The sequence below is a fragment of the Scyliorhinus canicula genome, chromosome 6 (genome assembly GCF_902713615.1).
Source record: "Scyliorhinus canicula chromosome 6, sScyCan1.1, whole genome shotgun sequence".
Classification (NCBI taxonomy): Eukaryota; Metazoa; Chordata; class Chondrichthyes; order Carcharhiniformes; family Scyliorhinidae; genus Scyliorhinus; species Scyliorhinus canicula.
The window spans coordinates 173,808,790-173,952,968 of NC_052151.1; the positions used below are offsets into that span (position 1 = coordinate 173,808,790).

At 48.0% G+C, this 144,179-nt stretch overlaps 2 protein-coding genes across 2 annotated transcripts in view; both read left to right on the forward strand.

The window, feature by feature from the left end:
* The first annotated feature begins 28,304 nt into the window (after positions 1-28,304).
* Positions 28,305-111,152, forward strand: hcrtr2 (hypocretin (orexin) receptor 2). The gene is made up of 7 exons (XM_038801050.1): positions 28,305-28,500; positions 67,444-67,622; positions 77,242-77,485; positions 86,120-86,235; positions 86,323-86,546; positions 91,373-91,494; positions 110,391-111,152. The coding sequence occupies exons 1-7, from the start codon at positions 28,305-28,307 to the stop codon at positions 110,591-110,593; spliced, it is 1,284 nt and encodes a 427-aa protein (XP_038656978.1). The 3' UTR covers positions 110,594-111,152.
* A 19,069-nt stretch (positions 111,153-130,221) lies between these two features.
* The window catches only part of gfral (GDNF family receptor alpha like), a 109,271-nt gene continuing 95,313 nt past the window's right edge, over positions 130,222-144,179 (forward strand). Inside the window, exon 1 of the mRNA XM_038801051.1 lies at positions 130,222-130,312. Within this exon, the coding sequence (XP_038656979.1) occupies positions 130,222-130,312 (91 nt within the window). The remainder of the gene's footprint in view (positions 130,313-144,179) is intronic.

Genomic DNA, 144,179 nt, shown 5'->3' on the forward strand with positions numbered 1-144,179 from the left:
TGATGTTAAAGTGAAAGTGTGCCCATCTGTAACCCTAAACCCTTTAAACAGTCTCTCAGCTTGTCAAGTTCAAAGATCTGTGAGATGAAGATAAAATAATTCCCTTTAATGTGGTGGAAACCTTTGAAATGTTTCTTCATAGTCAATTTATTTATCCTTTCAAGTTTTGAAATATTTTGTAAGCCCAGAAGTGTAAAAGCTTTGAACTTTATTGTTTACATTCAATTTCATGGACCATTGGCTTTTAAAAGCTATTGATTGACACGTCCAGGCAGTTTCAAATGGAAGATTAATGTTGTTTATTCATGTAGCTCTGCAGGGGTTCTATTAACTCAGAAGAGCAGCCGTTTTTCTAAACCCATATCTGCTGTCCCCACACCTGCTATTTCTCTTGAGAACAAAGAAACAGCCTCTTGAAAAAATTGTGGTTAGGAAAACAGCTGCTCCTCTGTGTTAATGGATTAACTAATGGTTTAAATAATTATACACAGTCAGCAGTCAACAGGCACACATAATCAAATACTGAACAATTGAGTAACAGAACAATAGAACACCACACAGTCAAGGGACAGAACTGTACATAAAATGAGGAAGGAAAGATGCCCTATTTGCTGCAGATAATGTATACAAGCACAACACCTGTGCATTACATTACCAACTCTCGTTGGATGCATTAGTGGAGGTTTCTTCACATTTCTTTGGGCAGCACAGTAGCATCATGGATAGCACAATTGCTTCACAGCTCCAGGGTCCCAGGTACGATTCCCGGCTTGGGTCACTGTCTGTGTGGAGTCTGCACGTTCTCCCCGTGTGTGCGTGGGTTTCCTCCGGGCGCTCCAGTTTCCTCCTACAGTCCAAAGATGTGCGGGTTAGGTGGATTGGCCATGCTAAATTGCCCTTAGTGTCCAAAATTCCCCTTAGTGTTGGATGGGGTTACTGCGTTATGGGGATAGGGTGGAGGTGTGCGGTTGGGTCGGGTGCTCTTTGTCAGGGATGGTGCAGACTCGATATGCCGAATGGCCTCCTTCTGCACTGTAAATTCTATGACCTTCTGCCTCCAGCTTCCCTACCACAACACCATTGCTTACCTGCCATGTTCACCTTCACAGTCACCTTCTAACATGAATATCACGCGACCCTGCCTCCCACCCATTGACTCTGTCTACATCTTATCACAGGGGATTTTCACAGGAACTTCATTGCAGTGTTAATGTAACTTGTGACAATAATGAAGATTATTATTATTATCTCCCGCTGCCTTGGGAAAGTGGGCAGCATAATCAAAGACCCCTCCCACCCAGGCTATTCTCTCTTCCAACCTCTTCCATTGGGCAGGAGGTACAAAAGTCTGAGAATACGCACTAACAGATTCAAAAACAGCTTCTTGTCTGATGCTACCAGACTCCTAAATGACCCTCTTATGGCCTGAACTGATATCTTCACACATCCTCGCTACTGAGTAGTACTACACTCTGTATGCTCACCCAATGCCTGTACCTATGTATTTAAATTGTATATTTATGCATGTCCTATGTTTTTTTATGTACGGAATAATCTGTCTGGACTGTACGCAGAACAATACTTTCCACGGTATCTCGGCACACGTGCCAATAAATCAAATTCAATTCAATAATTGATGTTACCCAATTGAATGCTATTTCAATATCAATTGTCAAGCCTTTCCCAATGGCTGATATTTTAATTACTCATAAACAAAAGTGTTACAAGATTATTTTGGCCAAAACATATTCTTAATTCACCAATTATATATTTTTCTCCTGGTATATTGATAACAATGTCCTGGCGATTACTCCTTAACTGCTGAAGACTCCAGGGCAATCCGGGAGGGTTGACATCCCTACCGTGCAGGTCGTTGCCTATCTATGACATTGTAGAGAATGGCAGCAGTTTGTGAATCCTACACATCAGTTACTCATTGTAATTGTGCTCCAAGTCTGCGTGGTGATAGTCAACAATTTGTCAGAGTACCGTGGGCAGAAAGGGTGCGGTCAAAGTCCAGCTGGGAAGCAGCTTCCCACACATAGCGAGATGTACACCAACTTGTCAGACAAAACGGCAAGACATACGTGAAAATATTTGCACTAGTTTTCAATGTGGAACATTATTCAATGCATCTCCTACGGCTACATTGAAATGCTGGCTTCAAAAATATTTGTACACAGCAATCCCAAAGCAGCAATAACACAACCACTGCTTGTCATGTTTTCCACAGTGACAGCTGCCTGGAGGAATCTTTCACTGCATTGTGATATTTCTGCCATATTCTGCAACATATTGCACAGGATATGGGCAAAATGTAAACAGTGCTTCTCTGTGGCTTGTTTAAGGAACTGACAGAAATGTATACTTCACAATGATTGACCGCCCTCATTCAGAGTAAAGCACTGAAACACATGTGTTAATGTGAGTTGCCCGCCAAACAGGGAGCAACTTAGAATTTCCAGGAGTCAACAACAGTCAAAGCCTCAATTAATGGCGTGCAGCTTTTTTGTAGACGGCCCACCACTTGACAGACTGTCACAAGATCTTACGTGATGTTTACTAGCTGTGTGTCTCTACAAATGGAACAGGTGGTAACCCTGGAAATCCATGTGTGCTGCTGACAGAGTGCATCGCACAAAATTGGGAATGCACATGCTTTGATGTTTTACTTCATTAGGGGGAGGGGGTGCTGTTGTGTCTAAGGCCCAACCACCTTCAGCCGATTAATGAACAATCTTCCTCCATCATTTAAAAAAAATAAATTTAGAGTACCCAATTATTTTTTTTTCCCAATTAATGGGCAATTTAACGTGGTCAATCTACCTAACCACATCTAAGCACATCTTTGGGTTGTGGAGGTGCAACCCACACAGACATGGGGAGAATGTGCAGACTCCACACGGACAGTGACCCAGGGCCGGGATTCGAACCCAGGTCTTCAGCGCTGCAGTCCCAGTGTTATCCACTGCGTCACATGCCGCCCCAAACTTCCCTCTATCATATGGTCAGAAGTTGGGTTGTTCGCTGGTGATTGAAACATTTGCGACTCCTCAGATACTGAAACAATCGATGTCCAAACAAAGCAATACCTGAACAATATTTCAGTGCTCTCCTGACCAGCCTCCCATTCCCACCTCAACAGACTTTTGTTTTCATCTGGCAGGTGGTAATTGCTGGGTTGGCAGGATCCCAAAGGGAACCTTGGATAAGCTATCACAATAACTTACAATTTGTATTTTATAATGAAAAGGTTTCTACTGTGAAATCAGGAGAAAAACATTCAAACCACCTTCAGAGATTTTAAATATTAAATTAAAAAATGGAATTGAAAAAACTTAAACACACAAAATTACACTAATACTGTTAATAGTAGTTCTATTAACATCTCCAAAAAGATCTCTGCTTCGCTAAACTCAGAGCTAAACTTCCCTTTCAGGCAATAGTGTTCGTAGATCTTGTCTATAAATATTCCAGCAAGGTGCGGAGTCTGCACGTCCTCCCCGTGTGTGCGTGGGTTTCCTCCGGGTGCTCCGGTTTCCTCCCACAGTCCAAAGATGTGCGGGTTAGGTGGATTGGCCATTCTAAATTGCCCGTAGTGTCCTAAAAGTAAGGTTGGGGGGGGGGGGGGGGGGGGGTTGTTGGGTTACGGGTATAGGGTGGATTCGTGGGTTTGAGTAGGGTGATCATTGCTCGGCACAACATCGAAACATCGAGGGCCGAAGGGCCTGTTCTGTGCTGTACTGTTCTATGTTCTATGTTCTATGTTATCGCAAACAGGCATTGTTTTCTCAGGGTCTCACAGGGTGTCTGCAAGCTGCTTACTCCAGAGGTATGTTGTAGCACGCATGCTCTTCAGGATCTAATGAACATATCGCTCTGTCGAGCTTTTAAGCTGTCTTTAAATATTTTCCCCCCTTTCATCTTTAAATAGGTTGGTTTTACATCCCTTTAGAAGTTACCTTTCCTAGAATGTATAGATCTGTCGCTATTTTTATGGCTACTACTTTTGTACAAAATTAAACTTAATATTTTGTTTTATTCATTTACAATCTTTGGCAATTGTACATTTTCATTTTGAAATGCATTAGCTAAACTCCAAGTCACCCCTCCTTATCTTCCTAGTGCAAATTTCTATTCACGTTGCTCACTGTTCGCATCTTAGCCCTGCTCGTCTCCACTTCAAAACACTTGCTTCCACATGTGACCCTTTTTGATGATTTTAACCTTGCAGTCTAACTGCCTTTGGTTTAATTAACTTTGTCACGCTCACACGCACACATGCAAACAAGGCTGTTCCCCAGTATACCAAAGTGGTATTGGAAATATGTTGATGAACATGATATTTTTGTACCATTCAACTTATCCAAAACTCTCTCCCCCATATGCTAACTGACACCAAACTCTGTTCACTGTTGTCAGCATTCTGCATTGATTACAATTTCAAATTGAGATACTCATATTTATATCTCTTCACGACTTAGCATTTTCTCACCACTGTACTCCTCTCAAGCTCTGCAGCCCTCCAGGAACTCAGTGTTCATCATGGGAAAACAAAATCCCTTCGCTCCACTATTGATGACTATGTCTTCATTAATTTAGCCTCGGGCTCTGAAATTCAATGCCTAAACTTTTATGTTTTGTTGCATCTTCTCCTGCTTCCTTTAAGACAGTCCTTATATCACCCCTCTTTACCCAAATTTTTGGTCACCCCTAAGATTTTCTTCCTCACAATGCTGATTTGTGTCTGAATATGGTTGTGTGAAGCACCTCGGGAAGTTTCCGATGTTAAAGCTATTAAAAAGCTCTACAACGAGGATAACAGTGAGAAGGTAAAAAATGGTGAATGTTGCTGTAAGGTAGAGACTGTATGAAGTGCCAGATAGCCTCTGTAAACTGGGTAAGAGAAGCTTTAAGACTTTGTGAGGAGGAGAATGACTGCTGAACTCGCTACTGGGGAAGTGATGGGCTGATTGTTCTGCTGAACATGATTTCTATCAAACTACATTGCTTACATTTTTCTCACAATATTTTACCTCAACCGCTAACAATGGTGAGGTTAAAAAGGTGCGGCATGCTGCTTAAGCTGGGTGATTTCAGTTTAAGAACATAAAACATAAGAATTAGGAGCAGGAGTAGGCCATACAGCTCCTCGAGACTGATCTTCCATTCAGACTGATCTTCAGTCTCAGGATCAACGGCAGGATAGGTGAACCATACAAAAATGGCATAGACCTCAGCAGGCCAAAAAGATCCAGCATAAAGCCAATAGCAAGCCATCGCTGCTGGCAGAAAACAGGCTGCAGGGGGGGACAGAAAATCTCAGCCAATGAGGAAAGTTTTACCAGGGGATTCTTAGAGCTGGTGATTAAATTATTCTGCAAGGGCCATCACTGACAATATTATCGGGTAGAAGGCTATCTGAACCCAAGAGGTCTGACGTCAGCCGAATTCTTTTAGATGAGTTGCCTGCACCATCACAGGCAGCTTGGAAATTTGGGGAGCTCAATGTAGATCTTGATCAATTGGGCCAGTGGGCCGATAAATGGCAGATGGAGTTTAATTCAGGTGAATGTGAGGTGAAGCATTTTGGTAGATCAAATCAGGGCAAGAGTTACTCAGTTAATGGTAGGGTGTTGGGAAGAGTTACAGAACAAAGAGATCTAGGAATACAGTTTCATAGCTCCTTGAAAGTGGAGTTATAGGTGGACAGCCTGGTGAAGAAGGCCTTCAGCACACTAGGTTTTATTGGTCAGAATATTGAATACAGGAGTTGGGACGTCTTGTTGAAGTTGTACAAGACTTTGGTAAAACCACACTTGGAATACTGTGTACAGTTCTGGTCACCCTATTGAAGAAAGGATATTATTAAACTAGAAAGAGTGCAGAAAAGATTTACAAGGATGCTACCAGGACTTCATGGCCTGAGTTATAAGGAGGGGCTGAATAGGCTGGGACTTTATTCCCTGGAGTGTAGAAGGCTGAGGGGTGATTTTATAGAGGTCTATAAAATAATGAGGAGCATAGATAATGTAGAGAGTCAACATGTTTTCCCAAAGGTAGAGGAGTCTAGAACTAGAGGACATAGGTTTAAGGTGAGGGGGGAGAGATACATTGCAAAGTGGGCGGCACCGTGGCACAGTGGTTAGCACTGCTGCCTCACAGCGCCAATTCCAGACTTAGGTGACTGTGTGGAGTTTTCACATTTTCTCCGCGTCTGCGTGGGTTTCCTCCCACAGTCCAAAGATGTGCAGATTAGGTGGGGTTATGCAGATAGGGTGGGGAGTGGGCCTAGGTCAGATGCTCTTTCAGAGGGCCGGTACAGACTCGATGGGCCAAATAGCCTCCTTCTGCACTGTACGGATTCTATGGTTCTATATGTAAATGTCCATGCATTTTTTTTTTTACAATGAACAATAATTAGCTGCAGATGTTCAACATGCATATTACTCCTGCTTATGTTCCAAACGTTGCAACATTTGTCTTGCATTAATTTTCAGGTTTTTAATTTTTCTTCCTGACTAATTTTTCACATCAGTTCTTAATAATTAATCAAACTGTTATCAACTATCCAAAGTGACTACATCTCAAGGTCATTAGCCGGGATTCTCCCTTTTGGGGACCATGGGCGGGATTATCCGACCCCCCACCGGGTCGGAGAATCACCCGGGGCTGCGGTCAATCCCGCCCCCGCCGTGTCCTGAATTCTCCACCAACCGGGATTCGGCGGGGTGTGGGAATCGCTGAAGCTTTCCAGGTTGGTGGACACTCCTGAGTCAGGGGTGGTCAGTGGTTTTGCATCTCTGATGTCTTCAAGCCATCTTTAAATATTATGGTTACCCGTAACCGGGGCAACCACACCTGCAGCCTGTCTGTCATACCTATCAGACTATCCCAGGACAGAGCCCTGCTGCAGCTTCTCCCCTGAAAGTCAATTTCACTCCCTTTGACTGTGAGCAGCCTCTAGCTTCACAGCTAAAGGCTATTGTTTGTTGTGAGAGCACTTCACGCTCCTCAACTCTCAATAGCCACAAAGGCAAAAATACCATGTCTCAGAGGATGATTAGTGCACTGCATGTCCAGCAACATTTGATGCCTGAACAGTGTATCTGAACTCTCAGAGTGTCAGCACCGTATAGGCAGCTGCCAACAGTCAAACACTAAAGAGCAGGACTTCACCACTGAGGACCCTCTTGCAGCCAAAGAGTAAGCGTGTGGATGAGTGGAGGGCAGCTGAGCACGGCCTTCCTAATGTTGCCAGCAGAGGTCTGGGGTCTTGGGGTTCCTGATGTAGCCAGGACTGAGTGTGCAGAGTAAGGTTTGCCACCAGAAATGGCTATCTGGATGGTACTCAGAAAGAAGGCAGGAGAGTCATGATCAAGGTGGGGGGTGGGGGGGGGGGGCATAGGGATTTGAGGGCCCTGGGGGATTCCATGGGATGGAGGGGAAACTGGAGTGAGCTCCAGCAGTACCTGAGTCACCTGGCGCTGCCAGTCCTGGAGGCTCCCCAATGTCTGCACCATGATGTCAACACCCTCAACAATGGTCCTCAGTGATTGGACCATGCTCTGGAGTGTTTTGTCGAGTGTCTAGGACATGCTCGTCATCGACTGGGACATGGTGTCAAGGCCCTCAGCTCTGGTCCTCACAGACTGAGGCACACCTTAGGCACCACTGCTGACGATGCAGACATCATGTTCCAGGTTTTTCACTGCAGTCGCCAAAGTGTTGGCCTCGGTGCCACGCTTTGTCGGCACCATCTCCTGTGCCCGAAGCATTTGGGACTCCTCCAATCGGCCTTGCAGTCACTGGAATGGTGCTGACACTCCTCCTGTCTTAACAACTGCATCACCTCTGGTAGAACCTTGTCCGGAGGCTCGACATCTGGCTAGAACTTAGCTGAGTCTTCGGATCCAGCAGACCTCCAACTGCTGTCTCCCTTGTCTGTTCCTGCCTCCACCTGATGTGCATCAGTAACTGTGTGCTCACAGGATTGTACCCCCAAAATCTGTCCACTAACCTCGTCCACCGAGGTGCGTGCCTCTGCGAGGGTGGAAGGTGTGGGTGACAGACAGCTGCGACATCTCGCCGATGGGTTTCCTCAGAGCTCTCCTCCGAGGAGTTCTCTTGGGTTCCGGGCGCGGGGTGGAATGACACGGAATGGCCCGGCCTCCTCTGATGGACATGAGGTCAGTGAGAGGGAAGGATAATTTTGTGAGACGTCAACAACTCACTTGAGACACGTCATCTGAGTGAACGGACAATGCACCCTCACCTTTGTAGCGCAGGCCGACTTCGCTGTTGGTTCCTGCTCTCTCCTTCGGCAGACCTACAAACTCCAGGGTCTTGGAGATTCCGGCCTCTGTCTACGCCCTTTCCCTCATAATCCGATATCTTCCCCTGCGGTGACAAAGAGGGCATTGTGAGCCATGCACTTGATGGGTCAGGGTGGTCTACAGCAGGTGGCATGTGTGGGCACCTCGACATGAAGGGGTTGTGTTGGCGGGTGCCAAGGGGTTCTGAGGAGCAAGTTTAAAGATTAGATGTTGGGGAGGGTGTGTTGAATCAGCCAGTGAATTGGGGGGGGGGGGGGATGGGGGGCAGAACATAGAACATAGAACAGTACAGCACAGAACAGGCCCTTCGGCCCTCGATGTTGTGCCGAGCAATGATCACCCTACTTAAACCCACGTAACCCGTATACCCCATTAACCTTACACTACGGGCAATTTAGCATGGCCAATCCACCTAACCCGCACATCTTTGGACTGTGGGAGGAAACCGGAGCACCCGGAGGAAACCCACGCACACACAGGGAGGACGTGCAGACTCCACACAGACAGTGACCCAGCCGGGAATCGAACCTGGGACCCTGGAGCTGTGAAGCATTGATGCTAACCACCATGCTACCGTGGGGCCCCACGGTAGCCGGTAGAAGGTTGGGGTTTGGGAATTTGAGGGGTGGCAGGCGGAACTGATGCCAGGAGAGAAGTGGCCACTTACCTTTTCAGCTTGTTGGAGGTTGTTGGTCTTCCAACATTGTACGGCGGGCCTCCTGATCATGCTGCCCACACTAACAGCTGCTTCCACTGTCCTACAGGCACAAATGCTAACCCTGCTGCTGGTCCTCCGACCACCTTGGTGAAACATGGTGCCCTGCCTCACATCTACTGAGTTGAGAAGCCTGGCCAAGTTGGCATCGCCAAAGAGAGGAGCAGGTCTGTGTGCTGCCATGCTTGTGTGTTGACTGGTGAGTGGTGAGGGAGTGTTTAAAATCAGCTCCCCCTTGTTAGCGGCGAACAGCTGAGGCTCGAGTCAGGCGAATCAGATGGTGAGGGTGCCAGGCATGTCGAGATTCACTTGTGGGGGCTAATTTTTGGGACTAAGTGCAGTTGATTACAGGCCGCAACCTCGCCAATGTGACCGAGCGGAGCACCCTGCCAAACGCGCCCAAAATGGCCCGGTGGGCTTTTCAATCTGGAAAGCGGAATCTGTGAGGTGAATTTCCAGAGATATATAAGATAGGAATGGAAAGGTAAATTCTGGTCATTTTTATAGTCACTTGTTGTACAGAACTCGGACTGTGCCAATCAAAGTTTACTCCCCAACCGACCAGCGATCCTTTCTCCTGCAGTTGCGATTGTTTGAAATTTGACATTCTTGCATTTGTCTTGATGAGTGCAAGATGAAAACCTTCAGCAACGTGTCTCTTTTCAGTAACATGATTACTTTAAATTAATCTGTGAGAGTAAGACAGGGCTCACAGGTTCAGGCGAGTAAAGGGGAATTCTAATACTGATATGAGGAAATTCTTTCTCACACAACTGTCATCAAAGGTGACAGCGATGGGATTATGGGGCCAATGGCATTATGGATAAAATTGGCTAAGAGACAGAAAACAGAGTGGCATTGTGTATGATTATTTTACAGACAGGAAGGAAATATACAGAACAAACCATGTACAGTAAACGCTGTCGTCATATCATTAGCGGCGCTGACCCGGTATTCTCCCGGGCACCTCGCAATCCTCCGCCTCCACCGGGAGGAATTACCAATGGCAAGGTTCATTTGTCGTTTTTAAAATCGGGAAACAGGTGCCGTGGCTGCTGAGGGAGAGAGGAGGTAGGTCAGACTATCGGCAGTTGTGGCAAAGACTAAACATAACAGGCTACAAAGCAAAGCCGAGCAGTATCTCCGGCAGCAGCGCACCCCTCCCCGTTGAACTCAATGCATTCTATGCTCGGTTCGAGCAGGAAACCAACAAGCCGCTGTCGATTGTCCCAGCAGCCATCTCACCCATACCCAACATCACAGCTTCCGAAGTCAGATCAGCTTTCCTGAAAGTGAACCCTCGGAATGCGACAGGTCCGGACGGGATCCCTGGTCATGCACTAAGAGCCTGCGTGGACCAGCTGGCAGATGTATTCCCGGACATCTTTACTCCGTGTCCCTACTCTGCTCCGAGGTCCCCACCTGCTTTAAGAAGACCACCATCATACTGGTGCCAAAGAAGAACCAGGCAACCTGCCTCAATGACTACTGTCTGGTGGCCCTGACTTCAGTCGAAATGAAGTGCTTCGAGAGGTTGGTCATGAAGCACATCGCCTCCATACTCCCAGAACGCCTTGATCCACTACAATTCGCATACCGCCGCAACTGGTCCACAACAGACGCCATCTCCCTGTCCCTACACTCATCCCTAGAGCATCTCGACAACAAGGACTCCTACATCAGACTCCTTGGCACAGGCTGACATGACTAGGTTCAACTATACCAACCTGGCAGTGTAAACCTAGCAGAGCCAAACTATGCCTGGGGGCAGTGACAGCAGGCAGTGCCCAGGGGGAGGGGGCTTGTGGGAGCTCTATCAAGGTGGGGGTTTCCAGTTATATGTGGTGGCGGAGGTGGGAAGAATGGACAGTGAGGCAGGGAGCTTGCAGGCACGGGGTGGGGTGGGGGGGGGGGGGGGAAGCAAGCAGTGAAGGAGGGGTGGGGAACGCCGGCAATACTTCTATAGTGGCATTGGGGGGGGTGCCCTGATGATTCTACATGGAGTGGGGGGTGCCCCTGACAATTATGTGGGGTGGGGGGGGGGGGGACCCCCCATATTTCTGTGATGGGGGGTGTTCCACTTCAGTGCTGATCAGGGGCTCTCTTTAAAGATAGTGTCCACCTCTGTGGAGTAAGTTGAGGTAAGTGAACTGAGTGTGTGGAGTCGGCCTTGCCGGTTCTATCAGGCCCCGTCCACCAGGATGATGGGGTAAACCCTGCCAACTCTTTACATGTTACTCAGAGAGACTCCAGATCTGGAGTGTAAACTGGTCTGGGCAGTTGAAGAGTTACACGCCGGTTTTCAGCCTCAGGCTGACACTTTGAAAAAAATATGAAGATTTCACCCAATGGCTGGAGCGAAGAAATATTTTTGCTAACTGGATTGTTGTGACTGATTTGCATTACCTGAAAGAGTGGTAGAACCATAGCTTTCAAAAGGAAATTGGATCCACACTTAAAAAGAGGGAAAAACAGCAGGAATATGATGATGAAAAAACAGAAAAGTGGGGCCAATTAGTTAGATATTTCAGAAAGCTGACACAGGCTTAATTCGTCAAATGCCTTCCTTCTGTGTTGTTTGATTTTATAATCCTGTGTTTCTACCATATTAAAAGGAAAAATGAAGCACTCTAAAATAAGTGGTGCAATTATAAAACGAGCACAGGAACAGAGAAACATGCACATCAATCTTTGAAGGTGGCAGGTAGAGATTGATGCGGTTGCTATTGAACCATAGAATTCCTCGAGTGCAGAAGGAGGCCATTCAGCCCATCAAGTCTGCATTAACCTTTTGAAAGAGCACCATACATAGGCCCAGTCCCCAACCCTATCCCGCGCAACCCCGCCTAACCTGCACATCTTTTGACACTAAGGGGCAATTTTGCATGGTCAATCCACCTAACCTGCACAGCTGTGGACCATGGGAGGAAACCGGAGCATCTAGAGGAAACTCACGCAGATATGGGTAGAAAGTGCAAACTCCACACGGACAGTCACCCGAGACTGGAATTGAACCAAGTGTGGTGATATGCATGTACACATTAATGTATATACTCACCTATTAATGTATGTAGTTATCTGTACAATTCTCTGACCAGCAGGTGGCGATAGAGGTCCACTATGTGGCTTTGCAGATCCAGCAGTTGGTAGTAAGTCATACTAGAGGACTGTCGCATAAGATGTAGCTCCAGGGGAATGCAGTTATTCATTACCGTGTATTATAGTTCGTTAGTCATCTTTCCACGTGTTCATTTTGTCAATAAACCATATTTACTAGTCAAAGAACGTAGAACACAGAACATACAGTGCAGAAGGAGGCCACTCGGCCCATCGAGTCTGCACCAACCTAGTAAGCCCTCACTTCCACCCTATCCCCGTAACCCAATAACCCTTGCCAACCTTTTTTTTGATCACTCAGGGCAATTTATCATGGCCAATCCACCTAACCTGCACGTCTTTGGACTGTGGGAGGAAACCGGAGCACCCGGAGGAAACCCACGCAGACATGGGGAGAACGTGCAGACTCCGCACAGACAGTCACCCAGCGGGGAATCGAACCTGGGACACTGACGCAGTAAAGCCTCAGTGCTAATCACTTATGCTACTGTGCACTAGATGTTCTGTGTGCATCATGACCATGACCACAACACAGAACATAACACCCACGTCGCTGGTGCTATGAGGCAGCAGTGCTAACCACTGTGCCACTGTGCCACCCATGTTATAAGACAGAAGGGCCAGGAGGTAAAGGCTACTCCTGCTTGGTAGCAAATGGCAGTTTAAATGGCCCGCCACATATGCTGGCGGGGAGTCACGCCATGGTGGGACAGTACAATCCTGGCCAATGTGTCCTTCACTTCACAAATTGCGGCAGAAAATACAAAGGAGTGATACAAATCTGATGACTTTCGGACCTAACTGGGTCCGCGAGGTACAGGGGTCTACTGGTGTGGTACCTGGGATGAGGGACATATGGCACACAGAGTGCAAGCCGGACTAAATTTTAGATTCAATCTTATTTAGCATTTATTGTGCTTGCTGACATTGATCATTAATTCATCGCTCTTTTATTTGAAAGACCTTTTTACAAACCTGCAGCAGACCAACAAGTCAAAACACCATTTTGTATGAACACATTTCAGAAAAGAAGCCAACATTCCGAATTGAGAATCAAAGTCTGAGGCTGTCTAAATTTTCCAGGAGGGCATGCAGGGCCTTTAAAGGAAATCCTGCCCTTGACAAATTAAGGTCCTTAAGTGACCACTGAAACAGATTTAATGCTTCAAGTCAATGTGATTCTTCTTCAGGGTTATGGAGAGGGAGTAATGTTTGGATTTTACACTGTATAATGGGGTGGAGAAGCTGGAGCAGTGTTGATAGTCAGAGATAGGTGTCAGTGTGGGCGCGTTTGGCAGGGTGCTTTGCGTTAGCTGCAATGGCGAGGCGAGGTCGTGACCTGTATTCATCCGCACTTAGTTCAAGAAATGATCCCCCATGTGAATCTGGCTCCCTCGCCATCTGATTCACCCGACTCACGTCTCAGCTGCTCGGCGATAACAAGAGGGAGCTGCTTTCAAATACTCCCTCGCCACACACTCCCAGTCAAGAAAAGAGGATGACAGTACGGAGACCCCCTCCTCACTTTGGGGATGCCAACCAGGCTGGGCTTCTTGACGCCAAGGATGTTGAGGCGAGGCACCCAGTTCCCCCGAGGGGAACCAGAAGCAGGGTCAGCAATGCCACCTGGGAGGCAGTTACAGCTGCATGACCAGGTTGACTGGTGTCCAATGTAGGAAGAAGATGACTGGCCTCCAACTTTAAGTACCCTGGCCAATGAGGACACCGGTGAGTGCCGTTTAGTACTGGTCCCCACAAACGGGCACCAGATGGATTGGCACTCATGGGGGTCTCCAAGGGGATCAGAGGCCCCCAGGCACATGCGCTTTGGGCAGTGTGGTGCCCTGGCACTGCTGCTGCTACCTAGGTGACAGCCTGGCACTGCCAAGGCGCCCAAGTGGCACTTCCAGCTGGCAGAGGCACTGCCTGGGTGCCAGGTTGACAGTGCCAAGCTGGCATTTTTTTGCAAGTGCGCTATCAGTTTGGGGTTGAACTGTGTGGATGTTGAGGGGTGCGTGGGTGGCCCGGTGGACCCCCCAATGTTGCGTTCGGGCTGGAAGGGAGATCATGGATTCTTTCGGGGCCTCGGAAATTTTTAGGGCAGCACGGTAGCATTGTGGTTAGCACAATTGGTTCACAGCTCCAGGGTCCCAGGTTCGATTCCCAGCTTGGGTCATTGTCTAAACGGACTCTGCACTTTCTCCCCGTGTGTGCATGGGTTTCCTCCGGGTGCTCCGGTTTCCTCCTGCAATCCAAAGATGTGCAAGTTAGGTGGATTGGCCATGCTAAATTGCCCTTAGTGTCCAAAATTGCCCTTAGTCTTGGGTGGGGTTACTGGGTTATGGGGATAGGGTGGAGATGTGGGCCTTGGTAGGGTGCTCTTTCCAAGAGTAGTTTCAGACTCGATGGGCCAAATGGTCTCCTTCTGTACTGTAAATTCTATGACACCATCTACCCAAGCCATGGGCTGCATGTGTCGGAACGTCTAACAACTGTGCAGTTTGTGTTTCCCCCCTGCCCCCCAGGAGAAGGCCGCGCACAACCACCAGAAGCGGGAGAAGACCGTAGGGGGATCACCAGAACTGTGACTCCTCACCATGCCCGCGCAGAGGGCACTGGATGTGGTTGGTGACCCGGCAGAAAGGGAGGTCGCCAAGGTAGAGTTTGGCGGCGGGCGAGGAAGTGAGATCCTGCTGAGTTGCGGATCCCCATGACACATGTGAGGCTCCTGGGACACTATCCGGTGCGCACCACACATTGCATCCGGTACAGCAGGTGGAGGTAGGAGCAGCTGAGAGGCCGGCCGGTCAGAGGGCAGGCCAGCCCCAGGAACCAGCTGCCGTCGGGACGGGTCCCGGGCTTCTGGAACATTCAGTCCCAGCCACAGTGCAGACGCAGTCAGAGACCCAGGGATCACAAGAGGGGATGTCGGCGAACGCCCAGCACCTACAGGAGCAGGTGGAGGAGTCCATCCGTGCGCAGGAGCAGGGGGTCATGCGTGCATCCAGGTCGCCATCGCACGGGTGGCGTCCATGGTGGAAGCGTTGGGGGCAACAGTTTCGGCTCTGGATCAGCATATCCAAGGTCTGGGGCATTCTGTGCAGGTGGTGGCTGAGGCCCAGGACAGGGCTGCCCACTCACAGCAGGCCATGGCTGGGAATGGCAGCAGCAGTGCCCAGGGGCTGCCCAGCATGGCACAGACACTGGACGGGGTGGGCCAGTCCGAGAGGAAGGTGGCTCAGACCCAGAGGGAGGTTGCTCAGACCCAGAGGGAGGTGGCCCAGACCCAGAGGGAGGTGCCCCAGTCACTGGCTGATGTGCCACACACCCACAGGGTGGTGGCCCAGTTGCAGCGTGATGTGGTACAATCCCAGACAGAGTTGGTCACTCCCTCTGCTCCATGGCTGCGAGCATGCAGGCTCTGGTCGAGACCAGGGCGGGCCCCCAGGACTGGCAGCGGTAAGTGGTGGGGGGGGGCCTTAGGGGATGGGTCCGCTCGAACCCGCCCAACACCGCAACACCTTGGACTCTCCCCCTCCTGTCCAATGTGCATCCGGTGGACAGCAGGCCAAACAGGGTGGCACCACGCCACCCGGGACCCCTGAGCAGTGGCCGGGCCCTTCCAGGCCGGGGCGCCCCAAGAGACATGCGCCAACGGGGACCCTTGTCACAGGGCAGGAGTCCCAGCAGGCCAGGAGTCACAGCAGTCCGTCCCCACTCCTGCTGTACCGTCTGAGGAACTACCTAGGAGTAGTATTAGTGCCCGTAAGACCAGAACGTTAGACACGAGTTAGGTTGGCACGGGTGCAGGGCACAGATTAGTTATAAGGGGTAGAGCATAGACTGTATGTATTTCTTCACAATAAGCACCTGTTAACACTGCTACATCATGATTCGGTGCTCTGCCTGATGGGTGTGTGTGGGTTAGTCCGGGCTGGCCGGGGAGAGGGGGGACCAGTGCAGGCCCTGTGGGAGGACCGTGCACTCCCTCCCTCCTCTACACCCCCCTCTGCCGTGAACCGACCATCCCCAGCACCCCCACCCCAGGGATTTGATGGGACCATGAGATGGACTGACCAGCTAGCATGCAAGGATCACCCAGGTGATTTGTGGGCATGAGTGAGATGTTGTCATACGAAGTGGAGCACCAGAGCTCATCGCAGAGCAGGTTGTCATCATCCTCCATCTCATGGACCGGACCCGCTGTCACTGCCAACCCGGGGCCCCCAGCTCGTAGGGCCGCAGGTATGTATAACGGACGGGGGTGCATGCGTGCGGTTTGGCGGTGTGGGACGTGAGGGGGTGTGGGACTGGGATGTGCTGTCTGTGCCCCTGGCCAGCAGCAACCTACTCTCCTCCCACTGCCTTCTAGCCGGTTAACCTGGAGGTGATCAGAGCATCCTATGCGCGTTGCCCCTGGCGATGACATCGTGCACAGCCTCCCGTGCCTGCCCGGCCTCGCCGTCCCCTTCCCCCGCATCCTCGTCAGATGAGGCCTGTCCTTCCTCCTCATCCTCTTCCCCTAGCCCATTGGCCCTCTTCTGCGCGATGTTGTGAGGGATGTAGCAGGCTGCCACGATGCGGGAGACCCCCTCAGCATCATACTGGAGGGCCCCTCCAGAGCAGTCCAGGCACCAGAACCGCATCTTCAGGAGGCCGATGCAGCACTTCATTACACTCCTGGTCGCTGTTACGGGCCTCGTTGTAGAGGGTATCCGTGTCGGCCTGTGGCCTCTGGATAGGTGTCATCAGCCATGGCTGCAGCGGGTAACCCCTGTCACCCAGGACCCAATCCCTCAGCCGGGGGGGCGGTGCATGTCATGGACCACCGAGTGTGCCAGGATGAAGGAATCATGCACACTGCCCAGGTATCGGCCGCAGAGGTGTACAATACGCAACTAATGGTCACAGACCAGCTGGATGTTCATTGAGTGGAACCCCTTTCGGTCTGTGTACAGTGGCCTGTTATCGGCCAGTGCCCGTAGGGCGACATGCATCCCGTCTATCGCCCCCTTGGGCCGGGGGCATCCCGGTGATGGCAGCAAACCCCGCTGTCCGGTCATCCTGCTGGGCTTGGTCCGCATGGAGCTGGATGTATTGAGGAACCTGGGCATATAGGGCCTCCCTGACAGCATGGATGCACCTGTGTGCCGAGGTCTGTGAGATCCAGGACAGGTCCCCACTCGGCGACTGGAAGGTCCCCGTTGCGTAGACGTTGAGGGCCACCATCACCTTGATGGTCATCGGGAGCTGGTGTCCTCCCCCATACCCCCGCGGTCCCAGGTCTGCCATCATCTGGAAGTTGTGGACCACCGTCTTTCTGCTCAGCCGGAGACTCCGACGGCATGCCCGGTCCGGCAGGTCCTCGAGTGACAGGAGGGGCCGGTACACACGAGGCCTCATGGGGCACCTCCTTGGCACATCCTCCTCCTCGGCCTGTTGGGCGCTGGCCCTACAGCCTGTGCGGCCGCCAGCTGCCCCTCTGCAGCCCGTTCCTCTGCAGCCCTTTCCTCTGCTACCCGGTCCTCTGCAGCCTGGTCCTCTGCAGCCCGTTCTTTTGCTCCCTGGTCCTCTGCAGCCCGTTCCTCTGCAGCCCGGTCCTCTGCAGCCCGGTCCTCTGCAGCCCGGTCCTCTGCAGCCCGGTCCTCTGCAGCCCTTTCCTCTGCAGCCCGGTCCTCTGCAGCCCGTTCTTTTGCTCCCTGGTCCTCTGCTGCCCGGTCCTCTGCAGCCCGGTCCTCTGCAGCCCGGAGTACGCGGAGGAAACCCACGCACACACGGGGAGGATGTGCAGACTCCGCACAGACAGTGACCCAAGCCGGAACCGAACCTGGGACCCTGGAGCTGTGAAGCAATTGTGCTATCCACAATGCTACTGTGCTGCCCCAAGTTGAGTGTGGTGTTTGGGGACAGTGGGGTGCAATGTGGTGTGGGGGGTGGGTACACCCATACGGCCGGTGTCACTGTGTAGAACCAGGGGCAGAGGTAGGTAGTCAGTGGGTGCGCAGTAAGATGGCCACCATACTGGTGGTTGGTGCCCGGGCACCACACCAGTCCTGTGGGGAGGCACCCCGGCTGTCTGGGCCAGCAGCCCGCAGTCACTCCATGGCATTTCCTCCCTCCTCTTTCTCTCGCCCAGCAGCCACAATGCCAGGGACACGACTTTTGAAACCACAAGTGAACCACACCGTCGGGAACTTGGCCCATTGGAGGCAGTGAACCTAGGGGGTCCCGGAGCCTAGGGTGTCAGGCCGGCTAATGATATGCCTGCTGTATATTTACCCCACGTGGCGAGTGACGCATTTACGCTATTTGTGGGAAACCGGTGCCTACCACGATTTTGCTGTTGGAAGGTGCTCTGCGCCGAATCATGTTTTACGATTTCAGTGTCCGCAAAAAGAGAATCCTGCCCATAGTCTCAGGAGTGGTGATTCCAGCTGCAGCTGATGGTTTAAACGGCCAACCTCCTCTGTAAACTGCTTTACCGGAATTACAAATAGGAATTGCCATGTTCCGGGGCAGGGTTTACAATTTTTAGCCAGTTCTGCTACTTCACCCCTCTGGAGGGTGTTGCAAACGTGGGCCATTGTATGAATCATATTTACTATTATTTAGCAAAATGATTCTTATAGGAAAGAGACAAGATCCTCCACAACTCAAATCCTCCACACAATGTTTCTGTTTTTACAGCACTGTATTTCCATACAGATACCAATGATACAGAGGCTTAATTTAATCAATGTATTACTTAAATCGGAGAAACACGATTAAAAAGCACTGTTAAAACATGACAACTTATCTCATGGGTAAATTATCCACGGTGAAAGAACTCAGGCAATGAGCAACCACTGATTGACATCATGTAGCTTCTGGATGCGAGGTGTTTGAAATTACATCTTCCCTAAAATCAGGTATGCCTTACATACAGATAAAAATGGACTAGTCTACGTGAAATTCAAATTTAAATTCTTGTACAAAGGAAATTCTTGAACAAGGTAAAATAAATTGATCTGATTCAACAACCAGAATGTACAACAGACGGCAATCCTTTCTCTCTTGTTTTGTATGTCCAAGATTCTAAACCTAAGATTGATATCGGACACAACCTGAGGCACTGACTAACATTGCAAATCATTACCACCCAATTCTCAAGCCCAAACCTTTCGAAGGAATCTCATCTACACTGTCTCTGACATCCTTCCTCAAGTGGCGTGCCCAGAATTGAACACAGTGCTGCATCTGAAGCCTGACAGGTGATTTACAAAGGTTTAGCATAACTTCATTGTTTTTGAACATTTTGCTTCAAATTTTTATAAAAATCAAGGGCCCTGTATGCTTGATCAACAACTTTTCCATCCTGTCCTGCCACCTTCACAGGTTTGTGTGCATGCAAACCCGTTTAGTTAATGTCACTCCTCAATCTTCCCAATGGAATCACTTTATGCATTACTCAAATTGGACCTGTCAGGTGCCTGCCCAATACACCAGCCTATCTAAGTCACCCTGATGTTACTACCGTCCTTTTTACTGTTTGCAACATTTCTGAGTTTTGTGTCATCTGCATTTTACCGAAGGCTTTTTCAAAGCCCATGTGCGCACCACTGCATTTCTTCGACAAACCGTCTCCACTAGTTCATCGAGAACTCCAATCACGTTATTCCAGCATGATTGGCCTTTAACAAACCCTTGCTGGCTGTCATTGATGAAGCTGTATTTTTTTCAGGTGACAATGTTTTTTGTATTATTGTCTCAAACTGTTTCCTCATAACTGATATTAAACCGTTTGGCCTGTCGTCCTCAGGCTTATTCCTTTGACATTTTGTGAACATGGCTGTACAATTTCCAACCCTCCTCTTGCCTCCTATTTCCAAAGCTAATTGAAAGGTTGCATAATAAAGAAACTGTGCAATCGCTTCAGACCACTGATACAAATCACAAGGTTGTGCAGCACAAAGTACCTTCAGCACGGGAAAACCATAGGGGCTGGTTTAGCTCACTGGGCTAAATCGCCAGCTTTTAAAGCAGACCCAGGCAGGCCAGCAGCATGGTTCGATTCCCGTACCAGCCTCCCCGGACAGGCGCCAGAATGTGGTGACTAGGGGCTTTTCACAGTAACTTCATTGAAGCCTCATTTTCATTTTCAAAAATGTTGGGATTCCACAAATAGATTCCAAAAAAATAAAAAAATGGTTGTGATTCCACCAAAAGGTGGATGAGTTCTAATTTTGTACCCAGCAATGGAAAGGTCTCCAAGCAAAACATTTGCCAGAATAAAACCTCCTTACCACATACATGCACACTAAGAATCAGATATATAAGTGATGGGTATATGAGGGCTTGGTAACAAGTGTGAGAGACTGCATGCAGCTTGGTATCATGTGTGAGTACATGTCAGTGTATTCCTGTGTAAGAGTATCTGCCCCCTATGTGTTACATGCAGTAATCATTCTTGCAGGTAAATCAGTGCCTGATAAGTGGGTGCCATTTTGAAGAAGAGATAGTGAGGATTCGGAGTCAGAATTACTGAGTACTTCCAGAACTTTTGGTTCTCATTTCAGAGCAAGTATGTTTCTTTAAAGTGTGGACCTAACCAATGGCATCACCACATTCCCCCACCCTCCCTTGTCAAGCAAGCCAAGGAGCTAAAAGAAAAAGATAAAGAAGACAGAAAAGTTTTGTGACATATCAAAGACTCAACATTACAGAAAATCAGGAAGAGAATCGAAAGATGGCAGGAATATTAGAAAGCTAGTTAGGGAAATAGAAAGAGGCCATGAAAAAACATTGGCAAGTATAATGAAGGAAAACGCAAAGTTTTTTTATAAATCCGTGAAGAGCAAGAAGATAACTAAATAAAGAGTAGCGCTTATTACAGACCATTAGGTTAACCTCTGAATGGGCGGAGAGCTCGTAAGTAAGATTCTCAATGTATACTTTGCATTTGTTTTCCCAAAAAAGAGGAATGATGCAGACATGTGTGAAAGAAGCATGTCTTGTTACACATATAACTGAGAGGTGTGCACTCTTCCCTGGAATTAAGTCCAGAATCAAACCATTTTGCTGGCCTAAAATAAATCTCCGGAATGCATCTTAAGAAGTCTGCTCCCTCTGTGTCTTTCATACTAACTCTAACCCAATTAACATTCAGGTGCTGGAGATCTTCCACTATTTTTTGCTATTCTATTTTTGCACTTCTCGAAGCTTGCCTTCAAATTTGCTTGTCCATCATCCTTTTGGGTTGATAATACACTCCCACTAGTGAGTTTAGCCGTTTTTTGTTCTTCAGTGCAACCCATATGACCACATTTGATGATTCTCCGAACACATCATCCCTTCTCACAGCTGTTATCGATTCTTCAATCAAGAATGTGATCCCCTCCTTTATTCTACCCTTTTCTCTTTTGCTATCTTACTATTTTTAAGAATTGAGGAAACTTAAGTTTAAAAAATGAAATTGGGATAAAATATAGTAAAACGGGATTTGGTTAGTGCCCATGTGATTAGAAGAAACTAAAGGTGTATAGAAGACTTCATTTAAAACTGGAGAGATAAGGGGCAGGATGCTCCGTCAGCCAATGCCAAAATCAGGAAACGTGATTGGGCGGAGAATCGGTTCTGACGCCAAAATCGCAGAGAGCGCCACTTTTACTCCAAATCGCAATTGCCGCTCGACAACGGCGTCAATGCTTTTGGGGACACATGTAGAGTAAATGCCGTTGGCATATCATTGGAATAATAATCTTTATTGGTGTCACAAGTAGGCTTACATTAACGCTGCAATAAAGCTACGGTGAAAATCACTTAGTCGCCACATTCCAGCGTCTGTTTGGGTACACAGAGGGAGAATTCAGAATGTCCAAATTACCTAACAGCACGTCTTTCGGGACTTGAGGGAAGAAACTGAAGCACCCGGAGGAAACCCATGCAGACACTGGCAGAAATACAGACTCCACACAGAAAGTGACACAAGTAAAGAATCAAATCCGGATCCCTGATTCTGTGAAGCAAAATGCTAACCACTGTGCTACCATGCTGAGAGCACAAGAGAGCGCCAGACTCGGTATTCTCTGGGGCCCCCGCAATTCTCCATCTCTGATGGGCCTAGTTCCTGACGATGCGGTTCACTTTGTGCTTTTAAAAATAGTGAAACTGGTGTCATGGCCAGTGAGGAGAGAGAGGAGGTAGGACACAGAGAGGCACAATTGTGGGATGCCGGGTCGAACACTGGCCGGGCTGGCCAGGGGGTGGGGGAAAGATGGGGAGGGGGGGAAAGGCCGTAGATATGGGATGACCCCCTGCTGGACTGGAGCAGTATCCAGGCATGGACTGCTATTGTTGCGGCCTGCAAGGCAGCCATTTTGCTGTGCACCCCACTGACCACTCACCTTGGCCTCTGGTTGTGCAGAGTAACACCAGTTGTATTGGTGGTCCACCCCACCACCCCCACCAGCCACCTGGCCGCCATTCACTGGCGGTGTATCAGGCGACCCACCTAGGGCAACGCCAAATGTAGCCCCTACACGGGTGCCAGACGTGGGTCACAAAGTGAACACCTGGCAAGGGCAGCACCAGCCAAAGGTATTCCTGGCAGCAGGAACAGGCGCTCGGCCCACAGTCCCCAAGGTGCCAGGCACCAACGATGCCAGAGATGCGGGGATGTTGTTGGGGGGGGGGGGGGGAAGACATGAAGTGGCAGGATCCGCAGTGCCAACCGGGATCACCGTGCACCCCATTGGTCCTGGTTGAGCAGGGGGGTAGAGACCATGCTAACATGTTGGCCTTTCACCCCCTGCAGTCAATGGATATTGGAATTCAGCCAACATTGGAGGCCTTCCTTCTAGTCGCCACAGCCCTTGGGGCTGCTCTGCAGCTGTACGAGTTGGAACTGCTTAAGGAGGAGGAAGCTTCAGCAGCAGAACATGCAGCAGTAGAGCGAGCAGCAGCGGAACAGGAGGCAGCCATCCAGGATGGAAAACTGGCCGGGGAACCGGCCCAGGCCGAGGAGGAGATGTGAAGGAGATGCCACATGAGGCCTCGTGTGTATCGGCATCGCCTGTCATTCAAGGACCTGCCAGACCGGGCATGACAGTGCGACATATCTGCCAGATCATGGCACACCTAGCACCGCGGGGCATGGGGGAGGACACCCACTCCCGGTGTTGGTCGCTCTGAACATTTACACCATGGGGGTCCTGCCAGATGCTAAGTGGGGACCCGTCTGGAATTTTACAGAACTTGGTGCACAGGTGCCCTATATGCCCAGGCAGATCAATATATCCACTTCAATGTAGACCGTTCACTAGGATGCCTGGGCAACAGGGTTCGCCACCATCGACCAGGGGGTGATTGATGAAATGCATACTCCCTTGCGAGCACCTGCAGTTGACAAGCCGCTTGAGACAAACCGAATGGCGTTCCACTTGATGAACGTGCAGCTGATATGTGACGAAAAGATGCGCATCATACACGTCTGTGCCCCATACCCGGGAAGTGTGCACGACCCCTTCATCCTGGCAGATTTGACGATTCCTGACATGTTCGAGACACCCCCCCCCTCCGGCTGGGGGGTTCGCTCCTGGGCGACAGGGATTATCCACGGCGATTGTGGCTGGTGACGCCTATCCAGAATCCAAAGACCGACGGCGAGAACCCCTACGACAACGCCCATGCAGCGACCAGGCACGTGATTGAGCAATGCTTTGGCATCCTAAAGATGCAGTTCAGGTGCCTCGACCGCTCTGCTTGTACCCTCAAGTATGATGCTGAGAGGGTCGCCCGCATAGTGGCGGCCTGCTGCGTCCTCTCCAACATCGTGCAGCAGAAGGACAACCTGCTGGAGGAGGAGGTGGATGAGGTTAAGCTTCGTCTGACAAGGAGGATGCGGGGGGGGGGGGGGAGGCGCAGGCGGGCAGGACATGGGGCCTAGGCAGGCCTTGGAGGGCCACACAAGGTGTGCGCAGGGCCAACGTGCAGGGGACTAACGTGCATGATCATCTCCAGGTTAACCGACTGGGGGGAACTGGCCAGGGGCACGGATATCGCATCCCACCTTCTCAGCCCTTCACCCCCCATCCCTTCCAAACAACATCCCCCCCCCCCCCCCCCCCCCCCCCCCCACCACCACCACCACCCTGGCCTGCAACCCTCCCCAGCAGCAGTGGAAGTGGCCTGCTGTGATTCCCTCTCTGTCACTGTTGACAGCCCCCTTCTGGGGATACAGGGCCTGGATGGGCTTGGCTGCTGTTCTGGTGTCCCAGGTCGCGGGGTGCCGCCCTGTTCTGCCCACTGCTCATGTGATGTGCCAGGAACCGTAAGAGGGAGTCCGAGGTGCTGCTGTGTTCAGCACCTACCCTGCCGGAGTCACTGGCATGGGCCCCATCACCTCCTCCTCCCGAAGACTCCCAGGCTACTCCATGGGACGGGGTTGTGAGCAGAGCTATCCCCTGAGGCAACCCCACTGCCCCCTACCTGGAGGCCCACTCTGATCTCGGCCAAGGTCTGCATTCAGGTGGCCATGGAGCACAGGGAGTGGAGAATTGCTGCCTGGGACTACGCCATATCACCCATTGACCGTGCCACCATCTTCTGGGCCTGTGTCACATAGGCCAGTGACTGTGCATCTCCCTCTGGGCCACCTCCCTCTGTGTCTGCGCCACTTCAGCCAGTGCCTGGGCAATGCACTGACGTTCTCAGCCATGGACCGCAGTGACAGGGTCAAGCTCAGAAGCGCCGCTGAAATTTCCAGGTGGCTGAGGCACATGGTTACCTGTGAGTCGGCAACCCTGCACTGGGCCTCTGCCAGTGCCTGCACAGAATGCCTCAGGCGTCGGACATGCTGATCCATAGTCAAAACCTTCACCCCAAGGCCTCCACAGCGGATGTCATCCGTGCAGCTTTGGCCTGGGTGAAACGCACAGTTGGCACCACCTCCTGCTGTTGCACACAGTTGGACTCCTCCACCCCCACTTGCTCCTGCAGGTGCTGGATGCTCGCTGACAATCGCTCATGTAGTCCCTGGCTCCGCGGCTGTATCTCCACTATAGATGGGACTGTCCGTGCCAAAAGCCTGAGACCCAGCTGGACGGCAGCTACATCCTGGGGTCGGCCTGCCCTCCGACCGTCTGCCCCCTCGGGTGTTCCTACCTCCAACTGTTATACCAGAGCAACTATGTGGTGCGCATGAGGAGTTTCTTCACTAAAGTGCCCAACCAAGGTGAGTGTCTCTGGGATGGTGGAGTTGTGACGGGAAATCAGTGTCATCCTCGGACTCAAGCTCTGGGATATCTTGGGTCTCTTGTCGAGGGCTGCTGCCCGTGCTGTTCTCCTCATCCCTGGTCGGCAGACGAGGGGGCTCCATCTGTGACACTGGCTGGGGGTGGGGGACACCAAATAGTCCCGCCCATCACCAGCAGATCCTGAAAGACACAAAACAAGACTCATGGTTAGACTGCGGTCCGGGGGGGAGTGGGGGTGGGTGTTCGGTGGTGGGGCTGAGGCTTAGTGTGGTGTGGGGGTGAGGGTAGTGTGGGAGTGCGAGGTGAGGGTGGTGATGAGGGTTGGGGTATTGTGGGCGTGGTGTTGGGAGGATTGACACAAGTGGCATGGGGAACTGCAACTCAGCGGGGTCTCAGTTCCTCGCCTGCAGCCACTCCCCACCCTGGCGACCTACCTTTCCTCTAGGCCGTCAACCACATCCAGGACCCTCTGCTCAGCTACAGTGAGGGCTGCAGGTCTGGCAGTTCCTCTGCCATTCCCAGCGGTTCTGGGCAGCCTTCTGCTGGGGGGTTGGAAGGGGGGGGTGGCACAGGGGGACAGAAAACGAGAGTGTTAGACAGTCCGACACACGCAGTCTAGGGGGTGGGTAGCTGGTGGCCTCGGTGGCCAGGGCACCCGGCCACGGCGGCTGGTGTGGGTGCCAGTATGTGATGCAGAGTTGGGGTCCGGCCACCCTCCGGGTGGGAGGAGGGGGGGAGTTACGGGTGTGTGGAACAGGGTTATTGCAAGGGGCACAGTGCGGCCTACTCACCCTGCCCACCCTGAGGAGGTCATGCAGTTTTTTCCTGCACTGCTGGTTCTGGCAATGCTGCTGGTGGCGCTGACCTCCACTGCCACCAGCACCCAGGCTATATAAATGGAAATGGCGGCGGCTGGCAGCCTCCTTCACGGGTACAGGGTCGCTTGCCTCCCCTCCACTGCATCCAGGAGGATCTCCAGCGTGGTGTCTGTGAATCTCAGTGCCGCTCTTTTCGCTGCCAACTTGTTGGCTGGGATGGTGTGTGTGTGGGGAGTGAAATGTGAATATGCGGCTGCAGCTTGTCAGCCTCCTCCGTGTCAATCATGAGACCGGCCAATCCAGCTCCGTTTCTCACTGGAATCGATTGTGTTCCACGTGGTGCCATTGCTAGCCCCTTAACAGCTGCTGTATCGGTCCAGGTGTGCTACCAGTTTTGCTGTTGTTTAAGTTCACAAAGGAATGGAGAATCCCGCTTAAGGAAATTGACAAGCATATGCTAAAGGTTGGATCCACAGGCTGCATAACATCAAAGGGAAATAATGAGCGGAATAACTGGTGAACCCGGGGGGGGGGGGGGGGGGGGGGGGGGCACAGTAGTGGCTACCATCGCAACCATGCCCAGCTGCAGAAACAGAAGTTTCTCCCGAACAGAAGTTATTGCTAAATTGGCAGCCAGTTTAATTCCAAATCTCGAACCAAGTAGATTTCACCTTTGCCGAAACTGAAGATGGTTTCCCCAAATGTGGCCAAATAACCTGTGCATGGTAATTATCTGCTGGATTCAGCTCATGGAGCTATTTAATATTGGATTCCATTTGGGAACAAAGTGTTGCCTCATAGTTCAACATAGGTCGTTGGGAACGAAGCGACAACTTGATGTAACACTGTGCGTGTAGAGCCAATAGTGTTATTAAGTGCTGTTGTGTATTATAGTCCTTCCTGTTGTGTGTTTTTTAAATCTGTTATGTTAATAGATATTCTTTATTAATGGATCACAAAACAACTGGACTATTGCTCCCTAGTTTGCATACCTTTTCTCACCTGATACCAGATTGAAAATATACATCACTAAGAACCAGTGGTCCAAGTTACCCTTCTGGGTTTGGAGACCATCAGTGTATATGGGAGGTTTTTGGAGACCATTTAACATCAGTGAGGTTCTTAACACTACCATTGTGTAAGAGTTCAGTGTTTTATGCATGTGGATAACATTACATACCTCTCCCTTATATGAAAAGAGTGTATGCCGATTAGATAAATGCGAGTGAACATGCTCCTTACATACATGTGTAAGAGTACATGCCCCTTGCATATATTTGTAAGAGTGCATATTCCTTGATTCGATATGTAAGTGTACATGTTCCTTTTAAACATGTGTTAGAGTACATGGACCTTGGGTGCAAGTGTAAAAGTGCATGCTCCTTGGTTACATGTGTGTGCACATTATCATTGGATACATGTGTAAGATTTCATGTATCGCTGGTACATGTGTCAGTTTACATGCTCTCGGGTACATGTATGAGAGGACTTGCTTCTCATTATATGTGTGAGAGTACATGCCTTTCGGGTCAAAATCTGCGAATACATGTGGGTGGGTACATGTCTCTTGGGTACACGTGTGAGAATACATGTCACCCGGATACATGACTAGGGTTAGACAGCAGCAGGCTGTCCAATACCCTTTGATATATTCCGATGAGCTTCCTGGCGAATCCCTCCCATATATATTTGAGTGGAAGTTATTGAAGGAATGTTCTCCAGCTTTCAGGAAACGCGCTGGCTTTCCAAAAGCCCTCTCGGTATTAAGCAGAGTTGGAGGGGGATTCCTGGCCACTCCCCGCAGCACCACAAACACACCCAGCCTCCAGTCCCTGAAGGGGAAGGTGGTCTTTCAGAGGCTGCTGAGGGATGCGGGTTGGCAGGACTGCTGAATGAAGTTTGCAGTGACGAGCACATTGAAGTAAAACTTCCTCCTCCCCCCCCCCGCGTTCCTGAAATCCTGGATCAGGAGGATAGACCTGTGGATCCAGCCTGCCGCTGCTCTCTGCTACTGGGGGAATGGAGTGATGTGGGCAGTGTGTGTGAGCAGAGGCTGCAGCGGGAACACACCAGTGAACTGGCTGAGATGGAAGGTGCCGGCACCCACACTGACCCACTCAATGACACCAACAGCAGCCTCCAGTCCACCTCCAGCCCTGATTACGACGATGAGTTTATTCGGTACCTGTGGAAGGAGTATTTATATCCCAAGGAGTACGAATGGGTCCTCATCGTTGCTTATATTCTAGTGTTCCTTGTGGCCCTGGTTGGAAACATACTGGGTGAGTAACGCAGTCCAACACTAACACTGTTTAGTTTCTCCCCTCTAAAGGCGCTAACAGTACCTGGTTAGGGATTTAGCCTGCACTGTCCACTGTGTAGCTGTTCTCTCCTAATGCAGTTGTGTTGGGATTAAAACCTGTACCTTACAGTCTGCAAGTACGATTTGCTGCTGATACCTGTATAGGTGTTTAGATCTGCAATTTACACTCTGCAGCCATCTCTGCGACTCTACCTGTGTTGGTATTTAACCTGTACTCTACACACTGCAGCTATCTCTGCTACTGTACCTGTATTGGTATTTAGCCTGTACTTTACACTCTGCAGCTATCTCTGCTACTGTACCTGCATTGGTGTTTAGCCTGTACTTTACACTCTGCAGCTATCTCTGCTACTGTACCTGTATTGGTATTTAGCCTGTACTTTACACTCTGCAGCTATCTCTGCTACTGTACCTGCATTGGTATTTAGCCTGTACTTTACAGTCTGCAGCTATCTCTGCTACTGTACCTGTATTGATATTTAACCTGTACTTTACACACTGCAGCTATCTCTGCTACTGTACCTGTATTGGTATTTAGCCTGTACTTTACACTCTGCAGCTATTTCTGCTACTGTACCTGTATTGGTATTTAGCCTGTACTTTACACACTGCAGCTATCTCTGCTACTGTACCTGTATTGGTATTTAGCCTGTACTTTACACTCTGCAGCTATCTCTGCTACTGTACCTGCATTGGTATTTAGCCTGTACTTTACATTCTGCAGCTATTTCTGCTACTGTACCTTTATTCATAGAACCATAGAATTTACAGTGCAAAATGAGGGCATTCAGCCCATCGAGTCTGCACCGACCCTTGGAAAGAGCACCCTACCTAAGCCCACACCTCCAACCTATCCCCGTAACCCAGTAACTGCCCCTAACCTTTTGGCCACTAATGGGCAATTTAGCATGGCCAATCCACCTAACCTGCACATCTTTAGACTGTGCAAGGAAACCGGAGCACCTAGACCTGTACAATACAGCTTGAATTTGCTTTCTTCTACTGTACCTGTATTGAGATTTAGACCATTACTTTACAGTCTGCAGCTACTCTCTGTGACTGTAACTTTGAACCAGCATTTGCTCTCTGCTATGGTACCGATATTGAGATGTAGACCTGTACTTTACATTGTGCAGCTAGTCTTTGCTACTGTACCTGTATTGGGATTTAGACCTATACATTACACTCTGCAGCTCTCTCTGCTACTGTACCTCTATTGGGATTTGAACCTGTACATTACAGTCGAGCTGTTCTCCCTCTTTTTCAATATACAGTTATTGGTGACAATGAATTGTGGTAGATCATCAGCAACTTTTAACATAAATCTGCCATTATATTTGAAAGCACTCTTCTTTCAAATCGGTACCATTGCAGCACCAAAGGCTGTGCTATTTCAAGTTTTATTCTTCATGATAGACCGTGCATCACTTTTGTGATATGTTTTATTGGCCAATTTTTCAGAGGAGCTGGTGTAAGTATGCAGAGTGACGCGACTGGACAGTGACTATTTTTCAGCCACATACACACAAAGATATATTTTGATCTGTACCTTCGCCTGTAGCTGCTCTCTGCTCTTGCACCAGGGTTTTAGCCTGGACCTTAGGGTGTGCTTGAGAGCGACTGTCAAACCAAATGAGCCAAAATATGCTGCCCTGTGCTGCACAGGCATAATGCAGGCAGATGTAGACATCTGAAATCAAAACAGAAAATGCTGGGGAAGCTCAGCGTGTCTGGCAGCTTCTGCACAGATAGATACAGCGACCTTCCATCAATGGTCAGCAACGTAATAATGTAATTTTGTTCAGAGCTATGTTGTCATGTCTGTGGATGTGAACATGGTCTTTGGTTGTAGAGAGCTGAATGAATGTTACACATCTCATTGGAATATGCCTCATTCTCTCAGTCAGAGAGCTGGGCCAAATCAGAGAGCTTAGCTATACAGTCTACATGAGAATACAAAGTATCTAAATGAATAGCTGGTGCTGTCTTTGCCCTTGTGTAGATGGTTTAGCCAATTGTATTCTCTCAACCTGTTCAGCACAATAGGCCAGTTTTTGGGCCAGTTAAAAAAACACTTTTATTCCTGTTTCTTCCAGAGTATCTAGTCAGGGAGACATATTCAAAGTCAAAGGCAACATAAACTGAATTCCCAAACCTACCATTGCTACAAGATACAATTAATCTATCAGCTTCAAATTTATGCCAAGCAGTTTATCATGCTCATTGACAGAAAAGTGTTAGAGAGTAGATCTATGGGTTTGGATTGGAAGCAACATATCAAATTACTGGACAGGTATGGAGATGCAGTGAGAGGGAAAACTGAGGTTCCAAACAAAATAACTAGCTCGACAGGCCAAGAAACCATTCTCATTTGCACTTACCTTGTGATTGTCTAATTCACCCACAGATAGCACTGGGAGATGTGAGATCCTCTCCCACAGACACCTTAATGTGTCATCTTGTGAAAACTACAATTCACAAGGCCATCTTACAATGCTGACTTTGTTTGCACTAGAGTGTGACTTTGGGCTGGTGCAGAGTGCTTAAGTTGGAGTTTGGTAACTGAGGGAGTTCAGTGAGGAGGGAGCAATGTGCTCCTTTCATTTTTACCTTTGCTCAGAAAGGCAATTGGTGGCCTTGCAGCGGCGGCAATCAGAACCACCAACAGTGACTTTCAGAGGAGACATCATAGTTCAGTTAGATTTTGCATTATTATGGAAAAGGACAGAGATGAATAAGCAGTAAAAGTTTTAAACTGGAGGAAGGCAAATTTTACAAAACTGAGAAGTGATTTGGTGAAAATTTTGTTAAATTTGTTTATGGGATGTGGGCGTGGCTGGTTAGATCAGCATCTATTGCCAATCCCTAGTTGCCCTTCAGAAGGTGGTGGTGAGTTGCCTTCTGGAACCGCTGCAGTGCTTGAGATGTAGGTACACCCACTGTGCTGTTAGGGAGGGAGTTCCAGGATGTTGCCCCAGCGACAGTGAAGGAACGGTGATATATTTCCAAGTCAGGGTGGTGGGTGACTTGGAGGGGAACCTTCAGGTGGTGGGGTTCCTAGATATCTGCTGCTCTTATCCTTCTAGATGGTAGTGGTCGTGGGTTTGGAAGGTGCTGCCTGAGGAACCTTGGTGAGTTACCGCAATGCATCCTGCAGATGGTACACACGGCTGGCACTGTTTGTCGGTGGTGGAAGGTTTGAATATTTGTGGAAGGCGCAAACAAGCGGCTGCTTTGTCCTGGATGGTGTAAAGCTTGTTGAGTGTTGTTGGAACTGCACTCATTCAAGCAAGTGGAGAGTATTTCATTAGACTCCTGACTTGTGCCTTGTAGATGGTGGACAAGTTTTGGGGGGGTCAGGATTCCTCGTCTTTGACCTGCCCTGGTAGCCACAGTATGAATGTGGCTAGTCCAGTTCAGTTTCTGATCTATGGTAACCCCCAGGATGTTGATTGTGGGGGAATCAGCGATGATGATGCCATTGAATGTCAAGGGGCAGTGGTTAGATCCTCTCTTATGGGAGATGGTCATTGCCTGGCACTTGTGTGACGCAAATATAACTTGTCATTTGCCAGCCCGAGCCTGGATATTGTAAGACTGGACTGGACAAGACTGCTAAAGGATAAATCAGTGGTAAACCAGAGGGAAGCAATAAGAAGTGAGGTTCTTAGGGTACACAGCAGACATGTCCCCTCCAAAATTAAGAATGGTACAGCCAAATCTAGATCCCCATGGTTGTCTAGAAAAGTACAGGGGAAAATCAAACAGAAAATGAAAGCTTATGGTAGCCACAAAATACTCAACACTGCAGATAGCCTCAAGGAGTAAAGAAAGTACAGGGATCAAGTAAAATAGAAATAAGGAAATCAAAGAAGGCATGAAAAATTATTAACAATCGAGATCAAGGAAAACCCAAAGATGTTTTCCCAGAGAGCAAAGGGATAGTTAAGGAAAAAGTGAAGAACTTGTCTGAAGATGCAGAGGATATGGGAAGAGTTTTAAACTAATTTTTTGCCTCCATTTTCACAAAGGAAAGGGATGATGTGGATATGGTAATCATGGATGAGTAGTATGAAATATTGCGTCAACTAATCATAATAAGCAAGTAAGTGGTAGAGGAGTTTGAATCCTTGAAAGTGGATAAAGTTGCCAGGGTCAGATGGATTGTTTCCTGGGGTGCTGAAGGCAGTCATGGAGGAAATTGCAGACTCTTTGGAGAGTTTTTTGTCAATTTTCAGGGGAGGTGCAGGAGGACTGGAGGAATGAAAATGTGGTTCCATTTTTTATAAAAGGTATGAAAGGAAATGCCAAACATAGGCCAGTTGGTCTTATGTCGGTGGTGGGCAAATCGTTAGAATTAATCCTGAGAGATCGGATAAACTGTCACTTAGAAAGGAATAGACTAGTCAGGATTAGTCAGCATAGCTTTGTAAAGGTAAGGTCATACCCTACAAATTTGATTAAATTATTTGAGGAAGTGACCAGGAGGATTGATGAGGGTAGTACAGTGGAGGTTGTCTCCATGGATTTTACTAAGGCACTTGACAGGGTCCCAAGTGGCAGACTCGTCAAGAAAGTAAAAGCCCATGGGATGCAGGGTAATGTGGCGAATTGGATCCAAAGTTGGCTTCGTAACAGGAAACAAAGGGTAATGATTGATGGCCGCCATTGCAAATGGAATGTTGTTTCAACTGGTGTTCTGCAGGGCTCGGCATTAGGACCCCGGCAGTTTCTTTTATATATCAACAATTTGGACCTGAATGTGGGAGGCATGATTGGGAAATCTGCAGATGAATCAAAAATTGGCCGTGTGGTAGATAGTGTAGAGGCTAACTACAAGCTCCAAAATGACATAGATAGGTTTGTGGAGTGGGCAGGAAAGTGGCAGATGGAGTTCACCTCTGACAAGTATGAGGTAATGCATTTAGGATGGTCAAACAGTAAAAGGGAATATACTGAAAGAGTAGATGAAGTGAGAGATCTTGGCGTGCAAGTAAAGAGGGCCCTAAAGGTAGCAGTACAGATGGATAAGGTTGTAAAGAAGCCATGTTGAATGCCCTCTTTCATTGGCAGAGGTCTAGAATACAAAAGTAAGGATATAATTCTGGAACTGTATAAAACACTGGCGAGGCCACACCTGGAGTATTGTGCACAGTTCTGGTCACCACATTACAGGAAAGAAGGAAGTAATTGCAGAGAAGATTTATTTGAACCTTGCCAGAGCTGGAGAATTGTAACTATGAGGAGAGATTGGAGAGGTTGGGTTACTTTCTCTGGAACAGAGAAAGCTGAGGAGTGACATCATTGGGGTACACAAAATTGTGAGGGGTAGTGATAGAGTAGACAGGAAGAACCTGATTCCTTTGGCAGATAGTTAAACAAAATAGGGCACATAGACTAAAGCTAAGTGGCAGAAAGGTTAGAGGGGTCATGATGAAGAATCTTTTTACGCAGAGCGTGGTGAGTGTCTGAAGTTTGCTGCCTGAGTTGGTATTGGAGGTAGAGACCATTAACTGTTTTAAAAAGTACCTGTACCTTAAATGCTGCAAGCTGCAGGGCTATGGGACATGCACAGGAAGATGGGATTAGAAAGAGCACATGGGGTGTTGTGGGACAGGTTCAGGGAACCCCAAAGTGTATCATGGAGTTCACCTGACCCACAACTTTTAATAGATTATGGTATGGGGAGCACACGGCCCACTCCACAGGTGTGGTACAGCAGAAATGGAAAAGTATTTTTTAAAGCAAAACAATGTTTATTCTATGAACTCAAGTTAACCTTTTTAAAACATACAGTGAACATCTTAGCAACCATTAATTCAAATACCACCCCCAAAGAATACAACACTAAATAATGCTTAACAACTTCCCAAACAATCATCATAGAATCATAGAATTTACAGTACAGAAGGAGGCCATTCGGCCTATCGAGTCTGCACTGGCCCTTGGAAAGAGCACCCGACCTAAGCCAATACCTCCACCCTATCCCCACACCTCCACCCTATCCCTGTAAACTTACCTAACCTCTTTTTGGACACTAAGGACAATTTAGCATGGCCAATCCACCTACCCTGCACATCTTTGGACTGTGGGAGGAAAGTGGAGCACCTGGAGGAAACCCACGCAGACACAGGGAGAATGTGTAGACTCCGTACACGCAGTGACCCAGTGGGGAATCGAACCTTCACTGGAGCTGTGAAGCAACTGTGCTAACCACTATGCTACCGTGCTGCCCAACATCCAGAAGACAAAAGGAACACTATTTAACAGAAGCACATTAAGTTTACATTCACTACTGAGAACATTTATAATTCTGACTTCACCAAATGATCAAGAGATAGTCTTTTCATGGCAGAGAGATCAACAGTACATTTGCTCTGTCTGGCTTCAGTTCCAACACTGAAAACGAAACTAAAACACACTGTGCAGCAAACAGCCTAAAACAAAAGTAAAAAGCTGAAGACAGCCCAGCTCCACCCACACTCTGACATCACTGCAGTAATATGAGCAGTCAAACATTTCTTAAAGCTACATTCTCATGCCACCTCCCCCCCCCAAGAAAATATAAATAAATCATCAACGTCATGATGGTTTCATTTTTCACCTTTTCACTATCCTTTAAGAAATGCACACAGTAAATTTATTTTTTCGTTTAAAAAAAACAACACACGCAAACAGGTATAACAATACAGTCCTTTTTTTTTCTTCTTTCTCCAACTGAAATCCTTCTCGATTGACAATCTCTTTGAAAAATAAGGTCTCTGCACGATCCATCCAGTTCTCTACACCTCGGCATTTCTCTTTAAAGTCAGATACTTTAGTTCAATCTGATGCAGAGTCCCTTTTAATTGTCCAACACAGGAGCATTGGTTATCACAGCTTTCAGGCTGTCACAGGCCCATTGAAAGTTCGCTGTCCACTGAAATCTTCGATGTTTCTTCAGCAAGTCCATCAGTGGAACAATCACGCTACAAATCATTTGCACAAATGTTCGATCAAATCCACTGATGCCAAGAACTCGCATTGTTTCCCTTCGTCTTGAGGGTATCGGAAACCCCTCAATAACTGTTGGTTTCACATCCTGTGTGACCATTCGATCCTGTCCAATTGTATGGCCAAGGAAAGTGACTTGGGCTTTTCCAAATTCACTTTTGGCTAGGTTTATCACCAAACCCGCCTCCTGAAGTCGATCGAATAACTCTATCAGATGTTTTAAATGTTCTTTCGATGTCTGGCTGAAAATGACCAGATCATCGATGTATACCGCACAATGAGTAATCCTGAAACAACTTTGTTAGGTACCCATTGAAATGTGGCTGGCGTGTTTTTCATGCCAAATGGCATAATTTTGAATTGGTATATACCATCTGGAGTCACAAACGCTGAAATCTCCTTCGGCCTTTCGGATAAAGGTACCTGCCAGTAACCTTTAAGTAAATTCAGTTTGGAAATAAAAACTGATTGTCCCACTTTCTCAATGCAATCTTCCAAACATGGGATAGGATAAGAGTCCGTTATAGTAACTGCATTAACCTTTCTATAGTCCACACGCAACCTTTGGGTACCGTCTGGGTTTGATACCATCACTATGGGTGAGCTCCATTGGCTGCAGCCCACTTCAATTATGCCATTTTTAAGCATCCCCTCAATCTCTTTGTTAACCTGTGGCAATTTTAAAGGGTTAAGTCTATTTGGATGTTGTTTGATTGGAACAGCATTTCCCACATCTACATCATGTATAGCCATTTTAGTATTTCCCAATTAATCTCCACAAACCTGTCCATGTGATATCAATAACTCTTTCATGTCAGCTTGTTTTTCCTCTGGAAGATAACTCAACAATTTATCCTAATTTTTAAGAACCCTCATTTTCCAATCTCAAATTCACAGTCATCTGGATTTGGTTCATCACTTTGAGTTAGAATCATCAAAATCTCCTCCTTTTACTCTCCTTCCCTTTCCAAATACCTTTTAAGCATATTCACATGACACACTCGGTGATTCTTCCTTCTATCTGGTGTTTTTACCACATAATTCACCTCACTTAATTTCTTTTCAATCTGATAAGGTCCACAAAACCTTGCTTTTAAAGGTTCACTTACCACTGGTAGCAATACTAAAACTTTATCTCCACTGGCAAAACTACGAACTTTGGATTTCTTGTCCGCTATCCGTTTCATCACATTTTGTGCAACCTTTAAATGTTGACTAGCCAATTCACCTGCTCTATTTAATCGTTCCTTAAAATTTGACACGTAATCCAATAATGTAATTTCTGATTTCTCACTCACCAATTTTTACTTAATCATTTTAAGTGGTCCTCTTACCTCATGACCAAAAATTAGTTCAAAAGGACTAAATTTGGTTGACTCATTAAGAGCATCCCTAATTGAAAACAGTACAAATGGAATTCCTTTATCCCAGTCCTCTGGACAATTGTGACAATAAGCCCTCAACAATGTCTTTAATGTCTGATGCCACCTTTCTAACACTCCTTGCGATTCTGGATGGTACGCAGTTGATTTAAATTTTTTTTATTCCTAAGCTATCCATAACTTCTTTGAATAACTTTGCGGTAACATTTGATCCTTGATCCGATTGTATTTCTGTGGGTAGTCCATATCTAGGAAAGAATTTAAGTAACTCCTCCACAATCTTTTTAGCTGTAATATTACATACTGGAATGGCCTCTGGAAACCTAGTAGACACATCCATTATCGTCAAAAGATATTAATTCCCACTTTTTGTTTTAGGAAGCGGTCCTGTGCAATCAATTAGGACCCTTGTAAAAGGTTCCTCAAATGCTGGAATGGGTATTAAGGTTGCTGGTTTTATCACTGCTTGAGGTTTCCCTATTACTTGCCATGTGTGACATGATTGATGAAATTTAACTACATCTTTACCACTTGAGTATTTCTCATGTGCCCAGTTTCTATCCCTCACAGACTGAAACTGATGTTGGAAACCAAGCTTTGATTTATGAACTAATTCATAATCATCTGCCATTTCTGCTGCAAACCTCACAGTTCTAACCCTCTGCTCTTCCACATGAATTCTCACGACATCAGGAATTGAATTTTTAAACTCCCCCAAAAGTATGATTTCTCTGAGAGCTTCATACGTTTGGTCTATTTTCAAAGCCCTTATCTACCTATCAAAATTACTCTGTTTGATCCTTTCAAACTCTATGTAAGTTTGACCAAATTCTTTCCTTAAATTTCTAAACCTTTGTCTGTCAGCTTCAGGCACTAGTTCATGTGCACCCAAGATGGATTTTTTAACCTCCTCATATGTCCCAGATACCTCCTCCGGTAGTGATGCAAACACTCCACTAGCTCTACCTACCAGCTTTGTTTGAATCAGTAATACCCACATGTCCTGTGGCCATTTCATTTGTTTAGCTACCTTCTCAAATGAAATGAAAAAAGACTTCCACCTCCTTCTCATCAAACCTTGGCAATGCTTGGACATATTTAAATAGATACCCACCAAGCCTCCTACTTTGATGCTCTTTCTCACTACCCTCATCACTATAATCCAACTGTACGTTTCCCTTTACGTCTGCCAATTTTAACTGACTGTTATGCTTCATGGTCATTTTCTGAAGTTCAAACTCTCTCTCTTTATCTATTTCCTTGATCTGTATCTCCCTTTCACTTTCTTTTTGTTCTAATTGGGCTATTCTTTCTTTTCTCCTTTCTTCTCTCTCCTTTTCTTTTTCCTCTCGCTTTCTTTTCCCGCTCTCTCTTTCATATTCAAGCTGCTTTAATTCTTTTTCATGCTCAAGTTGCTTAATCTGCAACTTGATCTTTGCCATTTCTAATGAGCCAGGCAACTTTAAATGCTTAGCCACCGCCATAATTTCCTCACCTTTTCACATTTTGTCAGGTAATGTTAACTGCAATGTTTTTGTGAAATCTAACAGTCTGCTTTTAGTCTCTGTCCGTAAGGTACTGCGTGTGACCATCTCTATCCCCCAAAACTTATGAGCCTCTGGAAGAGCCATTTTCCACAACCTTTTTAAAACAAACAGTGAATATCTTAGCAACCATTAATTCAAATACACCCCCCAAAGAATAAAACACTAAGTAATCTGTATGCTGTTCTTTTAACATCCAAAAACTTAACAGAGCTCTAAACAGGAGCACATTAGGGTTACATTTAATACTGAGACCTTTTTACAATTCTGAGTTTGCCAAATGATCCATAGATAGTCTTTGCGTGGCAGAGATCAACAACAGTGCAGCTCACTTTTAACTTCAGATTCAGCTGTTTGAAAAACACACACACCCAAGCTTTCTCAAACTGAAACCAAAAAGCAGAAGGGGAGCTCAGCTCCACCCACACTCTGACATCACTTCAGTAACATGAGCAGCTCCATTTCTTAAAGGTACATTTCTTAAACACCCATTTCTTAAAGGGTACTGTCACATGACACAGTGATCAAGGACTCAGCCTCCAGACAGCTGCAGCAGTATTTGGATGACTCTGCCTCTCCCCCCACTCCCAGCAGTAGACCCTAAAATGTGGGATTAATCACACCGGAAAGTCACAGTGAGCCAGAGCCCAGTAGAGGAGAGACAGATCCTCCCTTCCCCCTCTCCAGTACTGGTAACAGGTCATCTTACATTCTCCCTTCCCTTACACCAGGCCAGACAAGAGAAGAAGCAGCAGCAAACAAACACATGGGCCGGGATTCTTCAAAACGGCAGCTAATTGTTGACACTGGCGTAAACACCGGAATGTTTCACACCGGTGTCAATGGGCCTCTTGGCCCAGCGATTCCATGGCCCACAGGGGGCCAGCATGGTGCCGGACTGCTCCGCGCTGCTCCAGCTGCCGATACGCAGCCCTGTACTGCTGGACACGGGTCTGCGCATGCGCGCGGCGGCCACATCCATGGCAGCGCTGCGTGACATGGTGGACCCACACAGCGGGCCGGCGAAGAAGAGGTTTCGGTACCCCCCCCCGATCGTGGGCCTGGCTGTCGTAGAGGCCCCCCCGGAGACTGATCCCCTCGCCCCCCCAACAGGACGACCACCACAGCTGCGACACCGAGCTCCCGCCGGGTGAAACCATTCGTGAACCACGCCAGCGGGAACTCTGCCCGTCGACTGTGGAGAATCGCGTCAGGGGCCTCTTTGAATGGCCCCTGACTGGCGCCGCTTCGACCGCTCGTGCGCGACTGCTGCTGGTTCTCCAGTCGCCAGAGGTTTGCGTGCCGACGTCGGACCCGATCGCGGGTCCGACGCCCTATTCTCCGCCCCTGCGCCAAGTGAGATTTCAGGGTGGAGGTTTGGAGAATCTCGGCAACTAGATGGAGCAATCAGCAAACTCACCCTGCAGCACCACCAATGGCTGTGAAGTGCTGTCACAACTCACAAGGCCAATTCCTCTTTAGCTATGAAGGTAGAGGCTGCTCACAGTTAATGGGAGTTAAAGTGACCTTCAGCATTGAACCAGGGCTCTGTCCTCGAGGTGTTCGGTCCAACAGACAGGCAGTAGCTGTAGTTGCCCCTGTTATGAGTATCCACAATATTTAAAGATGGCTTGAAGGCCTTACGGACGAAAAGTCCCTTACCCGCTTCCCTGACCTGGAACACTTCACCCACACCAAGCCCAACACCCTGAGGCCCCCTCCACCCTGATCCATCCTGCCACTGCCCGACCCCCCCCTTACCCCCAAGGGACTGAGGCTTCAGCTCCAGTGCCCTTGAGCTGCATGCTGGAAAGAGGAAATGGTTACTCACATCCTCAGTTCTCATCAGGAGCCATTGCACCAGCTTCACGTTTTTAAAAAGGAATACTAAATGACGCAATTTCTTGCTGGGGAACCGTTTAATTCCTGGGAGGCTGTTGCATTCGACTTCAATATTGCTAATGAGGTGAAAATTAATGCATGTGATGGTGAATGATATGCTTGCCATGTTTAGGCATTCCGGAACTCACTATTGGGAACAGGCCGGTTAGACAGCAAACTGATATGCACCCGGTACAAAATTTGATTTTGGTCTATCCAGCACCGATGTACAGTAGCCGTGTGTGCCATCTACAAGATGAACTGCAGGAACTCACCATGGTTTTGTAGACAGCAACTTCCAAACCCACAATCATTACCATCTAGAAGGCGAAGGCAGCAGAAACCTGGGGTGGGATTCTTCGACCCGACACCGGGTGGGAGAATCGCCGGGAGTCGGTGTGAATCCCGCCCCCGCCGTCCTCCTAATTTTCCCGCCCCACAAAAGTTCCCCAGCGTGAGTCGCGGCGCCCACCTCGGAGAATGGCAGGGTCCGGCTCGACTCAATGGGCCCTGACGCTGACTGAATTCTCCGGCCCGCGATGGGCCGAAGTTCTGCCTGTTCTTTGCCAGTCCTGCCGGCATAAATTAGAGAAGGTCCCTTACCGGCGGGACCTGGTGCCACGGGAGGGCTCCAGGGTTCCTGGGGGGGGTCGCGGGGGGATCTGGCCCCGGGAGGTGCCCCCACGGTGCCCGGGCCTGCGGTCGGGGCCCACCGATCCGCCGTTGGGCCTGTGGCGTGCAGGCACTCTGTTGTTCCGCACCGGAGGCAGTGGTCCTCCGTGATGCCTGGTGCGGAAGCGAATTCCTCTGCGCATGACGCTGGTGATCCCGTGCATGCGCCGACTCGCGTCGGCCGGCGGAGACCCTTAGGCACCGGTTGGCATGGCGTCAAGCCCCTTTCCCGCCAGCCGGCGGGGTGCCAACCACTCCGGGGGTGGCCTAGCCACTGAAGGTGCGGAGGATTCCACACCTTTGAGGCGGCCCGACGCCGGAGTGGTTCACGCCACTCCATCCCGCCAGGACCCCCCGCTCCGCCAGGTTGGAGAGAATCCCGCACAAGGTAACACAACCACCTAAATTTCCCTCCAAGTCACACATCATCCTTGACTCGGAAATATATTGCCGTTTCTTCACTGGTTCAAAATCCTAGAACTCCCTTCCTAACAGCATGTCCTGCAGTCCACTGCCCATGGGATATCCTGCCCCATATATTCCATCACATGAAGACCCCTGGCAATAAGTCCTGACCCTGAGTGAATTTCATCCTCGAATGGAGGGACAGCTGACAATGATGATAGCAGGTCAAGGCGAGGGGGTGGGCCCAACAACTACCTCAGACAGTACGCAGTTTGAACTCACACGACGAGCATTAATCTGCATCACTTAGCCGACTGAACCCATGTTGAATCTTTCAGAAACTTGAAATTCCTGTGGAGACTGGCATGCAATTTTCCAACTCCCTAACCAAGGACATGTGAGGGCAGTTAAGTCCATATGCTGAACTTTATACAACCCTGTAGTGAAATTGGTCTTGCCACTATGTCTTCATAACTGCCACATTTTACACATACCATTTTAATGTGGTACGGAGACTCTCACAGCTGCCACTGTCAGGCTGTTGAGCCTTGATTCTTAATCATTTTGGAGCAACAGTGTAAATACATCAATAAAAGCAATCTTATTGGCGTCACAAGTAGGAGATGCATTACAAAACGAAAGACTGGAATCTCTAACTATCCTCAATAAACTACTCTCACTGAGGGCAGCACGGTGGCCTAGTGGTTAGCACAACCGCCTCACGGCGCTGAGGTCCCAGGTTCGATCCCGGCTCTGGGTCACTGTCTGTGTGGAGTTTGCACATTCTCCCCGTGTCTGCGTGGGTTTCGCCCCCACAACCCAAAAATGTGCAGAGTAGGTGGATTGGACATGCTAAATTGCCCCTTAATTGGAAAAAATAATTGGGTAATCTAAATTTATAAAAAAAAAAAAATAAACTACTCTCACTTAAACCATTCAAAAATATACTAACTTCTTAACTGTACAAATAGCAGCATTCAAACTTTCCTCTGGTTTGGTAGTCAAATGCAGATCACATTTCTTTATTCACAAATGAAGACACACAAACAAAAACAAATGTACTTTATTACATGTCAAGGGGTTCGGGGGCCTGGTGGAAACCGAAAATAGGGGATCTTATTCTGTATACCGGGGTGCGAGAGCGGTAGGCTCTCCTTTGCCATTTTTTCATGCGAATGGTCTGCACGATACTGCAGAGTATTGCCAGTGCTAGAAGTGCTTCGACAACATACGAAAGGGAATACCATGTGATAAACTTATCACGCCATGTCGGGGTACTGTTGACTGTTACTGGGCTCTGTGTGTTATGGGGGAGTGAATCATTGACGGCCTGTGGGGTGGGGGTGAGGGGGTTCACGATTGCGTGCAACCAAATGGATCCTATAATTACTACAGCAAAGATGGAGGTCGTCTTCATCTTCTCTTCTCTCTTCTTTCTTTTCTTGTCCTGGAGCTTCTGGAATTCTGTGAATACAAGCATAACACGTGTTGTTATCTTGCTTAAGATCTCGTGTGTTAGTCTGTCTGTCCTTTAGTGCCAATTAACCTTTATAATTGGTCACCATCTGTGACTCCCTCATTTTTTTAAATTTAAAAACCGAATTTCTGGACAAGACACTCCTGAGAAATACTGAAACAGTGTGAGCCGTCTCGCAGCCTGTGCGATTTACCATCCCAATGTTTGAGGATGTAAATAGCATGAGGGAAGCAACCGAAGGGTTACTGTAAAACAAACCAAAACTTTTGAAACAAAAAGTGCCAGAATGAGGTGCGTATGGGCCGGGGCGCGTAAGAATTGAATAGAATCCCCGGGTAGGGCAGGCTGTGCTCTACCCGAGCTTAGCTGACCAGAGGGGGTCCTCAGACAGGGTGGGGACCAGTGTCGTTTCTCCACTGCCTGAGTAACCGGCAAGAACGGGCAGGAATGTAGTCACCATGGCGTGGGGCCGTGGAAGGCTGTTTAAATCTCAGACAATAAACATTTAACAAACACATACAAACAAACATGCAACGAATATCGTGCAGGTTCCATCAGAAAGGACACCGTTTCTCTCTAGCGGTTCCTTTTTAAAACATCATCTGGGCACTTCAGTTTTCTGTTGCGAACAGGGTCGCAAAGGGATTCGCGTGGTGGGAGTCAGACTCAATGTTGTCATCTTCTCCCGGCTGCCATACTCGTGTCTGTATAAGTTTTGCCAAAGCTGCGTGGTGTGACTTGGAGTTCATCTCATCGTTCCTGATGAGCCTGTATGAGTTGTCGCGGTGCCATATTCGTGAGTCTAGTTGGGAGGTACTGGAGTTCAGTCCGTAATCGTCGGGCGGTGAGTCTGGGTCTGGGGCTTTAATGTATGTGATCTCGAAGCGATTTCTCGAATTGTGTTCAGAGTCGCTGGGAGTGGGGCCTGTTGCAGGGGGATAGTATCGTGGTGCGCTGTGGCTGTCGTCAGTGTTTTCGCAGTCACTGTCGCTGTAGCTGCTGTCTGTGGGCGGGGATAGATGGAGTCAAGTGTCAGGGGGCGGAGTCGAAGTCGAGTCCGTGGATGGGCTGGAGTGGCTGGGGGAGGGTAGGAATGCGTTTTCTGTGGGCGGGGCGCGGTCGCTGCTGCGGCGAGCAGGGATGTGGTGTGCGTGGTTGGACTGCGAGCCATAAGCCTTGAGCTGGTTAATATGAAGCCACGCAGTCTTTCCGTTGGGGTACTGTATCTTGTAGACAGAGGGGCTTACTTTGTCCGAAATGGAGTACGGACCTCAGTACTTAGGTGACAGGAATGTGCTGTGGCTGTAAAGGGATAGCATAACCTGCTGCCCTACTGAACTCAGTCGCATGCACTGTCTTGTCGAAACAAGCCTTGCTCTGTTTCCTTCTTGTGCCCATTCTTACTGCGGCTGCTAGTTGTGCCATTTTAACCGTTTCTATCAGCTGTTGCACAGCATTCTCATGGGTGAGGGCCGTCACTTCGGGGCTGGTCAAGTCTAATCCCAATAAATATTCTGTGCCTTTCATGGGGCGTCGGTTCATGAGAGTGTATCCTGTGGACGTGGAAACCGTGTTTCTTAAAAACATCAACGCAAAGGGGAGGACTGAGTCCCAAGTGCTGTTGTTCTGTCGTACCATCTTCCTAAGGGTGGCTTTTAGTGTCCGATTCATCCTCTCGACAATACCACTTGACTGGGGGTGGTACGCGGTGTGAAATTTTTGAGTAATGCCAAATATTGTCAGGACGTTTTTCATAACGCGTCCTGTGAAATGGGAGCCTTGATCGGACTCTATGCTACGGGGTGTCCCCATCTCGTAAAGATGTGGTGGGTCAGAATTTTGGCTGTGGTCTTCGCCGTAAGATGACCACCAACACATATTTGTATCCATTTCAGCAAGGGGGTAAGGGTCCTATAAAGTCAATCTGGAGGTTAGTCCATGGGCCATAAACAGGGCGGGTGTGGCTAAGTTGAGCCTTTTTTTGCATATCTGTCCGGATTGTTCTGGGCACAGATCAAGCAATTCTCAACGTAGTGGGTGATGTCTTCTTTTAAATTTGGCCACCAACAGAGCTGCCTGAGGTGGGCTACAGTGAGCTCAATTCCCTGATGTCCACGACTGTCATGGAACAAACAAATGAGTTGGTTCCTATCCTGCTCAGGAACCACATAAAGGCTGTCTTTAAGAATCACACCGTCATGTATGGTCATTGAATTTTTAAATTTGTCATAAGGGGCTGGGAAGGTTCCCTTTAAAACTTCCCTGAGCTTCTCATCTTGTCTCTGGGCCTGCGTTAAATCTTGTATGTTGGTCTGTGAGATCTGAACTGCGTGTACTGGGGCACTTTCGGGGGTTTCCAAAAATAACCATGCCTGAAACCTGCTTTAGCTAGTGCGTCAGCTTTTACATTTCCAGATGGGGAAGAACGGTGGTGACTGCAAACTTTTATGATACCATATTTACTGTCCTTTGCCTGTTTTAAGATATGGCGGAATAATGGGGCTGATGGTAGGGGTTTTCCGTCTGCGGAAACAAATCCTCTTGCTTTCCACAGGGGTAGGAATTCTGTGAAGCTGTTACACACATACAATCTGTCCGAGTAGATGTCTGCTGGGCTGGGGAACAAATCGGGGTAATCGGGGTGATCAATTATGTAGGCAATCGCTGCCAGTTCTGCTGCCTGCGAGCCTAAGTATCCTGGCAACTTTAGTGAAATTTCTTCCAGGGCGCGTCCCTGTGCGTCCTCTACATAAATACCGCATCCTGTTATGCGTTTTCTGTCTAAAACTGTGGAAGAGCCACCCACATATATCTTCAGGGGGGCACACGTGTCTGTGGGCTGGGGTCTCTGGGGTGAACTACCTATCTTCCTGGGAGGTGTTTTTGAAATGAAGGGGCCTGTGTTGTGATGTGTGGAGATAATCTCACATTCATGAGAGGTGCCTGGGTACTATAAATTGTCTGCAAGGAAAGTGTGGGTTTTTGCCCTTTTAACGGTGATGTCCCGTCCCTGTAAAAGAAGGGTCCAACGGGCTGCTCGGATTTGGCTGACTGTGCCATCTTTAAGTCGGCCGTCTAACAATAGCTGTGTGGGGGTGTGTTCTGTGAGGATTGTGATGGGGTTGAGTCCTGTTATGAATGAAAAATACTGAAGTGCACAAAAACCTGTGAGCAGGTGCCTGTCATAGGCATAAAATCCTTGCTCGACAGGGATTAATACTCTTGAGACGTATGCCACGGGTCTTAACCGTTCATGCCGTTCCTGGAGGAGCACGGCCGAAAGGGTTCGGTCGGTGCGTGCTACTTCTATAGCGTAGGGGGAAAGTGGGTCTGGAACCTGTAGTGCGGGGGCTGTGCTGTGCTCTTTTTAAAGCATCCACGGCATCTGTATGCTGCGGAAGCCATTCCCAAGGTGCCTTTCTCTTGAGAAGGTCGGATAGGGGCGCTGCTTTCGTGGCAAAACCGTCGATGTGGTTTCGGCAGTAGCCAATCAGTCCTAAAAACGACCGGAGGGCTGAGACATTGTGGGGAAGGGGCAATTTGACAATCGAGTCAATCCTTTTATGCTCGATCTCGCGTTTACCATGCGTGATAATTGTTCCCAAATATATCACCTTATCTTCCAAAATCTGGGCCTTTTTGGGGTTAACTTTACATCCGATTTCTTTCAGGAGTCCTAGGAGTTCTGCTAGAAACGAGATGTGCTCTGCCTTTGTGCCTGTCTGCAGTAACAGGTCGTCTACATACTGGACCAGACATGAGGGGCGGGAAAATTTAGCTAATCCATTTGCCAGCTGTCTGTAGAAAATGGAGGGGGAGTTGTGGAATCCTTGTGGAAGGCATGTCCACGTGTACTGCTGTCCTTTAAAAGTGAAGGTGAATTAATACTGGCGCGCTTTAGCCAATGGAATGGACCAGAATCCGTTGCTGACGTCCTAAACCGTAAAGTATCATGAATGGAGTCCCTGCTTAAGCATGGTCTTGGGACTTGTAGTGACAGTGGGGGCTGTGGCTGGGGTCACTTTGTTGAGTTCCCGGTAATCAATGGTCAGTCGCCATGATCCATCGGGTTTTCTGACTGGCCAAATCGGGGCATTATTAGTGGGGACTACTGATCTTAGTCTGCCCTGTTCTAATAAGCTGTCTATTATTTTCGAGATTTCTCCCTCTGCTTCCTGGGGAAATCCGTACTGTTTCTGGGGTCTGAGTCAGGACCTGTAATCTGCACAGAGCCAGCCATTCTGCCACAGTCGTGCTTGTGCTGTGCAAATGCTGCTTTGTGTTCTTGCAGGACCATCCTAACCTGCTTGTCTGTGCTAATTGTCCTCGGATCAAACCAGTATTTGCCTACTGCGCTGATCCTATTAGCATAATCTCCTACTGTGAGCGTGGCGGGGGCTCTTGCTGTTTTTGCCATTCTCCAGACACATTTGTTTACTGGATCGAATGAAAGGTTGTGGGAGCTCATAAAATCAATTCCCAAAATGTGTTCTGCTGTGTGGGGTAGATCAACTAAAACTATGGGGTGTTTGGTCGTAATATTGCCAATCTGAATGGATACAGGGGCTGTGATGTGTCCCTGCTGTGAGTGGCCTGTAAAGACGCTGAGGGTGATGGTATCTGTAGTGGGCCACGTGTCTTTCTGAAACATGGTGGAGGAATTAAGTGTGATGCGGGACCCTCCTGTGTCCCAAAGAAATTTAACGGGCTGACCCTGTACTTTTGCTGCAACGACCGTTCAGCCGGACCTATCCCAAAGGGTGTCGCAGACCCAAGTTGGGGAGCCCGAACACCGTCAGTCTGTGCCATTCATATCTCCCCGGTCTGAATGGGTGCTAACCCTATGTATCGGCTTTGCCCTATTCCTATTTAGGGTGCCTGTCTGTTGGGCTCTCTGGTTTCTGCGGGGCATTGCACTTTCGTGCAAAGTGTCCTAATTGGCCATAGTTGTAACATTCTTGCGATTTCTGGGGTGGGTTGTTCCTACCCTCATTTACCCATGCGGGGTTTTGGTGCGTTTTAACTGAATACATATCTGCATCTGCCTGCTCTTCATCGGGTTTCCTAAATGCGGTTTTATTGTGTACGGATTGCTCCCAAGCGCGGGACAATCTTTTTAAAACCCATTTCTCGTCGTGGGCCTCTTCTGAGGTGTCATAATCTGCGCAAGCTCTCTGTCCTGCCTCTGTTGCATGGGAGATCAGGATTCGAGTCCATTTTGCCATGTTGTCTGAGGACACATGGGCGTGTGCTAAGTCTCCGAAAACTGCAGTGAAATGGATCCACAAGCGTCCAGCAAACGCTGTGGGGTGCTCTGTCTTCTTTTGCCTGCATTTATTCAGGCCTTCTACCGGGTCTCCTCTGTTATAGCCGATCGCATCTAGGATCGCTGTGTGCATCTCTGCTAGGGTGCCTCCTCCTACATTCTGTGGGTCGGGAAGGGCTGCTACTACTGAAGGATCTAGGCTCAAAACTGTGAGCTTCACCTGCTCTCTCTCGTCCAGGCCGTACATGGTGGCCTGCTGCTTTAATTTCACAAAGAATTGGTGGGGGTCTGAAGTGGGGAGGAACGGTGTGATTTAAAAAAAAAAAACTTTTTATCGAAAAATTTTGTATTATATAACAACAACGAACAGCAATAAAATACCAACAATAACAATAACAATAACAGTCATAAACATTCGCCCAACCTCAATGAATAACAAAACATATTAACAACAAATTAAATTAACACAATATTAAGTTAAATAACCAGAGAAAAAATAGAAAAAATAAAGAACACCCTCCTTTCCCACCCCCCACTCTCCTCCCCCCCCCCCCCCCCCCCCCCCCCCCCCTCCTCCACCCCGGGTTGCTGCTGTTATTGACCAAGATACCTATCTTTGAGTCAGAAAGTCCAGAAAAGGCTGCCACCGTTTATAGAACCCTTGTACTGATCCTCTCAGGGCAAATTTGACCCTCTCCAATTTTATAAATCTCGCCATGTCACTGATCCAGGTCTCCACACTTGGGGGCCTCGCATCCTTCCACTGCAGCAAGATCCTCCGCCGGGCTACTAGGGACGCAAAAGCCAAAACACCGGCCTCTTTCGCCTCCTGCACTCCCTGCTCCGCCGCAACTCCAAAAATCGCGAATCCCCAACCTGGTTTGACCCTGGATCCAACCACCCTCGACACCGGCCTCGCCACCCCCTTCCAGAATTCTTTCAGTGCCGGGTGTGATTTTATCGCACGCGTCCCGTAATTGGGTCACAGTTAAAGGGGTTGTGTAAAGGAAATCTGTTTCTCCTTCTGCTGCGGCTCTGCAGTGTGTGGTTACCGGATTCATGGGGGTGTGTTCTGTCTGTTCAGTGCGGGGTTGGGGCGCTCTCGTTTTCTGGGGCTTCTCCTGCGCACATGCTCCATGCACGTACCTATGGGCCGTTTCGTTTAATTCCTGCCAATCGGGGCCGTTTTCCTCATCTAGTTGGGATCCGAATGTGCTCTGAAAGCCATTCTGAACTGAAAGTAGGGATTGCAATTCTGCAATTTGCTTCCAGCACTTTGCGTGGTCTACCGAGCTCTGCCTTTGTTCCGTTGTGGAAGCATGGAGTGCTCGTAGGGCTGCTTTTAAATCGCTGCACTGCTTCTGCAATGCCTCTACCTGCTGTTCTGTTTCTTGTCTTACCAGGACTGCACGTTGTGTGTCCTGGTAGGCCTTGTCGTACTGGGTTTGGAAGCTGCTTAAGTGCGCCAGACAAGACTGGTGTGCCCTCTTGGCATCATCCACCTCTCTGTCTTTTGCTGCCAACCTCCCTTTTAACTCTCTGTTCTCCTTCTCTATCTCGCTCACCTTACTCGTCCTATCTATCTCCTCTATCTCTCTACGGAGCGTCCTAACAACCTCCTCTGTGCCTCGCAATTGTGCCAGACAGGACACGATTGCCATTGGCTTGCGAGCTTTTCCCAAGCTCTTCTTGTGAATCTCTGTCAGGTTCTCCCACCAAGTATGTCCTATACTCCCGGGACCTGTTTCTTCATTCACACAAAATTCGCTGCAAAGGGGCAATCCTTTCCCTTTGAGGTATTTCCTAATCTCATCTTCCCAAACGGGACACTGTCCTACTCTACTGGTCGCTGCGTTCCATTGCCTTCATTGCCATTTTTCCTATCTATGGGTTCTCTATTAAATTTGGAACAGGGGGCAATAAAGCGGTGATGTAAACACGGGTACGGCTTATGCTAATTTCGGGCCAACAAAACTCCCGACAGTTTTACGCAACAAAATCCCTGTTAGTACGCATGCATTAACACACTTCTGAATTCTGGAGGATTGATCAGTACTGTTTAAACACTTGTGGTTCTTCTGTTGCCAATTGGATTTCTAATTCAAACTTGGAGTTCTCTCGGAGTGGGGGGGCCACTTCTAAGTCGAGTCCCATCAGAGTTCACCAGTAAATGTTGCTCTTAATGCTTTCCCTTAATTTCCTCTGTTTTAATTACCTTTGCTCTAGAGTCGCCAGGGCAGCAGGGTAGCATGGTGGTTAGCATAAATGCTTCACAGCTCCAAGGTCCCAGGTTCGATTCCCGGCTGGGTCACTGTCTGTGTGGAGTCTGTACGTCCTCCCCCTGTGTGCGTGGGTTTCCTCCGGGTGCTCCAGTTTCCTCCCACAGTCCAAAGATGTGCGGGTTAGGTGGATTGGCCATGCTAAATTGCCCGTAGTGTCCTAATAAAAGTAAGGTTAAGGGGGATGTTGTTGGGTTACGGGTATAGGGTGGATACGTGGGTTTGAGTAGGGTGATCATGGCTCGGAACAACATTGAGGGCCGAAGGGCCTGTTCTGTGCTGTACTGTTCTATGTTCTATGTTCTATGTATCTTTCTGATACCACCACAGGGTTCAAAGCCAAGTACTGATCAATGACTCAATACACCAGTTAGTAAGTTTGAAATCAATGCACATTTATCATACACACAGTCAATTACTACTCATGCATAAACTCTATTTACTAAACTACAACTGCTACTAAAAGCCTATACTTAGCTTCGAGTGGCCCACCAGGTCAGAGGAACAATGACCTTTTTCCGGTTCTGATTCTGCTGGCTTCGAGCTGGTACGGAATATTAGCTAGGAGCATCTATCTCGTAGTGTACTTTGACTTGACACTTACTTGGTTGATGCAGCTGCTAGGCAGGTCTCTCCTCGCTGAGAGCCAAGGCCAAGAGTTCTTTCGAGAGCTGCCAAGAGAGCAAACTGAACTTGGGGACTCTATTTTATAGTCCCTAGGGGTTTCGCGCCCTTTAGGGCGGTCTGCGGACTTGGTCCCAATTAATTGGACCATGTCCCAATCGTTCTTATCGATTTTCTCCAATACCGGAGTTGTTCCCTGATTGTTGGGCGGGCCCTATGTAACCGTTGGCCTGCCTTTGTTTTAGCTCCCACTGGCGCCGGGGAGTCTGGCTTGGTCTCGATTGTTTTAATGTTTCTTTTTGTCCTTGGAGATAGCTCATTAATATGTTAATGGCTATTGGTTTCAGTTCTGTCTGGGTTCTGCAAATCTTAATACACAGGAATCCTTGCACTTGCTTGTGTTCTCTGGTGTTGTCCGTTTTTTCCCTGCACTCCTTGCGAGTGTTCATTTTGAATCGGGATGTGGCCACCCCAGCTGGCTACACTTGCCGGCATAAATTAGAGAATGTCCCTTACCGGCGGGACCTGGCGTTGCGGGCGTGCTCCAGGGTTCCTGGGGGTTCGCGGGGTGATCTGGCCCCGGGAGGTGTCCCCACGGTGGCCTGGCCCACGGTCGGAGCCCACCAATCCGCCGTTGGGCCTGTGGCGTGCAGGCACTCTATTGTTCCGCACCGGAGGCCGTGGTCCTCCGCAATGCCTGGTGCGGAAGCGAATCCCTCTGCGCATGAGCGGGGATGGCGCCAGCACGCGCTGGTGCTACCGCGCATGCGCTGACACGCGCCGGCGGGCGGAGACCCTTCGGCACCGGTTGGCATGGCGCCAAGCCCCTTTCCCGCCGGCCGGCGGGGCGCCAAACACTCCGGGGCGGGTCTAGCCCCTGAAGGTGTGGAGGATTCCGCACCTTTGGGGCGGGCCGACGCCAGAGTGGTTCACTCCGTCCCACCAGGACCCCCCGCGCTGGTGAGTTGGGGAGAATCCCGTGCAAGATAACACAACCACCTGCAAATTTCCCTCCAAGTCACACACCATCCTGACTTGGAAATATATTGCCGTTTCTTCACTGTCACTGGTTCAAAATCCTGGATCTCCCTTCCTAACAGCACTGTGGGTGTACCTACACCACGTGGACAGAAGCAGGTCAAGGCGGAAGTTCACCACCACCTTTTCAAGAGCACTTAAAGATTGGCAATAAATGCTGACCCAGCCAGTGGCATTTAAATCCCATGAATGATTTTTTTAAAAATGCCTCCACCATATCCTCTGGGTTTAACAAGAGGGCTGCCTAACAAAAGCTTGTGCCCTTCTTGGAGTCAGTCCCAGAAGCATTCAGGTCAAACACAACTTCATGGACTGAGCATTATGGGTGGATGGCCGAAAACTGCCTGCTTGGCCAACATCTTATTGATGAGTCAGAACGGCAGCTGAGAGGGAAAGAAAAGGAAGCAAGTCCTGCAGTCCACTGCCCATGGGATATCCTGCCCCATATATTCCATCACATGAAGACCCCTGGCAATAAGTCCTGACCCTGAGTGCATTTCATCCTCGAATGGAGGGACAGCTGACGATGATGATAGCAGGTCAAGGCGAGGAGGTGGGCCCAACAACTACCTCAGACAGTACGCAGTTTGAACTCACACGATGAGCATTAATCTGCACCACTTAGCCGACTGAACCGACATCGAATCTTTCAGCAACTTGAAATTCCTGTGGAGACTGGCATGCAATTTTCCAACTCCCTAACCAAGGACATGTGAGGGCAGTTAAGTCCATATGCTGAACTTTATACAACCCTGCAGTGAAATTGGTCTTGCCACTATGTCTTCATAACTGCCACATTTTACACATACCATTTTAATGTGGTACGGAGACTCTCACAGCTGCCACTGTCAGGCTGTTGAGCCTTGATTCTTAATCATTTTGGAGCAACCGTGTAAATGCATCAATAAAAATAATCTTTATTTGCGTCACAAGTAGGCTTACATTGACACTGCAATGAAGTTACTGCGAAATGCACCTAGTTGCCACATTCCAGCCCCTGTTTGGGTACACAGAGGAGACTTCAGAATGTCCAATTCACCTAACAAACACGTCTTTCGGGACCTGTGGGAGGAAACCGGAGCACCCGGAGGAAACTCACGCAGACACAGGGAGAACGTACAGACTCCACACAGACAGTGACCCAAGCTGGGAATCCAACCTGGGTCCCTGGCGCTGTGAAGCAACAGTGCTAACCACTGTGCTACTGTGCCACCATCAATGCTTCTTATCTGCAATTGCTGACTTACGGCCTCAGGGAATCAGGCTGCTTACTACCTGCCCCAGTTTGTTTTCCAATATCTTGATTGGTTCTGGTTGCAGCTCATACCTGGCACCGTTGCTTTGTCCACAGATAAGGGATGAGCTAGATGGGAGAAATGGCCTGCCTCATTTGTACATACCTTATCAGGATTGGGCTCTGAAACAGCTTCTATTGAAAGAGGGGGAGTCACCTCCGATGGACACCTTCTCTGTGCCACGATTGGGATTTCTGATCATCGGATGAATCAATACAGAATCTATTGCGGGTAGGAGGGCAGCAGTGACAGAAAAAAAGGCTATATGCAGTTGCTAGAGTGCCTCTGTGACTTTAGGAGGAGCATTGCAGGAATGATGTGTTCCTGTAAACTGTGAGGATCGGAGAGAGAGTCTTTTGAACTGTGGGAAGGGGTCACCAGGACAGAATCCTTCTGTGAAGAAGGCAAATTGGCTTTTTAAAAAATAAATTTAGAGTATCCAATTCATTTTTTCCAATTAAGGGGCAATTTAACATGGCCAATCTACCAAGCCTGCATATCTTTTGGGTTGTGGGGGCAAAACCCATGCAAACATGGGGAGAATGTGTGCAAACTCCACACGGACAGTGACCCAGAGCCGGGATCAAATCTGGGACCTCGGTGCCATGAGGCAGCAATGTTAACCACTGTTCCACCGTGCTGGCCTGGCAAAGTGGCTTTTGAGGCAGTTTTGGGGGAAGTTATAGTTTAGTTGTACCTCGTTCTGGACTGCAAGACACAAAGAGACATGCAACTGTTGGAGGTAGAGCAAAGAGCAGCAATAATGATTCCCAGTGCCAGATATCTGAACTGCAAAAATAAACTGAAGAGTGTTAGGGGTTTAATTTTGAAAGAAGCTTTCAGACATGGCCTTGGGCCGGATTCTCCCCTCCCCGGCGGGGTGGGGGGTCCCGGCGGGACGGAGTGGCATGAACCACTCCAGCACGGGCCACCCCAAAGGTGCAGAATCCTCCACAGGGGCTAGGCCTGACCCGGAATGGTTGGTGCCTCGCCGGCCGGCGGGAAAGGGGTTTGGCGCTACGCCAACCGGCGCCGAAGGGCCTCCGCCGCCGCGATTCGGCGTATGCACGGGAGCACCAGCGCGTGCTGATGTCATCCCCGCGCATGCGCAGAGGGATTCGCCTCCGCACCGGGAATGGCGAAGGACCACGGTCTCTGGTGCGCAACAATAGAGTGCCCCCACGGCACAGACCCGCCCGCAGATCGGTGGATCCCGACCGTGGGGCAGGCCACTATGGGGCACCTCCCAGGGCCAGATCCCCCGCGACCCCCCCAAGAACGCCGGAGCCCGTCCGCGCCGCCAGGTCCGGCCGGTAACTCTAATTTACGCTGGCGGGACTGGCATATAACGGGCGGGACTTCGGGACATCGCGGGCCGGAGAATTCAGTCAGCCCCGGGGCCCATTGAGTCGCGCCGGACCCCGCCATTCTCCGAGGCGGGCAGCGCGACTCATGCCAGGCCAGTTTTTGGTGGGGCGGAAGAATTGGGAGGACGGCGGGGGCGGGATTTACGCCGACCCCCGGCGATTCTCCCACCCGGCGGGGGGTCGGAGAATCCCGCCCAGTTCACAGAGGTATATAAAGCAATAAGTTGTATTGGATAACTGCATAAATGGATAACTACTTCAAAGTAAATCACATTAGTGCCCTGCACAAACAAGTTTTTCACATGATCATAATGCTGAATGGAAAACATGAGTCATTAAAGATCCACCTTCTTGGAGCAGAGAAGGGGAAGGGGAGATTTAGTGAAGGATCAATAAACAGTACACACAGACTAGGGGAACGATTTAGATGCCACATTACGCCAAGCAAGCATCCGTGCAGGCTGGTCAGGTTGCGGGAGAGGCTCAAATCGGGAACCATGCCAGGTGCCGAGCAGTTTGCGATCTAACTGGTCCGCTCCTGATTCTGATCCCGCCTAAATGCAGCATGAAGCTACTTGAGGGCAATTAATGCAATCTCCATCTCTCTAGTCAGATGGGCGGCCAATCTAAAGGCCTCCCATCCTCTGACCGACTCTCCAGTGACAGGTCACATGGCTATTGATTAGCACTGGTCCACACAAATGTGGATCAGGTATCAAGGCACCTTGATGGTCTCCCTGACCATTGGAGGCCCCTGAGTGTTGCACCCTGGCTCTCCCCCTGGTACCTGAGCACCTGGGCACTGCCAATGTGCCTGGGTGCTAAAGTGGCAGCTTCCAAGGTGAGGGCCTGAGGGGGACCATACCCATGAACTGAGGGTCGAGTGAGGGTATGAAGGGTGGGGAGTGAAAGGTGGGTATGAAGGGGCTTCTGGAATGTTGAGGGGGTGAAGGAGGGGTGTCTGGGGTGGGGACGGCCTGGGAAAGCCTGAAAAGGGTCTCAGCGACTCCATATGGGCTCCCCTCACTTGGGGGGGGTGGTGGTGAGATAATGCCCATGTGTCTGGGGAGTGACATTGCCTGTGGATGGAGGGCTGTAGCGTAGCCTCAAGTTGACTAAGAGATCGGGACACCCTTTCAAAACGGTGGCCCGATGTCTGAGGAGCTGGTCTGGCCGGCGAGTTCAGCTCCCCACTGATGAGAATAATTTATGGGCTAGCCCGAAGAGAAACTCCCCAAGCGGAGTGCGGTTAGATAGTGCCGGGTACTTGCCGACAGAGCTGGGGAGAAACTCCCAGCCAAACACACCTGTAATGACACTTCAAAACCTCCCTGCTAGATTGTTAGAGCAGCGAAGGTGAAGGGGAGATTTAGTGGAGGATTAGTAAACAGTGAACACTGACTAGAGCAGAGAAGGTGAAGGGGAGATTTAGTACAGGAACAGTAAACAGTGAACACTGACTAGAGCAGAGAAGGTGAAGGGGAGATTTAGTACAGGAACAGTAAACAGTGAACACCGACTAGAGCAGAGAAGGTGATGGGGAGATTTAGTAGAGGAATAGTAAACAGTGAACACCGACTAGAGCAGAGAAGGTGAAGGGGAGATTTAGTAAAGGAATAGTAAACAGTGAACACCGACTAGAGCAGAGAAGGTGATGGGGAGATTTAGTACAGGAACAGTAAACAGTGAACACCGACTAGAGCAGAGAAGGTGAAGGGGAGATTTAGTAGAGGAATAGTAAACAGTGAACACCGACTAGAGCAGAGAAGGTGAAGGGGAGATTTAGTAGAGGAATAGTAAACAGTGAACACCGACTAGAGCAGAGAAGGTGAAGGGGAGATTTAGTACAGGAACAGTAAACAGTGAACACCGACTAGAGCAGAGAAGGTGATGGGGAGATTTAGTAGAGAATTAGTGAACAGTGAACACAAACTAGGAATTGTTTGAGGAATTGGATAACTTTTTCCAAGTTGCCAAATGGCCCTCGGCTATGTTGCACCTTTTTTTTAATGATCATCCATGGGGTGTGGATGCTGCTCCTGGGCCAGTATTTATTGGCCATCCCTAATTGCCCTGAATAAGGTGCTGCTGAGCCTCCTTCTTCAGCCACTGCACTTAAATCTTGTCTGATCCATTTCCAATGAGTGGACGAGTGGACTTGGAGGGCTGGTTTAGCTCAGAGGGCTGGTGCAGCTCAGAGGGCTGAATAGCTGGTTTGTGATGCAAAGCACGGCCAACAGCATGGGGTTCAATTCCTGATCATGCTGAGGTATTTATAAAGGCCTGCCTTGTCAACTATGCTCCTCAAATGAGATGTGGTGATGCTCCGGTTAAATCACCACCAGTTAGCTCCCCCTGTCAATGGGGAAAGCAGCCTATGGTGACTTTTATACATGGGTTAGGCCACACAGGCATTATTTAACTCCCATTTTAAACGTCCCGCAGTCCTACATTCTATCACTATTTTATTTCTATTACAAATTCCTATGCCCAGATTTAGAGTGGGAACCCCAATATAATTGCCAAGCAATTACTCATTTCTATTCAGTGGCAGTGCAATATCTTCACCAGGGGAGGCTGAAATTTCAGTGTGATAACTTTACACAAGTGTTTCCATTGCAAATGGGAACATTGGAAATTGTAATGGAAAAGGGATGGGATAAACTTTTTGAAACCTTTATTAATAACTCTTAAAGAAAGTTTTGCTGAAGCAACATTTTGATTGAGTGTTCCCAGTACCAGGGAAAGCGGGACAACCGTTCGCTTTCTGGGGGTTTTACACATGACTAACTGAAGACTCCAAGGGCAGCCAGATCTCCCATATCAGCATTTAGAACATACAACATAGAAGAGTACAGCACAATACAGGTCCTTCAGCCCACGATGTTGTGACGACCATTTATCCTAATCTAAGATCAACCTAACCTACAGCCCTTCAATTTACTGCTGTCCATGTGCCTGTCTAAGAGTCTCTTAAATGTCCCCAATGACTCAGACCCCACCACCTCTGCTGGCAGTTCATTCCACGCACCCACCACTCTCTGTGTAAAGAACCAGCCTCTGACAACTCCCCTATACCTTCCTCCAATGACCTTAAAATTATGTCCCCTTGTGACAGCCATTTCCACCGTGGGGAAAAGTCTCTGGCTATCCACTCTATCCATGCCTCTCATCACCTCGTACACCTCTATCAAGTCACCTCTCTGTTTTCTTTGCTCCAGTGAGAAAAGCTCTAACTCCCTCAACCTTTCTTCATAAGATATGCCCTCTAGTCCAGGCAGCATGCTGGTAAATCTCCTCTGTACCCTCTCCAAAGCATCCACATCCTTCCTCTACTCTATCTCTCTGCTGCTATAGGGGGTGATTTGACCCTGGGGGGGGGGGGGGGGGGGGGGGTGCCCGAGGGGGCACTATTTTTCTTCCGCCTTCGCCATGGTCTTCACTGTGGCGGAGATGGAAGAGACCCCCTCCCCTGCGCATGCGACGGGATGACATCAGCAGCCGCTGACGCTCCGATGCATGCGCGGACTTACACCGACCGGCGAAGTCCTTTCGGCCCCGGCTGGCATGGCGCCAAAAAACTTTCACGCCAGGAACCACTCCAGTGGGGGCCTAGCCCCTCAGTGTGAGGGCTTGGCCCCTAAAGGTGCGGAGACTTCCCCACCTTTGGGGCAGCCTGACACCGGAGTGGTTCATGCCACTCCAACACGCCGGGACCCCCCGCCCCGCCGGGTAGGGGAGATTCCCGGCCCCTATCTCTCAGAATCCTTTCCAATATTTTGCTCACCACAGATGTAAGACTGATGGATCTGTAATTCCCAGTGATTTCCCTATTCCCTTTCTTGAACAGGGGAACAACATTCGCCTCCCTCCAATCATCCGGTACTACTCCAGTGGAGAGTGAGGACACAAAGATCATCGCCAATGCCGCAGCAATCCCCTCCCTCGTTTCCTGCAGTAAACTTGGATATATCCCGTCAGGCCCAGGGGACTTATCTATCCTGATGCTTTTCAGAATTTCCAGCACATCCTCCTTCTTAATATCAACCTGTTTGAGTCTATTAACCTGGTTCACACTGTTCTCATGAGCAACAAGGTGAATACTCTCCAGTGAATACTAAAGCAAAATATTCATTTTGGGCCTCCCCTATCTCCTCAGACTCGAGGCACAAGTTCCTTCCACTATCCTTGATTGGCCCTACTCTCACTCTTATCATCCTCTTATTTCTCACATAAGTGTAGAACGCCTTGGGGTTCTCCCTAATCCTTTCCGCCAGGGCTTTTTCATGCCCCCTTCTAGCTCTCCTCAGTCCATTTTTGAGTTCCTTCCTGGCTACCTTGTAACCCTCTAGAGCCAAGTCAGATCCTTGCTTCCTCAACCTTACGTAAGCTTCCTTCTTCCTCTTGACTAGAAGCTCCACTTCTCTTGTCATCCAAGACTCCTTCACCTTACCATTCCTTCCTCGTCTCAGTGGGACAAAACTATCCAGCACTCGCAGCAAGTGCTCCTTAAATAATCCCAGATTACTGTTGTGTATTTCCCCAAGAACAATTGTTCCTACTTTATGCTCCACAGCTCCTGTCTAATAGCAGTATAATTTCCCCTCCTCCAATTAAATACCTTCCCATACTGTGTGTTCCTATCCCTCTCCATGACTATGGTAAAGGTCAAGGAGGTATGGTCACTGTCACCGAAATGCTCTCCCACCGAGACATCTGACACCTGGCCTGGTTCGTTGCCGAGCACCAAGTCCAATATGGCCTCCCCCCTAGTCGGCCTATCCACATATTGAGTCAGGAATCCGTCCTGTACACACCTGACAAAATCTGCTCCATCGAAACTATTTGCACGAAGGAGGTTCCAGTCACTATTAGGGAAGTTGAAGTCACCCATGACAACAACTCTGTTACTTCTGCACTTTTCCAAGATCTGCCGCCCAATCTGTTACTCTATCTCTCTGCTGCTATTAGGGGGTCTATCGAAAACTCCCAATAAAGTGACTGCTCCTTTCTTGTTTCTGATTTCCACACATACTGACTCAGTGGACAAACCCTCCTCAACTACCTCCTTTTCTGCAGCTGTGGTGCACTACCTAATTAACAGTGCCACTCTCCCTCCTCTTTTACCTCCCACCCTATTCTTCTGAAAACATCTAAACGCCAGAACATCTAACAACCATTTCTGCCCCTGTGAAATCCATGTCTCCATAATGGCCGCAACATCGTAGTTCCAAGTACTGAACAATGCTCTAAGTTCATCTCCCATATGTAATGTTCTATGTTCTATATTCCTGACATTCCTTGCATTGAAACAGACGCACTTTAACCCATTCCACTGAGTGCAACTTTTCCCTATCAACTATCGATCCTTCCTCTCAGACTCGCTGCATACTATTTCTGCCTGTTCAACAGCCACCCTAACCTCTGATCCATAGCTCTGGTTCCCATCCCCCTGCCAAACTAGTTTAAACCCTCCGGAAGAGCTCTAGCAAACCTCCCACCCAGGATATTGGTGCCCCTCCAGTTTAGGTGCAATCCCTCCTTCATGTACAGGTCCCACCTTCCCCAGAAGATATCCCAATGATCCGCATATCTGAAGCCTTCCCTCCTGCACCAGCCCTGTAGCCACGTGTTCAGCTGCACTCGCTCTCTGTTCCTTGCCTCACTTGCACGTGGCACCGGTAGCAATCCTGTGATCACTACTCTGCTTGTCCTGCTCTTTAGCTTCCAACCTAACTCCCTAAAATCACTTTTTAGATGCTCATCCCTTTTCTTAGCTGTGCCGTTGGTTCAGTCTCCCAGTCACCGCTGGGACGAGACACGAATGAATGCATCAAGAGTCATTGCCCTTTGGGAAGCTTTGCAGAAACAGCGACCAGCCAGGTTTTCACTTTCTAAGGCACAGATGTGGCAGTGAACTGCAACTTGCGTTGTTCACATAAAATAGATTTTAAATGACCTAAAGCGTTTTTGGCAATATGGCATGGCGTCAATTTTAATGCTGCTGCTAATACTGTCAATATAAAACCTAGTCTCTCACAAAGACTACACCGTTAACCTATCAGCCGAGTGAAAATGATTGGAAAGAGATGTGCGGGCAAACACTACAATATCCCTCACCACACGGCAGCTGTTGAAAGCCTTCTGTTAACTTCAGTCTTCAATCGTTCCGACTCTCTGGGATTTATATTGGTATAATTTGCAATAAACTAAAATCCCTGCGCAGATAAACGTTGCTTTGCAGTTAAGCTGTTTAGTACGTGCTGGCAATGGAAAATTAGCTTCGATCACCCTTAACCAGCTTCTTGAGCCCTTTAAGGTTTCAGATGTTGCTGCCGTGGGGCAGTGAGTTTTAACAGAGAAAGGAGGTTAACAAGCAGAGAACAGCCGGGTTGGCTGAGCTTCCCAGAGGAATTGGCACGGAGCAGGCTGAGGAAATCTGGAGGGGCACCTGGGCACATTGCTACAGGGAGGACAGGCTTGGTCAAGTCTACTTCTTAATGTAGAGAAATGAAAGAATTTTTCTATGACTAGAAGGCTAGCTGGAGGGTAGGTGGTGTTAGACAGAGTTATTTTGGGATAGATTGAAGTTTGTTGTGATAGGGTTAGATATAATAAAGTGGGAGGAGGTGGGAGGAAGTTGGTGTCGAACATACACACCAGGGTATACCAGTTGGGCTGCTTGGCCTGATTACTATGTAATTCAGGTTGTCGTGAGAGTGGATTGAACAGTTTACTTTCAGGAAACAGCCTGGTTTCTGGAATGTTCTTGGGTCACAACGGGCATACGTTTAGTCTAATAGCGCAGCAGCAACTGCCACGACTGAAGATAACCTCACTGTCACTCAAGATTCATATAATTGCGCCTACTGCCCTGTACCCCTTTTGCAGGCTAGGCAAACACATCACAGACGGCAGGTGACTGCGAGTTGACTTTCCCAGGTCTATATGCTCTGTGAAGAAGACATACAGACCTGAAACATTAACTCTGTTTCTCTCTCCACAGATGCTGCCAGATCTGCTGGGTTTTTCCAGCATTTTCAATTGCTATTTGAGGTTGCTTGTGGATGATTTAACTCGTAATATCGTAGAATGTAAGTGATAGTGTGGAGGCCATTAATACTAGCTAATAGCCTAGATAGGATATGTTCTCATATGGTTTAACAGTTATACCTTTAGCAGAGCCCACATGGTTACTGCCATGGGTCACTGTAGGCAGCTCTTGATGTCTGTACTGGTCTGGCATATGAGCTCCTTACTTTTTTTTTTACAGAAATGAAACACAGTTTTGTCTTAGAGGCAGCAGCCCAAAATATACTTCAGTGTCACAAACAATATATAAAAATATAAATACAAATATAAAAAGGCAGCACTGGAGACACACTGATTGAGGGCAATTTAGATATTGGGTTAGAGATGGATCACAAGATTAGGCTAAGGCATGTAAGGAAGGGTCAGGTGATGTGACTAGCAGCCAGCAATGCTCAGACATTCAGATACCACCAGTTGGGGGGAAATGACGGAGGGGGAGGGAAAATGGGGGAGGTGGGGGAGGGGTGTGGGATGATGGACACAGCCTTGGCCTATGAGAAGCGGGCGAGGAAGAGAGCCTCCCTGGTCCCCTGGGCAAGCTGACCTCCATCCTTCGGCTCCTCCCATGGGTCCTCTCCGGGTTTGGCATTCAGCCCCTCCTGGCCCACCTCCTCCTCGCCCTCCTCCTCAGATGAGGTTGCATGTTCCTTGACGACGGAATCCAGCATCAACTCCAATGCGCCAGTAGAGTCTTTCGATGCATAAGGAACCGAGTGTTCAAAGACCAAGACCTCAAATCCAGCACCAAGCTCATAGTTTATAGAGCAGCCGTGGTCCCTTCTGCAGTGAGAACATGGTTGTGTTATACTTCACCGACTGACCACTAGGAGTCTCATTAGTATATAAGTGAATGTTAGAGTCAGGTGACCTCAGGGCAGTCACGCAGGGTCAAGGATGATTTGCTTCCACTCTGGAGAGATGGATTCTGCAGTTGCTGAATAATTCAATCCTGGATCCACAGACTCTGCCACAGGTTTGGCAGGTGGTGTTTGATGAGGTTGCTGGGATGCTCTGGATTCTGTGCTCTCTTTCCGCTGTTTACGCTTGCCCTCCACACACTCCACCCAGAGCAGAGTGCTGATATGAAGCTGCAGCTTGTTAGCCTCTCGAGTGTCAATCCCGACCCTGGCGAATCGGACACCGCTTTTCACTGGAATCACTTGTGTTCCATGTGACGCGGGTGCTAGCCATTAACGGTTGATGAATTGGTCTGGGAGCAATTTTATTGTCATGGAAGTCCACCGATACAAGGAGAATCGCGCCCACTTTGTGTTATAAGCCACATGCTGCATTCATTGGGCAGATTTGATGTGCTAATGACCCAGATATTTCTATTCTTTTCTGCTGTGACTGAGGATGTTACTAAACTCTTATCTCAAGTGGCCTGAAAAAACATGTATTATAATGATTAATTTAAAGTTGATGCTGAGATGAAGGACGAGTGACTTTATGCAGCAAGTTACTGGAACATGGGCTGCATTACCTCAAGGAGTGTTTGAGGCAGAGATTATTGCATCTTCTGAGTGAAAACTGAATCAAGCGACTACACAATGGGATGAGCAGTATCCCATTCTGGCTTAATTCTCGCTGGCCACCATTTAATGGTATATAGTGGCTGAGATCCTTGCAGGAAGCTGTCAGGTATCACGGGAATGCATGCAAATTTGACGTAATTCAGATTTTAATGGCACTTGAATGGCCTACAGTGTGCTGCATCCTTGTCAGTATTGCTAGTGTCACACGGGAGGGTTTAAACTAGTATGGCGGGGGGTGGGCACCGGAGCAATAGGTCAGAAGGTGAAAGCATTGAGGGAGAACGAGGGAATAGGGCCACTCTGAGGCAGAGCAGACAGGGAGATGTTGCTGAACACAACGGGTCTGGTGGCCTGAAGTGCATATGTTTTAATGCAAGAAGTATTACGGGTAAGGCAGATGAACGTAGAGCTTGGATTAGTACTTGGAACTATGATGTTGTTACCATTACAGAGACCTGGTTGAGGGAAGGACATGATTGGCAGATAAACGTTCCATGATTTAGATGTTTCAGGCAGGATAGAGGGGGATGTAAAAGGGGTGGCGGAGTTGCGCTACTGGTTAGGGAGAATATCATAGCTGTACTACGGGAGGACACCTCAGAGGGCAGCAAGGCTATATGGGTCGCGATCAGGAATAAGAAGGGTGCAGCCACAATATTGGGGGTTTACTACAGGCCTCCCAATAGCCAGCGGGAGATAGAGGAGCAGACAGGTAGACAGATTTTGGAAAAGAGTAAAAACAACAGGGTTGTTGTGATGGGAAACGTCAACTTCCCCAATATTGACTGGGACTTACTTAGTGCTAGGGGCTTAGACGGGGCAGTGTTTGTAAGGAGCATCCAGGAGGGCTTCTTAAAACAATATGTAGACAGTCCAACTAGGGAAGGGGCTATACTGGACCTGGTTTGGGGAATGAGCCCGGCCAGGTGGTAGAAGTTTCAGTAGGGGAGCATTTCGGGAACAGTGACCACAATTCAGTAAGTTTTAAAGTGCTGGTGGACAAGGATAAGAGTGGTCCTAGGGTGAATGTGCTAAATTGGGGGAAGGCTAATTATCACAATATTAGGCGGGAATTGAAGAACCTAGATTGGGGGCGGATGTTTGAGGGTAAATCAACATCTGACATGTGGGAGGCTTTCAAGTGTCAGTTGAAAAGAATTCAGGACTGGCATGTTCCTGTGAAGAAGAAGGATAAATACGGCAAATTTCAGGAACCTTGGATAACGAGAGGTATTGTAGGCCTCGTCAAAAAGAAAAAGGAGGCATTTGTCAGGGCTAGAAGGCTGGGAACAGACGAAGCCTGTGTGGAATATAAGGAAAGTAGGAAGGAACTTAAGCAAGGAGTCAGGAGGGCTAAAGGGGTCACGAAAAGTCATTGGCAAATAGAGTTAAGGAAAATCCCAAGGCTTTTTACCCGTACATAAAAAGCAAGAGGGTAGCCAGGGAAAGGGTTGGCCCACTGAAGGATAGGCAAGGGAATCTATGTGTGGAGCCAGAGGAACTGGGCGAATACTAAATGAATACTTTGCAGCTGTATTCACCAAAGAGAAGGAATTGGTGGATGTTGAGTCTGGAGAAGGGTGTGTAGATAGCCTGGTCACATTGAGATCCAAAAAGACGAGGTGTTGGCGTCTTAAAAAATATTAAGGTAGATAAGTACCCAGGGCCTGATGGGATCTACCCCAGAATACTGAAGGAGGCTAGAGAGGAAATTGCTGAGACCTTGACAAAATCTTTGGATCCTCACTGTCTTCAGGTGATGTCCCGGAGGACTGGAGAATAGCCAATGTTGATCCTTTGTTGAAGAAGGGTAGCATGATAATCCAGGGAACTACAGACCGGTGAGCCTTATGTCAGTGGTAGGAAAATTACTGGAGAGAATTCTTCGAGACAGGATCTACTCCCATTTGAAAGCAAATGGACATATTAGTGAGAGGCAGCATGGTTTTGTGAAGGGGAGGTCGTGTCTCACTAACTTGATAGAGTTTTTCGATGAGGTCACAAAGATGATTGATGCAGGTAGGGCAGTAGGGCAGTGGATGGACTTCAGTAAGGCCTTTGACAAGGTTCCTCATGGTAGACTGGTACAAAAGGTGAAGTCACATGGAATCAGGGGTGAGCTGGCAAGGTGGATACAGAACTGGCTAGGTCATAGAAGGCAGAGAGTGGCAATTGAAGGGTGCTTTTCTAATTGGAGGGCTGTGACTAGTGGTGTTCCGCAGGGATCAGTGCTGGGACCTTTGCTGTTTGTAGTATATGATTTGGAGGAAAATGTAACTAGTCTGATTAGTAGGTTTGCAGACGACACAAAGGTTGGTGGAATTGTGGATAGCGATGAGGACTGTCAGAGGATACAGCAGGATTTAGATCGTTTGGAGACTTGGGTTGGGTTAGGCGGAGAGATGGCAGATGGCGTTTAATCCGGACAAATGTGTGGTAATGCATTTTGGAAGGTCTAATGTAGGTAGGGAATATACAGTGAATGGTAGAACCCTGAAGAGTATTGAAAGTCAGAGAGATCTAGGTGTACAGGTCCACAGATCACTGAAAGGGGCAACACAGGTGGAGAAGGTAGTCAAGAAGGCATACGGCATGCTTGCCTTCATTGGCCGAGGCATTGAGTAAAAGAATTGGCAAGTCATGTTGCAGCTGTATAGAACCTTAGTTAGGCCACACTTGGAGTAGAGTGTCCAATTCTGGTCGCCACACTACCAGAAGGATGAGGAGGCTTTAGAGAGGGTGCAGAAGAGATTTACCAGGATGTTGCCTGGTATGGAGGGCATTAGCTATGAGGAGCGGTTGAATAAACTCAGTTTGTTCTCACTGGAACGAAGAAGGTTGAAGGGCGACCTGATAGAGGTCTACAAAATTATGAGGGGCATAGACAGAGTGGATCGACAGAGGCTTTTCCCCAGGGTAGAGGGATCAATTACTAGGGGGCATAGGTTTAAGGTGCGAGGGGCAAGGTTTCGAGTAGATGTACAAGGCAAGTTATTGGGTGCCTGGAACTCACTGCCGGAGGAGGTGGTGGAAGCAGGGATGAGAGTGACATTTAAGGGGCATCTTGACAAACACATGAATAGGATGGGAATAGAGGGATAGGGACCCAGGAAGTGTAGAAGATTGTAGTTTAGTCGGGCAGCATGGTCGGCACAGGCTTGGAGAGCTGAAGGGCCTGTTCCTGTGCTGTACTTTTCTTTGTTCTTTGTATCCAGATCATTCATTTCTGAGGTCCTCAAAGATAAGTCAAAGACTCTCCGAAGTGTCATCAGAAGAGCAAGAATGACACAGGAGGCAAAATGGGCTCTGGACTCTCCGTGGCATCCCCAGTCACGAATCGACCCAAATTCACACGCCTCCTACAACTAACCCAGATGCAACCTTGGTGCTCTGGGGACCAGGCCAAAACCAACTAACTACCTTTTTCTACCTATTCACGTGGACAGCTGGCAGGATGTAAATCAGGCTCATCCATTTAAAATCAGCCTCGGACTCCTACAGGCATTCTCTGGAGAATGGGTCATTGTCCCTCACCCCCCGCTCCCCAGCTACTATCTCCTCCCCGTTTCCCATCAGGAAGTTAAAACCTAACCTCTGTCGTGTTAAGCACAAAGATAACATGGGCTGCAACTGGATGCAGCTATAACTGAAATAGACTCCAGACCTTGAAGTTAGTTCAATTTGATTTATTGAACCTGTCACACAGTTAGCACAGTTCTCTGTGAGTTCGACTCTCTGATAACCTAAGTGTGATCTCTCTGTCTGGCTGAACCAGACTAGCTTTTAGCCACGTAATGTATGTAGTTGTCCCTCGTGGAAAGAGGCGGAGTGTGAGTGCCTCGTGCCTTTTATAGTGGGAAACCACCCCCAAGTGTTCTGCCTGCTGATTGGTTATGTCCTGTTCTCTGTGTTCATTAGCTGCCTGTCTGTATCTCATTATGTGCATGTCTGCATATCATGACAACCTCCAAAAAAAACACAAAGGAATGTGCAAGTAGGGAAAAGACTGGTTTTATCTTCGTTCTTTCAAATGCTTTCCTTTTTTCTTTCAGTTTGCATTGCAGTTTGGAAGAATCATCGCATGCGGACAGTCACAAACTATTTCATAGTTAATTTGTCATTTGCCGATATCCTCGTTACGATTATCTGTCTCCCTGCCAGCCTGCTGGTTGATATAACTGAGACATGGTTTTTTGGGCAAGTTTTCTGCAAAATAATTCCATACCTTCAGGTAAGAACTTCCTCATTTCTCAGGAAGTGTTTCTAAAGAAGAGACTTGTATTTACGTCGCACTTTTTACAACCACGGCATGCCTCAAAGCTGGTTTGAAACAAAGCACGCTAAACAATGGGACCTTAAAAATTCAAGTGCAAAGGCAAATAGTAATTATTGAAGTGGAAACAGAAGAATGTTTGGAGCTACAGATTGAATAGTGACAGCTGAAGCAACATAATTCTGTTTAATTGAAACATTTAATCGCACCAAAAACATTCCATTTGAGGATGGTTCAGTAGCTGACTCTCAAACAAGGTGAGGGGATAGCACTGGGAAACTTTCCTCTCCCTGTTATATGTAACAAAATCATAATCCCATTTATAAAAAGCATATTTTGAATTTGACATCATGCCGCACATGAGTGAAACCTTACTGTCTGTGGAAAGGCTCTGATTCACCCTCAAACTCCCTTGATCGCACATAAGACCATAAGGCCATAAGATGTAGGAGCAGAATTAGGCGACTCAGCCAATCGAGTCTGCTCCGCCATTCAATATTTTTCTCGTCACTATTCTCCTGCCTTCTCCCCATAACCCCTGATCCCCTTATTAATCAAAAACCTATCTATCTGTGTCTTAAAGAGACTCAGTGATTTGATCTTCAAAGATTTTTGCGGCAAAGAGTTCCACAGATTCACCATCTCTGGCTGAAGAAATTCTTCCTCATCTCTGTTTTAAAGGATCATCCCTTCAGTTTGAGATTGTGTCTTCTGGTTATAGTTTTTCCTACAAGTGGAAATATCCTTTCCACATCCACTCTATATCGGCCTCGCAGTATCCTGTAACTTTCAATAAGACCCCCCTCATCCTTCTAAACTCTGAGTACAGACCCACAGTCCTCGACCGTTCCTCATACGAAAAGCTTCATTCCAGGGATCATTCTTGTGAACCTTCTCTGGACCATTTCCAAGGCCATCACATCCTTCCTTAGATATGGGGCCCAAAACTGCTCACAATACTCCAAATCGGGTCTGACAGAGCTTTCTACAGCCTCAGATGTACATCACTGCTCTTGTATTCTAGCCCTCTTGACATGAATGCTAACATTGCATTTGCCTTCCTAACTGCCGACTGAACCTGCACATTAACCTTAAGAGAATCTTGAACAAGGACTCCCAAGTCCTTTTGTGCTTCTGACTTCCTAAGCATTTCCCCATTTAGAAAATAGTCCATGCCTCCATTCCTCCTTCCAAAGTGCATAACCGCACGTTTTTCCACATTGTACTCCACCTGCCATCTCTTTGCCGACTGCATTGTCAATTGTAGATCTCATTCATAGTCCAAAACAATCTTTTATTCAGACCTGAGTTGATTTGGCTGAACTCAGCCAATGCTGAATTTGGTGTGCTGTGCATTGGCCCTGGCACCTCTGGTCTAGGAGGAGGGGAAAGAACGATCCTCCCCATTCCTGGTTACTGCCTGGTCACCCTATTAAAAGATGGCCACGTGTGAATACCAGTTGAAGATGTAATTTTGTGGGGCGGCACAATGGTGCAGTAGTTAGCATTGCTGCCTCACTTGCTGAGGACCCGGGATCGATCCCGGCCCTGGGTCCGTGTGGAGTTTGCACATTCTCCCCGTGTCTCCTTGGTGTCACCCCCACCACCCAAAGATGTGCAGGGTGGGTGGATTGGCCACGTTAAATTGCCCCTTAATTGGGGAAAAAAAGAAAATTGGATACTCATCCTCATTTTTTTTAATGTCATTTTGTTTCCCCGCCCTGCTCCGAAAAGCTAAGTCAAATAACTATTGTTGTCTGGACTTGCCCACTGAGGTTGATTCAGGTTCTGATGGAATAGTACCCATAGCACGAGTTGGTACCCTCTAAAAGAATCAAGTTCACTTTCAACAATGATGTATAGCTATGCCCCAGAGTAATGGAATATTTTTGTATTGAAAAGAACTGGAATTTAGAATGAACCACACTGCATTCTGACACTTTTGGAGCATCTGTTAAAAGATGGGGAAAATCTGTGGCCATTTTGGCTAATTTACATATGCAGATTTGGGGGCGGGACCGAGAAAGCACCAGGTGGACAGAGTTGGGTGACCAGCCTAGTTGTGCAAGGGTACCTGGTTGGCAGGTTGGCACTGCCAGGGATCGGGCCCAGGGAGGCCTTGCCAATTGGGGGGGGGGGGGGGGGGGTCCCATGGTCCTCAGCAAGATTGTGGGTGAGGGGCCAGAAATCAGGGGGGCCTGAAAAGCTGGGGGGGGGGGGGGGGGGAGGGGCGCTGGAAGATCGAGGCTACCGACCAAAATTGTGCCCCGATCTGTGAACAGCCGTTCCTGCAGGCGAGATCAGATTGCCAGCAGGAAATCTCTCTCAGTGTGGCCCCGGTGGGGAGAAGCTGCTCGAGGCAAAAAAACCTGGCAAAAGACCGTTGAATAGTAGCATGATTCCCAGCATTGCAGTGCCCAAAGCGGACTTCGACTTTTGTCCCCTGAATCGCGTCGAGCATCTCCAACAATGCACCACTCCCTCAGTAAGAAGTCTTACAACACCAGGTTAAAGTCCAACAGGTTTGTTTCAAACACGAGCTTTCGGAGCACGGCTCCTTCTTCAGGTGAATGGAAAGGCTTGTTCCAGAAATGTTTATATAGACACAGTCAGAGATGCCCCGGAATGCGAGCACCTGCAGGCAATCAAATCATCAAAGATGCAGAGAGAGAGGTAACTCCAGGTTAAAGAGGTGTGAATTGTCCCAAGCCAGTTCAGTCGGTAGGCCTCTGCAAGTCCAGGCTTGTTGGTGGGGGCCGAATGTAATGCGACATGAATCCCAGATCCCGGTTGAGTCCGCATTCATGCGTGCGGAACTTAGCTATAAGTTTTTGCTCAGCAATTTTGCGTTGTCGCGTCTCCTGAAGGCCTCCTTGTAGAATGCTGACCCGGAGATCAGAGGCTGAATGTCCTTGACTGCTGAAGTGTTCCCCAACTGGAAGGGAACAGTCCTGCCTGTTGATAGTCGCACGATGCCCGTTTATTCGTTGTCGCAGTGTCTGCATGGTCTCGCCAATGTACCACGCTTCGGGACATCCTTTCCTGCAGCGTATGAGGTAGACTACATTGGTCGAGTCGCACGAGTATGCGCCGCGTACCTGGTGGGTGGTGTTTCCACGTGTAATGGTGGTGTCCATGTCGATGATCTGGCATGTCTTGCAGAGATTACCCTGGCAGGGTTTTGTGGTGTTGTGGTTGCTGTTCTGAAGGCTGGGTAATTTGCTGCAAACAATGGTTTGTTTGAGGTTGCGCGGTTGTTTGAAGGCCAGTAGTGGGGGTGTGGGGATGACCTTGGCAAGATGTCCATCCTCGCTGATGATGTGTTGGAGGCTGCGAAGAAGATGTCGTAGTTTCTCCGCCCCAGGAAAGTACTGGACGACGAAGGGTACTCTGTCAGTGGTGTCCCGTGTTTGTCTTCTGAGGAGGTCGGTGCGGTTTTTTGCTGTGGCGCGGTGGAACTGTCGATCAATGAGTCGAGCGCCATATCCCGTTCGTACGAGGGCATCTTTCAGCATCTGTAGGTGTCTGTTGCGCTCCTCCTTGTCTGAGCAGATCCTGTGTATACGGAGGGCTTGTCCATAGGGGATGGCTTCTTTAATGTGTTTCGGGTGAAAGCTGGAGAAGTGGAGCATCGTGAGATTATCTGTGGGCTTGCGGTAAAGCGAGGTGCTGAGGTGACCGTCCTTGATGGAGACGAGTGTGTCCAAGAATGGAACTGAATTTGGAGAATAGTCCATGGTGAGTTTGATGGTGGGATGGAACTTATTGATGTCATCGTGTAGTCGTTTCAGTGATGTCTCGCCGTGGGTCCAAAGGAAAAAAAAATAATAGATGTATCTGGTGTATAGCATCGGTTGAAAGTCCTGTGTGGTGAGGAAGTCCTGTTCAAACTTGTGCATGAAGATGTTGGCATATTGAGGTGCAAATTTGGTCCCCATGGCTGTTCCGTGCGTCTGGATGAAGAATTTGTTGTCGAAGGTGAAGACGTTGTGGTCTAGAATGAAACGGATGAGTTGCAGAATTGCGTCTGGAGATTGGCAGTTGTCGGTGTTGAGGACTGAGGCTGTTGCAGCAATGCCGTCGTCATGGGGGATGCTGGTGTAGAGTGCCGAGACATCCATTGTGACGAGGAATGTTCCTGGTTCAACTGGTCCATGGGTGCTGAGTTTCTGTAGGAAGTCCGTCGTGTCGCGACAGAAGCTGGGTGTACCTTGTACGATGGGTTTCAAGATGCCCTCGATGTGGCCAGAGAGGTTCTCACACAGGGTCCCATTGCCTGAAACGATAGGACGGCCTGGTGTGTTGGCCTTGTGTATTTTCGGGAGGCAGTAGAGATCTCCAATGCGGGGATTACGTGGGATGAGAGCACGTAGGGTGTTCTGAAGGTCTGGATCTAAGGTCCCGAAAATACACAAGGCCAACACACCAGGCCGTCCTATCGTTTCAGGCAATGGGACCCTGTGTGAGAACCTCTCTGGCCACATCGAGGGCATCTTGAAACCCATCGTACAAGGTACACCCAGCTTCTGTCGCGACACGACGGACTTCCTACAGAAACTCAGCACCCATGGACCAGTTGAACCAGGAACATTCCTCGTCACAATGGATGTCTCGGCACTCTACACCAGCATCCTCCATGACGACGGCATTGCTGCAACAGCCTCAGTCCTCAACACCGACAACTGCCAATCTCCAGACGCAATTCTGCAACTCATCCGTTTCATTCTAGACCACAACGTCTTCACCTTCGACAACAAATTCTTCATCCAGACGCACGGAACAGCCATGGGGACCAAATTTGCACCTCAATATGCCAACATCTTCATGCACAAGTTTGAACAGGACTTCCTCACCACACAGGACTTTCAACCGATGCTATACACCAGATACATCTATTATTTTTTTTTCCTTTGGACCCACGGCGAGACATCACTGAAACGACTACACGATGACATCAATAAGTTCCATCCCACCATCAAACTCACCATGGACTATTCTCCAAATTCAGTTCCATTCTTGGACACACTCGTCTCCATCAAGGACGGTCACCTCAGCACCTCGCTTTACCGCAAGCCCACAGATAATCTCACGATGCTCCACTTCTCCAGCTTTCACCCGAAACACATTAAAGAAGCCATCCCCTATGGACAAGCCCTCCGTATACACAGGATCTGCTCAGACAAGGAGGAGCGCAACAGACACCTACAGATGCTGAAAGATGCCCTCGTACGAACGGGATATGGCGCTCGACTCATTGATCGACAGTTCCACCGCGCCACAGCAAAAAACCGCACCGACCTCCTCAGAAGACAAACACGGGACACCACTGACAGAGTACCCTTCGTCGTCCAGTACTTTCCTGGGGCGGAGAAACTACGACATCTTCTTCGCAGCCTCCAACACATCATCAGCGAGGATGGACATCTTGCCAAGGTCATCCCCACACCCCCACTACTGGCCTTCAAACAACCGCGCAACCTCAAACAAACCATTGTTTGCAGCAAATTACCCAGCCTTCAGAACAGCAACCACAACACCACAAAACCCTGCCAGGGTAATCTCTGCAAGACATGCCAGATCATCGACATGGACACCACCATTACACGTGGAAACACCACCCACCAGGTACGCGGCGCATACTCGTGCGACTCGACCAATGTAGTCTACCTCATACGCTGCAGGAAAGGATGTCCCGAAGCGTGGTACATTGGCGAGACCATGCAGACACTGCGACAACGAATAAACGGGCATCGTGCGACTATCAACAGGCAGGACTGTTCCCTTCCAGTTGGGGAACACTTCAGCAGTCAAGGACATTCAGCCTCTGATCTCCGGGTCAGCATTCTACAAGGAGGCCTTCAGGAGACGCGACAACGCAAAATTGCTGAGCAAAAACTTATAGCTAAGTTCCGCACGCATGAATGCGGACTCAACCGGGATCTGGGATTCATGTCGCATTACATTCGGCCCCCACCAACAAGCCTGGACTTGCAGAGGCCTACCGACTGAACTGGCTTGGGACAATTCACACCTCTTTAACCTGGAGTTACCTCTCTCTCTGCATCTTTGATGATTTGATTGCCTGCAGGTGCTCGCATTCCGGGGCATCTCTGACTGTGTCTATATAAACATTTCTGGAACAAGCCTTTCCATTCACCTGAAGAAGGAGCCGTGCTCCGAAAGCTCGTGTTTGAAACAAACCTGTTGGACTTTAACCTGGTGTTGTAAGACTTCTTACTGTGCTCACCCCAGTCCAACGCCGGCATCTCCACATCATGGCCACTCCCTCAGGACTGCGCATTGAATGCCAGCATTGATTTTTGTGCTTACATCCTGGTGTGGGACTTGAACTGAAACCGAGTGAGTCGGGGTGAGTCAGAGCGGAAATGGTTTCCCCACTACTATTATATCAAGTCCTTTTATAATTTTACAGAACTTGGTTCGTTCCGCCCTCAACGTTCCAAACTTAAAGACATACGAAGTATTGTTGTGAAAGCAGTCCTCATAATTTAGCACAATAAGAGAACATGGCAGATGCTGGAAATGTGAAATAAGAAGAGGACATGCTGGAGATACATAGCAGGTCTGGCAGCCTCTGTGGAGTGGGAAATAGAGACCAGGATGTTCTGGCCCTGCCCGCCGCTGGGATCTTCCTGTCCTGCCAAAAGTCCAATGGACTTGTGGCTGGTCCTCCACATCCCCCGCAGGGGGGCTGCCAAGGTGGGACTGCAAAGGCCCCCGGCCAGAGTTAATGTTTCAGGTCAGTGACCTTTAATCAGAAGCAATCATCATAATTTAACACTATAAGCCTCAATACCATTCTTGTGAATCTGTGCTGTCCATCCTCCAAGACCAGTTTATCATTGCTGAGGGTCAGTACTCAGAACTGAATCAAGTCTGTGGAGGTTCACCAAGACTCTGTGCATGTGGAGTATAAATTGCTTGTTTTGTATTCCACCTCCCTTTAGTTAACGAAAAACATTCCATCAATCTTAGAAACCCGTGCACTATCCTTTGTTGATTGGTGTATGTGGACACCCAAATCCACTTGCTCCTTCACTCTCTCAGTCCCTCACTATTAAGAATATAGCCTGGTTTATCTTTCTTGGGTCTCCTGGGTGGCTGCCTCCTGTTCCTCTGGGGCAGGCTCCACTGCTCAACGCTCCGCTGATGCTTCCTCCTCCTTGAGGCTGCTCCAGCTAGTTCAGCCGCAGGGCATCCCCCAGGGCTGTAGCGACTAGTAGGAAGGCCGCCATTGCTGGTTGAATTCCAATATCCATTGCCTGCAGGGGGTGAAGGGCTGACAGGTTAGCATGGTGCACACCCCTGTGCCCAACCCGGTCCACCGGATTGGCACCTGGGACTCTGCCCCACATGTTCCCTCCCCCCACCCCCCATCCCCGTACCCCTGGCCCTGTCACCATGGGCCAACTGGCCCTAGTGCCCATCCCTGATGCCAGGGGTACCAGTGTCTGTCACTGTCCCTGCTAGGGGCCGGCACTGTGGCCCCCGTAGGGGCTACTGTGGGTGTTGCTCTGTGTGGGCCACCGGCAGGTGACGCAGGGTGGGGTGTGCATGGATGGGTTGGGGGCGCCCACACGACTGGTGTGTCTGCAGAACCAGGGTCCAAGGTGGGCATTCAGTGGGGTGCGCAGCAAAATGGCCGCCGTAATTGAGGTTCCTGCCTGGGCACCACCCCCTCCCTCAGCCCTAGCAGGGGGAAACCCCCACCCCAACCCCAATGTCAGTGTCCAGCCCGGCAGCCCACAGCTGCTCCTCTCTGTGTCCTACCTCCTCTCTCTCCCCCTCATCAGCCATGACGCCGGTTTCACGATTTTTAAAAGCACAAGTGAACCGCGCCATTGGGAATTCAGCCCATCTGAGGCGGAGAATCGTGGAGGCCCCGGAGAATACCGGGTCGGGCCCGCGGATGATATGCAAACAGAGTTTACTGTACATGCGTTCCGGTACGCATTGAGGCTGCTGTCAAATTGACGGAGAATTGCGATTTGGCGTCAAATCGACACCCGCCGTGATTTTGGCATCGGAAACAATTCTCCACCCAATCTCGTGTCGCGAATTTGGAGTCGGCCAATGGAGAATCTCACCCAGTGTATCCAACTGGAGTAGAATAAAATCATTGTAGCAGCCATGCCTTTTAGAATCCATGAGACACAGTGAAAAAGATAGACGCGTGTCTCACCCTTAGACTAATGAAGTTGTCTCAGACAAACAAGGCACCCAAGGTCCTTGGTTTGACAAACCAGAAATCCCTTTGAATTACTTGACTGCAGCTGTGCCAAACCAAAAGAAGATATAAAACAAATTAAGCAACTTTCTGTACATGTAACCCATTGACACATGAGAGACAGTCTTGAAGATTTCTGTTCACATAAACTTTGACACCTGTGAGATAACGGAATGAAGTTACTCTCGGAAGGACCTGCTGACCAAGCATATGACACTTAAACTGATATTAAAAGAAACACTCATCAACTTTGAAAGACAGACTTTCAATAAAATCAAGTAAAGCCACAAAATTGTAAAAGAAGCGGTCAATGTAGAGATAAGAAACAAATGGGGCAGGGCAGATTCACAGAGCTAACACTCACTCTTCCCTGCTCGAGGGTGAAGTCACTGCTCTGTCCAGACTGCCTGTTTTCATCAGACAAAACCCATGAGGCTGCCGTGATGATGAGCCTATTATTCTTTTAATAAATTTATTGCGTAGGTGTTTTATAGATAATTACGGATTTCCATGTTTAAATATATTTTTCTCATGAAGAAGATAACCTGTTAGCGGATAACAAAGGACTGTTAGCAGATTTATACTTTTGAAGACTTTGTTTTTATACTCTGAAATGGTACAATAAAACCTCACTAAAAAATAAACTGTGTACGGTTACGTTGAGTATGTTTTATATTCTGGACGCTCATTTAGGATGTCTCAAATGACAGGATCCACTCTGAAAAAGTAGGAGGTATAGTTTTGAGCGACCTACTCAAAAAATCTCCCATTAGAATGTAACTGAAACCTGTTTAACTGTTTAAGGCCTGAAATAGTCACCTCCCTCTAGTGAGTGCTGATTCTGTGTCTTGCAGGAAGATAGTTTTCCCTCCTTCAGTGGCTTAGTCACAATAAACGAGTAAGATTAACCCTTCAGGTTGGGGCAGCACGATGGCACAGTGGTTCGCACTGCTGCCTCACGGCGCCGAGGCCCCAGGTTCACTGTTCACTTTTATTTCCCAATTGAGGGGCAATTTAGCGTGGCCAATCCACCTACCCTGCACATTGTGGGGTTGTGGGGGTGAGACTCAGACAGACACGGGAAGAATGTGCAAACTCCGCACAGATAGTGACCGGGGGCTGGGATCGAACCCGTGTCCTCGGCATGGTGACGCAGCAGTGCTAACCACTGCGCCACCGTGCTGCCTCATAAAATTGATTTATGCAGGTAAACAATTTGAAGGAGAAGACCCTGGAAAATTCACTACCAATTAATTTCTCTTGCTTATGCCTTTAACTGATGTTTGATTCTCGAAACAAAGTTGAATAAATGTGTTCCTTTTCTTTCAGACTGTTGCAGTCTCTGTATCTGTACTGACACTTAGTTGCATTGCAGTGGACCGTTGGTATGCTATATGTCATCCACTTATGTTCAAAAGTACAGCCAAGCGAGCACGAAACAGCATAATAATGATATGGATTGTATCCTGCGTCCTAATGATTCCCCAGGCAATTGTAATGGAATGCAGCATCATGCTGCCCGAGTTAGCAAACAAAACTCTTCTATTCACCATCTGCGATGAGCGATGGGGAGGTAAAAACAATATTTTATTCTTGTGCGTTTATGTTTTGTAGAATTGACCACAAAACTAAAAATGCCAACATTTTATTTAACACTGATGATCGTGGCCTATTTCGAGCTTTACAGAACCAAAACATTCAGACGTTGCAACCATTAAGCTGCGTTTTTTGTTGTTCAGATGTTAATATAATTACAGATTTTGTGAAACATCTGATCTTCTGCTGTACCAACGCAACACTGCATTTATGACCCATTGCTAGGCCAAGCCTGACACAACAGGAAATCTCGAGTCATTATCAATAAAAATATGTAATTTTCATTGCACGAGTAACAGAGCACTTAGCACTAATTACTGGTGGTGTCAAGTTTGACAACATGCTAATTATACTGAATTCGAGAAATAGAATGCAGGAGAAATGCACGCATTGCTGGAACTGAAAAATTAGAACAGAAATGCTAAAAACGTAAATTCAAACCAAGCAGAATACAAAAAAACAAGTAATTCTTTATTACTATGGAATCATAGAATCCCTAATGTGCAGAAGGAGATCATCCGGCCCATTGAGTCTGCACTGAACCACTGAAAGGTTTATACCTAGCTAGGCCCAATCCCCCACCCTAGAGGCAATTAAATAGCCAATCCACCTAATTTGCATGTCTTTGGACTGTGGGAGGAAACCTGAGCATCTGGAGGAAACCCACGCAGACACGGGAAGAATGTGCAAACTCCACACAGTCACCATGGGCATAGGTTTAAGGTCTGTGGGGCAAAGTTTAGAGGAGAGGTGCAAGGCAGGTTTCTTACGCAGAGGGTGGTGAATGCCTGGGACGCGGTGCCATGGGAGATTGTGGAAGCAGATACATTAACGGCATTCAAAAGGCATCTTGACAAACACATGGATAGGATGGGTATAGAAGGTATAGAAGGAAATGGCATAAGGAAGTGCTGAAGGTTTTGGCAAAGATTGGTATCATGACCGGTACAGGCTTGGAGGGCCGAAGGGCCTGTTCCTGTCCTGTATTGTTATTTGTTCTTTGTTCACCTGAGGTCAGAGTTGGAGGGTTTGCACCAGCCACACGGCATGATCTCACATTTAACCAATCTGGAATAGAGAGGGAGATAATGACCGTGATCTAGCTGCTCCATTAGCCACAAGCACAAATCCTGTAATGAGTGCTAAATCTCGTGAATTGTCAAAAACGGGATTTGCGCCGGCAAGATCTCAGTTTGAGATTTTTCCTGCCCCCCCCCCCTCCCCCCCCCCCTCCCCCCCCCCCCCCCCCCCCCCCGCTGGTGACTTTATCAGGTGTGAATCAGATTTCAATACATTATCATATTTTAACATATTATTAAAGAGCTAGATGTCAAAGCGTCCGACCACGGTCCTCCAACCCTGGCGGTATGACATCCTCCAACCCTGGCGGTATGACATCACGCTGGCGCAAATCACTACTGGTGAATCACTACTGATTTTCAAAAGTGAAAACCAGTCATGATGACCATTCTGGTGATGCAGAAGTAGCCCGCGGAAGTTGAGAGACAAGGCTGGGCATTTTCCTCTGGCAAATTGGTAGTGCCAAGGGGATAGTGGCAGAGAGCTCTGGTGGGAGGGGGGGCGGGGGAGGGGGTTACCCTCCTCCATTAGGAGGGTTCCCTACTGTATGTGGTGGTTGGGGTGTTTCCCTTGCCTGGCAGGAGGTCCCAATGACTGTGGTGGGGAGGGTCCCGATGGCCTTGGGGTGGAGGGGTCCCATTGTCCATTGGGGGTTAGGGATGCACTTAAATTTGACTTTGATATTGAGTACCCCGATCTCAGATTCCCAGCGATGCCAGCGTGTTTAGGCCTCGACCTTCCAGCTGGCTGTGTGATCTTCGTCAGCACTTTGAAATGTCACAGCGCTAGTAAATTAAACGAGAACAGGGGCGGGATTCTCCCCTACCTGGTGGGCGGAGGTGTCCCGGCGCCGAAGAGTGGCGTGAACCACTCCGGCGCTGGGCCGCCCCAAAGGTCCGGAATCCTTCAGGGGCTAGGCTGGCCCTGGAGTGGTTTGTGCTGTGCCGGCCGGCGGGAAGGGGCTTGGTGCCACGCCAACCAGTGCCGAAGGACCTCCACTGGCTGGCATGTGTTGGCGCATGCATGGGAGCGCCAGTGTGTGCTGGCATCAACCCAGCGCATGTGCAGGGGAGGTTCATCTCCGCGTCGGCCATGGCGGAGGACCACCCAGCCAACGCGGAGGAATAGAGTGCCCCCACGGCACAGGCCTGGTTACGGATCGGTGGGCCCCGATCGCGGGCCAGGCCACCGTGGGGGCACCTCCCGGAACCATATTCCCCTGCGACCCCCTGAGGATCCCGGAGGCCGCCCACGCCGCCAAGTCCCACTGGTAAGGGCCTACTCTAATGTACGTCGGCAGGACCGGCAAAAAAAACAGACGGCCACTTGGCCCATCGCGGGCCGGAGAATCGCCGAGGTGGGCCGCTACCAGCAGCCGCCGACCGGCACGACGCAATTCCTGCCCCCTGTCAAATCCCCGGCGCTGGAGAATTCGGCAGCCGGCGGAGGCGGGATTCACGCCACCCCCCCCCCCCCCCCCCCCCCGGCGACTCTCCGACCTGGCGGGAGGGTCGGAGAATCCTACCATGCGGGCGAAATTCTCCGACCCCCGGCGGGGGGCGATCGAACCCCGGGGGGGTGCCCCCACGGTGGCCTAGCCTGCGATCGGGGCCCCCCCGCTCAGACTCCGGGCCAGTGCCCTGGGTGCACTATTTCTCCTTCCGCGGCCGCCACTGCCTCCGCCATGGCGGAAGCGGAAGAGAAACCCACAACGCGCATGCGCCGGTGGTGACGTCAGCGGCAGCTGCCCGCTGCCGTCACTGCCGGCGCATGCGCCGACCGGCGAAAGCCTTTCGGCCAGCCCCGCTGCCGGGGGCGCCGGTTTTTTGCGCCAGTCTTCTGGTGCCAACTGTTCCGGCGCGGGGCTGGCCCCCAAAGGTGGGGAGAATTCCCCACCTTTGGGGAGGCCCGACCCCTGAGTGGTTGGCACTACTCCCCTACTCCGGGACCCTCCGTCACGCCGGGTAGGGGAGAATCCAGCCCAGCCTTTCTCGCCTGATCCAACACTCTGTGGAAGATTTGGTAGCTCACAAACTGATTTTAAAAACCTGAAAAGAGGTTTAAACTGTGCATTACACAAAACTCATCGCAAATGAGAATCGATAGCCGAAGAATTAGTAGACTGTGGCCTCAGAATCTGACTGTACAGTGTCTGAAAAATGGCCTCCAAACCACTATTATGCCAGACAGGGAGTGCACACTCATTCGTAGCCAATAGTGCGCCCATATTGTGATCAATGTCCAGGGCTCACACCTGAAAGAAACATTTGACTCTTTGAATACTCAAGCATGCGATCCAACACCTGTTTGAGGTCCACACTGCCGTGTTTGTGTGCCTTGAAAACAATTGGTACTGGGTAGGCTGCCTGGAGGAATATTAGATCTGCAATAGATCTGACCAGCAGTCCTTAAACGGAACAGTTCAGGCCACTAACAGGCTTACCTGTCTGTGGAGCAAGGGGAATCAGGACTGCTCTTTCTGATCCTCCATTAAAACCACATAGTCTGCCTCGGGCCAATCTTCCCCCATGATTGCAAATTGCTTCTCGACCTTTTGGCTAAGATCAAACGTAGGGACAAGCTTGAGATCAGGTTCGGTGCATTTTGCTATCAGCTTGGATCTCGTATGCCTCTTTTGTGGGGACCATGAATTGGATTCAATTTGAATTTGAATTGTTTTTCCGAGGGAGCAAGGAGATAGGCTGAGGGCTTGTCCTGGTCACTCTGTGCATTGGCGTTATAACTTTGAGAAAGGAATATCGTTTTTTAAAAGTTGCAACCACGATCCCTCTGCAATTGCTTTCCAGCTGATATGCACTCTTCCTGTTCCCCTGACTCCTCCCATCCTCTTCCTGGATGCCCATTGAGTAGCTTGGCAGCTTAATCATAGTGCGGCCTAATATGAAATGTGCCTCAGATCCATCCTTTCAGTAAGAGGGGTCCTTCCTGCTCCCTTTCGCACGTCCATTTGGGAATGTGATCTACTTTCTAGGCCAGTATCTTGAAAAACCTAAGCAGTAAGTCAACAGAATAAAGTGTGCAGAATGTGAACAGGTTTGGGGAAATCTGGCTGGAGGAGCAATATTAACAAACAACATTGTTCCAAAGCAACTACAATAATTCCAGTCAGTTGATGACCCCTGCTGTCCATCTTATGAAGACTTGAGAGACCATAGATTAATTGATCCCTGATGATGGAGTCTGTTACATCAGCACAGTTACAACCTTGTGCTAGCAAGCAGAGATCTGTGACAAAGTTAGAGATAGTCTCCCCGTTTTTCTGGAATCTGTTATGCAGGTTAAATCGTTCCATGATTTAATTTGACTGTGATTTACAGTGTTCATCAAATTTTGCCATTATCGCTTGAAAGCTAGTTTTATCTTCATTGTCACCATACGTAAAAGAGTCATAAATGTCTACAGCTTGCCGGCCTGCCGTTGAGAATAATATCCCAATCTGTCTCCCATCGGAGGCTGCATTTAAGTCAGTAGCCGCCATGTATATTTGAAGCTGCTGTTGATACATTTTCCAGTTACTATTTAAATTACCGGTAGTTTTCAGCAACTCTGGAAGTGGCATGTGGTCCATCGCTTCGATAGGTTGTTTGGAATCAAAATGCTGCGAAGTCTTCCACAGTCGAGCGGCTGGCCCGTAACTTTTTCTGCTTGTTTTGGTTCTTTCTGGTCTCTAACCTAATCTATCCAGTACTGTCTGATTAAAGACAACCTGGTACCATCTTTTATTCCCAAGAGGCAGGTAATCTGTGCTATTCAACTCAGTTACAGTAGAGGCTTTGGAAGAAGGCTCAAAGTCATCCAGAAGTTTTACAGAAGGTTTATTGAACAACACAACTTAAATAACTGCATGAGTTCTTACTTTAAGAACTGTACTAGTAGAAAGGTTACAACTTTTCTATACACTACAACTAGGCCTGACCACACTAGCAGCCCTGAGCTAAATCTCTGCCTCTGTTCTCCTCACAGTCTAATCCACCCAAGAGGCCAGAGGACTGCTTGCTTCCACTTTTATACATGCCAGTGCTGCCCCCTAGTGGTCTTTCCATTACCCATCAGCCCCTTCTGTACATACCCATGTAAAGATCACTACAAATTGCCTTGTCAGCCAATGCCTCTCTCTCTTGGTGGAGAGGGGAGAAGGGAGGTGAGTGGGATTATTTTGGAGTCAGGCTTGGCCCAAGTTTGAATGCTTAATGATAGAATATCAGTGTTGTTGTGCTATGGCCCAGGTAGCATTGTAGTGCTTTGAAATTGCAATATGTACATATTGTTCGTTTGAAGCTGCCATGCAGAATCACACCAGCAGAGGGAGCTGTAAGGAGATGCATAGAAGGTCTGGAGAAACAAAGTTGATAAAAGAACCAAAACCAGAAAATACTGGGCAATCTCAGCAGGTCTGACAGCATCTGTGGAGAGAGAAGAGAGCTAACATTTCGAGTTTGGATGACTCTTTGACAAAGCTGGAGAGAACTGGAAATAGGGTCACATGTATACTGTTGTGGGGTGGGGTGGAGTGGAGCGGTGAGATTGGATATAGAGCCAGCAATAGGTGGAGATTGACAAAGATGTCATGGACAGAACGACAAAGGGAATGCAAATGGGGGTGGTCAAGGCTAAGAAGGGTGTAGATAGTGGCACATTAAGAGATCAGAATGTGTTCATGACAAAACAAAGATAAACAGTGTTTCAAAGGGCAACAAGGAACAGGGAACAGATTGCCAGTGGGGAGAGGGGGGAACAATGGTGAGAGAAATATCCACGACAAAAGAACCCATTATTGCTCATGCGTTTTATTTTCTAGTCTAATTCTAGCTGTTCTCAAGTCCCAAGATCCTCAAACTCGCTAAAAACCTCAAAGAATAGGCAGCTGGGGCAGCACGGTGGCGTAGTGGTTAGCACTGCAGTCTCACGGCACCGAGGTCCCAGATTCGATCCCGGCTCTGGGTCACTGTCCGTGTGGAGTTTGCACATTCTCCCCGTGTTTGCGTGGGTTTTGCCCCCACAGCCCAAAGATGTGCAATCTCTCTTTATTGGGTACTCTAAATTAAAAAAAAAGATTAGGCAGCTAATCTTTTGCAGCTCTCAATTTTTAATTAATTTAACCCGCATGTGATAAACATTGGGAGAGAGATGTAAAATGGACTGCCTACTTTGCTATCATCCATTTTACACTATAACACAGCTGCTTCACAGCTCCAGGGTTCCAGGTTCAATTCCCCGCTGGGTCACTGTCTGTGCGGAGTCTGCATGTCCTCCCCGTGTGTGCGTGGGTTTCCTCCGGGTGCTCCGGTTTCCTCCCACAGTCCAAAGATGTGCGGGTTAGGTGGATTGGCCATGCTAAATTGCCCGTAGTGTCCTAAAAAGTAAGGTTAGGGTTAGGGTTAAGGGGGGGGGGGGGTTTGTTGGGTTACGGGTATAGGGTGGATACGTGGGTTTGAGTAGGGTGATCATTGCTCGGCACAACATCGAGGGCCGAAGGGCCTGTTCTGTGCTGTACTGGTATATGTTCTATGTTCTATGTTCTAACCCAAGATCAATCTCAGCTTCTGAGTGAACAATAAATACAAACAAATACAAAGGTCTAATTCTGACCTTTGGGACCTCTTGGAATCCATTTAAATTCTGTGATTCTCAGTTTCCGGGAGAGGATGTGGACACCACATCAGATACACGATGTGGACTTTACAATACGTCACTTTGAAGACTGTTGAACATGATGGTGCTTCCCTGTGAGAGTTAGACACTTGGTTGGCTGGACAAAATCAGTTGCATAATCTCATTAAGTATTGTTACTTGGACAGGAACCACCTCGAATTGAAATGTAAAAGGGAATGGTATGTTTTGCAGTAATTTGATGCTAGCGTTGTTGCTGGTAATTTTTGTGGGATGATTTTTCTGCCTCTTTATTTGTTGCGAAATGGCTGTCAGAGTGTGTACAAAGAGCAAAGAACAGTACAGCACAGGAAGAAGCCCGTCGGCCCTCCAAGCCTGCGCCAACCATGCTGCCCGTCTAAACTAAAACTTTCTGTATTTCCAGGGTCAGTATCCCTCTCTTCCCATCCTATTCATGTATTTGTCAAGATGCCTGTTAAACATTGCTATTGTACCTGCTTCCACCACCTCCCCCAGCAGCGGGTTCCAGGTACTCACCACCCTTCGTGTCAAAAACATGTCTCGCTCATCTCCTCTAAACGTTGCCCCTCGCACTTAAAACTATGTTGTCTAGTCATTGCCTTTTCCACATCTCCAATTGTAGAATGTCACTGGTTTTTAGCTGTGACCCTTCCACCTTGCAAAGTTTTTAAGTGGTAATAGAATAGAATTGTATACGTTTTAGAGGCACTTGTTACTCTTAACAGCTCATTCAAAATTCCAATTTTCGCATCTGGGGGGTGATTCTCCGAGCCCCGCGCCAGGCTGGAGAATCGCCGCAACCGTGCCATGACGCACCGCGCTGGTGCGCGATTCTCCGAGGTGCGGAGAATCGACAGCATTTGTGCCATCGCTTTCGGTCGGGCTGCCGATTCTCCGACCCAGATGGGCTGAGTGGCCGTCCCGATGCGACAGAGTCCCGCCGGCGCCGTTCACCCCTGGTCGCTGCCGGCGGGAACTCTGCAGGAACGCTCGGGGGGCGGCCTGTTGGGGGGGGCTCCTTCTCCGGAGGGGGGGGGGCCTCCGAAGGGGTCTGACCTGCAATCGGGGCACACCGATCGGCGGGCCGGCCTCTCCCTCCCCGGGCCTACTTTCTGCCGTGGCCGGCCCCTGTTGGGTCGGGGCTGACGCGCATTAGAAGTTCCCCGAGCATGCGCAGGATGGCGTGGTCCAACTGCGCATGCGCAGGATTGAGCTGACCCAACTGCGCATGCGCAGGTTGGCACAGTGCCCATTTGGCACCGCGTAAGGAGGCTGGAATGGCTTGAACTGCTCCAGTGCTGTGGGGGCCAGAATAGGTCATGCCCGGGACCTGTTCATGCCGTCGTGCAACGCGACGGCGTTCACGAGAACACTTGGCCTCAATATCGGAGAATCGCACCCCCCCTATGTTCCACCACTGCTAATATCTTAGAACATAGAACATAGAACAGTACAGCACAGAACAGGCCCTTCGGCCCTCGATGTTGTGCCGAGCCATGATCACCCTACTTAAACCCACGTAACCCGTATACCCGTAACCCAACAATCCCCCCATTAACCTTACACTACGGGCAATTTAGCATGGCCAATCCACCTAATGGAAGATAAAGATATTGTTGAACTATGATCAGCAATTTTTTTCTCATTAATATGACCTTCTGTATTACAAAATACCATATGTAGCACCCTGAATATATTATCTTGAAATATCTACTGACAAAATTCACTAGAAGGACCTAAAATTTAAATTAAAACTAAATGGTAGGCTGATATTATTTTAATTTACTATTTCCTGAATATAATTTATTCATTATAATTTTATTCATGATAATTGTATTGAATTTCCAATATACAGTTTTGATACTTTTTTGTTTTACAGATGACATTTATCCCAAAGTGTATCATATCTGCTTTTTCATTGTTACATATTTGGCCCCTTTGTGCCTCATGATTTTGGCCTACTTTCAAATATTTCAGAAACTCTGGTGTCGGCAAGTAAGTATGTGACAGCGCCGCCAACAGGAAACTTACAATTCTCTCAGAACGTTTGCCCTCTACTGTACCTTTTCACTTAAATTGCAGATACCAGGGACTTCCTCGGTGGTCCAAAGAAATTGGAAGCCCCTTGCACTGCAGTGTTCATCCCAGAAGGCTGGCAGAGTCCAGGTCAAGTCACGGACAAGTGCTGTGGCTGCAGAAATCAAACAGATCCAAACAAGACGGAAGACGGCACGGATGCTCCTGGTGGTTTTCATTTTTTTCACACTCTGCTACCTTCCAATAAGTGTTCTCAATGTTCTGAAAAGGTACGTTTATTTCCAGCAGATTGGTGTTGGGACCAGGTTAAGAGCGACAGATTGGTTTTTCTCTATTTCCACTCCCATTTGGTTACAGCAGAGCTTTTGAATTCTAAAACAAAAGGATTCAGTATTGCCAATTTAGCACGCACTTGATTGTGCACTGCTTTTAAGAATTAAGCCAGGCAAGTATTCTTGAGTTAAACACATAATGGAGTTAGTTTTGATGTACTAAAATCAGGTAAAAATATGAAAATTTTGAAAATGTACAGATATGTCCTACTTCCCAGTAATATTTACAAAGGCACATTCAAACTCCAAGCATACAGAAAAAAATACAACTTTGTGGAGTACTAGAGCTTAAACTTTACCAGATTAAAAAGAAGGAAAGTCAATAAAGATTCACTGATTTTATCCGGAGACATTGGTTCACCATCTAAGGAAGTTGCTTTAAAGTTGTGGCTGGTATATTCTTTTTCTCCTGGAACCGTGGTTAAAGAAATCCATTGCTTTTTGGCCGAGAGTCTGCTGTAGGAATGTAGGCACACCTTTAACCGGAAAAAAACACGGTTCAAAGCTTAGATGAAGTATTGTAGCGATGGAGAAGGTGTGATAGCTGTTCCCTCCAGCAACTAGAATATCTTTGCCAAATCTCAAATTCAAGAATCCACAGACAAGGTTGTATCACATGACCTCATGCCAATTTATGTTACTGCAATTAACTCCTAAGTGGTTCATTCTTCCATTTGGATGAGATTGGAAGGAAGCTTTTCACATCTTCAGGGTTGCAGTTGTCTGTTGGGCCTCCATAAAGATGTCTCCATGAAATGAAGCGAGGCTACATCGATGCAAACTGGCAGACATTCAAATTCAGTGCCTTTATGTTCAAATGAAACGTCCCTTTTTAAGCAGTTTAATATGTGAAACCAGACGATGACCTTTCAAATCAATTCCATAAGGGACATCTTCATGACACTGGAAATATTGTCATTAAATTGAATGATTGCTCAACCTGAAACAGTCAGAAGTCTTATTTACATGAAGTTGGCTTTTTAACTGACTATGATAAAGATACTGGGCGGAATTCTCCGCAAGGCCCGATGCCGTTGTGAAACCTGGAGAGGTTCACGACGGCGTCGGAAGCCTCTCCCGGTCCCCTATTCTCCCCTACCCAGGGGGCTATGCGGGCCATACCGGGAAACTCGGCGGCCGGGCCTTGTCCCTGGCTTCAAGGCCCGGCGAGCCAAGAATGACGTCGCGGCGGAGTCTAATGACGTCAGCCGCGCATGCGCGGGTTGGACAGCTCAAACCCCCGCATGCGCGATTGCCGTCTTTCCCCTCAGCCGCCCCGCAAGATGTTGCGGCTTGATCTTGCGAGGCGGCAGAGGGGAAAGAGTGCGTCCCCTTGAGATGCCGGCCCGACGATCGGTGGGCACCGATCGCGGGCCAGTCCCCTCCCGAGCATAGTCGTGGTGCTCGATCCCCGATCCGCCCCCTTTCGGCCCCACACTTATCTGGCGCACCATGTTCACGACGGCAGCGACCAGGTGTGGTTGTCGCCGTCGTGAACAGGTCGGGAACGGCAGGTCGCTCGGTCCATCCGGGTTGGAGAATCGCGGGCCGCCATGAAAAACGGCGGCCCGCGTTTCTCCGAGCGACGTGTCGGAAAACCGGACATGCCATTTTGGGGGGGGTGGGAGAATAGCGGGAGGTGCGGGAGCAGACCTCCCGCTATTCTCCCACCCATCGTGGTTGCAGAGAATCGCGCCCACTGTCTTATAACGTCATCACATTTTGTGAGGACAGAATGTTAACTATCCATTGTGTCTATCCATCCATATTTATTGATTGATCTATTTACAGTTGTATTTTTAAATATCCAGAAAATCTAACCTGTATCCAAAATTATTTAAAATTTTAAAATACATTTACTGGGGTCTCGGGAGAGAGCACAGAAGTCGACTAATTAAATAGTTCACTCTCAGAGCCAGCATGGGTATAATGGGTTGGGGGGCCTTCTTCATGTTGCATCATTCTATGATCCACAGGGCCTTGGGCATTAGACTATGTCCATGGTGGAAGGTCCATGACTTTGAGGTTCAATCCTCAATGCAAGAGTTCTTGCCAACTGTTACACTTCATTGGACATTGCATTCAAGGCAATGTCTTGCAGCTGAAGGACATTATATAAAAACAGTTAATTAATTATTGCAGTGATCAGCAGTGTTTTTCAAATTTATTAGGCTTCTTTGAAAATGCTATTATGTGAGTAAATAAGTGTATTTCATTCAATGTTAGGCTTTCTAATAGGTTCTTGATAAGGTTATAAAAAGGATATAGCTCGGACGATGAAGGAGAAGGTTGCGATTTAACTAAAAACCTGACTGCACGATTGCAAGTAAAAGTAGTTAGAAATGGGAACTATTCATTTGGGAGCAGTATCTGTGCATTCATTTCCATTGGAATTAGTCCTTGGCTTCCTGCCATAGATGTTAATATTCTTAATGAGAGGATTAACGATCATTCTCAAGTATAGTGCATAATACTATAGAATGGTGAATTCAGTCAGGGTGGTGGTAAACGGATTGAAAGAGTTTAAGCACCAGGGCATCTGATTTATTTAGTTGAGACAAATACAGTGCAATGCATACTACTGATCAAATATCAATTAGAGAAAGGATTTGGCAATCAATGAAAGATAACAAGAACAGTTAACATGAAGCCAGAATCAAGAGTTATTAGTTAAACATCACACACAGTACCCCATCCCATTTCTACTGGCTTCATAACTCTGAAACTATTCAACTTATATTTACATTTGTATGTAACATTAATTTACCAAACTATCTTTATACATTGCTCCAGCCCAGTAAAGTTTTTATAGAGTAAAATATTTTTTTATTTATGTCAAATTATATTTGGACAAATATTAAATAGAAATATAAACACAATGTTGAATGTGCACAATCATTTGGAAATGACACAGGTATGTTTCATAGATTCATAGAATCCCTACAGTGCAGAAGGAGGTGTTGCTCGTTCTGGGTGAGTGTGCTTAACACTCGATTTGGCTCTGTTTCATTCGTTAGCTTTGGAGTCGCCAGGTATCGTTAAGATACCGCCACAAGTTTCAAGGTCAAGTTCAAAGCAATAAAACCATACTCCAATTAGTAAGTTCAAACAAGACACGTTTATTATATTACAGTATTCTACTAATCATGCATATAAAACTATAAGACTAGGCTAATCCTACCACTAACAGGCCAATACTTATCTGGATAAGGGGACTGCCGGATCAGGGAACAACGGCCTCTAGCTTTGTCCTGGGTCCACAGGCTTCCAGTAGTTATGGACTAAAGGGGGTCAGGAGTGTCTACTCTCGTAGCGTGCGTTGTATGACACTTACGTGATGGCGGCTACTATCCAGGCCTCTCCTCCTCAAGGTTCTTCTGCTGCAATGGTGTTCTGCTGGGAGGGCTGGCTGGTCAAGGAGAGGCTGGCAGAGAGAGAGAGCTGGGGTCGGGGTCTCTGTCTTATACCTCTCTCAGGGTCTCAAGCCCACCTGGGCGGACCCTCTATACACTCGCAATCGATTGGGTCTCTTCCCAATCGATTGATTTGAATTCCCCAATAACGGGCACTCCTTCGATCACTGGGCGGTTCTTGGGACTTATTGTTTTGGACTTCTCTTGGCGCCGAGAAGTCTGGCCTTCCATTCAATGTATCGATTTGAGTTAACTTGTTTCCATTGTACCTGGGAATCACCCGGTATCGCCTCATTAGTATGCTAACTTGTTTTCTTCCACAGTGCTGTCTGGTTTCTGCAGCAGTCAGAACTGGTTTCTGCAGCAGTCAGAATACACAAGTGCTTTTGCAAGCTGCTTGCTTTTGCAACATGTCCATTTTCCCTGCATTCCTTGTAATCTTCCATTTTGTGTTGGGCAGTGGTCACCCCAGGTGGCTACAGAGGCCACTTGGCCCATTAAGTCTCCACTGACCATTCTAAAGGCCCCCCTACACAGACCCAATCGCCACCTTATCCCTATAACCCCATCTAGCCTTTGGACACTTGGGGGCAATTTAGCATGGCCAATCCACCTAATCTGCACATCTTTGGACTGTGGGAGGAAACCGGAGTTCCCAGAGGAAACTCACGGAGACACAGGGAGAACATGCAAATTCCACACAGACAGTTACCCAAGCCGGGAATCGAACCTGGGACCCTGGTGGCATGAGGCAGCAGGGCTAACCATGGTGCCACCGGGTCACCAATTTGTTGCAAATTTTATCCCAGATTTGCACATTACTGCCACATTCAATTTCATGGGGGTTGGGGGGGGGGGGGGGGAGAAAACAATCAATAACAAAACAATTGAAAATAAAGGGTACAGCGAGTGTTGAAATATGAAAGCAAAAAATACTACGGTTGGTGCAATCTGAGATAAATCAGAACATGCTGAAAATACTCTGCAGGACTCAACATTGGGGGTCAATAGTTTCAGATCCGCCCTGCGGGTGATATGACACCATGGGCGACCTTAATACGCAGAGAGTCGGGCTCCCTCCCTTCAGTGGAAGGAAGTCCTGCACTCAAGAGCTGTAGATCAATTTGATTAGCCGGCAGGTCTTGCAGTCCCAGCAGTCCCAAAACCCAGTATTGAACGCTGCTGGGACTACAAGAACATCCATGAAGCAGATCGGCAGCGACTGGATCCAGGTATGTCCTAGGCATTTTGGGCCAAAAACACGACCGGTGCCTTTAAAACGAAAATTTATATTTCTTTCTGTAAAATGGCCACAGAAACTGACTCAGTTTTTCTCCTTCATTCCTTCAGGGTGTTCGGAGTCTTTGACAATGTTAACAACAGAGCAACACTCTACGCATGGTTTACATTCTCACATTGGCTGGTGTACGCCAACAGTGCAGCAAATCCTATTATCTATAACTTTTTGAGTAGTAAGTTGGCTTTTTTCAATTTATTTGGCTCGTGTTACTGAAATACCAGATTGAATTCTGACAATTACTTAGCTTTAAATTGTCCGTGCTTTGTCAAGACATGCTGAAAAACCTTCACTGTCATCAATCTGAGGCGTGGACTGGTTCCAAAGCTGAGGCAGCTGCTGAATTATTAGGCTGTAAAAGAGATTGTGATGCATTTGTGACATTCAGCAAATGTGTTCTTAGAATGACAGGAATGAGGAAAGGCAAATAGTTCCATTCAGTTTGTCGCCTGTTGCTGATTTGAGGAGGTGAGCCCGTGAGGTGTTCATTTAAACAGTCAGACGAGTGGGCCATGTCTTCTGATGCCAACAGCTGCATGTTGAGATATTCGCTGCTGTTGTACATCGGGACCTTTGGGAAGCCTTCTTGTGCACAGGCATGGTCATTGCCCAGAGAGTCTAAACTTCCGTTGGGGCAGATTTGCGCTGTCCGGAACACTCTGAGAATGTTTCTTATATTGAATCAGTGTTGGAGACTTACGCCTGTTGCACGATATAAAAGCTAGTATTGTGCTGCAGTCCAAAAGATGTGCAGGTTAGGTGGATTGGCCATGATAAATTGCCCTTAGTGTCCAAAATTGCCCTTAGTGTTGGGTGGGGTTACTGGGTTATGGGGATAGGTTGGAGGTGTTGATCTTGGGTAGGATGCTCTTTCCAAGAGCCAGTGCAGACTCGATGGGCCGAATGGCCTCTTTCTGCACTGTAAATTCTATGTCTATTCTATGTCTATGTCTAACCTCTGGTGTAGGTCAATGATTAACAACGGACTTGCCTCACCCCACGCAGTGACCCATCCTCCCGACAACAGAGTCACATGAGGAATTGGCAGCGACGTACATTGTATCTGTCTTCACACTGGGAGATGTCAAAATAATAAGCAACCTAGGGTCTCGCAAGAAGAGGGAATTAAGTACAAGTAAAAAAATAAGTATTGAAGGAAGTAATCATATTCAGTGCCACAAATCCTCTGGACTGTTTTCTGAGGTTTTGAAAGGGATAGCTGAGGAGATATGGGGTGCATTGGTTTTGATCATCTAGAATTCCATAGATTCTTGAATAATTCCAAAGGATTGGAAGGTAGAAAACAGAAACTGCTATTTAAGAAAGAGGAACTCAAGCAAGCAACTATAGGCCAGTTGGACCAATAGCAGTCCGACAGGCAAAATGCTTGAATATTATTAGGAATATGGCACTTCAAGCATGAACTGATAAATCCAAGTAAATGCAGATTTGTGAAACTAAAGGTACGTTCGATGAATCTGTCAGGGGGATGCAAATAGTAGGATGGGTAAGGGAGAACCAGTGGATGTGGTGTATTTGGATTTTCAAAAAGTATACTCACTGAACCATACCTTACAGACAATGGGCGCGATCCAATGGCCACGTTGTGCCAGAAAAGCAGCTCATTGTGGCACAGTATGGCTGATGAATGCTGGGAGAGCCCGCTCCCGGGATCTACCCTGCATGCCTCGCGAGATCTCATTAGATCTCGCGAACCATTGCGATGTAAATCCCGCCTGCAGAAGACCAGTGGTGGCATGTAAATGGAGGTCACACGTTAGGTGGCTCCTGCTGGGGATTCTGGCTTTTGGACTTTAGTACTTGGCTTCAGGGGCAGTTTTTGAATGAACTGGTGCAGGAAGATGTAAGGAAGGTGGGAGATGTCGAAGACATAGAAGAAGCCATCATGTGGAGATGCCAGCATTGGACTGGGGTGAGCACAGTAAGAAGTCTTACAACACCAGCTTAAAGTCCGACAGATTTGTTCCGAATCACTAGCTTTTGGAGCACTGCTTCTTCCTCAAGTGAATCATGAATTCCTCAGGTGAATGATTCACCTGAGGAAGGAGCAGTGCTCTGAAAGCTAGTGATTCGAAACAAACCAGTTGGACTTTAACCTTGTGTTGTAAGACTTCTCCAGAAGAAGGGCACTGGAAAGAAGGGGGTAAGTTAAAGTCTGCTCTTGAGTGAGTAGGTGAGTCTGGCGGGAAGAAAGATGGCTTGGTTAGGATCACTGGATGGGGCTGCACCCCTCACAGTGGAAACTCTGACTGAGGTGATGGCCGGGGAATTTGAGAGGCAGTTCACCAAGCACATGGAGGTGCCGTGGAGGGAGATGATGGCTGTGATGAAGGAGTGGGTGGAGGTGGTGATGGCCCCGGTTAAGGTGGCAGTGTCGAAGACATTGGCCGAGATACGGGAGCAAGAAGAGAAGTCGAAGGGGGTGGAGGAGGCTCTGTCGTAGTACAGTGACCAGTTCACCTCTATGGGTGAGGAGCTGTGGAGGGTGGTGGAGGCTAACAAAGGGCTCAGAGCTGAGGTGGAGGACCTGGAGATCAGGTCAACGTGACAGAATCCATGGATCGTCGGCCTGGTCTGAGGGGTGGAGTGCCCGAGGCTGACCGAGTATTTTGCGAAGATGTTGGCAGAGCTGTTGAGAGAGGGGGAAGAATGCTCTCGATATGAGTTGGACAGGGCACATTGGTCGCTCAGGGCAAAGCCGAAAGCAAATGAGCCACCAAGGCTGATCATAATCTGCTTCCATACGTTTCATGTTAAGGAGAAGGCCCTGAGTTGGGTGAAGTAGAGGCTAGAGGTGAGGTGGGAAGGCTTTCGTATACAAATATCTCAGGACTTAACGGCAGAGTTGGCGAGAAAGCGAGCGGCTTTTGGACAGGTGAAGGCAGCACCATACAGCAACAGCGTGAGGTCTATGAGTTGAGAGTTACGCACAACTCGATTCTGACTGGGGGTCTCTCACCCCACGCCCTCCAATCCACCATCACCATTACCCTGGCCATGCCCCTCTGAGACGGTGAAGGCAGTGGAGGCGTTCATGAAGGCCAAAGGATTCGGACTGAAATGAGAGATGGAATAGGGATTGGGACTTGGATTGAGGGGATGGGGTCTGTGCTTTGTCTTTACCTCTCTCTTTCTCTGTTTCTCGTTTTGTATTTGATGGAGGGGGTGTATGGGTTTTATGAGTTTTGAATGGGGGAGTGTAGTTTACCTTTGTTTATAGTTGGTTACAATTATATTGGGCTTTGGGTTCATGTCTGTTTTCTGGGTGTGTGGTTTTGCGCCGGCTTTGTTTGTTTTTCTGGGACGGTTATGGAGTAGGGGATTGTGAGGAGGTGGGCTCAGACAGGGGCCTCTGCACTAGCCAGCGAAGATTGGCTGCTGAACTGGAGTGTGGTGTGGGGAGGGGGTACGGTCGTCGGAACCTGGTCAAGCAGAATTTGATGGGCCTGGGAGGTGCAAAAGTTGGGGAGCTCGAATCGATACTGGGAGAGGTGTTTGCAAGAGGAAGTGGATGGGGGAATTCTGGGAGGGAGGAGGATGGATTCGGCTGTAACAAAAGGATGGGGTGGGTCAGGCCAGAAGGGCATGGCTGGGGTAATGGTGATGGTGGATTGGAGGGCGGTGGGTGAGAGACCCCAGTCAGAATAGTGACGTGGAACGTGAGGGGTGTGGGGGACCGGTGAAGCGATCAAGAGGCTTTATATATTTGAAGAGCTTAAAGGCTGATGTGGTGGTGCTGCAGGAGACCCATTTGAGGGTGAAGAATCAGGTGAGGCTTAGGAAGGGTTGGGTGAGTCAGGTGTTTCACTCGGGGCTTGAAAATAGGGCTCTGGGGGGTAGCAGTATTGGTGGGCCAGAGGGTGAGGTTTCAGATGGAGAAGGTGGTGGTGGATCAGGGGGGCAGGTACGTGATTGTCACGGGGCCGCTGGAGGGGCGGTTGGTGGCACTGGCGAGCGTATACGCCCCCAACTGGGATGCTGCGGGGTTTTTAACGAGGTGGATTCCTGCATCTGGAGACCCATGAGTTGATAATAGGGGCGATTGGAACATGGTGTTGGAACTGAAGGTGGACAGGTCCCAGCCGCGCTTGCTGTCCCAGTCTGGGGGTGGGGGGATGGGGAGGGGGCGAAGGCGTAGGCTGGCCTCATGAAGGAGATGGGAGGAGTGAATCCGTGGAGGTTCTTGTATCCGAGGGAATGGGAGCATTCATTGTATTCAAAGATTGATTTTTTCATGGTGGGAATGTCACTGTTGGTTGGGGTTAGGAGGTCGGAGTACTCAGCAATCGTGATTTTGGATCACTTTCCACATTAGATGGATGTGGCTTTGGAGAAGGGTCTAGCCCAGAGGCTGGGGTGGAGAATGAATATGGGGTTGTTAGCGGACCCAAGCTTCTGTGGCAAGATCTGGAAGGTGGTCGAGGAGTATGTGGGGTTTAATTGCATAGGTGAGGTCTCGCTGTTGGTAGTCTGCGAGGCTCTGAAGGTGGTAGTGGTAGGGAAGGTGATCTTGTTCAAGGCTAAGGAGGAGAGTGAGGAATGCCAACAACTGGTAAAGGTGATTTTGAAGGTGGTTGGGAGGTATGCGAGGGCCCGGACCCAGGTCTCCTGGCCAAGAGGGAGGAGTTGCAGGCGAGGTTCAATCAATTGTCCACAGGGAAAGTGGTGCACTAGTTGAGAGGAGTGAAAGGCGCATATGAGCATGGGGAGAAGGCAGGGCGGATGCTGGCTGGCCAGCTCTGGAGGGAGGCAGCGGCGAGGGCGATAGTTCAGGTGTGGGATAGGACGAGGAAACTGGTGGTGGCCCCAGAGTAGATTAATAAGGCATTTGAGGAATTTTATAGCGAGCGATATAGGTCGGAGCCACCAGGGGAGGAGCGGGGGATGAGGGAATTTCTGTACAGGCTGGAGTATCCGAGGCTGGGAGAGGAGGATAGAGCAGGGTTGGAGGAACCAGTCGGGGAGCAGAAGGTGAAGGAGGTGATTGGGAGGATGCAGGCAGGGAAGGAGGCGGGGTTCAATGGGTTCCCAGTCGAATTTTACAAGAAATTTAAGGACAAGTTGATGTGGTTGGCAGTGGGAATGTTTGAAGATGCGAATGGTAGGAGTGTCTTGCCGCAAACAATGGGACAGGCTTCCATCTTGATGTTGTTAAAGAAGGACAAGGAGCCTGTGGAGTGTGGGTTGTATAGGCCCATATCTTTTCTGAATGTAGATGCCAAGGCACTGGCATAGGTGTTGGCATTTTGGTTGGAAGGGTGTCTCCCAAAGGTGATTGGGGAGGACCAGACGGGGTTCGTGAAGGGATGACAGTTGTTCTCGAACGGGGGTGAGGTGTTTGTTGAATGTGGTCCTTTCTCCGGTGGAAGAAGGGAGACGGAGGTGGTGGTGATCCTGGCTGCGGAGAAGGCATTTGATTGTTTAGAGTGGAGTTATTTGATGGTGGTACTGGAGAGATTTGGCATTGGGCTGAAGACTGTGGCGTGGGTGTGGCTGCTGTATGAGGAACCACTGGCGAGTGTGTGCACTAACAACATGAATTCAGGGTATTCCGACTGCGGGGTATGAGGCAGGGATGCCCCCTGTCCCCCCTTCTGTTTGCACTGGGTATAGAGCCCTCGGCCATTGCGCTGCGGAGCTTGGGGTTGTCTAAGGAAATTGTGAGGGGGGTGGGAGGGATAGAGCATAGGGTGTCCCTATATCTGCTGTTGTATATTTTGGAACTGAGCATGGCAGTGGGGAGTATAATGGAGCTGTTCCAGATATTCGGGATGTTTTCGGGGTAAATTGAATTTAGGGAAAGGCAAGTATATAGTCTCCGCACCGGGAGTTGAAGCGGGGGTCGGGGCTGCCACTCCGCTTGGCAACAACCCACTTTTGGTATTTGGGAGTGCAGGTGGCCCGGGATTGGGCAGAGCTTCGGAAGTTTAATTTCACTGGCTTGGTGGGGAGGGTGAAGGCCGACTTGCGGAGGTGGGATAATCTCCCCCTGTCGTTGGCAGACTGGGTGGAGGCAGTTAAAATTAATGTTTTGCTGAAATTCTTGTTTTTGTCCCAATGACTGGCTGTCTTTTTGCCAATGTCCTTCTTCAGGGGGTGGACAGGCTGATCTCTTTGTTTGTTTGGGGGAAGGGGGGAGAAGGTGCCCAGGCAGTCAGGCGAGCTAGGCCACCCAAACTTGCTAATGTGCGGCAAATGCGGAAAAGGAACTTTTGAGATTTTACTGACCTACTTTCCAAAGTTGAGCAGAGAAAAGGAGTGGGATTAAAACAATATATGTACAGATATGAGACGCTTTCATGTGGAAAGTCCCTTGTGCTTGTGAGAGGGAGAGTTTGGTTAGTTATGTGTAATGAAATTGTTGAGGTAAATTAATTAAATCTGGCTGAGTGCCTCAGGAGTGAACCTTGTGCTATAATTGTTGGCCTAGCCAGCGATACCCTCAAGCCTTAATGAACTAAAAAAGAGGTTGGAATTCAAGAAATGTTCAAAGTCCAATTAGGTGAGGAAAAATTCTCAGCAAATTGGAATGGGACAGATTTTTAAGTGAGACAGCTGAGGTGAGGTGGAAAAACAAGTTGGCTCACAGGACTGTAGATCAGAGATGGGCTACTTTAAAAAAAAAGGATGGCAAAGTTACAGCGTAAGTATATGACACTAGAAACATCCACTTCTTCAAGTTTCAGAATGCTGAGGTTAGAGTTTAGAAGAGGTCAGACATAAGCTAACACATGATTAACAAAAAGGAGGAAATGAAGAATAAGTGAAAGAAAGAATGACTTGCATAATTATATAGCCCAGTTCAGGATGTCATCAAGAATTTCGCTAAGCCCGCGCGCCAAAGTTAGCGATGGCTGACGCATATGAGCGATTCGTGTCGGGGGGCGGGCGTGGGGGGGGGGAGAATAGCGGGAGGGCGTCGGACCAGCGTCGCCGTAAAAATTTGCGCCGCCCGCTATTCTCCGCCCCGTCGTGAGTGCGGAGAATCGCGCCCCAAGACTGGTTCGGCGAGAATGACGTCACCCCGTGCCTGGCAAAATGACATCACAAGCGAGGCAAAGAGGAGAACTCATCAAATCGTGGAGGTATGAAGAAGAACTAAGGAAATCAAGAGGCAATGTGCACTGAGAAAGATAAGGAGCTGCAACTCCTCATCGACAAACACGACACTCGGGGATGAAGAATGGAAAAGCCGCAGACGTCATCTGCGACCCCCTCCCCTGCGCATGTGCCGGGATGACGTCAGCAGCCGCTGACGCTCCGGCGCATGCACGGACTTACGCCGGCCGGCGAAGTCCCTTCGGCCCCGGCTGGCGTGGCGCCAAAGGCCATTCACGCCAGCCGGCGTAGCGGGAACTACTCCGGCGTGGGAAGCGCAGAAGTGGATGGGATCCCAGAGGAGATTTTCAAACGAAATAGATGAGGTCGCCTATCAGTTCCATCAGCTGCTCCTGAAAATCTTTGACAGAGGCGAAATCCCGGCCAATCTCGAAGATGCCGTTATCGCCACCATCTTCAAGAAGCGAGAAAATCGGCCTGTGAAAGCTACTGAAGAATCTCCCTACCTTCCATCGCTGGATGATCAACACCTGAATGCTCACTAGCCACCTTCTGCCACTTCTGAAGAAAACCTTACGGAATACCAGTGTGGAACAATGGACACGATTTTCCCTGCTCAACAACTTCAAGAGAAATGCCAGGAGCAACATTAACCACTCTACATGGCCTTCATCGATCTGACCAAGGCTTTTGACTCAGTCAGTCGGGAAGTGCTATGGGAGACCCTGTCAAAAGCCAGCTGTCCAGAGAAATTCATCAACATCTTCCGACTTCTCCATGCCAAGATGTTGGCAACAGTCCTCACTGATGGAAATAAGACAAAAATCTTTGAGACCAAGATTGGAGTCAAGCAGGGATGTGTTATCGCCCCCAACCTTTTCCCCATCTTCACTGCCACCATCCTTCACCTTGTCAAGAAATAACTTGCCAGTTGAGTGGGCATTGTCTACAGGATGAACAGAAAGCCTTCCCACCTCAACCGGTTGAAATCCAAGACCAAAATGACACTGACATCCCTCATGAACTTCAGTATGTGGATGACAATGCCATCTCCACTCTCTCAGAAGAGAATCTCCAAGCCATGCCACACACCTTTGTGAAAACATGCCAAAGAATCAGTCCCAGCCTCAACCTCAAACTCAAGAAGAACAAAGTCCTTTATCAACCCGCCCCAAGGCCCCCTCTTCATCCATATCAACAGAGAAAGCATCCCAAATGTGAAATATTTCCATACGAGGGAGCCATCTCTCATCTAAGGCTGACATCGATGCAGCAATCCAACATCCTATCCAATCAGTGAGCACCACCTTTGGACACTTAAGGATGAAGGTCTTTGATTACTGCGACATCTGTGCTGATACCAAGATCCTTGTCAACAAGGCTGCCCTCCTCCCAACTCATCTATGCGGCGCAGAAATTATAGGCCATCGTTGGCAAAGGCCATTGAAGGCAAATGTCATTGAGGCTTCAGTTTAATTTCTCAATCAAAATTAAAGCACTGCAGGGTTGAACGTTCCCTCTGGGGAGTGAGAAACAGAGATTGACACTGTTTCTGGCTGCCATACCAGATCCCGAAGGGGAACAGTCACTCATTGGGATTCTCATGAGCACCAGGTTCCAATTAAGGATGGCACACAGTCTCTCAAACCTGCTGGGCCAATCATCGGCCTTTCAGGTTGGAAGGAGCAGTAGAATCTCATGGAAGGTGAATAAGAGGCAGCACGGTAGCATGGTGGTTAGCATAAATGCTTCACAGCTCCAGGGTCCCAGGTTCGATTCCCGGCTGGGTCACTGTCTGTGCGGAGTCTGCACGTCCTCCCCGTGTGTGCGTGGGTTTCCTCCGGGTGCTCCGGTTTCCTCCCACAGTCCAAAGATGTGCGGATGCTATGCTAAATTGCCCGTAGTGTCCTAAAAAGTAGGGGGGGGGGGGTTGTTGGGTTACGGTATAGGGTGGATACGTAGGTTTGAGTGGGGTGACCATTGCTCGGCACAACATCGAGGGCCGAAGGGCCTGTTCTGTGCTGTACTGTTCTATGTTCTATGTTCTAAGAGCATGGGTGGCTCAAGATAGAAGTGTCCTCTCTTCAATGTTAAAATATTTAATTGGAAAATGTCTTTTGCAGGCAGTGCACCATTGTGAGGAGGGGGTGTGGGGTGTGAACCCCTCCACAGGATATCACACACCCAGATTGGCAGGCAACGGCTCTAGGCATTCCTGGAGCAATAGCCCTCCCGGTGCCCGTCTCCAGAGACCCAACTGGCCTCTGTTACCTTCAAGAACCTGGAGGTCGATTGAAAATCCCATCTGGCCACTTTTAATTGGCTTCAGTTAGGTTCTTAATGAGTCTGATAGTCAATCCTCCACACACAGATAGGTAATGAAGTTGGCCTCCAATCGCAGCCTCCACAACAATATTCCAGAGGTGGGCTGGAGTTGGGGATCTGGCACGCAGGTTAGCCAGCAGTGCTATTTTTAACCCCCACACCAATCCCCTATTCCAGCCCCAATGGTGGCTGATGATTCAGTCCAGATGTTATGCTTAATTTTCTGGAGTGGGGCTTGAGGCACAGAAATTTGTGACTGAGAGGCAAGAGCGCAAACAACTGAGACAAGGTTACCGCCTAAATCTAAGTGAGGAAAAAAAAGAAGAAAATGGGAAAGGAAGGAGAGAGTTTGAAGAGAGAATCTCAAAAAATAGTCAAGTATTTTGGATTTTCCAAACACTTCAGTCCAAAGAGATTTGATGAATACGAAGAGAAGCCAGTGAATTAGCAAAGGTTTAGCTAAGACCAGTCACGATACTTAATAAGAACTTTGCTCCTGTGATTACAAAAGAGAAAGATATGGGGAAAAAGGTAAATTCTGACTTAATTTTTAAAAAAGCTGTGAAGTACTTATAATATAGAATGGAAAGCAAGAGATGAAAATATTTTGGCTTAAAGTGTACAAAGTGCTTGGACCTGACATTCTATATCCAGAGATTATGAAGGAAATGGGGACTTTCAAAATTCCAGTTTGGGTTTGTACTGAGAGGGGGTATAGAGCAGAGAATTGGAGAGGAGCAGACTGGAAAGGCGAATGGATTCCTTCTGTGCGACATTACTCCATGACTCTTTGATAACAATAATGACTTTTGAACAGAAAGACAGAGGGTTCAGAGTTTGTTAAAGGTCAGTTAGTTTATTAGCAAAGGTTGGGGCCAAAAATCCCGGAATCCCCATTTTTGGTACTGGAGCAATCCTTGGACTTTAGATGATGAAGCCCAAAGTGCCCTCAATATTTTGTCTGGGGCCTCAATCATTTTGATCAAGTCAACAAGGAATGAATGGCAACCTATGCAGGCTGAATGAAAATCAGGTGACTGCTGGTGTTCAAGACGCCTCGAGGTACTGAGAGTGAGCTGAGGAATTGATGGTCAGGAGGTTCAGAATTTGATGGACCTAGCGGAGCAATGACATAGTGAGAGGAACATTGTGGGCAGGAGCCTTTTACATTCTTCCTCCGGAGCTGAATTGCCGCTAGTTTGCACTGCTGCTAGAAGCGATTTACTGTCCCTTGCCATGTAAATATATGCATTGCGGGAATTGCAAGGTTTTCTGTCACGAATCCCATTGTCTGGCCGCCATTTTGAGCGGGCAGCAAGATAGCGACCTCCCGTCCTATTCCCCCTCCCCTCCGCAAATTCAAATCCTGCCCTCAGTCGCTGACAAGTAGGAGCATTCTCTCCCTCCACCATGGGAATTATTGAGTTGCCTCTTCTCCACAGTAACCATGCATGAGGGTGACCCAACTCCCACGCTGTGTTGTCCACCTGGTCTTTTACTCCCTCATTGGGTGTTTTAGGTGGTTTCAATAACTCTAGTCGTATATCAAGGATTATTGTAAGATTCCCTTGAAGAGACGCATGTTTAGCAAGTCACAAAGTTAGTCACGTATAGTTCCTTCTTACCAGGAGATCTGATTCCTTCACAGGTAGAGTTGGAATCGGAATCGGGCAAGGAAACCTTTTGGATGTAACACTCTCCAGATTTTAAAAGGCCTGGGCCTACGGCCTTTTCTGCTGCTAATATTCTGCAGCAGTGCTTGATTTTCTCCCGACTTCTTGAAATAAATTGAATTCATATCTGAAGACAGTTTTGGTCACACAATCACTTATAGTGTCCAACCTTATCACAAGCAGCTATCTCAATTAACCGAATGCCGTTCACCATTTCCTAATACCATATGAGTCTATCACAAAGGCACTGATCATAATGTATTAAGCAGGCTAACAATTTTAGGAAGTTTAATTCTTATAAGTACTGATCTCAGAACAAGCTTGCTATTTTTCCATGTATCACAGCAAGGAAATCCCTTTCACATTGTCTAAAATTACATTGATTCACGGTTCTAATTCGTTTGAAATTCACAATGAATATTGGGAAGTTATCCAAGAATTTAATGACATTAATTATTCTGTATATAATAATGGCATCAGGTGCTCATTTGCCTCATCTCAAAGTGTAGCTCATGCAAAATGGGCATCTCGCAGGTGTCCAGTAAGGTGGTCTAACCAGTATTGGTTAAATTGAACATGCTGGTGCAAATGAATCGATATAAAACCTATGTGTTAGAAACTGACAGATAGGTAGGAAGAGCTACAGATTGCGAACAAGCACTCTGCTCAGAACTAATTAAGGTGCTCAATGGATTGTGAAAGGCTAATGGTGCTTAGTATATGGGAGATGGCGCACCAGGTTCAGCTGGAAAGCAGATGCATTGTTAAGTGTGAAAATGAAAAAGTTGCTGTCTAAGTTGTGCTACTTTGCTATTAACCTCCCAAAATGGCATCTGGACCTTAGGTTCCCTTTTTTAATGGAACCTGCTCTACTTAGCCTTTAAGATGCTCATTAAACTTGCCACAGAAAGTCATATCTTGTCATTAAGCGTAAGAAAGCTTTTAATGATGTGATATGTTAAGAATTGTCGATCGACTCCTCTGGGACTGAAAATTAACTACAATCACTGAAACCTCTTGTGCCTTCAGATTTTGAATTTATTTTCCTGTCTCCTCTCTCTCTCTCTCTTAATCCAATCTTTCTTCCCCCACTTGTTATTTCAATTTGTACATCCTGATTCACCCTCTTCCTCAGACCTATCATCGTTTGTTTCCCAATCCTTAATTCTGATTGGATAAAGAGATCACCCTATTGTTTGTCCTGTTTATCAGCTCTGACATTTTGCATCTTTAAGGGAAAAATTGTTTTGAGTGGAAGGGTGCAGGACCAAGGTTAGACAATAGCAGATACCATTAGATGCCTTGCACCAGCAACAAAATCTGACCCAAAGGACGGGCTTTCCTTCCTTCTCCATGGCATGTTCTACAGCAGTGGAAGGCGGCTCACCAGTGGCTGGAGGGGGGAAACCTTTGATACCACCGTTAACACAACAATCACTGCCGCGGGTCTCGCGGACGACCAGACAATTCCCCCCCCCCAAATTTTTTTTTCTCCAAATTTACCATTCTGGAGCAGTTATTGTAGAAAAACAGGCCATGAAATAAATAAATAATTTCCTATTTACAATTTCCCCTGGTCAGAATATTTCTTCAGTTAATAGTGATAAAAGTGCTTACAAAATAAAAATAGAAACATTTTTTTAAAAATATTAAATTTATTTTTAAAATGATCAAATCCTGTCAGTCATCCATTAACATTAGCTCATCAGAGGCTATTGTCTATTTGACCCTAACTTTTGCCTCTTTATTGAAGCTTTTATTCTTCAGGTATGAATGTAACCGCAATGTTCATAAACATCCAGCTATGATTGACAGGTCCTGGCCATATAAAAGGCAGTTAAGTGCTTTCTGCGGAGAAAAAGTGGAAGTAAAAGCATTTAACTCCTAAATGTTTACTAATATTATGGTTCAGTTCAAAGCAGGGTACTTGAGATACATTCAAGCATGAAGGGAAATGAAATTAAACAGTCCAAATATCTGGCTGTCTGACGCTGTCAATTACAGCCTTTGAAGTGAATAGAAGCCTTTCATATCAAAGAATATCAGGAGTTTTAAAGCTTGTGAAGTGTTTTTGGTGTTCTATGAAGTTACAGCTGCAGTTTTCCAGATATCTGTCTGAGGCAGCAGGTGTAAGGGACAGGTGAGTGAAAAAGCAGTGATTTTTTTTCAATGTTTCTGCCTGGACTGCTCTTTAGCTTTCAGGCAGGTGTGACTGATGGGGTAGGGGGTCTCTGTTATTGGGGATTTCTAATGGAAGGATCTTAGAGATTCTGTGATATGGGGGGGGTCATCTAATATGGGGGGGGGGGGTTCTCTGATATGGGAAGTACTTAATATCGGGTGGGTTTCTGTTATAGGGGATCTTTGTTAATGGGGGGTCTCTGATATGGGGACTGTGGTTTGGGGTTTCTCTGACATGGGGGTATCTGATGGGTTTGATGGGGGTCTCAGATATTTGATGGGGGTCTCTGATGGGGGTCTGGTGGGGGTATCTTATGGGGGGTGGGTGTCTCTGATGGGGAGATGTGATGATGAGTCTGATGGGGGTCTCGGGTATCTTGTGGGGGTCTCTAATGGAGGGTTTGGTGAAGTCTGGGCGGTTCTCTGATTGGGGGGGGTCTCTGATAGCAGGTGGCCAGGATTAGCATTGTTGGGGGGAGGGGACCCTCCATTGGACCTTGAAGGGCACCTACCTTAAATATTTATCCCTCTGGTCCACTGCAAGGTCCAGTGCATCAGGGCCATGCTGACAAATACTTGCATCAATCCATGCCCTCGTGAATCCTGGACCAGAGGGCCAGAGCATCACGGTGGTTTAGAGAATCCAGTGCCAGCCCATTAATAGGATGGCCAATTTGCATTCTCCCGCTGGCGCAGGGCGCGAGCCTCAATGGCGCAACCAGTGGGTGACTGGAGCATTGGCGCCGGGTACTGATCCAGGGTTTTCCCCCGATTATCCACCGCATTAGGAACTTTGCTACCGGCTGCGGGTGATGGTGAACCCAGTCCCTGTTCTTCCTTTATTTCACATGGCTATTGGGTTGTTAACTCCTGGTCTCCTTTCTGCAGTATGCTAACTGGCCACTTTTGTCTTCAACCTCTTTTTAAAAAAATATTTTTATTGAAACCTTTTTCATTTTGACACAATAGTTTGACAATATATTATAAAATGGATGCTTCAGGTTACAATATAAAAAGTACATAATCAACAGTTAAAAACACATCCAAACCTAACCTCCCAAAAATAAACTAAAAAAACCCTGAAGAACTGACGGTGACTAACTCTTTGAAAAAGGAAATGGATGGTTGGCATCTCAGGTAAAATCCCTCTACTGACCTCCTAATGGTGTACTTGACCTTCTCCAAATGTAAAAGGTTCCATGAGGTCACCCAACCAAGCCGAGACACTGGAGGACGAGGACCTTACTCTGAAAAAAGCCTCATTCCAAACCTCCTCACCTTGAATAGAACCTAATTCACCCACCCTCTTTATCTTTGCCTCATCCACCGGAGCCAATTCTGCCAATAGGATCTGTCTATTAATACCAAAAATACTCCTCCCACCATATCCGGCCAAAGATACAATCCTCTTCAAAGGGAGGATGGTGGTGTCAGGGAAATGAAGGAAAATATTTCTGCAAAAAATCGTGATTCTGGAAATAACTAAACAAATTGGACCAGCTCCTCAAAGGTGGCAAACTTTCCCTCCATGAACTGGTCCCCAAACCTCTCCAAACCCTTCCTCTCCCATGACCTAAACGTTGAGTCTGAGCCCGCTGACACAGAAATGATTACCACAGATAGGGGCCAACAATGACATGGAGTTAAATTTAAAATTCTGTCTGAACTGCTCCCAGGGTGGACAACACTACCGGATTCAAATAAAATCTTGCAGGAGAGAACGGAAGCGAGATAGTTACAAAAGCACCCAAACTAGAGCCATAACCAAGAACTCACCTCAATTTGCCTCCATATGGAACTCTGATCACTAAGCCACCCCCGCACTTTCTCAATATTGGTAGCCCAATAATAAAATAGTAACCAAAAGAGAAAATGCTGGAAAATCTCAGCAGATCTGGCAGCATCTGTCAGGAGAGAAAAGAGCTCACGTTTCGAGTCCAGGTGACCCAAAGCTTTGACAAAGGGTCATCTGGACTTGAAATGTCAGCTCTTTTCTCTCCCTACAGATGCTGCCAGTCCTGCTGAGACTTTCCAGCAGTTTTTCTTTAGGTTTAGTGCAGGTATTGTCAAGCGGTTGGTGTGCAAGGCTGCAGACTCAGCCTCGCATTTCAACCTGGCGCTATTGGCATACAGGGCGATTGGTTTGTCTCTGGCGCAGCTGCTCATGAACCGCTACCTGAGGACGACTGTTCCAGCCATCCATGTTCCAGACCTTGACCACCTCACGGTGTTGCAGAAGGTGCAGCGATCCAAGGACCAGCAAAAGATCACGTATGATGCTCATGCCACAGATCTGCCTGCGCTGGCTCCAGACGATGTTGTTCGCGTTCAGCTGCCTGAAGGAGGTTGGTCAGCCCCAGCTGTTGTTGTCAGACAGGCTGCTGCCAGGTCTTTCATTCTCCAAATGGCTGATGGCCCCATTTTACGGCGCAACAGGAGGGCGCTGCGTAAAGTTCCCTGACCATCACCCGACCGCACTTCTCCGCATGTCATCATGTCTCCTCCGGATGTCTTGTACTACGAGGCCACTGATCTGGCAGCGATCCCCACCTGTCCACAAGGCCAGCGAGATGGCAGCCATCCCGCCTGTCCAGGTGCTGGCGTCCCCCCCTCCACCTCTGTGACGATCGACAAGAATTCGTCACCCACCACAAAGACTGAATCTATCGACTTAAATCTTGTAAATTTTGTTCAGTTTGCTCTGTATCTGCACGATAGACACCTTTCCATGTACATATGTTCATTCATTCCCCACTTGTACATAGTTATGCATGCATATACAGCCACGTTCCAAAATTTATTTTAAAAGGGGGAGATGTCATAATATCCACTGATGTATATCGTGAGATGCAGACAGGCAGTGATTGACACACAGGATAACCGATGAACACACACGACACAGATCAACCAATCACCAGAAAGGATACCACCACTATAAAGCCCACAGGGCATTGAGGCTCTCCCTCTCTCACAGGACACGGCTAGGGAGATAGTCGCAGTGCACAGGCCAATGAACATCATCACCATGTGATAGAGAGCTAGTCTGGTCAAGCCAGTAGGAGGTTATCAGTTAGGTTAATAGAGTGTCAACCCACAGCAGATTATGTACAGCAATCAGCAGGTTCAATAAAACAGTGTTGGACCATCTCCTGTGTCGGAAGCCTGTTTCTCGTTTTAGTGCATCCAGTTGCAGTCGATGTTAGACCAACACAGATAACACATCAGTGGGATCAGCCATGATCATATTGAACGGTGGAGCAGGCTCGAGCGGCTAAATTGTGTAATCAGGAAGATATTAGTGAAAGTAAAGAAGGGCCGATTGGAGACCGAGGCAGGAGAAATTCTAATCGACATTAAGGGAGTAAGAGCAGTAGTGAACCAAGAGCACAATGAGAGCACCGGCGAGTTGAGAACATGCTGAGAACATAGTGAGCCAAGAAGGAGCAATGAACCGAGAACACAGTGAGAACAGCGGTGATTCTCCAACTCCTACCTGAACTCCCCCAACCTGAGTAGCCAGCGCCATAAGACCATAAGATTTAGGAGCAGAATTAGGCTATTCGACCCATCGAGTCTGCTCCACTATTCAATCATGGCTGAGATGTTCCTCCGCCCCATTCTCCTGCCTTCTCCCCATAACCCCATGACCTCCTTATGAATCAAGAAATCCCCTTATTAATCAAGAACACCAGGCATGTTCTTGAGGCGTTGTTACCTACAAAGCTACAGACTAAGAGCTGGTAAGTGGAATTGGACAGAATAGTTCTTTCTTAGAACATAAGAATGAGGAGCAGGAGTAGGCAATTTAGCCTCTCGAGTCTGCTCCACCATCCAATACTATCACGCTGGTCTCATCATGGTCTCAACTCCACCATCCTGCCAGTCCACCGTAATGCTTCAACCCATGATTCATTAAAACTCCGTCCAACTCCTCTTTAAATTTACTCACTGTCCCAGCATCCACCACACGCTGCCCTGGCGAATTCCACAGACTCACGATGCTTTGGGAGAAGTAGTTTCTTTCTTATCTCTGTTTTAAATTTGCTACCCCTTATCCCGAAACTATGATCTCTCATTCTGGAATGCCCCACAAGAGGAAGCATCCGCTCCATGTCTAGTTTAGCCAAACCTTTTATCATCTTAACGGCCTCAATTTGATCGCTGCTCATTTTTCCAAACTCGAGACAGTATAGGCCCAAACTGCTCAATCTCCCTTCATAAGACAACCCCTCATCTCGAGAATAAATCTGGTGAACCTCCTCTGAGCTGCAGCCAATGCCACTATATCTTTCCTCAAATAAAGGAACCAAAACTGTGCACAATGCTACAGGTGCGTTGTCTCTAATGCCTCGTATAGTTGCATCAACGCTTCCTTACCTTTATACTTTATTCCTTTAGCTACAAATGTCAACATTCCAGTTGCTTTCTTTATGACCTGCTATACCTGCATGCTCGTTTTCTGCGACTCGTGCACAAGGGCACCTAGATCCCTCTGTACCGGAGCACACCGAAATCTCTCCCCATTTAGATAATAAGTTGCCTTTCCAGTTTGCTGACCAAAATGAATGACCTCACACATCTGACTATTTTCTTGAACCCACTTGACAGCACCTCCTGACCGCCTACTCCCTAACCAGTCAACCACTCACCACCTATCCACTTCACCCACTCTACCTGCCTACCATCCTACCCACCTGTCACCCGAACCACTCATTATCCTACCCACTTACCCACCTGCCCACCCCACCACCCGTCCCATTTCACTCATACATCCACTCACCCATGCTGGATATTTTTAAACTTACATTATGTAGCTAGCGCCAATATAAGGCAGAATGACTTGTCTTTCCCTGACACTTAAGCTCTTCAGTGACTGTATCCTCCATGTTTCTGAAGAAGACGGGATTGTAAAAACTGGTTAGAAGTGTGGAATATGCATGTGAAATTGGCCTCAGGCCCTCGGGAGGCCACATTTGGGATGACGGACCAGTCGTGTTTGGAAACAGGTGTGGAGGTAGATATTGTAGCCTTCGCTTCATTAATCACCCTAAGGTGGATCCTATTAGGGTGGAGATCAACCTCTCCACCATGTGCCCTGGCGTGGTGGGGGGGCCTGCTGGAATTCTTGACTATTGAGAAGGTCAAATTTGAACTGAGGGGAAGGATGGAGGGGTTCTACATTCATGTGTGTTATTCATTATGCACTTTCGAGAATTGGGTTACATCAAACATTGGGGGGGGGGGGGAGGGCTGGGAGGGTTGGGGCGAGGGGGACTGTATCTATTAGTGGTGACTATAGGTGATTCCTGATTCCTTTTTGTCATTTGTTTATGTTAACATGCGGACTAATGTTTGGCGGGGGATCGGATCGTTGTTATTGATATGAGGATTGACATTACATTTGTTACTGATTATTGTTTATTGTTGGGTGTAAATTTGGGAGAAAATGTGAAATAGGAGGAGAATAAAATTATTTCAAAAAAAAGAAGTGCGGAATAGTCAGTGCGGAGATAGGAGCGATGTGGCAATCGAATTGACGATTATTGCCACACTGATGGTCCGGACTTTCGTTGTTCCAGATTTCAATGATTTCCTTGGAGGGATTTAAAAGGATAATGAGGTAGACAAATAAGAATGAATATGCTCAGTGAGGATCATAATGAATTTTACTGGTAGCTTGCTTAAACATCCATTGCTTGAACTATTGATCGAAATTCCAAAAACAGTTGTCTTTTCTCTTTGCCCAGTTGGTAATAACTTAATTTAGCTGAACGGATGTCAAACAAAGTTGAGATATTTTGCTCTTTTTAAGGCAAATTCCGGGAAGAGTTCAAAACGGCGTTCTCTTGTCTTCTCCCGACCGGTGTTCAGAACGACGAGCGACTCAGCAGAGGCCGAACGAGTACCGAGAGCCGCAAGTCTTTGACCACACAGATCTGCCACTTTGATAATGTTTCCAAACCTCCAGAGCAGGTGGCACTTACAAACGTAACAACATCACAGACCTTACTGTGATTGTACTGTGAACAACACCTGGTAACAGTGACAATATCTGCAGTATTCATCTCAACATTGGCCTGAACTTTATGGTTTACTTCAAAGTGTTGTTTCTAGGGTAGTACTGTAAACATCAAAGAGTGAAGGAAATTTCACTGACTATTTTTGGAGTTGGAAATGGAACCAGGAAAATGCCAGTTCTCCCGCAGGGAATGACACTTCTCTATTGCATTCTGTGTTTGCAAACCAGCAACACATCTCCAACCTCCCTTCCATTTGCAGACTGCTGGAAGGTGCTGCTGCCTCCCAAATCCATACTCACCTTTCCTGGAACTCCTTTCTTTAACTTCCTCCAATCAAGATTCTACCCCCCACCATGGCATGGAACAGCCCTTACCGCAGTTACAAATGACATCCTCTGTGACTTTGAGAAAGTTATCTATCCCTCCTCATCCTCTCTCTGCCTGCAGCCGTTAACACAGTTGAACACAATACCCTCTCACAATGCCTCTCCACAGTCATTCAGCCAGATGTGTGGTTCCATTCTTGTCTACCTTATTGTAGTTGGGCGACAGTAGTGGTCAGGCTTCTGGGGCACATTCTGGTGAACAGCACATAGTTGCTGATGTCCATCAGGTGGAAGCAGGAACATCCAAGGTGAGACAGCAGTTGGAGTCTGCTGGATTCCAGGACCCTGCTGGGTCCCAGTCAAATGCTTAACCTCTAGACCAGGTTTACCTGGAGCTGATCCAGGACTACGGAGCAGGTATCCTCCTCCTCCGTGCGGACATGGCACAGATGCCGCACCGTTTACCTTGTTGAGGCAGAGTCTTCTGTAGCGCACGATGTCCATCATCTGTTCAAAAGAGCAGTACATCTTGGGCTGTCATCGGCCTCCCCCTCTGGTTCTCTACCTGGCCTGATGAGTGGCCCAAGCCTCAGGGTGTAGGCCTTAAACATGGGCCGCCGCCTCGAGCCTTTTTCGATGCAGCTACCGCCACCCTCTCCGGTGTCTGGCTGCCTGGCCTGCCAACTGCACCATGAGGGCAGCCTCTGCTGGGTCCGAGATATAATTTAACCAGTGTAATATCTGTGAGGAATTGGAGAGAGTGAGGGACAGGCAGCCAGTGGTGATTTTCACCCCAGGGCACTCCATTCCCCTATCGCACCCCTTCTCCTCCCCCTCCACATCCCCTGCCACCTGACATGGCCAGCCCATGGACCCCTGGCTGCAGCAGGGACCCCGGGTCACCGGACCCCACACCATGTACCCAGACACCTGCACATAATGTTACCTGGACCGGGGGTTGGTTCCCTTCCTGGTGCACACCCACCTCTGGTTGCAGAGTTGTCCCTGGTTCTGGGGACCAGCCCCTTTGTGTTTGGATGTTGCCCGCTGCGTCCATGGTGTTCCTTCTTGCAGTATTCAGATAACGTGCCCAGGAATCATGGTCTGATTGGGATGCAAGGCTACATGGCATGCCTACCCATGGGAATTCTCTTCGGAGATATGAAGCGCTCACCTAACTACGATTGCCAAGTCCCTTTTAGCAATAGCCTTCAGCCACATGGCCAGAGGACTCCACAGTCAGTGGCGGTTATGGGTGGTCAATGGGACAGACAGTCAGGGCCTGTGGTTGCCCCCATAATGGGTACACAAGACGCAGGCAGTGGCATGGCGGACTGAAATACCCACTCCCCCAGCCCACGGGCGACACCCCTTCCAATAGCAGCCCAACCCAACCAAGGCTGCAACCCTACCGGGGCTCCCCCGGTGCCCCGGGCTCATTGCCTGCAACCATAGGTGGCTCCTCGCCTCCTCGGATCCCCACAGCAGTCATTTCTGCCAGCTTCATGTGGTGATATGCATCACTGTAAATACACAAGGGGTTAATGTGAACACACTACACCTAGATAGACACTAGAGGGAGCACCAGAGACATGACACACAGACATTCAACCAATAGGTCAGGAAGATACGACACGACCAATGGGCATTCAATATACACACATAGGTGACACTACCACAGGAGGGCATTACACCAACCCATATAAAAGAACACAGCACACATGCTGTTCCTCTTTCCAGTGGAGACACTCAGTGAGTACACAGGGTTGATTTGAAACTCATCACACCCACCACGTGGATTGTAGCAGACTGGTTCGTCAGTCTGACTAGCTATAGAAGGATTGACAGGAGAGTCGAATCCAAGTAGGAGAATTGTTAACAGTTTAATAAATGTGTTAAAGCTATCTCCAAGTCTGAACCTTCCTTTGTCAGAGTGCACATCAAGGAAGCAGCTTATGCTACGTCAAGAGCATAACAAAACACTTCACATTTTTAAAAAGGTGTACTAATCGGCTCTCGTGTGACCTCTTGATGGGAGGCGGTTAGTTCACGGGAGGCCGTTAGATAGGGGGTCATTCCTGTTAATTGTATGGAGATTGGCTCCAAGTGGGGATTATTGGTTTCTCATCACACTACCGCAAGATCCTAATTTTGCCAATGGGAGTGGCCGGTCAGATTACATACCGATCAACGCCCGGCGTGATTCTCGATTTTGGCGCCTCCCCCAATCTAACGGCCTCATTGCGCTCTCACTCAAGTGCAACGTCACCATTAAATCCCGCCCAAGATTTTTCCTTGAGTTATCCATCCTGGCTTTGTTTGAATAATTTGCATTTTCCCCAAGTTATTATTTCTAGTCCTACCTCACTTTCATCTCCTGTGATTCCCACCCCCTGCCCCACCCTGCTGTCTCTGTACTATCAGACCTGTCTGACATGCTGTATCAGATGAGCAGAAATTTTCTCCAACTAAATATTGGTAAGACACATTGTCTGTGCTCCCTGAAACAAACTCTGTTCCATTCTCACCAAATCCATCCTTCGTGCCAGCAAATGTCTAATTGGGTAGCAAATTATCTAATTGCTAATAGGGAGTGAGTCTGTTCGCAACCTTGTTTCATATTTTCCCACATGCTGAGTCTCCACCGTATATCTGTATATCTTCACTATCACCAAGACCACCTATCTCCACCTCAGCTTGAAGGTATGCCTGCCCCCTGGCTTTATATTCCACAAACCTAAAGTCATTCAAAACCCTGCTGCCCACATCCGAACTCACACCATGTTCAAGGCCCCCCTCCCCTGTGCTTGTGACCGCCATTGACTCCCCATTTTTAAATATTCTTCCTTGTTTTCACAGCATCCTCACAGCATTAAAGGCACACACTATTGTTGTAAATTATGCAGCACAAAAGGAGGTCACTTGACTCATTGTTCTCACGCTGGATGTTATATATGTGGGCTGCTTTTGTTGTGTTGTTGCATGGTCCCTTTAAGAGTTGAGTCACATGACAGTCAGCTACTTCATGAGCAATCTGGACTCGGTCTTTGTACACTTCACAACCATCGAATAAACCTCTGTTGATTATTGCTTCTAACCCACATGTCCCAGAATTTCCATTCTTGAATCCTGCAAGTACGATGCAGGACGCCGATAGTTTTGAAGGAGCTAACCAACTGGTCCCACTTCCCTTCACTGTCTTCGAATCCCTCCCAATTCCTGCTTTTCAATCCTTTTGTTCAAATTACTACTGAATCTGCTTCCACCATTTTGATTTTTTTTATCGAATGCCTGCCCCTCGGCAACATCACCCAACAACTGTCTGGAGTCATGTCCGGCTTACTTGAATCAGCTTTGGCTTGTGGTTGCTCCCCGTCTGGAGTCTGGTCTGTGTCACCTGAGTCACTTCTTGTTCATGCAAGGACTGCGGTGTGGAGTCTTGCGTTTCTTCTATCATGGAGTCTGTCCACGAGCTAGCTGTGGAGGCTTGTGCCACTGGAGTCACTTCTTGTGTGGAGACGTGCAGTTGTCTCGCTGTTGAGTCTTTCATCGCTTCCTGTGTAGAGGCTGGGACCCTTCGTGGTGCATGGACCACTCTCTGTGTGGCAGCAGGCCGCTCTCTGTGGATGTCCTGCTAATGTTTACTATCTTTTTCATTGTTTACTGTGGCATCAGGTTTTGTTTCAGCTGCAAACTTTGAAATTATTCTGTTAAAAGGTCCAGATGATTAATATGTATCAATAAGGGCAGTATTGACCCCCGGGGAACACTACGCTACTATTTTCTCCAGTCTGAAAATAAAACAACCATTCAACACTATTTACTTGATAAGATCATAAGATATAGAAGCAGGAGAGGGCTATTCAGCCCATCAAAGCTGATTTGCAATTCAATAAGATCATAGATCATAGAATCATAGAATTTACAGTGCAGAAGGAAGTCATTCGGCCCATCAAGTCTGTACCGGCTCTTGGAAAGAGCGCCCCACTTAAGCCTTCACATCCCCGTAGCCTAGTAACCCCACCTAACTTAAGGGCAATTTAGCATGGCCAATCCACCTAACCCGCGCATCTTTGATGAGGTGATTGAGACCTGACCTCCACTTTCCTTCCTGCCCCCCACCCTTAATTCCCCCCCCAAAAAAAAAAAAATCTGTCTATCTCCACCTTGCTTTAAGTCCCTGAGTCAAGTCTGTATACTCGCTGCCACTGCCCCATATCCCAGGGACCTCTAATGTCATAATTCTATTGTGTGGTACTTGACCAAGAACCTTTTGAAAGTCCATATGTACAAGGTCAACTGCACGACCTTGGGCCGTCTCCACTTTTTCATCGAACTCATTGAACTCAATCACGGTTATCAAATAAAACTTGCTTGAAACAACTCGGTGTCGCCTGCCATTTATGAACTCATGTTTGTTACCACGACAATTTATTTATTTTGCATTCGACTGTGGTTCCTAGAATTTTTCCCACCACTGACATTAGGCTGAGTGATCGACAGTTACCAGGCTTAACCCTCTCCCGCTTTTGAAGACATTTGAAAGTCTTCGTTCTGGCTCCATTTCAAAGGTCCGGAGGATTGGAAATGTCACTGTTGGGGGAGGGAAGGGGATGGAAGGAAATGCTGGTTCCAGGCAAAGAATGAAGTGGTCGGAAATGTCCTTGTTGGGTGACAGAGGTCATGGCTGTAGAGAGGCTAGAGGAGAAAGAAAGGTGGAGAGGACGGTCCTGAACGCACAGAGTAGAGTTTAAACAGAGCAGAGGTTTGAAGGAGGTCAAGAGGGGGCAATGAATTGAGAGGAAAGGAAGCTGTGAAGCAACTCACGCAGCGCAGCTAAACCATACTCAGTGAGAAGTCAGACTGAACACTGAAATCCATGGAGCAATGCTGAGAAGGTACACCATCTGAAAAAGACAAACAGATTAACGTTTCAATTGCAACTGAAACAGTCCCTCTGAACAGAAGCTGCCGGATGCAGTATTTCCAGCATTTTTATGTTATCAGATTTCCAGCATCTGCAGTATTTGCTTCGGAAACATTCTCATGGATGAATAACGTTTATAGTCTTTATGGGCAGGGGCACTGGCCTGTGAGTCGTAGAATCATGAGCTTATTCTTTTCGGGTTCATGTTTGGTATTACATCTCGAAACCAAACGAATTCCTCTTGGACCTTCCGTCCGATCCTGTCCATCAGTGTGCTGAAGGAGCACTAGAGGGCAGGCTTTCCCAGCTTAACATTCATAATACACTTCTAACAAAGTCAGTCACTTCATTAAAAGGCACTGTCCTGAATGGGATGAAGCTACGATAAACTTGGTTGACTGTCGAATTTTAACACCGAGTCTGATCAACTTAAGTGTTAAATGCGAATCAGTGCAAAGTATGGAATTGAAACATTCAGATAGCCACAATCAGGGAAAGGTGAATGGAGTTCATTGATTCATCAACAATGGATCGGAATTCTCTGGTTGTTGGCATTTTCCAATCCCTCCGGCAGCCCACCTATCCCCCCTCCGCACCCCTTTTCCAAGGGTATCCCAGCTTCAATGGGGGATCGACCCCGGGGGGGGGGGGCTCCGTTGTGGCCTGGCCCGTGTTCGGGGCCCACCAATCGGTGGGCTGGCCTCTCGGGCTGGGGGCCTCCTTTCTTCCACGCTGGCCCCTGTAGCCCTACGCCATGTTGCGTTGGGCTAGCGCGAATAAGGGAGCCACTGTGCATGCACTTGTTGGCTCTGGTGCTACTGCGCATGCGCGCGCATGCGCGGACCCCACGCGCCCAGTTGACGACAGGATCAGCAGCTGGGGCAGCATGGGCCCTCCAGTGCCATGCTGGCCCCCTATAGGGGCCAGAATTACTGTTCCTGAGGCCGTGTTGACGCCGTTGAGAAATGCAACAGCGTTTCCGACGGCGTCAACACTTATCCTCAGGATCAGAGAATCCCGTCCCAATATCTATTCTGCCGCATTAACTTTGGTAAAACTGGTGAAAAGAGGCCTTCTTCCCACCCTAAAACAGCAAAACGGGAAAAGACCCAACGTTTCTTTGCTCATTTACATTCTTATTGCTTTCCTAGATACTGAGCAGACATGGCCCTAGCAAAAGGAAATTTAATTAACGTTGGTCCTCAGCAGCAGAGGAGAGATAAGTTGATTATAGTGCCCGAACACCAAAACTATCGAGATGCCACTTTGTGCTGATGCTTGAAAATAAATAAAAGAATGAAATAGCTTTTTATATAGCGGCCGGGATTCTGTGAGCCCGCGCCGGGTTGGAGAATTGCCTTTGAAGGCGAAAATTCCCGCCACGCCGCTCCTACGGCGGGATGTGACCGCCAGTCGAACAGGATTCTACGGCAGGCGGTATGCGAGGCAAAGGCAAGGGCGTTCTCCCTCCTCCCCAGGAATAGATCTGGCTGGTCTGAAACCCCGAAGACCGCCACTTTCGGGCATGGCTCCACCCTCAACCACACCACTTTGGATATTGCCTCGAAGAAGGCTGTCCACTACCCTGCAAGTCTGGGGCAAGACCAGAACATGTGGGCGTGGTTGGCCGGGCCTCCTTGGCACCGTTCACATCTGTCCTCCACCTCCGGGAAGAACCTACTCATACGGGGTCTTGTTAAGTGGGCTCTATGTACCACTTTTAGCTGCGTCAGGCTGAGCCTTGCGCACGTGGAGGTGGAGGTGACCCTATGCAGTGCTTCGCTCCAGAGTCCCCACCCTATCACAATCCCCAGGTCCTCCCATTTCTTTCTTGTTGCGTCCAGTACGTTGTCGGCCCTTTCTACCAGTCGGTCATACATGTCACTACAGTTTCCTTTATCTAGTACGCTTGCCTCCAGTAGTTCTTCCAGTAGTGTCTGTCGTGGCGGTTGTGGGTACGTCCTTGTCTCCGTTCGTAGGAAGTTTTTGAGCTGTAGATACCTTAGCTCGTTCTCCCCTGGCTAGCCAAAATTTCTCTGTCAGTTCGTCCAGTGTTGCGATCCTGCCGTCCGTGTATAGGTCCCTGACTGTCAGTGTCCCTCCGTCCTGCCCCCACCTTTTGAAGGTGGCGCCAGTCAGTGCTGGTGTGAACCTATGGTTGTTGCAGATGGGAGCTTTGTCCGACATTTTGGTCAGGCCAAATTGCTGCCATAGTTGGTTCCAGGATTGGAGGGTGGCTATCACCACCGGGCTGCTGGAGTGTTTTTGGGTGGGGAGGGGAGTGCTGCCGTGACGAGGGCCCGGAGGGAGGTCCCCATGCAGGAGGCCTCTTCCACGCGCACCCACTCGGCTTCTGGCTCCTTGATCCATCCCCTTATTCGCGTCGGGCCGTCCGCCGCCCATTGATAGAATTGTAGGTTTGGGAGGGCTAGCCCCCCCCTGGATTTTGTTTTTTGCAGGACCTTCTTTGGGATCCGAGCATTTCCCCCCCCCCCCCATACGAACACCAAGATTAGTTTGTCCAGCACTTTGAAAAAGGCCTTGGGGATATTGATCGAATGGATCTAAATAGGAATAGGTACCTGGACAGTACATTCATTTTGATCGTCTAGACTCTCCCTGCGAGGGAGAGTGGGAGTGTGTTCCATCTTTGCAGGTCCATTTTTACTTCCTCTGTTAGACTGATGAGTTCCATTTGTGGATCCCTTTTCCGGTCATGGGCTATTTGGATCCCCAGGTAGCGGAATTTTTGTCGAGCTTGTTTAAACGGCAGTCCTGTTAGTGCTACCCACCCCCACCCCCCTTGCGGGTGTACCGGGAAGATCTCACTTTTGCTCATGTTGAATTTGTAGCCCGAGAAGGCGCCAAACTCTTTCAGGAGCGCGATGATTCCGTCCATGCTGCTCTGTGGGTCCGAGATGTAGAGGAGCAGGTCATCTGCATAGGGTGAGACTCTGTGCTCTCTGCCTCCCCTTCGGATCCCCCTCCAGCTTTTTGCTGCTCTGAGCGCGATTGCAAGTGGTTCAATTGCTAGTACGAACAGCAGCGTGGACAGTGGGCATCCTTGTCTGGTGCCCCTGTGCTGCTGGAAGTATCGGGAGTTGGTATTGTTGGTCTGTACGCTCGCCATGGGAGCGTTGTATAGGAGCTTTACCCAGGAGGTGAACCCTGTTTCCAAGCCCGATCGCTACAGTACCTCTATGAGGTATTTCCATTCGACTTTTGTCGAAGGCCTTTTCTGCGTCGAGGGAGATGATCACCTCTGGTTGTTCTCTCCCTGGAGGGGGTCATTATCACGTTCAGCAGGCGCCTGATGTTGAGGTAAGCTGTTTACCTTTGACAAAAGCCCGTCTGGTCCTCTGCGACCACCTCAGGTACACAGGGCGCGATTCTTCACTGCCCACGACGGTCAGAGAATAGCGGGAGGGCGTCCCTGACCTTTTTCAACGCCCTCCCGCTATTCTCCCCCCCCCACCACCACGCCCGCCCACGACACGAATCGCTGCTCGCCGTTTTTTACGGTGAACAGCGATTCTCCCCAGGCTGATGGGCCCGAGTGCCCAGGCCTTTACGACCACGGCCGCTCCAAGGGGGGCAGTGCGTCCGTAACGGATGCACTCTTTCTCCCTCCGCTGCCCCACAGGATCAGTCCACGGGGTGGTCGAGGGAGATGACGGCCCCACGCATGCGCGGGTTGGAGCCGTCCAACCCGCGCATGGGCGCTGACGTCATCGTGCACATGATTTGCTGATTCTCTGCCCATCACCTTTCCTGATTTCGCCATCGGCCGAAGGAGAATCCCGCCCTGTATATTTTTTAAGATGGCGTTAGATATCTCTTGGGATCAAAGGGTATGGGGGAGCAGGTTACTGAGCTGGATGATCAGCCATGATCATATTAAATGGCAGAGGCAGGCTCAAAGGACTGAATTCCATACTCCTGCTCCTATTTTCTATGTTTCTCTGTTCCATTTGTGTGTACAAGATGCACTGCAGCAACTTACCAAGCTCCTTAGACAGCACCTTCCAAACCCGCAACCTCTACCACATAGATGGACAAGGTCAGTTGATACCTGGGAGCCCCACCACCTGGAAGTTCCCCACCAAGTCACACATCATCCTGACTTGGAAATATGTCGCCGTTCCTTCATTGTCGCGGGTTCAAAATCCTGGAATTTCCTCCCTAAGAGCACTCTGGGTGTACCTACACCACATGGACTGATGCAGAACAAGAAGGCAGCTCACCACCACCTTCTCAAGAGCAATTAGGATGGGCTATAAATGCTGGCTTAGCCAGCGAAGCCCATATCCTGTGTAGGAACAAAAATAAACCATCACCACTCCCTTTGCATTTTGTATCATGAATTAATTTGTCCATTGAACCTCTCCTGCACTCTACCCTTTGCTTTTAGTCATCTTCCCGCACTCCCACCTTTCACTTGCACAATGCCTATTAATTCCTATTTTCCTTCACTTCTGAAGAAAGGTCCTGACCTGAAATATTAAGTTTGTTTCTCTCTCTCCAGATATTGCCAGATCTGTTCAATATTTCAAGCATTTTCAGTTTTTTTAATTTACAGAGTTTTACATTATTTGATTAGTTAAATCTCAGTTCCCCATCTGCCTTGTCGGAGATTTGAATTCATATCTCTAGATCTCTGGATTACAGGCGCACTAATGTAACATGTATGCTCCTCCTGTGCACAAGAGATTGATAGTGTTATGGACAATTCTTAGGCACAGTTCCCTGGTGTGGCGAGAAACCAATTATCACCACTTAAGCCCCATTTCCATACACTAGAGCCACCCCCTATCCAAAGGCCCCCCCTTCATTCAGTGGCCTCCCCAGCAAGTGCTCACGCTGGCGCCAATTAGTACTCTTTTTGAAAAACGTGAACCTGGTGGAAGGGCTTCGTGTGGGAGCTGGAGGAGGTGAGAAGCCATCTTTGCTCAGAGGCAAAGAGCCCAGGGACACTGGGCTTGCCACCCCGGTGCTTGGTGGGGAGGTGGGAGACCCTACACAGGGATGGGACGCCATCAGGGGATCACGCTGAGGAGATGGGCAAAGGGTCCAGGGGTCACCCTGCATTGCAGAAGGAAGTGACAGAGGCATCATAATAGTTTTGCGAAAAAAGTGTTCAATGTGCTTTACAAACCCCACTCCCAATGGTGCTGCCTACCACCCCTCAACCTCCACCCCCTCTCCCAGTGCCTTCAGTGCTCCCCGACATGCATGGCTCTCCTAGATTGATCACTACAACTTGGTGTTTCCCCAGGATGCACATCAGAGGTGGAAGCAGCCAGCTTCCTACCTCATCCCATGGCTTTTAATGCCCCTGGCGCGCGTCTTTTGGGGGCTCTGGGCCTGAGGGCCCCGGCCCACTTGTCCGACACATGCACCGCTGTGTCGCCCTGTCCCATGTGCTGACCACGAGGCACAGCCTCATCAGAAGGGCGGAACTCGGGGTAGCTAGTGGCCACCATTGCCACTCCATGGGATGGGTCCGGCTTAGCACACAGCACCCCCTCCTCTCACTCAGTGCCCACAGGCCCTGAGGTTCACCTTGAGACAGAGGGGCAGCTGGTTGAAGCCCAGATGTCCCTGCATCATCTGGCTCTTCCAGCCCTGGTCGTTCCCCATGGTCCGCACCATTGTGCCGACACCCTCAGCGATGCTCCTCAGTGACTGGGACATGCTCCTCAGCCATGCCCTTCTGAGAGTGGAACATGTCCTGCTTGAAGGCCAGACTGGTATTGGGTGACAACCCCAGTGTGTGTCGGACATTCTGTCGAGACCCTCGGCCATGGCCGTCACCGACTGCGCGACACCTTGAACAACTTCATTCATGGTGCCGATGGCGTGCACCAGGCTCTCCACTGTGGTCGCCACCCTAGCAGTGTTGGACTCAGTGCCATGCATTGCCGCCGACATGTCCCTGTGCCCCTAACATCTGGGACTCCTCCAAGCGGCTATGGATCTGCTGAGTTGATACTGACAGCTCCAGCTGAACGCCTATGTTTGTCTCTATTGTCTCCATCAGCTCCGGGTAACCGTGTTCCATAGGCTCAGCATCAGGCCGGGATCCAGCTGGGTCTTGGGGTCCAGCAGACCTCTGACTGTTGTCTCACCTGGGGGTTGCTGCCACCACCTGATGTGGGCGGTATGGGTGGCATGGTAGCACAGTGGTTAGCACAGTTGCTTCACAGCGTCAGGGTGCCAGGTTCGATTCCCGGTTTGGGTCACTATCGGTGCGGAGTCTGCACGTTCTCCCTGTGTCTGCGTGGGTTTCCTCCCACAAGTCCCGAAAGACATGCTTGTCAGATAATTTTGACATTCTGAATTCTCCCTCCGTGTAACCGAAACCGCACGGGAATGTGGCGGCTAGGGGATTTCGCAGTAAATTCATTGCAGTGTTAATGTAAGCCTACTTGTGACACTAAAGATTATTATTAAAGATTATTATCAGTGGTGTGGTGCTCACTAGACTGTGTCCCCGAAGCCTGTCCACTAACATCTCCCACCGAGGTGTGTGTATCTGCGTTGGTAAGGGGTGGGGTTGACAGCTGTGACGCAAGCCTTCATTTGAGGCGAGAAGCCCATGACGGCTCGTTAAGAGGACCAATTAACGTTGAATTGCTTGCCAGCCTCACTGGGCTGAGTGGCAGGAAGATCGCAGCAATTCCCGCTTGCTGCCACATTTAGAGATTTTTCTAGAGAATTGCATTCCATATTACAGAAAGGACATCAATGCGCTAGAAAAGAAAAGGTAAAAAGGCCAAGCCATCCAGGACCTGCTATCCGATACATGAAACGATAGGAGCTGAGTATATTACACTAGAAAAGACTGTGGTGAGATCTCATTGTGGTTTTCAAAATCCTTGTGTAGCAAGTGAAATCCTGAGAAGTGGAGACTTGCAAATTAGAAACATGAAATGGTTCCAGCACAGAAGAAATACTCAATCCATTGAGTCCAAATGAGCTCTCAACGACTGAGCTACTGAAGCTCAGAAGGAAGGTAGATTAACGCAGTATTGCTAACGATTTCAGGCAGAGGGAAAATTCTTCAGGGGTACAGGCAGCTGGTCCTATGGATCAAAATGGCAAATTGTGGTCCTGTACACTCCGATATATACTTAGCATCGCATAGATTAGAATCATAGAATCCCTACAGTGCAGAAGGAGGCGAATTGGCCCATCGAGTCTGCACCAACCCTCTGAAAGAGCGTCATACCTAGGCCCACGCAGAAACATTGAAAGTGAAAACTCTACACAGACAGTGACCCAAGGCTGGCATCGAACACAGGTCCCTGGCACTGTGGGGCAGCAGTGCTAACCATTGTGCCACCGTGCCGCCCAATGATCTTAGGTTTGAATTCAGCCCAGGTTGGTGGGATTAAAGTTTGGCCACTGTTTCACCGGCTCTCCAAATATGCATCATTACTTGGTGCCACTCTCCTGCTCTTTTTCCTGTGCCCCTGCGCATTGTTTCTATTCAAATAACCATCTTATGCCCCCTTGAAAGCCTCGTTTGAACCAGCCTCCGCCACATTTCCAGGCAGTACATTTCAGACCCCATCCACTCACTGTGCGAGAAAGGATTTTTCTCACATCCTTTTGACACTGTTACTCAGAGACTTTTGTAAGAATGGGAAACACCAGAGTTGGTGTCATATGTTTGCACCGGCGTTATGGTCACAAGCGGTTTTGAGTGAGATGCAGTGACTAATGTGGAATCCACCAATGGAAAGAGACTTTTTGTTGAAACCAAACTGCATTGTGACCGAGCTGTAGCATTCGCGCACACACACTGCAATCAAACGAGTTGCGAGATAGCGGAAAAGTCTGTCGCATTTAATTTGTCGTTTCCACCTTCAGAACAAATTTCCATCCTTTTTTTTTTGTTGTTAATTTGTTGGGAATGATCCTATCAATAGGATGGTTTCATCTTGCTGAGGGTGTCGATAAACTGGTTCAGGAATGCTGATAACACCTAGGGTTATCTATCACCGCAACACATGTGACATTTAGTGGAAAGGAAAGTACTCCCTTATATGGTGGTCAGTCTAATCTGGGCCTGCCGGAACCAGACAGATGTTTTATTAACACACTTTTACAACACACATCGAAGAGAAACTTCCTGTTGAAGAAAGTCTATCGTGGGGGATCTTCAGCAATGAAAGAAAAGCAAATGGCCTAATATATATTTACCTTACAGAAATGAGAAATGCTGTAGTTTAGTGTAATTATGCAGAGAACTAAAAGCATATAAAGAACATTTCAAAGAGATTAGCTTTAATGAGCTGCTTAATCTGTTTTATACAGGAAGCTCATTTAAAGACTTGTGGGGATGCATTCCAAAAGATAACTATTATACCCTAATGAAGACTCAGCAAATGTGTTTTTCGTTAAGGCAGTTCAAGATTCAAAGTATCTAGTTTCTCATCAATTTTGTTTCTCCCTAAGATATGCACCCCTAAACACTAACAGAGAGATGTCTGGCCTCTTGTTTTGCACATCCTAACTGGCTGAAACTGAGAGAGGGATTACGTCTGCTCAATCCAATGCCCTCTATTGAGAGGTGGATTTAAAGAAAACATTGCAAGTTTCTTCAAATTAGGATCGTTTGCACACATTAGTAATCTGTGAGCGTACCAAAGGTTTATATATTTTTTTAAAATTTAGAGTACCCAATTAATCTTTTTCCAATTAAGGGGCAATTTAGCGTGGCCAATCCACCTACTCTGCACATCTTTGGGTTGTGGGTGCGAAACCCACGCAGACACAGGGGGAATGTGCAAACTCCACACGGACAGTGACCCAGAGCCGGGATTCGAACCCGGGTCCTCAGTGCTGTAGTCCCAGTGCTAACCACTGCACCACATGATGTACACAGTGATGTAGGAATAATGTCTCACCAGGAAGATATGGCGCTGGATTCTCCGATTTTGAGGCTATGTCCGGAGCATGTGTCTAGTCTTATGATGGAAAAGTGAGCGCTGCCCCCGCACCAATGCTCCACTCGGTTGGGGGGGGGGGGGTGCTGGCAGTCGTGCCACGTAAAACCCCCGGCGTTCCTGACAGAAAAGGCCGGAATATTGCCGTGGCCGCACATGCGCACGGTGGTGACCAGCAGCGGTCACGCGGTGCAACATGACAGTGGCCATGCGCGGACTCTGCCTGCCAGATAGTGCCCCCCATAACCTCCCTCGCCACCCCCCATGAGTGCCCCCAGCTTCGGCCGAGGCCACCCCGGCCAGCGGAACGGCTCACCCCCCCCCCCCCCCGACTGTGACGGCGCTGGACACAGTCCACCGTGCCATGCAAGGTTGACGAAACCTCAGATCACCAGTGAGCCACGCCGTCTGGAAGTTGGCCCATCGGGTACGGAAGATCAGGGCATGGCCTTCAGGTGATGTCCTGAAGCCATCCCAACAGCGTGCAGTCTGCTCACCGATGATGCCTTTTGGAGGGGGCGGAGCATCTGAAAACAGTCGCTGCCCCCGATTTCGGCATCAAACTGGAGTTTCTGCCCGAACGCCGAATGCAATTTCGGCGTCAGCAATCGGCGAATCCCGCTCATATTGTCAGTGTTCCTTATATGTGGGATTCTGCATTTAGCCGAAAGTTCAATGCATTGAGGGATGCACTGTTGCTTCACAGTGGCAGGGTCCCAGTTCGAGCCCGGCTTGGGTAACTGTCCGAGCGGTGTCTGCACATTCTCCCTGAATGGACAGGGACATTCTCTCTGCGCAGGTTTCCTCCGGGTGCGCCGGTTTCCTCCCACATGTGCTGAAAGACGTGCTGTGAGGTAAATTGGACATTCTGAATTCTCTATCTGTGTACCCGAACAGGCGCTGGAATGTGGAGACTTGGGGCTTTTCACAGTAACTTCATTGCAGTGTTAATGTAAGCCTACTTGAGACAATAAATATCATTAAATTAAAAACAAATGTCTCCCCATTTACTAACAATTTCAACTACATTCCTCAAAACTGCTGGAAGTCTCACAAACCCTGCTAGACCCATGTGCTTAACCTTTGACAATGTGTCGTCAATGTGACCGATGGAGTTTGGAACGCAGAACAGAATTCACGAGACAAAGTTCTGAAAGCAAACATCTTGTTGGGTGCCAGGCTGGCAGTGTCAAGGTTCACAAGTGCCAGGGGGAGTGCCAGGGTACCACTCTGCCTGTCCCCGACCACCAGGGGGTCTCCAATGCCCTTGGAGACACACCCCAGGCACCAGATGAATCCGGTGTCCGGGTATTTAAATAAGCCATAGGCTAAGTTAACTATGCTAATCTGGATCTTACCCAGAGAAGGCGATATTCAGATTGCCCTGGGTGGAATGAATCGAATGACTTGCGATCGGCCCGGCACAGAGCCCGATGTGGGGCTCGCGCACAATTCGCCCATTGCATCCGAATCTGGCTGGGCGCAACGGGGTCACTGAATCACGCCCCATGATTTCTCACTGTGTTCTTCCATTCCCTTAACAGCTTTCCACTAACTCTGAATCCCCTCACTGCTGCACAATTGACGAGTTAGCAAATGTTACAACTTTTGTTTGAAAGCAGCTTTGTAGTTCATTTGTTTTGCCGGAGGATCCATTTCAGTTTGTGGTCACCATGCACAGTCTGCTCTCCATTGGGGTGTTGTGAACTCCCATGCATCATCTGCGCAACACAGCACACATCACCTGCATAATACATGTCCTGACTCACAATATGATGGAAGTGAAACGTGCCTTTCGGGGTGGAAGTTGAGGTGGACAGTTAATGCAAGTTTAATATTTCATATCTGAAAATGAACATTGATTTATACGCAAAATATATGCAGAAACATATATTTTTGTTCGTGATTCCACCCCTCCATCACTTTCACCTGATCCATCTCAGACACGTCCCTTCCCTTCCTTGACCTTTCTGTCTCCATTTCCGGCAATAGACTATCTGCTAATATCCATTACAAGCCCAATGACTCCCACAACTCTCTGGAGTACAGCTCTTCGCACCCTACACCCTGTAAGGACTCCATCCCTTTCTCTCAACTCCTTCGCCTCCGTTGCATTTGTTTCGATGATGCCACTTTCCAAAATGGTGCTTCGAAAATGTGTTCCTTCTTCCTCAACCGTGATTTCCCACCTACAGTTGTTGACAGGACCCTCAACAGTGTGCGGTCCATCTCCCGTGCCACTACCCTCGTCCCCTCCCTCCCAGAACAAGGATAGAGTCCCCCTCGTTCTCACATTTCACCCCACCAGCCTCCGTATGCAAAGCATAATCCTCCGCCATTTTCGCCAACTCCAGGGTGATGCCACCACCAAACACATCTTCCCTCCACTCCCTCTGTCAGCATTCCGCAGAAACCGTTCCCCCCCGAGATAATCTAGTCCACTCCTCCACCATACCCAACACCTCTCCCATCACCAATGGGACTTTCCCATGCAATCGCAGAGGGTGGAACACCTGCCCCTTTACCTCTTCCTTGCTTAACATCCCAGGCCCAAAACACTCATTCCAGGTTAAGCAGCATTTCACTTGCATCTCTTCCAATCTGGTCTATTGCACTCGCTGCTCCCAATGTGGTCTCCTCTATATCAGAGAGACCAAACGTAGACTGGGTGATCGCTTTGTTGAGCATCTTCGGTCTGACCTTCCCATTGCCTGCCATTTTAACCATGATGTGGAGATGCCGGCGTTGGACTGAGGTGAGCACAGTAAGAAGTCTTACAACACCAGGTTAAAGTCCAACAGGTTTGTTTCAAACACTAGCTTTCGGAGCACATCTCCTTCCTCAGGTGAATGAGGAAGGAGCTGTACTCCAAAAGCTAGTATTTGAAACAAACATGTTGGACTTTAACCTGGTGTTGTAAGACTTCTTACTGTGTCATTTTAACAAAAGACCCTGCTCCCATGCCCACATGTCTGTCCTTGGCCTGCTGTAATGTTCCACTGAAGCACAATGCAAACTGTAGGAACAACACCTCATCTTCCGGTTAGGCACGCTACAGCCTTCCGGTCTCAACATCAAATTCAGCCACTTCAGATGATTAGCTCTACCCCACCTCAACCCCTTTGTTTTCATCCCATTTCATTTTAACTGTCTTTTAGATTTTATTTCTTTCTTGTCTTTCGGGTTTTATATACATAGGGGCTGGTTTAGCACAGGGCTAAATTGCTGACTTTGAAAGCAGACCAAGGCAGGCCAGCAGCACGGTTCAATTCCCGTACCAGCCTCCCCGAACAGGCGCTGGAATGTGGCAACTAGGGGCTTTTCACAGTGAGTTCATTTGAAGTCTACTTGTGATAATAAGCAATTTTCATTTCATATATATATATATTCCCCCCCTCTCCTATTTTTTTAATCCCCTTTGCTTCCCCCTTCCCCCCTTCATCTGTCACAATTTACCCTCTGATGTTAGTTTCTCTGCTGTTTAGCCTTTCAAACCTTTAATTCTCTGGGGACTGCCATTAGCACCCTTTCCCCTTGGTTTCTGTGGCCATCAGCATTCTTTTCTCTTGGTTTCTGTGGCTATGACTCAATAGAGTTATAGATGTTTACAGCATGGGAACAGGCCCTTCGGCCCAGCTTGTCCATGTCACTCAGGTTCCATCACTAAGCTAGCTCCACTTGCCCACATTTGGCCCATATCCTTCTATACCCACCCTGCCCGTGTAACTGTCTAACTGCATTGTAAAAGACAAAATAGTCCCCGCCTTTACCACTCCCTCTGTCAGTCAGTTCCACCCTCTGAAAAAAATTCCCCTCTGGTCTCTTTTGTAGCTCTCCCCTTTCACCTTAAATCTATCCCCTCTATTCTACTCTTCTACCTTTGGGAAAAGATGTTGACTATGCTCCTCATTATTTTATAGACCTCTATAAGAACACTCATTAGCCTCCTACGCTCCAGGGAAAAAAGTCCTAACCTATCCAGCCTCTCCTTATAACTCAGACCATCAAGTCCTGGTAGCATCCTCGTAAATCCCTTCTGCTTCATTCCCTCACCCCACAGAAAAAATCTCTCACTTTCTCTCTCTTTTAGCTTTGACAAAGGGTTACCTGGACTTGAAACATTAGCTCTTTTCCCTCCCTACAATTGCTGCCAGACCTGCTGAGTTTTTCCAGCATTTTTTCTTTTGGTTTCAGATTCCAGCATTCGCTGTAATTTACTTCTATCCATATCTCTTTGCGGACTCTTTTATCTCCTCACAACTTGCTTTTCTACCTATCTTTGCCACATTAGCAAGTTTGTCTACAAAACAGTCAGTCCCTTCCTTAAATTCATATCGATTGTAAATAGTTGAGGGCAGAATACTGATCTCTGTGGCACACCACTAGTTACAGTTTGCCAACCTGAAAATGACCCTTTGTCTCAATGCTCTGTTTCCTGTCCTTTAGCTACTTCTCATGTTAGTACACATCGTATAGTATAGGTACAGTTCTTCAAAACCGGCAAAGTCAAGACCTAGTTCTTTCTAGATTTCGGAACCTGCTAGATTGGGCTGGGTCCCTAGGGTTTATTTGCGCCATTTGAAGCGTGGAAAACCACAGGCACATAAATCTGCTAACTAGTCAGCGCCCCACTGCACCAGCACAGCTCTTAGCTGAACAAACCGGTAAGATCTGTTTCACATCTAATAATAAATAAAATTCAGAAATGGCAGCTTTATAAAATGTAAATTTTTCAGACAGCATCAGTTTTCGGAAATTCAAATTGGGCTTGATTTAAAGGACATGAAAGAGAGTCCCGTGTCGGCACGGTAGCACCGTGGTTAGCACTATTGCTTCACAGCGCCAGGGTCCCAGGTTCGATTCCCGGCTTGGGTCACTGTCTGTGCGGAGTGTTCGCGTTCTTCCCGTGTCTGCGTGGACTTCCTCCGGGCGCTCCGGTTTCCTCCCACAAGTCCCGAAAAATGTGCTATTAGGTAATTTGGACATTCTGAATTCTCCCTCTGTGTACCCCAACAGGTGCCGGAATGTGGCGACGAGGGGATTTTCACAGTAACTTCATTGCAGTGTTAATATAAGCCTACTTGTGACAATAATAAAGATCATTAGATAATTTAGCCGGGTATTTCCCGATGCTGGCAGTACTGAGAATGACCTCCCTCTTAAATAGGACAGTGCTCCATTTGCAGGCCTTGGCGAGGAATGCCCCATCGACGTGGTGCTTAGTCCCATTTTTAACTGGCGCCCCAATCTCTATATCCCTCCACTGCGGCCTCCGGACCCTTCCAGCACTCAAGCTTGCCTATAAGGGGGTCATCAAACCCTCCCAACCTCATAAAGCAGGGCACCCACTTAGATCCCACATCTCTTGTAATTCCGGAAAGAGCATATTCAAGTGAACCTGACTGCACACATGAATATGCAAATCTGGATCCCACTCATTGTGGGTGAGATCTGGATCGCGACTCCGGACAAGATCCCGTTAGATCTCACAAGGCGCAATGAGCCATGTAAGTCTCATGAGAGACTTCGCCCAAAACTTACAGGCCGCGTTGCGTCCTGAGTCAGGCATGGCATAGCTGTTTGATCGGGCCCACTGTACCTGTATTACCCTCGATTTCATGAGCTTTTACCTTGTGCAATAAATCTTTATGCACCTTATAGAATGCATTTGGATATCCAAATATACTACTACTTCTGGCTTCCCTTTATCCACCCTACATGTTACATACTGAATGAACTCTAATGCCTTTGTCAAACTTGATTTCCCTATCTGGAAACCATTTGACTCTGCCTGATTGTACAACTACCAGTCAATTGTCAAAGGCTTGAAGGCAGTCGCTAAATTTCCCAACCTCAATAACACCCTCTCCAGAGCAGTTCACATTGACGAAGAAGTCAATGACAGAATAGCTAATGCCAGCATTGCCTTTGGAAAGCTACTTGGATGGAAGAAGAATTTGTCCTGCAACAAACAGGAAAGTATACAGAGCGGTTGCCTTCCTGAGATGTGAACAGTTTACTCCAGGCATACAAACAAGCGACACAACTGTCACATTACTTGCTTACAGGGACAACACAATATTAGATAGCAGGACAAGATTTTGAATACTAAGATTCTCCCCCTGCCCAATGTGCCTAACATCCACAATTTACTGAAGAGAGCTCAGAAAAGATGGGCAGAACATGGTGCCAGAATGCCCGATGAGCGCTTGCCAAAAAAGCTCTTCGACAGTGAGCTAATTGAATGGAAATGTTCTCATGGAGGCCAGAAAAAGCACTCCAAGGACATCTGACTGAAGAGTTCCAAATCACCTATAAAATATTACAAAACCTCACTTTATGAGACGCAGTCTTAATAGCAAAAGTGAAACAGAACAGAGTTGCGCTGGGCAACAGGAAATGTAGGCTTTGCAAGTCCAGAGCTGCAAGCACATTTTCCACACCAGCAGTATGGGTGTCCAAAATGCAACAGATCTTTTCATTGTGGACCGAGCAGCTATGTTCCACTCAATCACAACTGAAACTTAACTCAATTAATTCTAGTCATCATCCTACGAAGGGTGAACATATACAACACTTGTATAGCATGAACCTATTTGTCACCTCTGCCCACTCACGCTGGATAGTTTGCCTGGATACAAGGTTTCCCTCCTCCTGTCAACCACTTCTGTTAATACCTCCCAATGCAGTGTCAAAAAATAGGCAGAATTTGCAATTGCTAATGTTTACAATCTTCAAAGGAAAGTTGTCTGTAGCTGAAGTGCTTTAATTATATTCATGTAACGGACCAGACTCCCAAAGCACAGTGCCAAACTTGTGCACAGAAATAGGTACAAGCCAACTTCTTATTACCCTATTGAATTTGAAAGGAAGCAAAAACATAATGTAGAAATAAATATTAGCTGCAAAACCTTTGTGCAATTCGGTAAGAATTATCAATTTACTGTATTTTTGGTATAAAATGTTAGGGCCACTTGATTGTTAATGAACATAAATCAAACCCAGCTTTATAATTTAATAATGACAGATTGAATACAAAATAATGCACTTCCAGCAACTTGCTCTCTCACTCCTAATAAGGCATTCATGATCAAAGTCATGGAGCTTTTCAATATTACTGTGCAACATAGAGCTGAACGCAATGTGATATTCTCTCTTTAATTCCCAGTTGCTGTGATATTGTCACAGATGTACTAAACTCGTGGCACATCAAGTCACTCTTTTTCCTTTTGTGTGACAGGAGAGGTTTACAACAGGATGTTTGGTTTGATAATCCATTTGATGGCCTCTTTGAGATGTCGGGTGGAAAAACAAGGTGCCTCCTGCGAAGGATCTTCACGGGCAGGTTGATGTGGTGTGTTCTGCTGCTTGGGACTCATTGCCAAAATCGCACTTTGGGTCTCCCTCTATCTTCCACTTATAAAGGAGGTAGTCACATGGTTTAGGTCCTACATGGATTCATCTTTTAAAGACTCATTTACCGGTTGTGGCCTTCTCTGGCTGGACCCATCCCTAGTTGTCCTTCAGAAGGTGATGGCGTTGGCAGTAGGGTGGTGCACTGGTTAGCACAGCTGGCTCATGGCGCCGAGTACCCGTATTCAATTCCAGCCCCGGGCCACTGTCCGTATGGAGTTTGCACATTCTCCCCATGTTTGCGTGGGTCCCACCTCCAAAACCCAAAGAGCTAGGTGGATTAGCCACGCTAAATTGCCCTTTAATTGGAGAAACAAATGTGAGGTGAGCTGTGGCCTTGACCCGCTGCAGTCCCTGGGGTGTAGGTACACCCATAGTGCTGTTAGAGAGGGAGTTCCAGGATTTTGACCCAGCAACAGTGAAGGAACGGCGATATATTTGTGAATCAAGATGGTGAGTGGCTTGGAGGGGAACCTGCCACTCTTCCCCTTCTAGAACGGTAGTGGTCGTGGTTTTGGAAGCTGCTTCCTAAGGTGAGTTCCTAGAGTGCATCTTGTAGATGGTACACACGGCTGCCACTGTTTGTCGGTGTTGCAGAGTTTGAATGTTTGTGGAAGGGGGTGCAATCAAGTGGGCTGCTTTGTTCTGGATGGTGTGGAGGAGCTGCTTGAGTGTTACTGGAGCTGCATTCATCCATTCCTGACTTGTGCCTCAGTGGATGGTAGACAGGCTTTCGGGGGTGAGGAGGTCAGTTATCCACTGTAGGATTCCTAACCTTTGACCTGATCTGGTAGCCACAGCATTTACATGGCTAATTCAGTTCAGTTTCTGATCAATGGTAAGCCCCAGGATGGTGATAGCAATTAATTAAGCAATAGCCTTAATTCTTCAAGGGACGTCAGAGTTTAGGGACCTCTACAGATGTGTCAGTGACCAGTTGTTGGTCTTTATGCTACATCCATCGCACGATTTCCTCCAACTGAATAGTAGGTTGATATCAGCTTTTGTGGTTACACCTTCATGTAGTATGGCCAAGATCTATGTACGTCACCTGATAGCAAATAATGTGAGGTGACACATGATAGTCTGCTGGTGTAGCCCTTCAAACAGCTATGTTGTCAAAGATCTCCAAGGTTATATACATGCCACTTAATCTTTATGAATATTTGGGCTACCGATCCTATTTAACTGGTTTAACATTTAACATTTGTGTCCAGTAGTAAAAGAAAAAACCAACACCTGCTGAGTGAATATTAGCTGCTGTTACTCGAGTGGCCAGCGCAATTTTATGCTCTTTTGTTGAGGATTTTCTTGTGAATGAGAAAGTCAGGTTGCTCATGATCTTTTTAATGTTGCTGAATCCTCAGAGGACACAGCGAGGAGATTTTGGCAAGAGCTGAGAGCACACCAGCAACACTACAAATCAATGTGCTCCTTTTGTACACCACAATGAGTCTGGAACGAGTAGGTTTAATAAACTTGATTTTTTAGCGCACACTAGTATTTACAATGTCCACCAGACCCCGGCCGGATCTGCACTGTCGGTACCAACCTGCCCGGTTATATGCAGAATTTCACTATGGATGATTTGGCTTCCCTGCCCGTTTAGCAGGGGAGGTTATATTCGGTAAGACTCACAGGGATATTGATTGCTCCAACCCCGGATGCCTCATGCAGGTTATAGCTTCCCTCCCCTGCAAGGTCCAAAGATTCCTCTGATGTGGGCCTTCTTTACATCCAGCAGTGTTTTTGTGACTCGTGGTGCTGGATCAGGCGACAAATGCTGCTTCGGGGAGCAAAGTGTGTTTTTCACACCAGTGAATTTGTCTATGGTGTATAATGATTCCCACAATGGCCAACGGGGAGACTTGGTCTTTGACCAACTGGCCAGGCCTCTATGGCTTCAGTCCAGGGTGGGGTATCGGTCTTTGGTGGTGATGGTGGTGGTGGGGGGAGGCGGGGTGGCGCTCGCCTGGATCTCCTGCACCTCTCGCTCAGCACTTCCCGGGAACGTGAGATCTGCACGGCCTGTTGCAGGTATAAAGGTGGTTCGGCTGGCAATTTTTGACGAGATGCCAGGTTATTCACAGCGCTGGCCAAATGACCGCTAAGCATTTCTGAAAGGTAAGTGCCGTATTCACAAAATTTGGCTGTCTTGTGCAATATGGACAGAAACTCGCTAACAGACTCTCCAGGGGTCCTTTCTCCGTATTGAAAAGTTACCTCTGCAAATTACGGATGGGGTCCAGGTTAAAGTGTTGTCCCCCAGTGTCACCAACTGTTTGAAAGTGTTAGTGTCCGGAGCTGCAGGATCTGTGAGACTTCTTATCGCACCATGGTTATGTGCACCACAGGCAGTCAGCAAAACTACTGTCTGACGCTCAACATCTGTGATATTGTTCACCTGGAAAAAGTAAAGCATGTGTTCTGCATATTGTGTCTAATCCTCTAAGCTTGAGTCAAACACTTCTAATCTTCCAAATAGAGGTATATAAAAGAAAATACAATATTGGTGTAGCAGAGTGAGGGAGGTGGTTCACCCAACAGCGTAGCAGCATCAACAACAATCCAGTCATCCCCTCGTCACCAGTTTTGCAGACCACTTGAGTCTGGATCAAGATTTAAGAAAACTTGCTTTATTCGCACACATGAGGGCTGGATTCTCCAAAAATGGGGCTATGTCCCCACATCAGCGTAAAAACTTTCCTTCAGAAAGCCCAGCATGATTCTCCGACCTGCAGGGGGCTGCCAGGGCCCTGGAGTGCTTCTCGCAGCTCTGGCTGCAGATACAGGGTCCCGCACTTCCGGTCTGGATTCCGCGCATGCGCACGGCAAAGGTCTGCAGCGGCCGCCCTGCGCGACATGGCGGACTCAGACCACGGAGCAGCACCAAAACTGTCCCCCCCTAAGATCGCGCACGCCCCTGGGTCCGTGATGCCCAATCGCTCCCCTGGCCGTCCATGAGGCCCCCCCCACCCCGGTGAACGATTCTCCCGCCCCCCCACCAGGGCAGCTCTGGACTGAGTCCGCAGCCGCCACCCAACGTTCCCGATGGCCGATAGGTGGTTAGAACCACGCCGTCGGGAACCCGGCCCGTTGCGCTCAGAGAATCGCCGCTTAGTTCGCGTAGGCACGATTCTCGAGTGACTCTCCAGGGACCGGAGAATCGTAGATTGACGACCATTCCCTGCCCCCCCGGGCCAAACGTGATTTTGGCACGAAGGCTCGGAGAATCCAGCCCACTAATATTTACAATATATCACACCACACACCGGATCTTAACTGTCCGACCAAACCTGGCCGACTTTATACAGAACTTAATTATGGGTGATTTAGGGTTCCCTGCCCTTTCAGCGGGGGATCTCATACGACGAGGCTCACGGGGAGATTGATTGCTCCAACCCTGGCGGTCTCGTGCGGATTATAACAACTTCATTAGTAGTTCTGCTGGTGTGCACTCAGCCCTGAAAGAAATCGCTTCACAGTCTGCTCATGATGATCCTTCAGCACCTCCAGTAGGCTCATTGAGCAAAGTAGTTACTGATAAAACTTATCAATGTAAAACAAGAGATGTACTTTTGTACAGAACACATAATTCAAATTTATGCAGCATCTGACAGGCTGAGCTCCAAACAGACCAGCTGTTTTTACACAGTTGCTTCCGCTTCTTGCACTGTTGTTGTTGAAAGATCACAGATCTCTAACATTATCTCTGCTTTCCTCTCCTCAGGTACTGCCTGGGCTGCTAAGTATTTCCAGAATGTTCTATTCTTGGTTGGACTACATTTAGAGTTCTTGCCTCAGGGGCGGCATGCGGCGCAGTGGTTAGCACTGGGACTGCGGCGCTGAGGACCAGGGTTCGAATCCCGGCCCTGGGTCACTGTCCGTGTGGAGTTTGCACATTCTCTGTGTGTCTGCGTGGGTTTCACCCTCACAACCCAAAGATGTGCAGGTTAGGCGGATTGGCCACATTAAATTGCCCCTTAATTGGAAAAAAAGTAATTGGGTACTCTAAATGTATTAAAAAAAAGAAAAAAGAGTTCTTGCTTCTATACTGTAAAGGGATATTGAGGTATTGGAAAAGGACAGAATCTATTCACAAGGGTGATACCAGAACCGAGAGGATACGAGTTATCAAGAGCTGAATATGTTAGTTCTCTCTTCTTGAGAAAAGAAAAAGCTGAGGGGTGACCTGGCAGAAGTCTTCAAGATAATGGAAATCGTTGGTGCAGCCATAGAAAAAATGTTTCCATTTGTAGGAAGTCCAGAACCAGGGTTCTTAAATATAAGTCGGTCGCCAATAAATTCAATAGGAAGTTAAGGCGAAATTTCTTTATGCAGAGAATTTGGAACTCACTATCAGAAAGAATAGTTGAGGCAAATAACATAGATTTGTTTAAGGGTGGAGGAATAGGAGGATGTGGTGATAGGTTTAGATGCAGAGGGATGGCAAGAGATTCATGTGGAGCCTATGTGCTGGCATAGAACAGTTGGTTTGAATGACTTGTTTCTGTCTTGTCCTTCTAAATGTAAATCAATGTGTTATTCCAGCATCACAATTCATGTTGCAATTTTAATGGTAAAATGCTATGGTATCATACCTGTCAGCCTCTCACTACAAGGTGGCACTGTGGTGCGAATTAGCCTCCTCTCCTTACTGTAATCTTGCTTACTGATTTATTTTTGTCATTTTTCAGATATTAAAATCCTATTTTTATGCTTTCACATAATGAGTAGGGGAGTAGAGCACCTGGGGCATACCTTTTTTATCATCTGTCTGACCCATTTGTGGCCACTCAATTTTTACCCTGAGGTGGGGCCTATCCAGTGCCATCCATTGTGCTTCTTTTCTTAGAACTGCCCTCAGTTCATGACTCGGGGTTATCCCGAAGACAAACATTTGGTTGCCAGATTGCACTTACTCATTCACAGCCCTCCCCAATTTCATATTATTTTTGATTTGTTTTCCTTTTTTAAATTTAGAGTACCCAATAATTGTTTTCCAATTAAGTGGCAATTTACCCTGCACATCATTGGGTTATGGGGGTGAAACCAACGCAGACCATGGGGAGAATGTGCAAACTCCACAGTGACCCAGTGCTAGTATTCGAACCTGGGTCCTCAGCGCTGTGGGCAGCAGTGCTAACCACTGTGCCACCATGCTGCCCCCTGAAAAGTTTATTCGCATTCTGCTTTTGAACTCAGTCATTTTGAGACCATCCCCTCACAGAGAGAAATATTCCGTGATCCTGAGGCGATTTGAACACGCAACCTTCTGATCTGAAGTCAGACGCACTACCGTTGCGCCACAAGCCCAACTCCCAATTTCATATCCTGATAATATGGTGATTGGGCCTTAAGTCTCTTCACCTTCACAATTGTGACACGCAGTTTCACAGTCCCTACTTCATGGGCCCTGATCTTACATCCCTATGTGACACCACACCACATGTCCCCTGTCTCCTTCTAACTGATTATTTCCTGCAGATTTACCCTGCATCTCTCTTTATCTATCTTCCCAAATTTTCTTCTTCATGTTGGCTAAACGGCCATTTAATTGTTAAACATCAAGAAATATTTGCGAGCACTCAGACTCATTAGAAAGTTCTGATTGATTCCTGGGGACTCTCAGGCAAGCAAGAAAGCCTTTACTGCACCGTCTCCGAGCACATTGAACAAAGAATAAAGAACAAAGAAAAGTACAGCACAGGAACAGGCCCTTCGGCCCTCCAAGCCTGTGCCGATCATGCTGCCCGTCGGAACTAAAATCTTCTGCACTTCCGGGGTCCGTATCCCTCTATTCCCATCCTATTCATGTATTTGTCAAGGTGCCCCTTAAATGTCACTATCGTCCCTGCTTCCACCAGCTCCTTCGGCAGCGAGTTCCAGGCACCCACTACCCTCTGTGTAAAAAACTTGCCTCGTACATCTACTCTAAGCCTTTCCCCTCGCACCTTAAATCTATGCCCCCTAGTAATTGACCCCTCTACCCTGGGAAAAAGCCTCTGACTATCCACTCTGTCTATGCCCCTCATAATTTTGTAGACCTCTATCAGGTCACCCCCTCAACCTCCGTCGTTCCAGTGAGAACAAACATTGGACACAAGTTTATTTTTGAATTCTTTCTGCTGCCTTGTGTGCCCATCCCTCACCCACGAGCAAACACTCACCCATCCACATGCACCATCCCCTGCAACACGAATGTCACAGAAAGTTGACTGGTGCATCGAAAAGGGCAAGGGTAAAAAGACTGATCACTTGGGAAAGCAGTCAGTAATGTCTTTTACTTCTCTTGTTTCCTGCTTTTGACACTATTATCCATTGAGCGCCATCCTTTACCTTCAACCCTCTGACTCCTTACCTTAGCCATTAGTTGCTAATGTTGAATCTTGTCAAAAGCTTTCGGAAAATCCAGTGCAGCTTAGTTTAATCAGATCCACCCTTACTAATTGCTTTAATTGGTACTTCCGTTATTATGCCCTAATCCCTTACAGCTGGATTAAATTCCATGAGGTAAAAGTGGGCGTGGAGTAATTATTATAAACATTAGCCTTTCAATAATGGAAAAAATATTGCAATAAGCAGTAAACATGCAGTAAGATCCTATGCACAAAGCATAAACCAACAATAACTTTTCCTATGTTTGAACTAACTGGAAATTCCATAATTTTTTTAATGCGCCGTTTATATGTTATTTCCGTATTTGGTACCTCTTTTATCATTTCAAATCAAGTTGTTTCCAGATGAAGTACACTGAATGTGAGATTTTTCCAAAAGATAGGCTAAATGTCAAATGCACTCGCAGTTTTGTTGCTCAGCAAGGTCAGTCCCTTAAAGAAGGTTTGTATCCAATAGGTTCCCAAAATGTTCCCGGGTGAATCAACACACGTTTCATTGCCAGCCCCAAATGAACTAAAGTAGCATTCTTGTGTGGGTGAGGGTCAGGTAGCTTACCACAACTGTACATACTAGCAGCCAGAATACCCAATTGAGGAACCACAATGCAGTACATCGTTCAACCAAACATATTTCATGCACATACCCAATAATATACAATTACACAGGGATGACCGTAAGGCACTAGTTAGTGAAGAATACTTTGAGAATTATGCACCACACCCAGAAAAGACCAAGTCTCTGCCTCAATCCAAACAGCTATTTCCAGCCTGAGGTTCTGTTTGTTTTTCTTTAGGTGCATCAATTTTCCACGGTCAGCAATCAAAGCAAAATAGACAGGGGTCCCAGCGACTCAACAAAAAAATATAAAAGTAGCCAATTCAAAACCGTATTGCAAACATTTCTGTTCTGCCCAACCTAGTTTCTCTCATCTGCTGCAAAGACACTTGCAGCTACCATAAAGCCCTTGCAGCAATAGCATGATCAATTCAACATGACACTTGCCGAATAAGCCTTGCAGGCGTGTGCCTGAGCTAAGAATCTGGTACTGCGGAGTGGCGTGGAGAGGTTGCTCCTTCATGAGCACTTAATGCAGCACCAACTCCACGTTACCAGCCTCGATCAACGGGTCGGTTCCACCTGCTATACTTCAGTATGGAGGGTGCAAGTAATATCCCAGAAATAGCTGTGAAGCAGGAAATGGAAGGCAGAGTGGAATTCAAAGAAATTACACTCATCAGGGAAGTGGTACTTAGCAAGTTGTTGGAACTGCAGGCTGATGGGTCCACGTGTCCTCGAGGACTTCATCCCAGGGTCATAAAAGTAGTGGCTAGTGCCTTTTAGAAATGAGTGTTTATAAATGGGGGCATATCAATATCTGTAGTGAGAGTACCTTTGAGAAATGAGTGCTTATTACTGTAGTGATGTCAGAGACTGAGTGGAGCTGGGCTGTCTGTCAGCTTTTTACTTTTGATCTAGGCATTTTGCTGCAGGGGGGTTTGGTTTCATGTCAGTTTTGGAGAAGTTGCAATCACAGCATGATGTGTGTGGATCTCTGCAAGCTTATGAATGTCCATTTGCGATTTCAACATGATAAGAGTTCTCAGTAGTAAAGTTAAACCTGAGGTGCTTCTGTTAAAGGTTTTGTTTTAAGTCTTATGGATGTTAAAAGGAAAGCTCAAGGATTACTTAGTGTTGTATTCTTTGGGGTCTGTATTTGAATTGATGGTTGCTAAGATGTTCACTGTATGTTTTAAAAAGGTTAACTTGAGTTCATAGAATAAACATTGTTTTGCTTTAAAAATTACTTTTCCATTTCTGCTGTACCACACCTGTAGAGTGGGCCATGTGCTCCCCATACCACAACCTATTAAAAGTTGTGGGTCAGGTGAACTCTATGATACACTTTCGGGTTCTCTAAACCCTAGCCCAAAACACTAGTGAGATGCATCGTTTTTAATTCTCCAAAATTCACTTGTTTCAGAAAAGGTTCCTTTAGATGGAAAATAGAGGGCAGCATGGTGGCGCAGTGGTTAACACTGCTGCCCCACGGCACCAAGGATCCGGCCCAGGGTCACTATCTCTCTGCAGTTTGCACATTCCCGTGTCTGCTTGAGTCTCATCTCTACAACCCAAAGATGTGCAGGGATTGGCCATGCTAAATTGGCCCTTAATTGGAAAAATGTTCAAAAAAGATTGGAAAATGGCAAATGTAACACTTTTATTCATAGAGGAAGAGGAAGGCATGGTGGCGCAGTGGTTAGCACTGTTGCCTTACGGCACTGAGGTCCCAGGTTCGATCCCGGCTTGGGTCACTGCCCACGTGGAGTTTGCATATTCTCCCCGTGTTTGAGTGGGTTTTGCCCCCACCCCAAAGATGTGCAAGGTAGGTGGAATGGCCGTGCTAAATTGCCCCTTAATTGGAAAAAATGAATTGGGAACTCTAAATTTATTAAAAAAAGAATAAGGAAGGGAGCCAGAAAACAGGCCGTTGACATAACATCTGTCATAAAAAAACCTGTTAGAAGCTATTATTAAATATACTAAAGCTGGGCACTTAGAAATATTCAAGGCAGTCAGGCTGAGTCAACATCGTTTTGTGAAAGGGAAATAATGTTTCACCAATTTATTGGAGTGCGTTGGATAAAGGGGAACCAATGGATGTACTGTACTTAGATTTCCAGAAGGCAGTTTGTAAGATGTCATATCAAAGGGTATTACAGAAAATAAAAGTTTGTGGTATGGTGGTAACATATTGGCATGGGCAGGAGATTGGCAGGCCAACAGAAAACCCAGAGTAGGCTTAAAACGAGTCATGTTTTGTAGGCAAGTTGTAACAAATGGTGTACCATAAAGAGCAATGCTGGAGATTCAACTGTTTACAATTTGTAAAAATGACTTGGATGAAGGGACCAAAGTATGGTTGCTAAATTTGGTGATGACACAAAGTTGGTAGAAAAATAAGTTGTGGAGAGGGGACATAAGGAGGCTACAAAGGCATATAGATAGGTTAGGTGAGTGTGCAAAGGTCTGTCAACTGGATAAGAATGTGTGACAGTGCAAAATTGTCCATTTTGGCATGCAGACTAAAAAGATATATAATCTAAATAGTAATAGATTTCAGAGCTGTGAGATGCAGAGGGATCTGTGCACTCTAATTGTATGCAGATACGGCAAGTAATTAGGAAAGCAAATAGAATGCTGTTATTATTGCAAGGGCAGGGCGGCACGTGGCACAGTGGTTAGCATTGCTGCCTAAGGTGCTGAGGACCCGGGTTTGAATCCCAGCTCTGGGTCACTGTCCGTGTGGAGTTTGCATATTCTCCCCGTGTCTGCGTGGGTTTCACCACCACAACCCAAAGATGTGCTGGGCAGGTGGATTGGCCACGCTAAATTGTCCCTTAATTGGGGGAAAAAATAATTGGGTACTCTAAATTTAAAAAAACAATTATTGCAAGGGGAATGGAAGACAAAAGTAGGAAGTTATGCTTCAGTTATTAAAGACATTGGTGAGACTCTATCTGGAGTACTGTGTACAGTTTGCTCTCCTTATTTAAGGAAGGACGTAAATGCATTTAATTCAATTCAGAGAAGATTTACTAAATTAATATGAAATGAAAATGAAAATCGTGGATACGTGGAGTCGGCAGGTTGTCTTATGAGGAAAGACTGGACAGTCTTTGTTAAAAACTAAAGTTTAGAAGAGTAAGAGGTGACTTGATTGAAACTTGAAAGATCCTGAGGTCTCGGAGGGCTGACGTAGAAAGGTTTCTTCCTTTTGTGGGAGAATCTAGAACTAAGGGTAGCTGTTTAAAAATAGTGTTGCCCATTTAAGATATAAATAATTAAAAATGCTTTCTTCCTCAAAAGGGAATGGTAGCAGAATATTTGAATACCTTTAAGGCAGAGATAGACAGTGTTATATATTTGGGGTTATTGTGGTGTTGTTCTGTGGTCACTTTAAGAATCTAGTCACATGATAGTTTGTGACATCAGCGGCTGCTTCGCAGGCTTTTTCTCAATCCAGATCAAGTCTTTGTACCGTTAACAGCTTCAATAAATCGGTGTTGTCAGGATATTCCTATTTAAACATGTTTGTCCCCTGCTATTTATATTTGGACCAACAGATTAAAGGAGGATCAGTGATGACACATCTTGATGGACTCAAGTCCAGTGAACTGGCTCAAATTGCTGGACTCTTGCTGATACTCAATGCTGATTGGTGCTGACCGTTCTGGAATGTTCTGCAGACCCAGGAAGGATTAATCCTGCTTTCAGTTTTAAAAATCCAGTCGCAGAACAACATCACCGCTGTTGCTCTCTCTGGGAAAATGGATCCAGCCTCTCTATCCAGCCTGTGAATGTTTAATTCCTGAAGACAGAGCGGGAGGGATCTCTTTGGGTACCTCTCCATGAAATGTTAACAAACCTCTCTAAAATTTCATGGAAGCTGCTTCTCTGATACTTTCCTCAGTAAAGCTGGAGGACATTTTACTGAACCTGCAAATAAAGTTTAAAACACAGGCTGAAGCTGGGGAGAAGGTGAGACCGAGAGGCTGAGGCTGAGGCTATTCCTTTGAGTGAAAGCCCAGGGAAATTAAAATGACTCTCTCCCCCCCCCCCCCCCCCCCCCCCCAGGGGAAACCCTACAGCCTGGAGCACTGAATGAATGTTACAGCCGGAAGATCATAATTAGCAATCCAACCAGTTGTTTTGATCCCTGGAGAACACTTTCTGCAAAGACCTTCACATCTGAAGCAAAGCCACTCTTCTTTCCCTTCTTTTCAGTTCCTATTATTTTACCCCTTCCCCTCCCTCTGTGTGTTGGTTATGTGTGAGTTTGGGTAGAGGTGGGAGGGTGGTAAAAGGGGGAGTAGAGTGTTAGCTGGCCATTTATTCTGTTATAATTGTTGCATATTTCAACTTTGTTCCTGTTATAAATAAAGTTATTGTGTTTAATTTGCAAACCTGGTGGTTATAACTTATTGAGCAGTCAAGGGGCCAAAGCTCCTGCAACTTTTATACAAATTCTTAGTTAATTCTCTTGTGTTGGGTCTCCAGGGTCTGTGGGGCTGGAATCAACAGTGCACCAGCCCAGGGTGCCGTGACAGCATTGTTATTTGCATTCAATCCCACATGCTTCAGCTACAAGTTCATTTGTGCTGAGAGTCCAGAACATAACAGGATAAAAAGAATACTGGCAATGAACAAAGGAATACAATTCTTTTCAAGGCAGGAAGGAAAATCAAACGTTTTGACATGGAGACAGAATCAACAGCAGGTCAACCAATTGCAGCTGTCATTTATTGCAACTGGCATCAGATCGTAAGGTTGCGGGGCAGGAAAATAAAAGGCCCATAGCTAAAGTTAAACCCTACATCCTGAGGAGTTCAGGCTCTTGCGCCTCTTGCGCAGTTAGGTTAAGGCACGGAGGGAGAGTGAGACAGAGATTTCTTGCATTAACTCCCAAACCAGCTGCTGCAGTTGACTTGTATTACTGTGTAAACCTGGTCATTTATATGATGGGCTCCTGAAGGGAAGTTGAGAACAGATCCCGGCATCACT

Bases quoted from the DNA above. Each gene is read 5' to 3' on its own strand.
- hcrtr2 (XM_038801050.1), top strand. From the start codon at position 28,305: ATGGAAGGTGCCGGCACCCACACTGACCCACTCAATGACACCAACAGC. The intron at 28,501-67,443 runs GTGAGTAACGCA...TTTTTCTTTCAG, and splicing joins CCTGGTTGGAAACATACTGG to TTTGCATTGCAGTTTGGAAG. The intron at 67,623-77,241 runs GTAAGAACTTCC...CTTTTCTTTCAG, and splicing joins AAATAATTCCATACCTTCAG to ACTGTTGCAGTCTCTGTATC.